Here is a 144179-nt window from a genome sequence, read left to right as displayed (position 1 = left end):
TCCATCCATCTATCACCCATCCATCCATGCAGCATCTATCCATCCATCCATCCATCCATCCATCCAGTATCTACCCATCCATCCATCCATCCATCCATCCATCCATCCATCCACACTGCTTTGGTACTACAGTGTGTCTGGGGGAAAAAGGGCTGCAGTAGTGCATAACTTCATAGTATTCTTAAACTTAAGTAGGAGGAAGAAGAACAAACGGCATCTTAAAAGCAATTTGGCTTGTGGTTGTTTTATGACAGCTTTAACCATCTTTCATTGAAATTTTTCAAAACCAATTGCAATAAACACAAAGCTGAAAAGGGCAGAAAGACACTCAAACAGAAATCCCTTTCTTTGGTGGTTTTTAAAGGTTTAAAGGCCCAGTAAAAGACTTTTTTGGACTTTTAATGTATTCGCAGAAAAAATGCCAAACATGACTTTTTTTGCACACAAACAGCATTTTAAAATGTAGCTGGCTTCATGTAAACAGTCTATTCCATCATTTGCAGACACAAACACACGAAAGGAAGGGATCAAATCAGTAAACTGGTTCTTTTAGTGTTTTTGTCTGATCCTGGTGACAAACAAACCTTTAAGAATTTCATCAGGTAACACCGGGTTTGAAAGGTAGACGTCCGTCTCCCTGGCAACGTTGGCTTCCTTCAGTCCCTCCACCAGCCGTCGGTATTCCTCCCTCAGCTTAGCGGCGTCTGTTTCCTTTATTCTGTCAGAGGCGAGAACAGTTTTATTCTTCCATTAGTCCTCGCTTATCAAGGTTAATGCTGGAATTAAGAAACAGTGGATCTGTTTTACTGTGCAGGTTTATATACAAAATAAAACTGAACAGTTTTCATCATTAAATATGTCTGTCTGATGTAGGATTAAAGTCAGGAAGTGGAGGAGAGACATTTGGTGTAACGTTCAGTCAAGTAAATGTTTACATGATCTCTGCTTCATCTAGAGAAACATTTTTGGGCTCCAAAGTTTTCCACTAATTATGAGATGCTGATATTCTAGCCTGGATAAATTAACTAAATCATTTAGAGAAAAGACGTCACTGCAGGTTTGGGTTCAATCGGAGTCTGAGCAGCAACGTCTCTTTCACAAACTAAATCCAAAACTAATGCAAACTAATCTGCTCACACAAAGATGAGGTACAGAATACAGTTTTTACCGCAGATGTTGAGTCTGGTCTTTGAGAGAAATATTGGAAACTGAAATGCACCTAGAGAGTAGAGTATTTCTCTTACTTCTGGATGGTGTTCTGCAGCGTGTCCACGTTGTTCTGGCAACGATCCAGTGTTCGTCTGGTAATGTTCACACTCATGGAGTCGATGCAAACATTATCTGAGGAGAAGACGAAAGAAAAGGAGGTGGAATTAGGCAACAAAATTTACAAGATTATTCTAAATTCAGTTTAGATGTCTGTTCCGTTCCTCACCGATATTATGAGCCTCATCAAACACCACCACAGATTTCTTGGCGAGCTCCTTGGACACCAGGTCGGCGATCTTAGGATCCAGCAGGTAGTGATAACTGTAGACCACGATGTTAGCATGAAGGATCTGAGAGGAGATGCAGACAGTGAGTGGAAGAAAAACAAGATATAGAACTAAAAAAACTATTATATTCTGTAAAACTTAGCCTCAAGTACTGTCAGATTATCTTCCAGTCAGTGAGAGAAACAAAGATTCTCACTAAAATACTTCTGATATTCTGGCAAATAAAAATTCAAGAAAAGATTGCATTTTTTTTAAATTTTTAACTCATTTTCTCAGGACAGTTGTCTGTGGAATTGTTGATTTTGTTATTTTTCTCCTTAAAACACAGGATCTGTTGGAAGTTTAATAAACTATGAAATCAACAGAAAGTCTGAATAAGTGCAAGAAAACATTCGGAAACCTATTATTTTTCCACATATTTAATGTTTGTAACGTACCGCATAGCGAGCCAGGTAATAAGGACACCATCCCTTCCTCCTGCCGAAGTCCTTCAGGTCGTCCAGGTTGTAGATTCCAGCTGGAAGAGGAACCTGACGACCGACGGCGTCGAACTCCTGAAGCAAAAAGAAGAAAGATGAGTGAAGTTTAAGGAAACGAGAGTGGAGGCACATTATAACACGTTAACTTCAGCTGCAAACATAAAGCATCCGACATGCACTTTACTCAGTCAGAGGCTTGTTAAAGGTCAGAATTTACACTTTATTTCCACCTTCAAACATGCATCAGTCTCATTTATGTTGCATAATTTCAGCAGTTTGTTTTCTGCAGCTGAACCTGAGATGGAGTTCATTCAGAGGAGAAAAGAAACTCAACACCAGCTCTAATCTGTAGTTACACACAGCAGATTATCTGAGTGCTGCTCATTGTTCATTTTAACCCAGTTAGAGATCCTGACAGGAGGGAAACTGTGTCAAACAGCGGATGGATTTCAGTTTTTACTGAGGTGTGGAACCAGCTCTTTGTCCAGTCACATGAAAATCTGATCACTAATAACACACTTTATGTAAATGAAATTCAGCAGGAATATTTCAATAATTCACAGGGAAGAGTTGAAGGAAATTCAGTTAAAGAGCTTAAAAAAAAATCTAACACAGAGCTGATGAGCAGAAAATCAATTCGTATTCTGACATCAGTTAATTGCTCTTCAAGTTAAAATGTCAGTTATTTGTATTATGGCGATATTTAACAAATAAATCAGCTGTAATTCTTAAACCCTTACGATGCTGTTTAGGATTTATCACCAGCAAAAGTCCAGTTTGACTTGCTGTGAACCAGAATAAACTGCAGAACAACATGAAGCTGGATTCACTTTTACACATTTGGCAATTTTAGTTTTGTATTTTAGTTTCACCTTTAGTTCGTCTTGTTTAAGTCGATTCTTTTGCTTTAAATTCTAAATGAAAACTATTCTTAACAGCTTTATTCGATTAATTTTGCTTCTTAAAATATTTTGTCATTCATATGCAAGTTTCTTCTTCATGTGTCTACATTTTTTTTGTTTAGTTTCTTACTCTGCCGTCTCATAATCGTGTAAAAGAAGTTGAACGAATTAATCTAGTGGTACTGGATTCTCAGCTGTATCTTTTTCTTCTTCCTATTTCTGTTTTATAGACTGAGAAATTAAATATCTTTGGGTTTTTGCCATTAGACTGACAACACAATTTCAAAAATTGGGCTTTTAAGCTTGAAGAAAGTGGAGGGAAATTCTCACATTTTATTGATGAAAGAAAGAAATGCTCTTCAACAGACATCATTGACATTATAATGTTCTGTTTTTTAATAATTTAACACAAAAAACTCTAGCATACTAATGACAGCACTTATTAGTATTATTTACATGTGTCTGATACTGTGTTGAGTGTGAAGGCAGAAAAATTCTCCAGGTGCCCAGAGATGCATTTCAAATTAAAAGTATCTTCATTTTTTGATTAGCACAAACTCTGACACTCTTCAAACAATGTTAATTATCAGCTTTTGTTTATTTTCTGATCACTCCAGTTGCTCTGAAACAGGTTCTTACCTCATAAAAGCGACAGACGGGCTGGTTGGGGTTAATGTGACGCTGTGCCCGGATGTACGACGCCGTCAGACTGTGACACTTTCCATCGACCTCCTTACCGAAGCGTAGAGAGCTCACCTATGTGGAATTTAATTGATCTTTTAGATGCGTTTCAGACAGAAAGCTCAGTCCTGTGTCTATTAAAGCTGCTTCAGATTAATCTGCTTTGCGTTTGTTTGTACCTCTGGGTGGATGCAGAGGTTCTTCCTGGAGGAAAGAGCCAAAGCCAAGAAGTTGTTCCTCTCTCCAGTTTCTTTGGCATAAAACTCCATCAGCTTCCTCAGCTCCTCCACAACCTCACAGAACAGACAGAGAAAGGCAAAAGTTAAGATGAGAGGACTTTAAAAGCATCTCATTTTTGTTTCTGCGCAGCAGTAACGCCATACATTTACACACCTTTTCGATCTCTGGAACTGTTCTGGAGCAATAAATTAACTTGGTCACATCCAAAGGAAAGACCTGAAAGAGAGAGCATCAAACATATTACGTTCTGTTAGCTGATTGGAAACCAGATTAAACAATAACTCCAAAAGCTCTTTAACCCTCCCGTTGTCCTCATTTACAAGCACCAAAAAATATTGTTTGCTTGTCTGAAAAAAATCCAGAAATTCAGCAAAAAAATCCCCAAATTTCAGAAAATTTGAAAAACCTTCAGGAAGAAAATTCCAATAATTCCTTAAAAGTTTCCTTTAAAAGTTTTATTCTAAAAAAAAAACCCTCCAAATTTGGCAAAAATATTCTTGTAAATATTTTCAAAAAATGAGTAAAAATCTTCCAAAAAATCCTAAAAAATATCTAAAGTGATTACATATATATATCAGTAAAACTTCTATTTTATTTAAGTACATTCACAAAAAATCTTCTTGAGTTTTTTGTGAATGTTCTTAAGAAACATTTTTGACATTTCTTTTTTCCACCAAAAAATGTTCAAAAATTTCCCAAAAAAAGTTGAAAATGTGGACATCAGAAGTTTCACTGTGAAAATATTTTTTCCCCACATTTTTGAACTTTGAACCGGGTCAATTTTGACCCGCAGGACGACACGAGGGTTAAAATCCCGGTTGTTGCTAGAGGTACGGACCCGTACCCGTAGCCTGTGGACTACAGATACGGCACTTGCCATTTGCCAATCAGATACACGAGATCTGGCCACGTGACTCCCGGTAGACGCTAGCGACCGTAGCATCGGTACTACAGGTACGGACCCTAAACCTGACCCTAACACTAACACTAACCCTAACCTTAGCTTACCTTTCAACAGTTTGCAGTGGTTAGCAGCTTCTTGGCTCGCGAGACTCGCGTACGGGTCCGTATCTGTCTGGCAAATGGAAAGTGCTGTACCCGTAGCCTGTGGGCTACGGATACGGGTCCGTATCTGTAGACACTACCTAAAACCCCAGAGAGAGAAGCTGAACTCACCCTCTGATAGGCAACGATAAGAGACAGCAGGGAGATGGTCTTCCCTGTTCCTGATGGCATCTCCAGGACTCCATGACCCTAAACACAAACACAGCTTTAATCAGTCACTTGTTCAGTCTACTGAAGACAAAACTCCCTTATTTAGTTACCTCAGCGTAGGGACATGATGCAACAACTCAACTAAAGTGGAAAGTTCGTACTAAAAACAGCAACTTTAGAGGAAAGCTGAGGCTTCTGGTTAAGCTCAATATAAACAGAAGGAACAAGACAATAATGTTAACTTATCTTTTAACCAGAATTAGGAACAAAGTAGCTACATGGAAAGAGGTGAAAGTACATTTACTCAAGTATTAGTTTTGAGGCACTTGCACTTTATATTTACACTCTACAAAATTTCAGAGGAAATATTTGGAGTAAATGTACCCAAAAGCTGCAGTATTACCATCACAGTGTCTTTTAAATACATCTTTAAACGTTTCTGGAGGGGATTTTCAAATCTAGCACACTTCTTCCACCACTAATATCGACATATGACCGTGTTATCATGCAAGTTTGACATTTTCTTAAAGGGGACGACTGTAAAATACAACCACACCCTGCAGAATAAACACCCACCTTGGCGTCCAGAGTCCTCTTCAGCTCCAGCATGTAGGAGTACTGTTCAGGATAGATGTAGTCATAAGGAAAATACACTAGTAGACCTTCAATGTTGAGCCTGGAATGACAGAGTAGCGATGCTAACAGCGAACAGCAACAAGAACATGTGAATGAAGCTAAGCTAATTAGCCTCGCAGAGATTATCAACAAGAACTCATTAACAAAGCTCTGGAGCAGAACTGGGATAAAGTGCACCAGCTGTAGTCAGATTTAGTGATAAGTTATCTCAGTAACATCAGCATGTTTCTGTTAAATTGAACGCAGTCAAGCTAACACTGATAGCTCATGTTGTCTGCAAATATTAGCTTTTCTCTTTTCTACCTTCGTAAACACTCACTTCATGTTTGCGAGACGGTTAACAGTCGCTCCTCTTTTTTGTCAGTCACTTCTGTTGCTTCGAAATAATCATTAACAACTTTAATACGACAAAAACACAAAACAAAACGCAGTTTGGCAGCGCCGGAAACTGCTACTGTTGCTTCTTCTTCTGCGGCTGCTACTGCATCCGTTTCTACTTCTACGACTCATATAATTGTCGCCATAGATATATCTATGAGTCTCGCTCCCTCCCTCGGCCTCCACAGGAAGCGGCAAGAATTACTCGAATCACCTGTTAAAAGTAAATAAAGTAACGTTGTAGTTGACAGCAATCGGTAGAATATTTACTAGCAATTACATAGCAAGTATGGTTATTTTTACATTTGCCAAATTTAAAAGTTTTAAAGCGACAACATCGGATAACGTCAAAAGCATCCTGTGATTTTTCACATCCACCAGGTGGCGTTATGACTGTATAATGGTCTAAGGAATTCATAAATGTCGGACTCTGTTCACACCATAGACTGTATATAAAGTGCAGTCTACAGTCTATGGATCACACATGTATGGATCACACATGTAAGGTTTGAGGCAGATTGCAGCATGTACAGTCCAGTTACACTGCATTTCCTGTGTCATGGTGAATTGTGGAAATTCCGGGGACCGCCATTACCATGTTCTCAGACTTTTGTGAAGCATTAGATAACTTTTCATCACCCATGGCTGGAGTACATCCTGGCCAAATTTGAGCTCTCTTCGGGTTACTCTGAATGTATAGCTCTAGAAAATGTCCAAAAATGACCCAAAAGTGTCGAAAATATGGCACATAATTCAAAATGGCCCACTTTCTGTTGTGTTTTGGGCATGGGTGTCATTTACAATTTTTTGCGTCTTGAGGAGTTACATATGCCTACCGAAGTTCATAACTGCACAAGACAAGTACTGGTCATAGTTCCTGTTTGAAAATTTCCAGGTGGAGCTATGGAACCATTTCTGCCAATATTTAGAATGAAGTCCCATCGCTGCTCTTCAACAGAAGCTTAGAAATACTGTAAACAAACACACCTGTTCTACGTGAGGTCAAAGGTTTGGAGGTTCATTTTTATGTCATTCCTTTTCAACAGGTGATTAAAAAAACAGCAGTTTGCATTATGAACTCCTGCTTTCCACATTGTGCCAGGTGTTCTGTACCTCCACAATTGCTACTCAGCTGTGGGCTTTTTCTCATGCTTGCTGTTATTATTTTACTCTCCAGTCCATTAGCAACACTGCTACCATGAGCCGGGGCCAATAAACCATCTGGCCGGGCTCCAGAAACAGAAAGCAGCCTCTTAATGGAGTGAAAAAGTAAAAGCAATTAAAGCTGCAAGCAGCGTTGGACGGGTTCTCGCATCCACGCTGATCGGCGAGTCCACGCATGTCCACCAGGTGGTGTTTCAACCGAGAGTGCATGTCGAACTATGAACGTGATGAAGTTTGCACTCTGATCACACGTAAAATTTCAGGCAGATTGGAGCATGTACAGGCTAGTCATAGAGCTTTTCTTATCCATCCACCAGGTGGTGCTGTGACCAAGAGTGTATTTTGGCCTTTGGATGTGATTAGGATTGGTCTCTGATCACACATGTAAAGTTTCAAGCAGATCAGAGCATGAACAGGCTAGTTTAAGAGCATTTCCTTCCATTCAGCAGGTGGCGCTATGACTATGGCTTTATATCAGCATGTGAATGTGATCAGGGCAAGACATTGACCATACATGTAAAGTTTGAGACAGATTGCGCAATTCCCATAAAATATCAAATTTTTCGCCAGTGCATGCAAAGTTTGACACATTTTGGGGTATGTTTAGGCTGCCAAACTGGAGTTTGAAAAGACGGGAAAAGAGTGAAGAAGAAGAAAAAGAACCCGCGTTTCAATAGGGTCCTTCGGCACCGTCAGTGCTCGGACCCTAATAAATGCAGCATGGCTCAGAAACAGTGAACAGAGGAGCAAGGTGTTGGACGATACATTAAGCATGGTGAAACATCTTTCTGCAGATAATGAGCAGAGACTTAAAACTGGACATTTTTTTAATGACTCAAAAATTGTCATTTTAAAACACAGTTTGAGTAATTTTAAACTAGTTTAATCTGTTTTTGGACAGTTTTTGGGTGATTTTCGTAATTTTTTAAATAATTTTGGATATTTGTGGTTACTCTGGTTTATTTTCAAGTCATTTTGGATACATTTTGAGTCATTTTTGAACATTCAATTTAAAATAAATGCAGCATGGCTCAGAAACAGTGAACAGAGGAGCAAGTTGTTGGAGATACATTCAGCATGGTGAAACATCTTTCTACAGATGATGAACAGAATTATTGGAGGTTGTGAAAATATCTATATTATGCATTTTCCCCCAGTACTTTTGACACCTGTGGACACTTGGAAGAATGTTGGACATTTTAATTTTTCTTCTTCAGTTTTTTTTGTGAAATAAATAATTAAAGAAATTCGACTTTATATCTTTTTTTCTTTTCAAAAGAATGATTTCTGCTACTTTGAGTCATTCATGTGTTTCCACTGAGCTGCAGGACTTTTACTTTGTAAATCCTCTCTTCCTCTGGTGACCAGCAGGAGGCGCTGCAGTCAAACAACCAGAAGCTGCAGCTATCTATGGCAGCAGCAGCACAAAGTGACCTTTTGGTTGCGGACGTGACGTGGGGCGTGGCCTGTTTGATGAACCCGCCTGGGTTCATCGCACAGTGTATAGGTCCATAGACATATATAAAGAGGTCTATGGGTTCGTCTCATAGTGTATAGGTCTATGCATATGGGTCTATGGGTTCATCTCAAGTAGACAAAGCGGAAGTTACACAGAAGCTACAAAATAAAAGCATTCTGCATCGCAATTCAATATGATTGCAATACTACTGACCTATTTTAATTTTATTTCCATGATTACGTTTTAATTTTTCTATTCTTGTCTTGTTCTAGCTCATTTATTTATTTTTTAGTAATATATCCTAACAATATCTTCAATTTAATGTGCAATATTCACATTTCAGGTGCAATATTACTGTCCTGTTCCAGCATTATTCCCAGGATTAATTTTATTTTTTCTATTCTAATCTTATTTTACCTTAGTCATTTTTATTTTTAGTAATATATCTTGTTTATATATTCAATTTAATACGCAATATATCAATTTAATGTCCGACATTTCATTACCCTTTACAATATCAATAAACTCCTTCAACATTATTGCCAAGATTACTTCTTATATTCTATTGTAGTCTTATGTTACACTATCAATTTTTAGTTTTAGTATCATTTGGTAGTTATATCTTCAATTGCAATGCACAATATTTTGGTTTCATGTCTATATTTCATAAATAATCTATTCCAGTCTTATTCTAGCTCATTTGTTTATGCATTTTAGTAATGTATCACACTTATATCTTCAGTTTCATGTGCAGTACTAGATTTTCAGAAGAAATAATTAAATTTCAGGTCCTGTTTCAGCTTGATTTCCAAGATTAGCTTTTACTTTTCCATTCTAATCTTATTTTAGCTTAGTTTTTTTTGTCATACATTGTGTACATATATTCAATATAAAATGCAATATTTCAGTTTATTGTGTAATGCTTAATTTTCCTATTATTTATATTATTACATTAATTGTGTTTTATCGATCTTCTATTCTGTTGGTCTTTTTTTGCCCTCCCACTTTTTATTTTCAGTAATGTATCCTGCTTATATCTTCAATTTAATGCGCAATATTTTAATTTCATGTGTCATATTTCATTTCCTTGTGAAATAATAATTTACCTCTTAAATATTTTTGCCAGTATCTGTTCTTACTTTTCTATTCTAGACTTATTTTAGTTATATTATAATATTTTTATTATATTATATTGGATTATTTTATATTATATATTATATTGTATTTTGTTACATTATTTTTTATTCTGTCATATCATATTGTTTATATCATATTATATTATGTGTTGCAATCGGATCTTTATTGTGAAGGACTGAGCGGAAGCAGCGTGTGTGTCAGGTGTCTAGCTTCAACGCTGCATTTCTCTTGTGCTCCAGTTTTTTCTCTCGGTCATTTTCGGTGTTTACAGTCAGTCTAAGCGGAACAAACAGCTTCTGGGGCAGAATTATTGTCGTTGTGAAGATGGAGAAGCGAGACGGGACCGGTAAACGGTAAGAATCTGGTATTTTAACGGATTTTAACGGGTTTCTGTCGCTGCAACTTTCAAGTCGCTGCAAAAAACAAAAACACTGAAACGAGCTGAAGGAAAACAACTGATCAGAGCTTCAGCCTCGTTTTCAGGGTTTTTCTCCAGATCAGTTCCTTTAATGCCATTATTCTGCACCAAATACACGCTTTTATTGTGAAATCTCATGTTGATCTGCAGCTTGTTTGGGTCTGATCAGAGAAGTAAACAGATTTCTGGTGTTTTTTTCATGTTTTTCTGGGATTCCTGAAGTGTTTCTGGTCGTCTTTGTTCAGGCCTCAGTCAAACCAGGAGGTTCTGCTTCATGAAATCAGGATTTTCTTGTTTCCTGCAGAGAAGCTGCAGAGAATTAATGTGTTTACTGGCTGTTTTCGCAATTTGAGGCTTTGTGTTGTGATGTGTCTGCACAAATAACATTTAATTATAAAATAAATCCACTTCAGTACATAAAAATGCTGAAATAATATGAATTTATACTCGATTTGATGAGATTTAATCAGGAAAGGGTGCAGCAGTGTTATTTTCTTGTTTTCCAGCAGAGAATGAATGTGTTTACTGTCTGTTCTCTCTATTTGAGGCTTTGTGTTGTGATGTTTCAACAAAAATCGCATTTAATTAAAAAATAAATCCACTTTAGTGCATTGAAAATACTGAAATAATATGAATTTGTACTAGAATTGATGAGATTTAATCAGAAAAAGGTGCAGCAGTGTGTTATTTTCTTGTTTTCCAGCAGAGAACTAATGTGTTTACTGGCTTTTTTTGTTCTTCCTAAAGTTTCATGTTGTGATATTTCTGCAAAAATGGCATTTAATTTAAAAAAGAATCCTCTTTACTGCACAAAAAATACAGAAATATGAGTTTTTCTTGGATTTGTTGATATTCATAGAAAAGTGCAGCAGTGTGTTATTTTCCTGTTTTGTTGCAGAGAATTAATGTGTTGACTGATTTTTGTGACTTTGTGCTGTGATATTTATGCAAAAATGATATTTAATTAAAAAAATAAATCCACTTTAGTGCATAAAAATACTGAAATAATGAGTTTGAATTAGATTTGATGATATTTAGTCAGGAAATGGTGCAGCAGTGTGCTATTTTCCTGTTTTCCTGCAGAATATCAATGTGTTGACGGCCTTTTTGAAACTTTGTGTTGTGATATTTCTGAAAAAAAATGTGTTTAATTGAAGCAGGAATCTACTTTAGTGTCTAAAAAATACAAAAATTATATGAATTCTTCTTAGATTTGATGGAAATTTATCAGAAAAATGTGCAGTTGTGTTTTATTTTCTTATTGTCTTGCAGAAAGTTCATGTCTTCCCTGGCTTTTTGTGACTTTGTGCAGTGATATTTCAACAAGAATGCATTTAATTAAAAATAAATACACTTTAGTGCTTAAATTACACTGAAATAATGTGATTTCTTCATAGATTTGGGGATATTTAATCAGAAAAAGGTGCAGTAGTGTTTTATTTTCCTGGTTTCTTGCGGAGAATTAAGATGTTCACTGCCTTTTTGTGATGTTTTGTTTTGATATTTCTTTAAAAAAATGGCTTTTAATCCGCTTTAGTGCATAAAAATACAGAAATAATATGATTTCTTCTTAGATTTGATGATATTTAATGAGGAAAAGGTGCAACAGTGTGTTTTTTTTACTTTGTGCTTGGCTTTCTGTCTATAATTTAGATTTAAATCTATTTCAATGTGATTATCAGAAACTACGGTGGCCCAGGAGGACATATTTTGATCAGAGGCACACTGAAGTGTCTGTTTTAGTGATGTTTTTGTCTTTAAAATGAGCTTTTGTGGGTCAGTCCAGTGTGAAATGTCAGTTTTTCTGGTTTAGATTGAAGCCGTGGGATCGTTTCTCCCTCCTCTTTGCTCTCGGTGTTGTTTGTTTTGGGGTTTTTTTGGACTCCAATCCAGCCTGAAACCAGAAACCTTTCAGAGTTTGGAGCATTTGTCCTCACAGCGAGTTCAGCACGTGGCTGATCATCCTCAGCTGATTCACACCCTGCACATTTTTAAAGACGTCGAGCACAAAAACGAGCTTTATTCGTACTGATCAACCCCGAGGAGACATCCGGCACCAAGACTCTACAGGTTGAGCCTCTAAAAAATCTGATTAACATCATTTAGACGTGAAAAAATCCTAAAGACTCCTGCTTAGGAAGCTGTGATCACAACAAATTATTGATTAAATTAGAAAATACAGTGAAAAGAAAAATCTTTTTTGTATTTTAAAAGAAGACAAACAAATACAAATGATTTTTTTAGTTTAAAACTAAATTCTTGACAGTTTCATTCTGTCAGTTCTCAAAATTATTGGTATCAAAGTCAACTAATAACAGAGAATGTGTTTAAAAGTGAACAAAATAAATAAAGCATCAAATGAATACTTAGTAGTCCTTCCATTAGCAGCAGTAGAGCTCTCATCCTGGCTGGATGTTCTCCATGAACCTTTCACTCTGTTGAGGGATCATCTGGTCCCATTTTTCTAGAATTACTGCTTTTAATTCTTCTAAATTCTTTGGTTTACTCTTTGAAACAAACTTTTTGATAATCCATCACAGATTTTCAATCATGTCTGGGATTGAGCTGGTCACTCTAAGACCTGGACACCGTGCTCCTGTAGCCAAGTTCTACTGGTCATTAAAGGGGGCATTAAGGGGCATTTTCTTGTTAAAACATCCAGTTTTGACCTTGACGGAACAGAGCACGTGCAGCAGGGAGCATGTGGGTTTGGAGAATGGCACAATACTTGGCAGAGTTCGGTGTGAGATGACCAACACCAGCGGCACTCATGCACCCCCAAACCATGATAATCCCTCCACCGTGCATGACAGTAGGTACTGTACATGCTGGAGATAATGCTTCACCTGTCCTTCTGCCTCACATTAGCAGGAGGGAGATAAAGCTGGAAACTGGTCTCATCTGACCACAGAATCTTCTTCCATTTCCTGGCTGTTCCAATAATGACAGCTGTACCCAAAACACAACAGGAAGTCGGCCATTTTAAATTATGTGTCATATTTGGACATCTTCAAAAGCTACAAAGAAACTCTGATAGGTACTGTATATGCTGGAGATAGTCAGAATCTTATTGTACTTCCTGTTTGTCCAGTTCTTTTGTTCTTGGACCAACGACGCCGGGCTAACCTCTGCCTCTCATTGATCAGGGGCTTCTTGACAGCCCTGTAGGACCTTAAGCCATGATCTAAAAGTCGGGTGGAACACTGAGAGGTGGTAGTGCACCTTTAGTAGCTGCTTCGCTGGAAAATAAAAGGAGAAGAAATGAACATTTTGGATGCAGTTGCACCTTAAATTTACACTTTTAGACCTTAGAACTAAATATCCGATGATGTTGTCTCATGCACAAAACTACTTCCCGCTTCCAGCCGTGAATTCATGTTTTTGTCCTCAGTATTCTCTGTTTCTGTACTCTGTATTATGTGTTTTTATACTCTATATTCTGTAACTCTGCAGCTGTTTCTGCCTTTGAGGTTTGGGAATGAATTTAACCTGGAAAACTTCCAGCAGCTGCTTCATATAGCGATACACCTCAGCAGGTTTTCAATGGAACAAACCGCACGTGACGGACTGAAATACTTCAATGCTGGGTTGTGTTTGCAGATGAATGTGAGGTCTTAGTAGTAGTACTGTAGTATTAAGGATAGTGATTGAATAGTAAAAAGATAAAACTAGCATTATTTATCCTTTAAAACCACTTTCTGGTTCATTTATAGAAGAAAATACTGTAGAACACCAGCTGTTGCTTGGGTCCTTTTTGCCAATTCAGTAGTTTGGGTTTGAGCACGTGTAGCCAGCAGTGTGTGTGTTAGTTTGCGTGTATTTGTGTGTGTATTTGTGCCATGGCAGTTTGCCAAAAACATGCTTCCTCGTTGCAGCGTTGAACTTTGTGTTCCAGCCAGAACAGGGAGTGTGATTCACGGTCAGCTGGGAACTGGCACGTTTGTGTGTGTGTGTTCTTGTACATACATACGTGTGTGTGTGTGTGTGTGTGTGTGTTCTTGTTGTACATACGTGTGTGTGTGTGTGTGTGTGTTCTTGTACATACATGTGTGTCTGTGTCTGTGTTTGTGTGTTTATTCTGGGTTCGGTTTCAGCCTCTTTGTTCTGGATTTCCTCACATTTACGTCAGTTTTTATCTCAGAGTCTGAAGCTTTTATTTTGAAGGCGCCGCCTCCAGTTCGAGGACATCGTGTTCTCGACTGTAAGCACACAGGCACACTGTGCAGATTAAACTTCAGTGGGCGTGACTGTTCAGTAACAGTTTGTTCTACTGCAGGACTGTCACGCTTCTCCACAAATACACACATTTAAACACACACACACACACACAGTAATTCAAGATGTTCGAGGACTTTGTGTTCTGTGAAAATCCAGCAGCAACTTTACCGGCAGTCAGGGTATTTAAAGTAGTAGAAGTAGTAGTACTAATAGTAGTAGTAGTCATAGTTGTAGTAGTAGTAGTTGTTGTTGTGGTAACTGTATTAGTTATAGTGGTAGTTGTAGATTTAATAGTAATGATAGTAGTTGTATTGGTAGTGTTGTATTTGTAGTAGTAGTTGTAGTGTTGTTGTATTGGTAGTTGTAGTGTAGTAGCAGTTGTAGAATTAGTAGTTGTAGTGTAGCTGTAGTACTTGTTGTATTTTTAGCTGTGAAGGTATTTGTTGTTTCATCAGAGAAACCCTCAACACAGAACCTGATCCTCCATCTTGTTTTTCCATCTTCCTGTCACTCATTTCCCGACCTCTAAGTTTATCTCACGACCCCCCTGAGGGTCACGACCTCCACGCCTTGAGAGAACAAAGAGATAAACCGCCGAGGCCCCCTGAAGTGTCCACAGCTCTAATCAGAGTTTCAGTGTGACGGATTCCTCATGCGACCCTCCCAGGGCGAATTCCTCAGCAGTTTGTTTCTCGGCCGGTTGTTGTCTCCTGTTGACAGACGTTCTGTATCTACTAACAGTCCGCCACAGTTTCCTGCCTCAGAACGAAGTGTTCCTCATGAATGAAGAAGCAGTTTCTCTACGTGACCCACAGTTCTCACTGAGGTTCAGATGTTTTTTTAGCTGAGAATAGTTTCAGAACTATGTCTTCTGAGTCTGAAACAGGAGACGTGCAGCTAAGATGTTGACAAAATGGAAGAAAGCATTAGAAAAGGTATTACTCTTATGTTTCTGGTAAGAATTAACCACCTAAATCCCTCTGAGCTGAAGAGAGTGTTCAGTATTTGTTGTTTTTAGCTCCATGAACACGACTTTCAAGAACAGAACAGGAAAACACATGGAGAGGCATAAAAGGTAGAAAAGCGTGTTTTGTAGAAATAATGGAGGAAAATACTTCATATTAGATGCAAAAAGTCGACTACAGCTGGTAATTTGCAGCTAAGATGTTGCTAAATTAGACTAAAACACCCCAAAACGTGTTACTTGAAACCAACCTTTACAACAATTAACTGCCAACAAAACAAAAAACCTCAAGAAGCGGCAACAAGGCATAAAAAAAATGTATTTTCTAGAGAAAAATGCAAGAAAATACATGAAACCAGATGCAAAAAGTCTGCAAGTCACCAGCTGTAGTTGACTTTTTACATCTAATATGTTGTATTTTGGTGCAATTTACTTTGTTTTTTAGATAAATTTTCACCAGAAACACTTTGAACTACAATTTTTGTGTCATTTTCTTCTACTTTATCAACATCTTAGCCGCAAATCACCAGCTGTAGTTGATTTTTTTTGGATCCAATATGTTGTATTTTCTTGCAATTTCTCTAGAACACACACTTAAGAACCTATTTGCCCTTGTGGTGCTTTTTCTGTTTTGTTGGCAGTTAATTGGTGTAAAAGTTGGTTTAAACAACAAATTTTGTGTTATTTTAGTCCATTTTACCAGCATCTTAGCTACACATCACCAGTTGTAGTTGTGTTTTTGCATCTAATATCTTGTATTTTCTTGCTTTTTTATTCCTTTTATGCCTTTTCTTGTTTTTTTCTGTTTAGTTAGCAGTTAGTTGCTGTAAAAATTGGTTTTAATAGCAGGTTTTGTGTTTTAGTCTGATTTATCAAAGTTTTAGCTTCAAATCACCAACTATAGTTGACTTTTTACATCTAATATGTTGTGTTCTCTTGGATTTTCTCTAGAAAATGCAATTTATAAAAACTTATTTGACTCTTTCGTGCTTTTCTTGCTTTGTTTGCAATTATTTCGAAGGACAGTTTTTTTTCGATTAATTCTTGGCAGAAACACTTTGAATGACAAGTTTTGTGTTGTTTTCTTCTATTTTACCGACATTTTAGCTGCACATCACCTGCTGTAGTTGTGTTTTCTAGCATTTTCTCTAGAAAACAAACTTTTTTTATGCCCTTTATGCCTCTTCTCGTGGTTTTTCTGTTTGGTTAGCAGTTAGTTGCTGTAAAAGTTAGTTTGAAAAACAAGTTTTGTGGTGTTTTCTACTGTTTTACCAACATTTTAGCTGCATGTCACCAGCTGTAGCTGTGTTTCTGTTGCATTTTCTTGTACATTCTTGTGTATTTCCTGTTTTGTTAGCAGTCAATTATGGAGACATTTAGGAACACTGCAGCTTGAAAGTCACGTTCGCTCTGCAAACGACAACAAATTTCTGGATGTTCTCTTTACCTAAGAGGGATTTAGTTGGGTTGAATAACAGGTTTTGTATTGTTTTAGTCTAGTTTAGCAACGTCTTAGCTGCACGCCACCAGCTGTAGTCGACTTTAAAAACTTATTTGACTGTTTTTGTGCTTTTCTTGCTTTGTTTACAATTACTTTGTCATTAAATCACAAAATTAGAGCAAATACGAGACGTGAGAAACAAAAACACGACTAAAACTGGTGACGTGCAGCTCAGATGTTGGGTAAATGGACTAAATCAACACAATAAACCATCTAAATCCGTCTGCGGGGACGAGAACATCCAGTATTTGTTGTGCTTTGGCGCCAGCGTGACTAGAGCTGTAATGTTCCTTGGCTAATGACAACAGGATAGATCTTTCAGGACAAAACTTGGCAGCAGCAGCAGGGTCACGTCTGATTGTTGAATAAAAGCCAATCATGTGGTCGAATGTGCTGCAAGAGACATGTGGTGGAAACCTAAAACTGGTGCTGAATGAAGAGATTAACTGCTTCAATAACCTTCTTTAAAACTGTCAGAGTTCCAGGTGGAGTCACTGTTGGTATTTCAGATTTACAGGGAGGGAAAACATGAATGTTGTGTAATCTTATATCAGATAAAACAGAATCCAGGTCAAGTACAGGAACGATTAAACATCCGTAATTCATCAGTCATAACACTGAGGCTGATCTTTATCTTCTATTACACTCTAATTTTACGTTATTTTTTATTCTTTATGTGATCTAAGTTTCGTGAGATTGTACAGATGTTTGCAGCCTATTTGTCTCTGCAACAAGGTCCTTTTCATTCTGCAGTTGTTTCTTCTCTTTGGTGTTTGTGTCCAAAGTCAGGACTTATTTGACTTTTTTCTACACTCGGCTGCCGTTTTCCGTAGCTTTTTAATCATTTACTTCTTGGGTGTTTGTTTGGAGACGCAGTAAATCTTCACTCAATTGCTGCAGATTATCGTTTAACTCTTACTTAACTTGCTTTATTGCTTTCTGAGGATCTTCTTCAGGCTGTTGGCTGCTAATCCATCTGAGTAGAGACCGGGCTTTTGTCCCATCAGCAGGTTTTTGTGATTCAGGTCAAAGCTTTGCAGCGACGGGGGACGATAGGGGAGGAAAACACAGCGGGGGAGAAAAACACCTCGGGGGAGGATCAGGACGTTTCCCAGCAGCTGCAATCAATTGCAATCCATTCCCTTCGAGCTTGGGATGTTTTAGTCAATTCTGGTCAAAGTTCGGGGAAACATAAACCTTCAGATCAACAAGTTTAAACACAAAGATTTTCACGTCTCACTGAGGTTAAAAACACCGCAAATAAACTTAGAAAAATCCAGATTTAACAGGAGATATTAAAAGAATCTGTGATGCCAGTTTTACACTTTTAAATGAAAGTTGTGTTTTGTTTCATTTCTTCAAGAGTTTATAAAAAAAAATCTAAAGCAGCAAACCTGATTTTAAACCCAACACAGCTGAGTTTTAATACAGCAAACAGACTGAGGAAACTGGGGGGAACGTTTTATATACTGCATTTTAGGAAATTCCTCCTCAGTTTAGAAGTTTGGAAAAGGTTCCAGCACTTTATTGAAGCAGCAGATCGTTGAGAATGAGACGATATTTTCACATTACTTTAAAAAAACTAAAATGACAAAATCTATAACTGGACAAAGAGTTTATTTTTTATTTGACCATCACAAAAAGATGCACGGGCATTTTGAAATGTTTTGTAACTTACATCCATGCATGACTGAAGCATGAGCTTTTAACTGCTGACCTTCTTTCCACAAATAAAAATAAATGTCTTTTTTAATGTGCAAACAATATGCGCAAAACTTTAACCAAAGAACTACTCTGTCAGTACAGAGTTCAAAAAAGTGCAAACTTTAGTCTTCAACTCTTTATAAAGGTTCAGGACCACTTTGCATGTAAAATGCGTACCTGACGGAATGGTGTACTTCGGTTCCAGAGTATGGAGTCACCGCCGAAATCCCGGGTTTTCTACCGCAGAAAACGGCCTCATATCAGCTGCAATTAAAACGCCGATTTCTCTCGTTATTGCCATGGCCCTGGCGCTTGAGTCTGGAAGTTTAGGTGCAAAGGCGTCAGTCAGTGTTGTCCGGCCTTTAGCTACTTTCATCACAGGTGCAGGTGATTTTAGCGAGCTGTGGTAGTTCTGTATGTGTCTTAGCATAGTGCTCGTGTTAGCTGCGGTGTACGGCATTATTTTCTTACACTGCTTACATATTGTCCGTGTCTTGTCCGTCACTCGGTTGCCGTTTATTATCACCACTGGGTACCCAAAATGCTGCCACACAAACGACTTAAATGTGGCGGGGGCATCTTCAATGCTAATTTCAGACTCTGACGTCATTCTGGCTACTGCTGCTGCTGCTTCTCCTTCTTTTTGCCAGTTTTTGGCAGACTAGAAGCAGCAAAGACGCATTACTGCCCCCATAGGTCACAAATAGATGTTTACATAGCTCACAGTCTGATAGACTTCTGCCGTGTCCCCGCGAGACAGCTTTTCACTTAAACGAGAAATATCGCCACGATTTAATCTCGTTGGACGAGATCTCGTCACACCCCTATTTAATATCAAAACAACTGAGTTTCTGAGGAACTTCTGACTTCATTTCCTTTAAGTCTTCTTTATTTTTGGGTTGCAAGTATGAGTTTCAGAGTAGATATGTTGATTTAAAATATTAAAACTTACTGCGAAATTTTGCTTTTTGTATTTATTTTTTGCTGAATTTATTTCCTTCAACCCTTTATTATTATTATTTTACTTTTTATGTGTTTATTTTTGTTTGTTTTATTCTCTTAAACAAATAATTTTATTTATTTACTTTTTATACTTTTTTATTTTGCATGCTCATTTTGTTATACTATCTTATCTTTATTTTTTGTATTTTTTGTTTGTTGTATTCTCTTTAACCCTTTATTTTTATTTAATTTTATGTTTTTGTTGTTTTGCCTCTAATCTTATCTTTTCGGGTTTTGTTCTTTGTTTTCTTTTCTCATTTAAAATGTGACATTTTTTGCTGTTTTATTTTATCTGGTGTATAGATTTATTTAGCAAATGTTTTACTCTGATTTACTAAGTTTTCCATTTTTTGTATTTACAGTTTATTATCCCTCCACGAAGTGGAAAAGGGGGATATAGGTTTGGCCTCCGTCCGTCCATGCATCCGTCCGTCCGTCCGTGCGTCCGAGATGAAGGGGACAGCTTTTCTCGGAAACTATTACAGCTAGGATTACGAAATTTAGTGTGTAGCTTCACACCATGGACACCTTGATCAAGTTCGAAAATGAGACCTGTGTGATAATATTTAACAGAGTTATGGCCCTTTATCACGATTTTGGATATAGACTCATAGACATCACATGTGGCGGGGGCTATTGATGGCCATGTCATGCACTGTTTTCCAAACGCTACTGCTTCGCCATACTTTCACCTACAGACTTCATTTTAATCTTAAAAAAATCCCCAACTCTCTTCTTTTCAGGCATGTACATATTGTGACGGTGGGATTTATGGTTTTCCATACAGGAGCCTCCAAAAACCCCTAGGTTGAGCAAAAAATCCCATGTTAGAGCATGTGCTCCTCTGGTGCTAGAGTGTGGAGAGGGACAAAATCTGTCCGTTTTTTTTTTTTTTGACTTAAATCGTCATCCTGGCCAAACGGTACATACTACAAGGACAATCCTTTCACAGACTATAGTAAAGACTCTGTACATTCATATGAGTCCGAGATTGTTCACCTGGCACATTGCTACGTCACGCGCCAGCCCTTAATTGACGTGGGAACCTGAATCGCCCTCCATAAGGCTCAATGCAAATTTATGCCTTGTGCTGCTTCACACACAGCGATTTTAAAACTGCTGTTTCTCGGTCATTTTTCACTCTACAGCAACATTAAACATACCGACCTCTTCCGTGACTCATCCTGCCACTCACTCATCCAGTTATTTTTGAGCTAGCATTCACGGTTAGCCCGTAATTAGCGACAGAACGCAACTGCAGCTGGCAAGCTGTAAACTGCTGCAGGGGCGGCACTAGGTTTTCAGGACAGGGGGGGCTTAGCCCCCAGGAGATGCACACAATGTGAGTGAACATTTAATTTTACAGCTAACAATTTAGTGTGTAGCTTCACACCATGGACACCTTGATCAAGTTCGAAAATGAGACCTGTGCGATAATATTTAACAGAGTTATGGCACTATTTGGATATAGACTCATAGACATCACATGTGGCGGGGGATATTGATGACCATGTCGTCTTGTTATTTTGGGGGTTTCTATTCATTCTTTTACTTTTCTGGACTTTATTTTAGTACATTTTTGGGTTTAACTCAAGCTAAACAATAACAACTCCTCAGCAGACGAACAGAAGCTCGCTGATGTTCGAACATGTTTGTAGGAAAGAAAACACCTGATAAGATCTTTATTTTGACTCTGTGCTCCTCTCTGGCGTCTTGCCCACATTCCTTTACTCTTCTGGACATGTTTACTTTGATTTTTTTGCTCCTCCTTCATTCTGTATTTTTAGTCTCTGTCATATAATTACTGCTACTTGTTGTTTTTTCAGTTTCCGTTGTGTATTAAATACAAGATTGGATGATTTTTAGTTTCTTCTTTCTGTTTTGTGTCGCCTGCATTTAAAACTGGACTCATTTTGGTCATAAATTAATATAAAATAAATTAATTCTGAGTGATTTTGGTCTTTAAACACTGAATTTAAATACACAGGAGAGTTTTTTCATGAAGCTTTAGCTGTAAAGTCACCAACTGAAATAAAAAATACCGAATAAATAAATAATAAAATAGGCAAAAAATATGACTTACTAAAAAATAAATATGTATTATTACAAGCAGCCAAACAAAACCAGGAAATATTCAAATATAAGAAGCTGGAATCAGAAAATTTAGAGTTTTTTTCTTTAATATTCACTCAAATCAATTAATCAGTCTGTAAACATTTATTTACCAGGTGTTTTTTTTTTTTCATTAATTAATGTTTACAGAAATAAAAACCAGTGGGATTTTTATTGATTTGATTTGAAACAAACAATAATGATAATATTTTATTGTCTCTTTTTTACTCTTTTTGATTTTTATGTTTATTATATTTGTTTATTTTGTTCTCTTTAACCCCTGATTTTTTAATTAATTAATTAATTTACTTTTTATGCTTTTTATTTTAGTTGCACGTTTTATTGTCTTAACTTTATTTTATTTTTTACTTTTTATATTTTTTTATTTTCTTAAACTCTTCAAATCTAAGTTTAAAACTAAATAAAATACCAAAACAGGTAAAAAAAATTATATAATTTACTTTAAAAAATGAATATAAATTATATATAAATAGTGTTTACATTATTAAGAACAGCCAAACAAAACCAGAAAATATTCAAAATATTTTCATGTCAGTTATTTTCCTCATTAATTGATCAGTTCGTTGTCAGAAAATGATCAAAAAATGTTGATTTCTCAAATCTCCATTCCTTAAATGTCAAAATTCAGTTTACTTTCACGTGGAAGGAAAGAAATCAGGACTAAATGGCTGCAAGTAAACTGAATAGTGGACAAATAATCAATAATATTTGCAGGGATGAGAGCTGAACGAGGCTCACAAGTTTGTTTTGTGTTTTATTTTATTGGCGATGAATGAAAAGCTGTTTTGTTGTCTGGGCCTAACTCTGCGTCCTCCTCCTCCAGGACCAACTCGGAGCAGAGGAAGCTTCGTTCCCGTGACGCCGCCAGGTGTAGGCGGAGCCAGGAGACGGAGATCTTCTACGAACTCGCCCGGACGCTGCCGCTGCCTCGCCGAGTCTCCGCCCACCTGGACAAAGCCGCCATCATGAGGGTGGCGCTGAGCTTCCTGAAGATGCAACAGCTGCTCGGTAAGAAGATGTCTGACTTCAGAGATTCCAGGTTTGAGCTCCAGGATTCTTTGTTTGGGGCCACTGCTGACCCAGTAGGATCCATCCATCTGTTATCTACGCATCAATTAGTCGTCATTAGAGGGGCTGGAGTCTATCCCAGCTGACTTGGGGTGAAGGTTCACCTGGACAGTTCTCCAGTCTATCACAGGGCTACATATACAGACAAACAAACACACCCAAATTCACACCTACAGGCAAATTTAGAGTCACCGATTAACCTCAGAATGTTTTTGAACTGTGGGAGGAAGCCAGAGAACCTGGAGAAAACCCACACTGCCCAGGGAGAACATGCAAACTCCATGGAGAAAGATCCCAGGAAGACGGGGATGCGAACCGGGGATCTTCTAGCTGCAAAAGTGCTAACCACCAAGCCACTGTGCAACCCTACTGGAATGAAAGGGAAAAAATCACTTTTTTTATGCCTAAACGTGCTCAAACACTCATGGAAATTTGCAAACACCTCAGAACTCGCGAGAAATTGTTAATGTGAGGCAACATGACTCCATAGCACCCCCTGCATCGTCACTTCAGGCAGGATGTTGACCTACATTTACGAAGTTTGGTATCCACATGTAGCACATCAAAAAAAGTCACACCCTCAACCCAACAGGAAGTCCTTTAACTGAGATTTTTGTTGTTATTTTTGCTCATTTTCAGTGGCTACCTCCTCCTAAGGGACTGCAACAGACCTCACATTTGGTCAGTACAGGGGGCTCTCGACTGATGTTGGAGTTCCGTTCCCAGGGATCAACATAAGTCGATTTTCGCTGTCAATAGGAAGTCTGGTTAAAGTGCAAACAAAGTCGTTGTGTGCTTCACGATATCACAGTCCGAGGTGGCGTACAACGGGGGAATGTAAACATGGTGCTGCCTGTATTCGTCCTTTCCGCTCGCCAGCTAGTTCCACATAACTAGTTCCAACGTAGCAGAACTCCGTATGTCATAAACCGAGAACCCACCCATAACTGAGATAACAACAAAACACTGTAGGTCAAGGACATCATAAACCGAGGACCCCTGGTACGTACAACTGGCCTTAGTGATGTCGGTTCACTTCAAGAACAAACTCTAAAAATACCTTAAAAGCTGCAGAATTCCAGAACATTCTGCCTCATTAAAGCCCAACAGCTGCTTTCAGACACATGTTGAAAGTTTTAGTTACATCAGATTGTTCTGCCTTTATTCGTATTTTGACAGAAATTGAAGATGAGGAGATGGAGATGGAGGAGGAAAGCAGAGAAGATCTGATGGACTCCTTCTATCCTCAGACATTGGCGGGTTTCGTCATGGTGATGACGGAGGAGGGAGACATGATCTACCTGACGGAGAACGTCAGCAAACACATCGGCATCGCTCAGGTACGACACAAACGCATAAAAAAAAACTCTCATTTTTACACATTCTGGGTAAATAGATCCTTCCATAAAGCATCAAAGATGTTCAGACGTCAGTATTTTTAGCTTTTTACCCTCATTTCAGTCCAGTTGATTCTGTTTATGGTCACTGTTTTTATCCTCCTCAGAGAAAAATGAGCTCCATCGACTTTTTTTCTAGTGGTTTGATGAAACTTCAGAAGGCCACAACATGCAAAACCAAAAAAAAAACAACTAACAAATCTCCCCATTTCTGCCTTTTTTCATCTGGTTTTCCCAAATTTGAGACTTTGAAGTGTTTACAGTAATAAAGAAATAAGAAAACAGTAATAATTAGAAAATAGAATAAACGAGTAAGGTCACAAACATGCCACAATAACAAAAAATTAGACAAAAATTACAAAAAAACAATGCTTTAATTACACAAAAACACAAAAAAAGACACAAAAATGACACAAAAAGATGCCAAAATAAGCCAAAGGGATGCTAAAATAACACAAACATTATATAAAAGGATGCTAAAATAACACAAAAGGATGCTAAAATAACTGACAAATTATACAAAAGAAAGCTAATATAAAACAAAAATGGCACAAAAAGATGCAAAAATGACACAAAGGGTGTTAAAGTAACACAAAAATGACATAAAAAAACACAAAATTTCACAAAAACACAAAAAATGACACAAAAGGATGCTAATATAATACAAAAATGACACAAAGGATGATAAAATAATACAAAAATTGCACAAAAACACCAAAACGAGACAAAAACACAAAACATGATGCAAAAACACACAAAATTGATAGAAAAAGACACCAAATGACACAAAAAGTGCTACTATAATACAAAATGAGAGAAAAGACATAAAAATGACACAAAACACACAGTGTCTCAAGTGAAAATTAGTTTCCTGATTATTTGCTGCATAATTTAATCAGAAAAGTGGGAATTATGGCATTTTTTCCACTTTATTTTTCATTTTTTTTCTTAGCTAGCCTTGAAGTCCAGCAACTAAAAACATGTTTGTAAATTTTGCAATTTTCTGACTAGTCTCAGTCTAAACTCAGAGGCTTTATTTCCATTTTTCTATTTTTTTTTGGTCATTTTAATTGAACTTCAGAGCCTCCATGTTTAAAATACCTCCTGATGTGATGATTCTCTGCTGTAGATTTGTTGTTTTTTTTGTTCTTAAACCTCCTGGCAGCTGCAGGTTTTCCTCCACTGGGTCGTTTCTTTAATTAGACTCTGAAACCTGAACAGGGAGGAAGAATCCAGACCTAGAATCTATTCTGAGACGGTTTGTTGTCGACTCACAACTGGTTTGTAGTAAAAGTAGTAAGCAGGAAACTGAAGGAAAAAGATTACAGATAAACCTTTAAACCTTTTCTCTAATGTTTTAAAATATTTACAAACATGAGAGAAAAACACACAAAAGTTCAGTAAATGTTGTTTCAGTTGAAGGAAAGGAAACTTGTTTTATTTCTGTTTGGTTTCAGTTTTGGTTGTTTTTGTCGTCCACAGCTGGAGCTCCTCGGTCAGAGCATCTATGAGTTTATTCATCCATGTGATCAGGAGGAGCTGAGAGACCTGCTGACTCCACGACCTGGTCTGTTTAATTTTATTATTATTATTGTTATTATTATTGTTAATAATTAAAATAAGAATATTATCATTCTTATTATATAAAATAATGGCAGACAATCATAAAAAATTGTCTTTTTTAATTAATTTTTTACTTTATTTTTCACGATGTTCTTTTTTTTTCAGAGGGATTATTAGCAAATAAAGCATCTTGAGAAATTGTAATATAACAAAAGAATGGTAAACTTTCATTTATTCTATGTTAATTTCACATAAATTAAATAATTCAGGCATTTTTTTGTTTCAGTTGTGATGATTTGAGGCTCAAAAATCCAGTATTTCCAGTATTTCAAATTATTATTTTATAAATTTTTATTAAATTATGAAAACAAATGCTTTTTTACGGTGTTCTGATGTTTTTGGATATATAAAATGAAATATTTCAAGATTTTTTTGTTTTTATTTTGTTGATTAGGGCTTCAAAAATTCAGAAATCCAGTGTAGATATCACGAAAAAAATAATAATTTAAAACAAAATGTTTAGTCATTACATGAAAAATGGAATATTTCAAGCTTTCCTTACTTTATGGCTTCAAAAACCTGAAATCTTGATCTAAAATTATTAGAATATTTCCTTTAGTTAGTCAAATAAATGCTAATCAGTTTACTGTCATAAAGAAAGAAAGAAACCTAAAAGATTTTACTATTTAAGAAACTGTAATCCCACTATTTAGACTTATTTTTCTTCAAAAAGCTCCAACCAATTATTCGATTTATTTACCAGTTGACAACTGGTCCATTAATTGTTGCAGCTTTGCTTCTTAGAAACGTTAAATGTCTTGAAAAGTTCTTAAATTAACCTCGTAATTGTTGTTTTTTTGTTTTGTTTCAAGGTCTGAGTAAGAAATCTCAGCCCAGCCAGAGGAACTTCTTCCTGCGGATGAAGAGCACTCTGACCAGCAGGGGGCGCACCGTCAACATCAAGTCTGCTTCCTGGAAGGTGACCAATCACAGACGAGCAAAAAGCAACGACTTTAAACACTTAAATCCGTCTAATCTGAGCCACAAAACCAGAAGCCACTTCAACTAAATTCACAAATGTAGATTTAACTGATAATCTGATTAACTTTACTATGAATTCTTTGTAAATTTTTGGTTGTTAATTTAATAGAAAACATCGTAGAAAAAACAACCAAATTAAATTTCTCGTCTTTTTACCGCCAACTTTTCCCTCTTTAAGAAAAAAACTAAGAATTTACCAGTAGTAAATAAATAAAATGTATAAAAAGTTTGCATTTATTGAACATTTGTTGCATCAAACTGTCTCCACTAGAAATTTTTTCCAGTTTTCTGAGCATTTTAATTAAACTTTAGAGTGTCTATCTTTAAAATATCTGCTGATGTGATGATTCTCCGCTGTAGATTTGTTGTTTTTTCGTTCTTAAACCTCCTGGTAGCTGCAGGTTTTCCTCCACTGGGTCGTTTCTTTAATTAGACTCTGAAACCTGAACGGGGGAAGAATCTAGACCTAGAATCTATTCTGAGACGGTTTGTAGTAAGTAGAAACAGAAACACAGAGAGAAGCTGAGAATGAATCAGGAAACTGAAGAAAAATACAGATAAACCTTTAAGAATGTCATTAAAATATATGAACATGTGAAAGAAAACACAGAGGTTCAGTAAACAGTGTTTAAAATAAAGAAAACCTCCTTTATGTACAGATTTTTAGCCTGAAACTGGCCCATAAGTTCTATTTTATTACTGAAACTTATAACGGAAACTGTTTTCACATCAATTTAACATTTTAACTACAAAAAACTGAATAGAAACACAGATAAACCTTTAAAAGTCATAAAAACTACAAGTTTATGTATCAGAAATGTTGCAAAAATACACAGAAGAGAGTGAAACGTTGTGGAACTGCAAATTCTAAACCATCTTTGACTCTCAAATTACACTTTAAAAGAATCCAGACTCATTCCTGAGGTCTAGAACTGGACATACAGACACCACAAACAGCTAAATAATTAAATTAGCAATAATTTAGTAGTTATTGGTTGCTCATAATGCAACAAGAATCAATATTTCACTATGAGATGTTTTCATGGTTCTAAGACGAAAGGAAGTTGTCACTTGTTTATACCAACTATCCATAAACAGGAAGTAGCTATAACCAAGCTTTTGCATTGAGACGACGACATAAAAACCCATTAACAACATGTTAAATAGGTTTTGGCTACATTTTATTTACACTTTAGACAGTTTCTGATTCTAAAAATCAGCCCTCTGCGTTCTGTTTGAGGTCCTCCACTGCACCGGCCACACCCGTCCTTTCAGTGTGAAACTGCAAATTTTAGGCCAGTTTCAGCCATCTTTAACCCTCAAATTGCACTTTTAAAGACTCCAAGCCCACTCCTAAGGTTTAGAACTGGCCATACAAACAGTTCAATTATTAAATTGTTGATAATTATTGGTTGCTCATAAAGCAAAAACAAGAGTCAGTATTCCACCATGAGATGTTTTCAGGTTCCTAAGACAAAAGGAACTTGCGTTTATACCAACTATCCATAAACAGAAAGTAGCTGTAACCAAGCTTTTGCATTGAGACAGCATAAAAACTCATTATCAACATGTTAAATCGTTTTTTCTCATTTTAGTTACATTTTACACAGTTTGATGCTAAAAACCAGCCGTCCGCATCCTTATTAACCTGGTTTCTGGTCCTCCACTGCACTGGCCACACCCGTCCTTTCAGTGTGAAACTGCAAATTTTAGATCAGTTTGAACCATCTTTGACCCTCAAATTGCACTTTTAAAGACTCCAAGCCCACTCCTGAGGTGATTTAAGAATTATTGGTTGTTCATAATGCAAAAACAAGAGTCAGTATTTCATGGTTCTAAGACTAAAGGAAGTCGTCATGCGTCTATACCAACTAGCCGTCCTAAACAGGAAGCAGCTGTAACCAACATAAAACCCATAAACAACATGTGAAATAGGTTTTATTTCATTTTACTTACACTTCAGACAGTTTCTCATACTAAAATCAGCCTCTGCCTCCTTTTTAACCTGGTTTCTGGTTTCAGGTCCTCCACTGCACTGGCCACATCCGTCCTTTTGGCGTCTCGTCGTCGCCTCCTGCAGGCCGAGTTATGACTCTGCTGTGTGAACCCATCCCTCACCCATCCAGCGTGGAGTTCCCCCTCGACTCCTTCACCTTCCTCACCCGCCACAGCATGGACATGCGCTTCACCCACTGCGAGGGCAGGTAGGAGCCGAACGTTTAACTCGTCCTAACCTCACAATGTAAACAGAAACATCTCATTTTTCTCCTCCGTCTTCACGTTTCCAGGGTTAAAGAGTTGGTTGGATACAAACCGGACAACCTAATTGGACGCTCGGTGTTTGAGTTTCATCACGCCCTCGACTCTGATCATGTTGGCAAGAGCATAATCACACGTGAGTCTCAAAGAAAATGCACACATGTAATTGCAAAGGTGATTGTAAACTGGGCTTTAATATACTTGTACATAAGAACTGCAGGAAAACTGGTGAAATATTGAATCTTGTGCCTCGTTTCAAAAGCTGCCTTTGGGAAAAATTAACAAGCAATGCATCTAGAAAAAATTAGAATATCACAAACAGATTTATATTTTTCCAGAATTAAGAAAAGGTTTATTAATTACATGTAAAGTGAATACTTCAAACCATTCCCAGTTTTAATTTCGATGACTATACTCTAGAAAAAATCTGAAATACAGACATGAAATTGGAATATTTCCTTTAGTCATATAAAGCATTTACAATAGACAAATATTTACACACTCAATACTTGTTCCTTTACCACAAATTACTGCATCAGTTGAGCCATGATCATCAAAATGTAAATATTTAATCCGTTTGTTTAAATTTTGATGATTGAGTCTCAGTTACCACAATGATGCCATAATTTGTGCCAAAGGAGTCAAGTATTGAGTGTATAAATTAAGATATTTTTCAGAAACTGGACATTTTTGTTTTGATTTTTTTTTTAATATTCTAATAATCTGAGACAATGGATTTCTTATTTGATGTATAAACCATACTTATCTAAATATTTCATTTTACCTGTGATGAGTCTATAATGTATTACATTTTCACTTTGGTGAATAAATGCTTTTACAGTGTTCTGATTTTTTTCAGTAGTATAGCTTGATTACAATATTTGGGCATTGATTAGTTCGTTTTCTGGACCAAAGGCCATACTATGACGTTTGTTGGGGCGACACGCTATATTATAGGCTTTTTTAATTGACATATTACTATGACTTTTTTAGTTTTAGGGGGTTTTTTTGTTTGCTTTTTTAGCAACATATAAGAATTTGAACAGTTTTTTTTAAAATTACTATGCTTTTACTTGTGCAATGAACTATTATTCTATGGCATTTTTTCTTCCAGTGCTGTCCAAAGGGCAGATGACCACCAGTTACTACCGCTTCCTGGCAAACAGCGGCGGCTTCGTCTGGGCCGAGACCCAGGCTACCGTCCTCTACAGCAACAAGACGTCGCAGCCGGAAGCCGTCGTCTGCCTCAACTTCATCCTCAGGTACTTCAGACTTGAAGAACACATCTAGCAGCTGCTAGTTTTTAGAGGAGTTTCTTTAAACCTCCGTCTTCCTCCTGCAGCTCCGTGGAGCAGCCAGACGTCATTTTCTCCATCGAACAAAACCGCTGTGGTGAATCTGAATCCCAGCCGGCGGCAGCACCGGAGACCAGCGGAGCTTCTGAGGAGTCTGATTCAGACCTCGGCAACTCTGCGAACCTCTTCATGAAGCTGCAGGAGAAACCGGAGGAGCTTCTTCAGTTGGCTCCGTCAGCCGGAGATGCCATCGTACTGCTGAACAAAGGTAAGACTGAAGAGACAATTTAAATCACCTATTCTAGTTCAGAGGCCGCTTTAAAGCTGATTTGATCTCAGCTGACCAGTAACTTAATAATTAATTGTTGCTCATGATGCAAAAACAAGGGTCAGTATTCCACCATGAGATGTTTTCATGGTTCTAAGACAAAAGGAAGTCATTATCAACTATCCGTCCTCTGTCTGTCATCCTGTGGTCATGGAAAGGATGTTAATCTGTCTCAGAAGGGTCAAATTATTGGCCTGCATCAAGCAAAGAAAACATCTAAGGAGATTTCTGAAACTACTAAAATCGGGTTCAGCACATTGTTAAAACCTGAAGGATAGTGGTGAACCATCATCTCTGAGGAACAAACTGTTAGATGATCGTAGGAAATCAACAGCAGAACTCACGGCTATGTTTAATAGTGAAAGTAAGAACATTTCCACACGCGCAATGTGAGGGGAACTCAAGGATTTGGAACTAAACAGCTGTAGCTCTAAGAAAACCACTGATCAATGAGGCTATGGAGCATAAAGATTGGACTCTGGAGCAATGGAAGAAGGTCATGTGGTCTGATGAGTCCAGATTTACCCTGTTCCAAAGTGATGGGAGCATCAGGGTAAGAAGAGAGGCAGATGAAGTGATGAACTCATCATGACTAGTGTCTACCAGCCTGTGGGGGTTAGGGTTATGATCTGGGGTTGGTCAGGTTCACCAACGTTATGTTCCCAAAGAATGAGGTCAGCTGACTACTTGAAGATACTCAAAGACCAGGTCTTTACATCAGTGGAGTTTTTCTTCCTGATGGCATGGACATGTTCCAAGATTACGATGCCAGGATTCGTGGGACTCACATTGAGAATGAGTGGATCAGGGAGCATGAGATGGATTGACCTCCACAGAGTCCAGACCTCAGTCAGAATCTTTGGAATTTTCTGGAGACGACTTTGTCCGACTCTCCCGTCATTAATATAAGATCTTGGTAGAAAATTAATCCAACTGTAGACAGAAATATGCTGAGAGGTTCCAAAAGCTTATTGAAACGATGCCCCTGTGAATGTGTGTCACTCTCAGAGCTAAAGGTGGTCCAATGAAATATTATTGTGCGACCATTTTTTTGGACCGGCAGCGTATCTTGTATCTAATGATGAAATTTCAGTAGTTTTGTGCTTAAAGCGTTTGGTCAAATGGAACAAATTCCAGCAGTGTGTCTTAATGACGTTTAGTTTCTAATGTGAATGTAGTAAAACTTTCGTTTTCTGACCTTCTGTCCGTCAGGTTCTCTGGAACTTTCCTTTGCGAGTCCATCCAGTCCGACCTCAGTTCAAGATCCTCAGGAGCTGTGCAGCCCTCAGCTCCGACAACTGCTGTCGCCCATCTTCAGCCCTCTGACTCCTCCATTGTCTTCATCGGCGTCTTCACCTGAGCTGCTGCCGGTAAATAGACACTAAATCTACTGCTACCTAGAATATTTGAAAATATCAGATTTTATGCTTAATGTCTTTATTCTACCTTCTCAGATCACCAGTGAGGAAGAGGATGAGGAGGAGGAAGAGGAGGAGGACAAGGAGGTGATGGACACCAGAGAGGTGGAGAAGTTCTTTGCCATTTGGCCAGAAGATGATAAGAAGAAACAAGACACTGTGGAGGTAAGAGCTCAGGAGAACAGGTCTCAACTACAGTTTGTCCAAAATGGAACTAAGATTTAGTTTCTGATGCCACGTTTTTACAGGTGTGGATGATTTTTCTTCAATTTGTATTGATACTAAACCAGGTTTTCTGTCTTCAGGGCATGGAGGTGATGGATCTGGACATGTTGGCTCCGTACATCTCCATGGACGATGACTTCCAGCTCACCCTCCTCAGCAATTTGCCAGAAGTAGTTGAAAAACCTTCGACTTCTTCCTGTGAACCTTCGCCTGCAACACCTGCAGTGACTCTGGGAAGGAAACGGTAAGAAAAACTACTATATCTACACAATTAATACATTTTAAAGTCTGGAAACTAGTACTGAGATGTGTAAAGATATCACTAATGTATGGTGGCCTTTATAGGACATATCTGGTTTGCTCACAGTGCAAATTTAAGAGAGAGTATTCCACCATGAGACATCTTCATGGTTTTAAGACTAAAGGAACTCGTCACAAGTCTATATTGAATTACAAAAATTAGTGACGTTTCAGTTCTAGAGGTAAATGGTTTGGTATGAATATAGAGGTCCTCTTTAACAGGAAATCGCTGGAACTCTGCCAGCAGTAAATGTACAATTTAATAGCAGAATCAGAAATACTGAGGAGAAATTGCTCATGTTGCTCCTATTAAAAAAATTTGAAATTTAAGCTGTAGAAAAAAATAGTTAATTAAATGGTCGAAACTTTGTGCTAAAAGTGGTTAAATGGCTAAAACTGGTAGCTAAGAGTGGATAAGCACTTCAAACTATTAGCTAAAATTGGATGCAGGTGTGAAACCGTTAGCCATAGAGGGAAAACACAACCAAATTTTAGCCAAAAGTGGGTAAATGGCTAAATCTGTTAGCTAAAAGTAGATAAACAGATGTAACAGTCAACTAACTATGGATAAACATATGGAACTATTAGTTTAAAGTAAATAAACATTACCTGAACTGACTAAAATGTTGGGTAAAAGTGGACAAACAGGGAAATTGCTCATGTTGCTCCCACTCAAAGACTTACGAATTTAAGCGGTAGAAAAAACTCAGATAAATAAATACATAAAACTGTGTGCTGAATTTGGAAAAAGAGATTAAGCGTTTGGCTAAATGGCTAAAACTGGTAGCTAAAAGTGGATGCATGTGTGAAACTGTTAGCAAAGAGTGGATAAACACATCAAACTATTAGCAAAAAGTGGATAAACAGCTAAAACAGGTAGCTAAAAGTGGTTACATATGTGAAACTGTTAGCCAAAAGCTGGTAAATGGCTAAAACTGTTAGCTAAAAGCAGATGTAACAATCAGCTAAATATGGATCCACATATGGAACTGTTAGTTTAAAGTAAATAAAGAGCTAAAACCTTCAGCTGAAATGGCTCAACCTATAGCTAAAAGTGGGTAAAAAGATGAAACTGCTAGCTAGGAATGGATAAAAATTTCATAGTTACAGCTTCTTACTTGTTGCTGCTCTGAAACATCAATATATCGTGTAAACATCATATGACTAAGTGTCTTTACATTTCTGTGCAGCTACAGCGTTGATTAAATGCACTATTTAAGTATAAATCAAGATGTAGAATCAGCTTGTCTGGTTTTTCCTCTTCATTGGAGGCTAATCAGTGTCACAGTTAAACTTTAACTCACCTACTTTCCTGACTGCAATTGTCCCACATGTTTTACGATCTCTCCGTCTGACTCATGTTCAGGACTCATACCCCAGATGATGAAGAGCTGCTGCTGCCTCAGATGATGATTCCGGACAAGAAACCCAAACAAGATCCTCCGTCGATAGAAGAAGAACTTCTTTTCACCCACAAATTACTGGTGAGTGGAGGAGGAATGAGCGAAAACAGCTCTGGAAGATCGAACCACCAGAACCTTCCACTGGAAAGGAGGCACAAAAACACAACGTTAGTGGAAAAAATGAGGGTGTTTCGCTTCAAAACCACATTTAAATAGTTAAAATGCGTCTTTGCAGTCATCCAGGTCAATGTAATCTTTTAACTCCAAGTTAAAAACTAATGTAACTGAGTCTCTTTGTGGTTCTAGAAGATGTTTCACTTCTCATCCATAAGGTGAAACATCGTCCACAAGAAAAAACAGAAGTCGAGTTTCTTTTTACTGAATCTAAGAAGATCAAGTTTAAGATTTACTGTTAAAGTTGCTTTTTGGCATCACTTCCTCTGATTTTCTGTTAAATCTCCGTTCAGGGCTCTCTGGAGGAAGCCGACCCGTCTGATCTGCTCATGGATTCAGGACCAAAGCATCGAAGTCGTCTGCTCACCGACAGAGACCCGGTTTTAGGAGGCGTTCAGGGACTCTGTGACACTGCAGGTAATTCTAACACACAAATACAGAGAAAGCTAATTGAACTAATGGTTTGTTTTAACTCTTAATTCTTTTACATAAGTCTGGTTTCAAATTGAAATTATTAGAAATAAAAAATAAACACACTGATGAGCTTAAAGTTCCAGCAAAACAATAAAAATCTGGTCAGGTTTAGGTTTCTAGAGATGATATGATGCCCCCTAGTGGCCATATTTGAGACCTACAACTTCTTTTTTCTTTCTTTTTTTTTACAGAAACATTTCTTTTTCCTTAGTAAGATTCAGTGCTATAGATGTGGAATATTCAAACAATCATAATTAAATCTGAAGCGATTTTTTAATGTACTTTGTGTGTTTATAGATTTTCACAGGCTGTTACTTGTAGTGGAATTTTTAGAGCAGTTTCTGCTTGACTATTTCTGATTTAGTTGAAGTTGTTATCGCATAAATATGGATATTTATAAAGATTACTTTGAAATTTTAGTTTTGTATACCAATTACTTTACAGGGTAACCGTTTTGAGGTTGAAGTTTAATGTTTTTCCTCTTTTTTATGACATTATCCTACGTGTTTTGTTAAATATTATCGTGACGTGCAACTACATAAGGTTCAGAAAAATAGCTGGAAATCTTTCAAAAAATGTTAGATCTCAAAGTATTCAATATATCTGCCTAACATTTCACAGATGCCATTTTAAATAACCGGAGTTTATGATATGGGAGATTCAGCAAATCAGAGATGGTCAAACAATAAAAAAATTGATGATCTGAGATGCGTCTGTTGGGAAATTTCTTTCTTCAGAACGAGGCAGTAGAGATTTATTTATCTGTGACTCACCTACAATCACTGGAGAACCCTTAAAAGTCACAGCAAACAGAGCAGCTGTCAGATATCGGACTTTTAAAGCAATTATGAGCTATAGAGGCATTTAGTAAAATATGAAACAATCTCTAGTTTCTGTAATATCTGCAGCATTTTTCCCCAAACTGGCAGTGTGCTCTAACTTGACCACAACTAATTAAAAATTATATTGCGAGGAAACACAAACCAAAAACTACTGGCCTGCCGTGACCTCTAGGGGGCTCCATAGTTCACAGTGTGATCTATTAAAGGTCTGTGATCAGATTCTGATTGCATCAGTTTGGTTTTAAAGTTGTTTTCTGCTCTAAATCTAAGGTTTTGTGTGTTTGTGTCTCCTCCAGCTCTGATGAAGAACATCTTCTTGCCTCGCCCTCCTGATCTCTCCCCTCCTCTCTCCCCCATGACCTGATGGGCTTCCTGCTCGTCCGGACAGTCGACTTTTTCACCTCAAAGCGAGAAAGTCGACGCCAGAACCAAGCGTGCACAAACTATAGAAACGCAACACACCGCTAACAGAAACGCACACAAGTCCAGACTCACCCAAAAACCGAGCTGTCGGGTCCGAGGCGACCCGAACCAAACCAGGACGGCGTCTCATGTTGGGTTTTCTCACTGTGAAGCCAGCTGCCTGTTGAAAATCAGAGAAAACCGGACTGGGGGTGCTTTAGTTGGCCACCTTTAACCTCACGCTGCTCGTTTCGCTTCATTGCTGATCTTGAGATGTAATAGATATAAACAATATCTGTTGTCAATAAAGAGCAGTTGGTGCTAATAATCTGCATGAAAACTGCGTGAAACATTGAGATGAAATATTCCTCCGTGCAGCTAATCAGTTTTCTGTCCTTTTGTTTCTCTTCAGCGAATATCAGTGGCATATTTTTATACACATGTGCAAGACTTTTTTAAAATAGTGCATTTAAACTCCTGTCATCCTCAAATCACCAGTCGTATTAGTCTAGCTTTAGTCTTCCTGAGATGTCGGGTTGATGGGCTTCAGTTTATCGTACACTCCCTATCAGCCAACGTGAGACGATCAATCACTGATAACGTTTTTAAATATATAAGACTTTCAGATCCATCACCTGGACTGTAAAAGATTTCTGACCATAAAACGATGCAGTTTGATTTGTCCTTTTATTAAATCTTTAAACGTAGAGTTGATGAATTTGCCATATTGAAGCCATTATTAGGTGCAGTCTATATACGAGGGTTAGAAATGGGATTTAACACTAGTATCTTAGGGTTGTTTTTGTCTTTAAGTTTGAATTATTGACTTGTAACCAGTTTTAGCTTGACATGTAGCCTCATACTCTTCTTGGAGTGTTTGATGAAATATTGATGTGGAGAATTGTTATTCAGTTATTTCCTACATAATTCTGTCTTTTTTGTTTATTTCTTCCAAAACTCTCTGTGCCTTTTATCATCCAATGCACCGGGAGAAGATTAAAATACTGTTCTTTGATTTTTACTGTTTATCCAGTGTGTATTCTGGAACTAAATAAAGCTGTTGAAGAAAAAGCAGAAGCTACCGCATGATGATTTCTTCTGGAAGTTACTACATTACAGTTAACCATAGAAACTCATGATGATCCTGTAGAATACAAATCATTGTAATCCAGTGATTTCCTCTATTTTGTTTGCAAAAGTTAGTTGAGGATGTGTGTGGTCACACTACCAAAAAGACTACTTACCCCTAAACCTCTGATGCTTTATTTACACAACTGTTCAAACACAGAGGGAAATTTACCCAATGATTCATAAATATCAGATATTAATTAAAACTGTTGGCTAATAGTGGATAAACATATGAAACTTTTAACTCAATGTGTATAAACATAACACATTTATCTAAAAGTGGACAAACATATCCAACATTTGAAACGGATAAACAGATAAAAAAGAATTTAGCTAACAGTTGATAAAGAGTTAGAAGTGGGTAAATTACTAAAAAATGTTAGCTAAAAATGGATAAATAGATTAAACTTTTGGCTAAAGGTGGATAAACACATGAAATTTTCAGCTAAAATTGGTAAAACAAATCAAACTTTTGGCTAAAACTTGTGGCTAAGAGTGGATAAACATATCAAACTAATAGCTAAAAGTAGTTAAACAGAACAGTCAGCTAAATGTGGAACTTTTCGGTTAAAGTAAATAAATGGCTAAAATTGTTAGCTAAAAATGGAAAAAACAAAAACTGTCAGCTACAAGTGGAAAAACAGATGAAACTGTCAGCTAAAAATGGACACCCAGAGGAAAGCAAAATCCAAGAAGAGATCTCATTGTTGTTTCTTTTATTTCTCCAAAGGATAAGGATCAACTTTATTGATCCCAAAATGGGGAAAGTTCACCATTACAGACACAAATGAGATATTTATACTTGAAATAGAGAGACCAAAGGCTTTTTCTCCTGCTTCTCAAATTCGCTTCAGGAGAAACAGTCACATAAAATCTCATGTTTGATCAAAACAAAAGATCTCTATATGATCTCAGATAAGTCTAATTTCTGCCTCTTGAATGCGAGACCATAAGATCAGAGGAAGAGCTCAAAGAAAACTCAGCTATGGCTCCCAAGATCTCCTCAACATTCTTCAAATGTAAGTCTCACTTTTCTCTGAGTGACCTCACGAGAAAGAGCTCATCTGTGTCTTACTCTGATCAATAGGAGAGATCTCAAAACAATATTAAATAAGTATAATTTAAGTATCCAGAGCGTGGATCAGAAGCTTCATGAAATCTCCATCCATCCATCCATCCATTCTCGATGCACAGCTTCATCCTCACTAGGGTCGTGGGGGGTGCTGGAGTCTATCCCAGCTTACTCGGGCGAAGGCAGGGGACACCCTGGACAGGTCACCAGTCTGTCGCAGGGCTACATACAGACAAACAATCACACTCACATTCACACTTACGGGCAATTTAGAGTAACCAATTAACCTCAGCATATTTTTGGACTGTGGGAGGAAGCCGGTGTGCCCGGAGAAAACTTTATGAAATCTCATTCATGAAATTTTGAGTTCCTTCTATGAGAGTATTTCTATTTTTGGGACTAGCTTTATACCACTACATTCTGTATTGTAGGACGAAATACCAAACTATGACATTCTTGTGAAATGTTGGACGAAATACTAAACTAAGACGTTTTTTACACATTTTGGACCAAAGTTGATTTTTGGGTCTTTTTGTTGGTTTTATTCAGTACGTAAGTAGAGAAGAAGACAGGGAAGCAGGGAACACATGCAGTAAAGGGCCATGAGCTATAATCAAACCTGTGTCTCTGACAAAGTCCTGTTTCAGAGTGGTCCTCTCAACCAGTTGAGCTACAAGTGCACCTACTTTTCACATTTGGGACGAAAAACTGAACTCTGATGTTACTTTCCACATTTTGGACGACATGCTAAACTATGACCTTTTTTTCAAATTTTGGACGACATACTAAACTATGACGTTTTTGGTGACATTCAGGACGACATACTAAACTATGACTTTTTGGTCACTTTTGGATGACATACTAAATTATGAAGTTTTTCCCCATATTTTGGACGACATACTAAATTATGACGTTTTTTCCCCATATTTTGGACGACATACTACAGCCATGGCCATAAGTTTGGACACAAGTACCATGACGCTTGTGAATCTTAGAAAATACCACAAAATTGTCACTTACAATACAGTACACAACTCCTGAGAACTATATTAAGTTTCATATTTAAAAAAACATCAAAAGAGTTTGGTGTCATTTTGTTATTCTTACCAAATTCGGTTGTGAAAGTACTGCATTTTTTTGTTATTTTCTTCTAATATTATGTTTTGGGAACAAAGTTGTTCCAATTGTTGGAATTTATTGATAATATTATATCCCTTGTTGATTTGTTGACTAATTAAACTGGTGCTGTCAAAAAATATTAGTTATGTTCTGTAATAGACATCAAAACAGACATAGTAAGTCATGCTGTGTCCAAACTTATGGCCATGGCTGTAAACTAAGACGTTTTTTTTAGACATTTTGGACGACATACGAAACTATGACGTTTTTTTTTACACATTTTGGACGACATAAACTATGATTTTTTTCCACATTTTGGATGACATATTAAACTATGATGTTTTTGTCATCTTTTGGACGACATACTATGCTTAAAGAACAATATCTCCAACCAAGAAACCCTAATCACATCCACTTCTTCTTCATTAATTGTTCAGTAAGATCCAGTTGGAACTGAAGTTGCGACTGAGGAGTTGTTGAAACATTTTTCTTTCAGCTGAGGCTATGTTCATATGGTCGGTTACTGATTAGAGTGGATGCAACATGTGTTTTCCTTCCTTTCTGCAGACAAATCAACACTTAAGTTTAAGGAGTCATTGGGCATTTTTACAGCGTGATGTTACTACTTTTAGTATTGGAAGAATTGGAATATTTCTACCTCAGTGCTATAATATGTAAAGAAAGTATTGCATAGATCCACTTCATCATGTTATATCTTAAATCTGGGTGGAGACGTTTGCATCATTTCTGACTGAGAAACTGTAAACTCACCCTTTTCGCACAACGTGACCTCGGAGTCACCAGAAGGGAAATCCTCAAGATATTTCATGACTTCTGATGAGTTTCACAGCAGTTTGACTGTGTTGAGTAACTCTGTCGAGTCATTTCAGAGGAAATTTCCAGCCTGTTATGTCCTCAGACTAAAGCAGTTCAGCAAGTACTCCCATCTAGTACTTATGTAACAGTACAGCGCTGTAGAAATACTCTGTTGCATTCAGATATTTACTCAAGTACAACAGAAATAGCATCTGAATATACCTAAAGTAGAAAAAGCAACAATATCCATCATGCATCTGAATAATAGACGTTATTGTTGGAGAACATATGTTGTTGTTCTCCAACAGCAGCAGTACAACAAGTACTCAGATCTGGTATTTAACAGTACCAGTGTAGAAATACTCTAGTACAAGTCTTACATTCAGATTTTTCACTTAAGTAAAAAAAAAAAAATTGGCATCAAAATGTACTCAAAGTGGCAAAAATAGAAGTATTCATTATGCAAAGTGGCCCATTTAAGATTATTATACATTATACACATAATTATTTACACATATCATAATTACATACATTATATAAATACATGAGTAATTGTTTATCTCAAGGTGAAGCTTACTTCAATTATTTTGTTTACAGCTGAGTGGTTTGTAAATGCATTGTGTTTTTTGTTAATTATATTTAGCACTATTAATCTCAATATGCAAAGTAATTAAAGGTGCTACTTAAATGCAATGGAGTGAAAAAAGGCAGTATTTTTCCCAGAAAGTGGCCGAAAATGACCCAAAACTGTACTTAATTGCAGAACTTCACGTGTAACCACCTGCTCTTTTATTATACGTAGTATAATCTTATTCTTACACAGTTTAGGTGTTTTTTAATTTTGTTTCTTTTAATTTTTGTAATGACTTTATGCTGGTTTGTTCTTTGCTGCTAACCTGAAGAACTGAAAACCGGCCATTTGTTGTTGTTTAACAATAACAATAAAGATCTATTCCACTATTAGTATTATAGTTCATGCATGTAGTTACTTTGCAGCACCATTTAATGCTAAATAGTGGATGTAATGTTGCAAATAAGGTGAAATCTTCAGAGAACTGAAAGCTGCAGAAGAAGAAAACACTTTTTATAGGAGGTTTGAGTCTCTTAAAACTAGAATTTAAACAAAGCTATAGTAAATTCATTGTGTATTTTACTCAGAGTAACTTCCAGTTTGTGGTTTTACTGGGAAACGCTGATTACGATCCTCATTCATCTGGTCTCAGCTGACTGACAGTAAACAGACTCTTTCACTTCCTGACAACAGACTCGTCCAACCAACTTCTGCTTTTTGTTAAACTGGACAGACTCCAGAAACACACCCAGAAGGTTCACACTGAAACAGGAAGTCTGACTATTGAACAAGTTGGTTTCTGCAGCTCCATCTTTGAAATTATTCTCCAGGCAGCAACTCGGAACGTTTTCCTCTAAATGCAGACTTGAATTAGCTCCTGAAAAGTTCTATACTTCACCAGGAAGTGACAAGGTTTTTGTGAATTTGTTTGGAGTAAAAACAAGGGGGCCTCTTATTTATAGGAACACAGAGCTGGAAATACAAGAACATTTACTCGGGAACTGTTCACGAGTTCATAGTTCATTTTGAGGATAAGACAATATTTCTTTGAAGATTTTCTTTAATCAAGTACTGTACTTTAGTGCAATTCTGGGTTATTTGTACCTCATTTAAGTATTATTATTCCCATTTCATGCTACTTTATACTTACACTGAAAGGTTATTCCCGGTCATCTCAGTGTTTGCCAGACTTTGTTGCATTCTCTCCCTTCAACAGAAACGTATGAACATCTCCTGAACATCTGAAGACTCTATGTGAAGACTCTAGAATGTGACCTTCAAGAGACGTGGACGTAGGAAAGCGGCATCTCGTTCGATTTCCAACTCATGAGAGGTTTGTTGAATATTTCTATTGGATGAAAAAAATGAAAATGGTGGAATTTCAGCTAAATAATGGTCGGATGTCAGTTTCAGATCATTCCTAGAAAGTTTCAAGAGATTCTCAGATGGTCAAAAAACAACCTTCACTGAGTTGACACAGAACTACCCTGCAGTGGCAAAAAAGTAGCTTAAAATGGAAATAGCACGAAAGAACAATACTTGAGTGAATGTACAGATTTACTTCCTGCCACTAAATTAAATTACTAATTGTTAAAGTCTCTTCATTGCTCAGTTGTTCCTTCACTGCTTTTATTGACTTACAAGAACATCTCTCAACTTTTTCTCCTGTTAATAAAACATTTGATTGATCCAAACACTGACTATCTCAGAGTTGTTGTTGTTGTCTAACTGACCTTGCAGCTGGTAGAAGAAATACGATGATCCGACCAGAACAAACCTCAACTCAGGAGGAGGAAAACCTTTACCAGCAGCATCTATGAATCAATAAAAGCAGGAGCAGGAGCTGTAGACTCTGATTTTAAACCCTGATAGTTGTCGTGTTCCAGGTAGGTTGCTGCTGTTATTTCACTTGGAAATGTTGATAATCAGTTTTCATGACAGTTGAATTTGCATTTCGTCATTTTAGAAGCTGAAATATCAACTTCATAAAATGACTTGTTTTCTACCTTTAAGAAGACATTTCCTTTCATGAGATGTGCAGAAAACTTCAAGAATGAGCAAACAGGTGAACACAGGTGAAGCAGATCACCTTCAATCAAGGCCTCGTCCACATTTCCACAGGTGTCTTATATTTTAAACACTGCCTTATCTTTTCATTCAGGCCTTTTGTCAGCATACAAAACTCAGATTTTCTAATGGAAAACTCTTTTGGGGGTAAAGATTTTCAGAAACTTCCTTTATCGTCACATTCTGAACTGTGGTTTGGAAACCGCACCGAAGTCGTGTGAATCTACAACATTTCCATTTCCTTTTTCTTCATTCATTCATTATTAAGAAGATGAACAGTAGAGAGGGAGGAGGAAGCTTTTTATGTGTTTTATATTACAGATCTTCTGCTTTATATTGAGTCAGACCAACACATCTATTGTCAGATAACATAGATTCTTTCAGGTTTCTGATAATGATTCTAAAATGCTTGTTTTCTTTTGTTTTTAACACCGTTTTAAGTCTTGTACACGCTAATATACATGTATCTTTCACCTCTGTTTTTAAAATTCTGTCCACACAACCGTCAATTTCTAAACTATCTCCATACAAACCAGATTTCATTCTAATCTCTCACATCCAGACGTGTCTCCACTGAGCTGTCAGAGATCATTTTTGTTTTAAAACGACCTTCTAAGTCTCGAACAGTGTCAAAAGCTTATTTTAATTGCAGTTGAAGGAAATTCATGTCTTTTTCTGCTTTGATGAGGACAGTTTTTAGCTGCCTTTGTGGATTCTTTGTCCTTTTAAACGGGTTTTCTAAGTCCAGTAAAGTGCAAAGATTAGTTTTTTATTTACTTCTCAAGTGCTGCGCATCACATTTCCTCAGTTTTTTTTTTACTCCAACCCAACTTCTGTTTTTTCTAGGAGGAAGGAAAGAACTGTAAGTCTAATGACCACATCCTAGAAGCTTCAATAAAAAGCAGCTGGACTACACTTTAAGGTTTTCAAAGACATCTGTAAGAACATAAACAAGAAATTTAGTAGGTTTCTGCTGAAGCTCACATCATCAATATGACCTGGACGACTGAGAATCTACACAGATCTAAGGAGAATATTGTTTTCCATGTGATATTTGGGAACCTCAAGCAAACTTTTCCTAAGATTGGCAAAGTTTCTGCAATGTGGACTGAGTTTAAGTAGATCTGACTTCAAAAACTGGCATTATTATGAGTTGATAAGTTAATTTAATTCTGTGCTACCAGTTGAAAGACGTCATTTAAGGCGGTCCAACAATTCTCTTCACACTAGTGTGGATATTTTCCATCTCCCTCCATTGTAAAATAAATATTCTGTCCCCACGACCATTGCCTTACCAGACAAAAAAGCAAAAATGACATTCATCAAGAATACGTCACATGCCAGAAAACAACACTGTCATGTAATTGTTTTTGTGGACATTAAAACTGTAAACTATGCAAATCTCACATTTTCACATTTTCAATGTCTACGCAGATACAAGTAAAGCTTAGTTTAAAATAAATCTACACTTTATATGCTTTTTTTTCTCTGTCTGCATTTATTCTCATTGTTTAACTCCACGGAAGGGGTGTCAACATTTTATGAGATTAATGCATATTTTAGTCTTGCAGCCAAATATTTTATTATTCAGTGCATGCATGTGACCATCACCAGCCCTCCCTGAAAGCTAAGCTGACATTCCTTATTAGAATTCCCTGTTAAGAGCCAGTGCTACACCTCAGTGGTGACGTGAAAGGAAACAAACGGTGGACGAGACAGGACGGACAGGGACAGAGACTAGCAAGCAGTGCTAATACATCTGAAGAATATCAGGTGCTGTTTTATTCCAGACTATTAATTACCCATCAATAAGACAAACAAACAAACAGAAAAAAAAAAACAGAAAAACCAAACAAACAAAAAAATAAGCAAACAGTACTGAACACCATAGTTGTGGTTGTCGTGTCAGTATAGAGTGGAATAGGCCAGAAGAAGATACTGGAGAAAAGGAGAGTGGGTTTAGTGTGAGTTTAGACTCTGGAGAGTCTCAGCACATTCTGGCGGGTCCCAACACTACTCAACAATGGAACTCGACAGGAGCTGGTGGGACCTGATCAAACATGCACATGCAAGTGTGAAGGACCCCGAAGCCCAGAACAGCTATCACGGCAACGCAAGGCCAAGCCGATAGAGGACCCACCCGCCACCCATGCCCCAACCCTCGAGTCCCTATAATAACCAGAGTAGCGACAACTGGGGATTTCACGCCATTTTGTTTCCATTCACTGTGCCATGCACTAATGCACCCGTGACTGTGTGTGTACTCGCTTAGCTATTTGTGGAGTGGTTACTGATTTCAAGACATGTTTTGGACAAAATATTTTACTGGCTTGTTTTGGATGTCCAAGGTTGGATTATGGCCGTTTTTTGTGGAATATTTTCATCTGTGACTAGTTTTGAGCCTTCAAAGGTGAGTTGTGCTGTTTACGTTATTTGCTGTTTGTTGGACAAATGTGTTTATATTACCCGCTGTGGTAATCACATCTGAAAGTGGTTTATACCGGCGGATTCATGAGAATGTAAGCTTTCCATGGGTGTATAATGTTTCTATCATCGAGTTTGCAGCTTCGGTCAATTTAGCAAAATACGTTTGCACATCTCAAGACGGCCCGTATTTCATGCATCTCCATGCATGAAATAGTCAAAGTCAAAATAACCACAACTGCCTAAAATCCCATCAAACTTTTCTATCTGTCATTCACCCATACATCATAACATGAAAGTACATACATGGGACTAACCTGGCACAAAAACGATGATGAAGTCGGTTTCCATCCCACTCTCCGGACTTTATTTTCCCACAGTTTCCTTCTTTCAGGATCACTGGGAAATCTAAACATGTAGAATCCCTTCTCTGACCGATTTGTGCACCCAAAGGCACAACAGACCGTCATTTTTCAGGTATTTAGGAAGTGAAAAAAGACCTGGAATTACTCTCTGCGGTGTAAACAACGTTAACAGGAAAACCCGGCGTTCATGAATAGGAAACAAAATGGCGGTCATAGATCACGTGACCAAAATTTTTTGCACCCGTCATGTCGCTACTCTGGTTAATATAGGGACTCTACCCAACCCCGCCCACCCCAGCCCCCACCACCCCACCCCACAGCCCCCACCACCCCACCCCACAGCCCCACGCAGCCAGGAAGCAGACACAGGGGCAGAGCGCCCCACCAAAGGGACGGCAACCAGCCCACCACTGGGCAGGCCGCCACCGGAGGCCGGCCAGAGGGATCCGGAGCCGGGTCCCAATGCGAGTCCAGAGGGCAAAAATGGACAGAGCGTTGGGGCCCAGCGACGCCAACGGGGAGGCACCCCGCATACCCCCCCGCACCAGCCCCCGGGCAAGCACAGCACACCCAAGGCCCCCATATCCTGCGAACTGAACCGACCCCCCCCACCAGGACAGAGCCACCACACACCACCAGCCCGTGCCACAGCGTCCCCCAGGACAGCCAATCCAGACCCCGCAGCCCACCAAGAGCCGGGACCCGTCGGGCACACAGGAGAACCCCCACAGGTCACAACCCCCCGGCCCCAGGGACCCCCAGCCACAGCCATACGGATGATGGTACACCCTGCCGCCCCATAGCCGTAAGGGGGCCGGGTCCCACCAGCGACGCCGTGCATGTGAAACCCCCCATTACTCTCCTATTAATACGTTTCCCGATCCCTGATGGGAGACATTATCCCTGCACCGTGATAGTGTTAAAAGTGGGGAGGCTGGGCGAGGCGTCAGCCAACCCAGACCTACCCCCAAGGAGAGTGTGTGTGGTGCATTAAAAAAAAGATTGGAGACCAGGGGAGGCACAGCCAGCAGAAACTGGACTCCAGTGGCGGCACGCAGGCCAGGATCAAGGCCTGTGCCCAGATGAGGCAGAGCCACCCCTCCAGAGAGAACACCCAGCCCCCACACCAGACCGCCCAGCCGCAGAGGGCCCCAGGCCCCCCCAGGGGAGGGAGGGAGGAGGAGAGAAGCAGAGCAGGAAGGGACAGGGTTTATAAAATAAAATCTCAGTTTAAGTGACCTAAAATGAATACTGAGGCCAAAATCTCGTGAAAACTTCTGTAAAAAATATCCATATTCGTGTAAAGTTAAAATGAAAACTCCTGAGTCCAGCAGGTCAAACAAAGAAACACCTCAACATTTATTTATCATATAATTCTGTGCAATAACACAACGTACAAATAATCATTCTGTAAATATTACAATCCATATAATATAGTTTAGGTCTGTTACCACAAAATAAAACATTAAATACATTCAAGGTCTGTGAAGGCGTCAGAGTGAAGCGAGGACACGAAAAAAATAAATCAGCTTTTCAAATCAATAATAAATGAGCTTATCTCAAGGATTTGGTCCAAAATCTCTACTTTCTCCTCTGATTCATAGAATTTATTCACGGGATTATTCTGGTCGGTAAACAAGAGGATTAGTCTGAATTGATCAAATATTAAAAGATTTTTGCTTGAATGAACACTGAATGAACACAGGAGAAGAAGAAGCACTTTTAAAGACCGTTTTGGTTTCCTCTAAATATCAGCTGTACAATAAATCTTCTTAAATTAACAAAAAGAAAAAACCTCCACCGAGTGTCTTGTGTGCAGCTCGTCACCGCCGTCTGATCAGGCTCAAAGAGAGAAAATGAAAAGAAGAAAACGAGAGAAAAAAAAATGCTGTGCAAAAAGTCTCAGACAACAGAAACGGTACGGAGGCAGTTGCCATGGAAACGCGCAGGTTTCTGTATAATAACAGCCTCGATCGGCCCCGTCACTGACGGGAAGGATGGACGACGTCTCCAGAGCAACACTGAAAACACACACACACACACACACACACACACACACACACACACACACACACACACACACACACACACACACACACACACACACACACCCTGTGAAAACCACACATCTCCTCTGTGGGAGATGCTTTCGTTTAATTCTCATCTAAAAAACAACCAAACAGTGGAAGGCAGTAAATCTATCTTTAGGTTTTCAGCAGACAGCAGAGACTGAACATCCTCCCTCCTCACTCAACAACACAATTCATCCATAAATGTACTTTAGTCCTCTTCAGCCCGGCCTCTGCGACCCGACCGACTGGCCAATCAGAGCTTATCATCTAAAATAGCACATGACGGGTGCTGATGCTGGTAAAAGTGCAGTTCAGGAGTCCGCTGCTGTCAGTTCCTGCGTCGTGTTTTAGCTGCAGCAACCAGCCGTCAAAATCTCAAACAACCACATGCCACCACATAGTCTCCTGTGGACACGTCTGACCATCAAGTGTCTTTGTCGTCTGAAAGTGCGACGTGAAGCTGCCGGATGTCGCCGCCACCGCCGCTGCCTCTGTCTCTGGGCTGGACCTCCTCGTAGGGTGGCGGACTGTCGGGGCTCTGGCCGGACAGGAGGGGCCGCTGGCTGCCGTCCGATGGAGGGGACTGGTGGCAGCTGGACGCCTCCTGGGCCAGGAGGAGCTGGGTGGGTCCGGGAGCCGAGCAGGACGGGAGGCGCTGCCCCCAGCTGCCGTAAACAGCCTCCTCATAGGAGGGGAGGGACACCGGGAGGCCGTCCACCATCAGGTCCAGCTGGTCCGAGGAGCGACGGCTGCAGGAAGAAAGTTATTTAACAATGAATGGAAAACCACCAATGTAGCTCTGACTTCCTGTAAAAGTGTATCTCAGTGGATTCACTTACATGCCCCTTAATCTGCACCACCTTCAAAATATACACTACCGTTCTTATCGAAAGGCTTTTATTTTGATATCAGGAGAAGTGACACCAACAGAGCAGCAGTTCATGCAAGCAAAGCCAGTGCACATAAATCTGATCTCACACCTGTTTGTAATCATATCTGTGAGGTTTATTTTGCCAAAAAATATAAATGTATTGACAGAAATATTAATTTCCGCTCTTGTATTGTGTCCCTAAAGTGCTTTTGTTTTAGCTTTTGAGCTCATAATGCTTCAAAGATGATTAATTTCCAAACCTTATACTCCAAAAACTAACTTAAAGATTTTAAAAAATGAAAAAAAATTAAGAAGTTTTGTCCAACAGGCCTCACAATCTGCATCATCTCCCAGATATACACAAGATGAACCTTGCACCAGTTTGGAATCATCTCTGTGGGGTTTACTTTGCCAAAAAAATAAATATGTGGACATAAATATTACTTAAAGTTTCCATATTGTGCCTTTCATATGATCACACAGTGTGTTTTTTGAGTTTTTCTAGCTTGAAATGCTGGAAAGATGATCTATTTCCAAACTTTTTACGACAAAAAATAACTTTTTAGGTAAAAATTAAATTTAAGTTTGGTACCTGTGTGATTGACAGGGGTAGAGGCGGGACTTGACCACCAGGCAGGCGGTGGTGGTCAGCAGGAAGATGGAGACGCCGACCGCCGTCGTGGCCATGCTGGGGATCGAATCGCTCGCTTTGTCATCTGACTTCATGTTCGGACCTTCTGAGGAAGAAAAACACAAACGTTTAAGGAATAAACTAAAACCTCTCAAACATTTCATGCTTCCACCTTCACAAATGTGACAATTTGCTGCTTTTTTCTCTGTTTTTATACAAGCTTAGACTGAATGAAAGTGAAAATTCCAAGATTGACTGTAGAAACTGTTTCACGTTTACAGAACCAGATACAAGTTTATACAACCTCCGTATTCAAACATTTTTTCCTGACTTCCTCTATTTTCTGCTGGATACACAAAAACTAAAGACATCAAAACAATAAAACAGCACATAAAGCAACACAGAGTGAGGCTTCGTCCAACAAAGAGGCTGACCAAGATCAGGCCGTTTTTTTCTTTTGCTGACTTAGAAAACATCTACGAAAAGACTCAGAGATTTCTGCAATGCACTTTAGGTAGCATTAGTATGCTGTTAGTTTGAGTGTTTGGGATAATTGTTGGTCAAATCTGGAACAATTTTGGACCAATTTTGCTTCATTTTGGGAAGTTCTTACTCATTTTGGACAGATTTCAAGTCAAACATATCAGACATTGGAACCTTGTCTTGCCTTATTCGATGTTAAAAATCGGTGAAAGGTCGACGAAAAACCATAATTTATAATGAAATATGGATGCATCCATAAATATACACTTTCAAGAACTTTATGGGGCCACAATACCACCAAAGTTTGAACATTTTCCTGGTTTCTGGTGCCTCAAGGCTTTGGTTTTCAACAAACACTGACATCTTTGGACAAAAAGTGAATGGAGTTTGGTTAGGGCGGGATATTCAGATAGAATTCAGCTACTATAATTATCAATATTAGGGTTCAGCTCAGTAAACATCAGTACAGAACATTTCAAGAATGTTTCTTCCAGAGCAAAAAGCAAAGTCCAGATTATAGATGTTTGATTTCTTTGTGTGGGGGGATTTAAGGAAACATCTAACCAACATGGCTTTCCACCACATCCTGCAGAAACCCACCGAATCCAAATGTCGTCTGTTTCTCAGCAGGTCAGTGAAGCCAAAACACGCCTTCAGACTCTGTGAGAACTGTTTGATCAGGATGCAGAGGGATGGAAAAATGCTTGCGTGTAGCTTGACGTCACTTTAAAAAAGCTGTGAGAAAGCCTGGTTATTCTGTGCAGACGGCTTTAACAGGAATGGATATTATCGAATACAACATCTGTGACGGGAGGTTTGTGGCCGTGGAGCTTTCCGTGAGGCTCTGACAGAGGAAATGTCTAATGGTTATAATGGTGGCTTCGCCCGCTTCCTCTTTCTGCGCTTCGACTTCCTGATGCAGCGCGTTTCGGTGAATGGTGACAGAGGAAGTCGGAGCCGGTCTGAGGAAAGTAAAGCTGCAGAGAGCGTCTAGTAAGTAGGTCAGGAGATAAACCAGATGAAGATCAGTGAAGACAAACAGAAGTCCATTGTTGCTTCACAAAGTGCAAAAACCTTCAAACGCTGGTCCAGATGTGAGATTTTTGCTTCCAAGTGTGGTGTCTTTGTGTTTGTTGGGGATCCAGAGCAACAATTGGATGAATTTGAGTGCAAAATGATGCAGAAGCAGCCAACAAGTGCTCAGCATGTGTTGGAAATGAAATTGGGCGACACAGCAAGAAAAAGAAGAACCAGAACAGTGGGAAAAGTTTCAGTTTTACAGCCGTGAACTAAAGTTTACATCCAAGTGTAAAGATCACGTGTATTATGGCAGTCTAGAGTTTCCAATGACTCCAATTGAAACACATGAATCTTTGTCAGGAAACAATCATGCATTTTGGTTCTTTTATGGATTCATTATAGCTTTTCCTGAAATGTGACCAAATCTGTTGGGTCAACAACATACAAACAGCAATGCTGATATTTGGTTAAATGTCCTTTTGCCTAATTTTCACCACAACAAGCTGCTTTTTGTAGCTGTCCATAAGCTTCTGGTTGTATCTTTGACCCTTCTCTTGAGAGAATTCAACTAAATTTGTTGTCTTTCTGACTCAGACTTGTTTCTTCTTCAGGTTCTTGATGGATTTCAGTCAGAACTTTGTCAGACCAGTCTAAAACCTTCATTCTCACCCAATTGAACCATTTCTTTACCACTCTTTATGTGTGTCTGTTCTCATTGTCTCATCGAAACATTCCAGCAGCTTCTTATTCATTCAGACCTGTCTTTTGACAATTCTTGGTTGACTCTGGACCATCCTGACCAATTATCTCTCAGCAGTGTTTTATTTTCGTCTCAAACGCAGCAGAAACACAACTTCACCATGAACTTTATACTTACAAACTGTTGATTTTAAGGTCTGAAGCAGCTTTGGGATGTTCCAAGTGACTTTTCCGACTTTTTTTTTTAAAGTCAATTAGTTGCCTTTTCAGATCTTTGCTGAGCTCCTTAGACCTTCCCATTATTGTTTCTGAGTCTAATCAAATGGGTTCTATTTAGGAGTCAGCAGCTGCAGCCAAATGTTATCACTCAAGACCAGTTAAGGTGCCATGTCACAAAGAAAATTTGATTAGTATGGCTTTCTACATCACCAAAACTGATTATCCAGGTGACTGTTTGTATATTTTTGACCCAGTAGATTTTGTCACATTTCCAGAAGATCTTTAATAAATCTATAAAAGAACCAAAACACAAGTTTCAATTATCCCATCATAGAAAATTCAAAGTAATAAGAGTCATTGGAAACTCAAGACTTTACTAGTGGATATAAACTTTTGTTCACGACTGTAAATGTTTGGATAGTTGTGGTGCCAATAAAGTCTCTGCTGAAGCTAATCTAATAGCATCATCGTGGGAAACACCGGCTATTCTTGTTATTCTATTTAAAACTGCAGCTGATAACAGGAAGATTTGGGCGTCAGATGTGAGATGTTGTCACAATTATTAGCATGTTATCAGGGTGAGAAGACAACACCCTGAAAGTCTCAGAGGTTCAGAAGTAGGTCAAGTTTTGTTCCTGTTTTTAACGGATTCAAGTTAATGTTTAGAATCAGATCTGACAGAAGGTGCAGCCAACCAGAAACACGATTAAAAATTCACCAAATATCCCAAACGACAGCCAAAACAGTCATCTGATGGAGACTGAATGGGCTTTAATGCGTATTTGAAGCAGAGGTAAAGAGGCTTATTCGCTATCTGCTTCCGTAAAACATAAAACAAGAACTAAGAAAGTGACTAATGAAGCTTTAAACTGCCTGGGTCAGCAGTTCATTATAAACTGAGGATCGCTGTGAATCCTGCTGCTTGGAAAATGTTTGGAGTTTCCCAAGAACTTCTGCTGATGGGTAAAGAAAGGAATTTTAAAGTCATGTGATGCTAAAAACTGAGGATCTCCAGACAGAATCGATCCACTGAGCTCAAAGATGACAGAAAAACAGCATCTTAGCTCAAATATTTGACTGAAAAGCAGCTTGGATGACTGCTTTTTAGAGATTTAATGTGTCTAGAAGGGTAATATTTATGTTTTGGTCATTTTTTAAAGAATAAATGAGCATATTATTTGAAGAAATGTGTTGAAAACTGCTGAAAATCCAATCAGCATTAGTGCTACGTTTAATTTTGCATGCCCTAGACCTCTTATCAGTGTGCTATTATGTTGTAAAATGATGAAATCGACCTCTGAGCTTCTAGTTCTTCTCATTAACTGTCTTTTTATTCTATAAAAAGACTAAACTACTGTGAATAACACCTCTAATGAAAACACTCCTTCACACAAACACCGAGCCGGTCGCATTTTCGCACCTTTATTTGTGACTGTCGGTTGGTTTTCAGCTTATTTTAGAGCCTTTATTAAACATTTTTGCTGCTTGTTTTTTAAATGAGTTTTTTTATCAACAAAATGCCAGAAAAGAGAGTAGCATCAGACAAACTGTCCAAAATCCAAAATCTAATCCATTCTCTAACATAAAAATCAGAGAAAAGCAAAACACTTTCAGATTTGAAAGGCTGAAAATAGAAATTATTTAACATTTTATGAAAAATTAATGTTCCTATTGTCCTCATTAACTGGCACCAAAAAATATTGTTTCTTTGTCTGAAAAAAATCTAAAAAATAAACAAAAAATTCCCCTAATTTATGAAAATTTGCAAAAGAAGAAGAAAATTCCAATAATTTCTTATTTTAAAAAATCCCCCAAATTTGGCAAGAAAATTCCTGTAAATATTTTGAAAAAAATGAGTAAAAATCTTCCAAAAAAATCCTAAAATATCTGAAGTGATTACATATATATATATATATATATATCAGTAAAACTTCTAATATTTTCTTTAAGAACATTCAACAAAATCCGCTGGATTTTGGTTGATTTTTCTCTGAATGTTCTTAAAGAAACATTTTTAACATTTCCTTTTCTCCAGCAAAAAAATGTTCAAAAATTTCCCAAAAATGTTGAAAATGTGGACGACAGAAGTTTCACTGTGAAATAATTTTTTTCCCCACATTTTCAAACTTTAAAACGGGTCAATTTGATCCGCAGGACGATACAAAGGTTAAGTAAATTCAGCTAGTTTTAGTACAAAAACCTTCACCGTTATCACACAGACGTCAAACATAAACAGGTGTTTGTGTTCAGGTGTGTTTGTACCTTTGATGGGGATGCAGGCAGGTATGGGAGGTTGCCACCGGCCATGGCGACACCTGGACACCTTGGTGCTGACGTGGTATCCGGGTTCACAGAAGAACCGGATGGAGCTCTTGTAAGGAAAACCTCGACACGGAGACGGATCGCAGCGGAAACCTCCATGTTCAGGCACCAGAGGGTGAGAACAGTTACTGAGTCGACCTGCAGGAACACAGAGACGAGGAAGGGTTTAATGAAAGGGGATTAAAATACAAGATTATCAAGAGTGATCAACGGTAAAAAAAAACAAGACCTTTGGCTGAAATGTTTAAAGAAATTGGTGTTTGCTTTTACAGATTTGCTACATTACAGATAATATCCAGTTAAAACAAAGTATTAATTTATATGTAAACTATAAGGTAAACAAGCAAAAACTGTAAATAATAATGTAGAAATATCATTATTTTACAGATATTTGCTCATATCTGAAGTAAAAAAATTATACATGTTAAGGAATGAAAAATGGTTAATGATTGTTTTTACTGGTAATTGAAAGATTTTCTCTGTAACATATAATAACCAGTGATGATTTGCAGCTATTAAAAAAATATAAAAATCTATTAAAAATATGTACTAAATGAAAAAAATACATATATATGAGGTCATTTTAGTAATGTGTGGTAATTTTAAAAATAGAAATAAAAACATACAATAAATATATTAAAATATTTTTTTTAAAACAATATATAATATATATAAATATACAATATATAAAAATATGATTTTTTTTACAGATATTTGTGGTTATTTAAGAAATATTAAAAATACAAATAAAAATATATAATAAATATTCAATATTAAACAGTTAAAAATATAATTATTTTACAGGCATTTGCAGTCATTGCAAAATATAAAATAATATGAAAAATATATACTATATATGTAAAAATATTTTTAGAAATTAAATATATAATACATAAAAATATCTAAATAAAAAATATGATGATTATACAGATATTTGTGGTTATTTAAAAAAATTAACATAATACAAATATATAATAAATACAAAAATACTGTTAAAAATTTAAAGTATTATATATATATATATATATATATATATATATATATATATATATATAAATGATTGTTTTTCAGATATTTGTGGTTAATTTACGATTTTAGCAGATTTTGAACATTACAATATTCAACTGTTTCTAATGTATTTTTCTTTTAAATTTGCTGCCACATTTTGACCTATTTTGTTTAAAGATAATTTTTTTTTTTTTTTTTACAGTGCACCATTACTGCTGCTTATTGTTTGCTCTATCTCTCTGAATCCAAACATTTCCCATCACTCCTTGCCGCTGCTTCGTGTTTAGTTTGAAGTTAAACAACAGGATCAACATTCTGCAGCTGATTTTCTCTCCTTCCTTCCAGGAGAGGTTTAGCTTCTTGTTTTGTGGATTTCTGCCTCTTCAGCTGTTTATCCTGTAACGGACCCGGTAATAATTCACAGATTCAAACCAATTCTGGCAGAATAAATGGGTCACACGGGTCCCTTTGGAGCAGACAGAGAGTAACGGGTTGTAAAAGGTGATGTTTTTACTACAAACGTGCAGAAATGTGGGTCAAAACCTCCACAGAGCGCGAGGACTTTTACATTTATCTGCTTTTGAATTCACGCTGGAACTTTCACACGTTTCTTCTGCCTCCTCTGTTTCGCCAGTGGGCAGCCGGTTGCCATCAACTTCTGCTATTTCTTCACCTCAAACGTCTGCGTCTGCACAATTCTCTGGTTTCTACGACGCCTCCTCAACCCCAAACATCCACAGAGTAGGTCAAGTGTGAAGCTGCGAGTGGAAAATCACTAGACTCTGTCGAGAGTTGAAGCTTTCAAGCGATTTTTTGTGTTTTTTTTTTTTTCAGCTGATCCTCTTAAATTCACAGGAAAGCAGGTTCAGTGTGGAGCAAAAAGTTGCACTAAAGTCGTTCAGAACAGCAGATTTGTGAAACTGAAGAAGAAAAAGAAAATTGTGATCAGAAAGAAGGAACCAGAAACATTTATTCAGTGTTTACTAATCACAAACTGCTGCTGAACTTTGATATCTACCATTAAAACAAATTCTGAGTCATGAAAAGCTGCACTTCCTCAATAGATTCCCTAAAAAAAAAAAGAAGGGCTTTGTGCTTCTCATCCTCGTTTTTACCGACGCAGGAAAAGAGGAATTAGACAGACTTGAATGAAATAAAGAGAAGCAGCTCTGGAGGGATAAATGAGTGCAACAAAAACAGTAAATCAACTCAGAAATTCTTGCCAAATAAACAAAGAATAAAGAATAAAAATAAAATAAATGTGCAATCTAAAATAAAAATAAATAAACTAGAAAATTCTTGTAAAATTAAATAAAATCAAATAACAATATATAATAGAATAATAGTAAATTAACTAATACATTCTTCTTAACAAAATAAAATAAAAATATAAAATAATATGGTAGTAAATTATTCGGGTGAAAAGTAAAATAATCAAAATGAGATTAAACTAAATTATAATAAATCATCCTGTAAATTCTTGCAAATTTAATAAAATATAATACAAAACAAACATTAAAAAAATAATGTAACGGTGAAATAACCAGTAAATTCTGGTGAAATTGAATATAATACAAAATGGTGAATAAATGGAGAAAAAAATGGTGAATAAATGGAGAATAAATTTAAAATAAATGGTGAATAGAAGAGTGAATAAATGGAGAATAAACGAGTGAATAAATAGTGAACAAAAGGTGAATAAATGAGTGAATAAGTGGAGAATAAATGTTGACTAAATGGAGTATAAATGTTGAATAAATGTTGAATAAGTGGAGAACAGGTGAGTGTTTACCTGCGATGAGCAGCGGTGAGGCGGCCAGCAGCAGGACTCTACAGAGCAGACCGAGTCCACCGGGACGCTGGACGGACGCAGACATCAAACCAGATTCCTGAAGACGAAAGGCAGAAGAAGAGTCAGAAAATAAGAGAAAATAAACACAACGGCTTTACTCTGGAAACACACAGTGTGGAAGAAATGCTGCAGGAATACACACTAAAAAACTGAGAACAGCTAATATCTGTAAAAAAAAATAAAAGATAATGATAATTTCTAGCATATTTAAATACAGTAAAGTTCATCAAAAATTATTTTAAAAAATGTATATTTATAAAAAACATTATTCGATCTTAAATGTATGTTTCTTTTCTTGAATATAGCTAAAATCTACAAGATAATATTATTATAATATTGTAACAATATTCTAAAACTATTAATGAATATTTTGATATTTACATCAATATTTGTTGCAATTTTACAGTCAAAATAATTAAAATTAGCTTAAACTATGATTTTTTTACAAGTAAATTTACTAATATTTTATTTTATTCTGCAATAATTTACATGTTAACTTTTCATTTATTCTTATTTTATTTTGATAATTATATCAATATTTGTTAAAGTTTTATTAACAATAAAATATCAAAAATATTTACTATAACAATATCGAATATTTTGTTTGAATAACATTATTTCAAAGATACTTGCTGCTAAAAAATAAAGCAAAATAAGAGTAAAGAATTTTTAAAATGGTAAATTATTGCAGAATAAAATAAAATAAAAAACAAAATAGATTTTTGATGTGACAATTTCCAGTTTGGCTTCTGATTTACATTTTTTGATGATTTAAATACAGTAAAAATAGTATAATTCCTTTTTGGCAAATATTGTAAAACACCAAAGTAGAGATGATTGATGTGAACATTATTTATGTTTTTTACCATGAAGAATTTAAAACGTCAAAATAAAATAAATGAATAAATTACGTGTTGTGTATTTTAAATCCTAAAAATACATTTTATTTAATTTAAATCATGACAAATATTCTGCAAAACATAGTATAAAATATTAAGTAAAATAAGATAACAAGATATAGAAATAAATCTAAAATATTTGATTTAACAGTTGAATGTGTAATTTAACAAAACTGGAAAACAAAATGAAATATATAAATAAAAATAAATATTAGGGGGACTGTGTGTTGCACCTCCGTCACAATAAAGAGCCGTTTAAATCTTTCATCTTCAGAAAACACAAACATCTGTGAAAGAAAAGGTTTTTTGTTTATCAGCTGAGAAGCAGCAGCTTGTTGTTGTTTTATTTCTTCAGCTGTCAGCAGCTGAACCTTTAACTTAAAACCACAAAAAAAAAAAAAACCTGAGGCCACAAAACTTCAGCTGCAGCAAAAATCTGATGCTTTCTGTCATTATTTTATATTTAAAAAGGTGCAGCAGTGATAAAGAGATAATTCTAGCGAGTTAAAGCATCTCCACCTGCAGCGGTTTGACTTTTATTGTTGTCAAATCAAACAAACAGGGACTCTCCAGTGTTTCTGTCAACCTCTGACCTTCTAAACATCACATATCTTCTCTCTGATCTTACAGGAAAACGTGTTCTTTGTGGGTGTTGTGAGATATTTGACCACAGAAATCTAATCGCTTCATTTTTAAGTGAACAATTGTGGAAGATTTGAAGAAAAGAAATGTACATTAAACTCAAAAACACAAGAGACAGAGGGATAAAAACGTAATAAAGTCTGAAGACAGTCAGAATTATCTACGCTGATATCTGATCTTCTCTTCCTCTGAAACTGAAGTCTGATTCACATCAGTAGGAGAGATGGAAATAGAAATCTTCTGAAGCCAAACCTTCACATGAAACAGCTCAGAGTTCACAAATAAACACAGGAAGCGAGAATTTAAGCAGTAAAATGTAGAAATTTCATCACAGATTTGTCTTATTTGATCAGTCCAGACCTCAAAAATATTAATTTCAGCATAAAATTCTTCTTCTTGCCAAATGAAATTGAATAAAAATATATTAAAATTAAAAATAAATAAAATAATCGTAAATTAACTAGTAAATAAAATAAAATAAAAAAATAGTAAATTAACTGGTAAATTCCTGCAAATTAAAATTAAATAATAATAAATTAACCAGTAAATTCTTGCCTAATAAAATAAAAATACAAATAAAATATAAGATAAAATAACGGTATATTAACTAATAAGTTCTGTGAAATTAAGTAAAATAATTTAAATTTAAGTAAATTAAATAATAGTAAACTATCCTTTAAATTCTTGTAAAATGATATAAAATAACATAATAGATCTTCTAGTAAATTCTTATTAAATTAAATTAAAGTAAATTAACTAGTAAATTCTTGCAAAAATAAATTAAATAAAACTGAAAAATGCAATAACATAAAATAACAGTAAATAAATTCTTGCCAAATTAAATAAAAAAATTAAAAGAGTAAATAAATACTTGCAAATTCTTGTAAAATCCAAGCAGGGGGAACAAGATGTAAAATGACACTTTGATGAATTTATCAGCCTAAATTCTGATCCGGATCACGGAAACTTTCCGTTAAATTAAGAACTCCGAGTGGATTTTTATCTTTATTTATTTATCTGCTCCTGTGTGAAACTTCCACCTCTGATCTTCCCATCAAACCCCAAACATCGTCCTGAACTCGACCTTTCAGCCCATCATAATGAAACCATCACCTCAGAGTGTTTCTGTTTCAACGTTCCCCGAGGATTAAACCGGTCCCAGAGGAATATACCGGTCCCCGAGGATTAAACCCGTCCCCGAGGATTAAACCGGTCCCAGAGGAATATACCGGTCCCAGAGGAATATACCGGTCCCAGAGGAATATACCGGTCCCCGAGGATTAAACCCGTCCCAGAGGATTAAACTGGTCCCAGACCTGCCAGCGTGACACCACAGTGTGTGAAAACGTGTGTGTGTGTGTTTGCTGCTTTCATGTCAACAGAGATGCCAGTCATCTCCGGAGCGGCGGGGGAAGGACCGCCAGTCACGCTCTCGTGCACGCTCACATGCACGCCCGCAGACATGCACACATTCAGACTGAAACACGCTCTGTCTTCTGCGACCACAACCTGCGTGGGTGCTCTGCTGCTTCTTAGTCATCGAGGCCCTCTGTGACTTCAGAACTTCTGCTCTGATGTTTGCTAGAAGTTAGAAAAAAACTGCAGAAAATTTAAAAGCCTGAGAAGTGCACATTTTTACAAATAAAAAGACCAGAGTCCCCACAAATATCCCGCTAAATGTCAGACGTCCTACTGGTTTCAGGATGACTCTTCGGCTGCACTTTAGCAGAAAAACTGTTTAATTTTACTCAGAAAATGATTCCTGCAGCACGTTTCTACTGTCCTGCTCCATTGTTTGAAGCTTAAAATATTAAGCAAAAATATGAAATAAAAAAAACTAATAAAATTACTACTAAATAGTTACAATATTAAAAAATATATATATAAAATAATAGGAAACTAACTAGTAAATTCTTGTAAAATTAAATAAAACAAAAAATAAGAATTAAGAATAAATTAACAGTAAATAAAGTAAAAATTTCTTGCCAAATGAAATAAAATAAAAATATAAAATAAAGTAATAGTAAATTAACTACTAGATTCTTTCTTAATAAAATAAAAATATAAAACAAAATAATAGCAAAAATAACTATTCAATTATTTCTAAATAAAATAAAAAAATTGTAAGTTAACTATTGAATTATTTCCAAATAAAATAAGACAAAAAATATAAGCTAAAGTAATAGTAAATCAATTATTAAATTCTTTCTAAATAAAATAAAACAAATGAATAAAACAACAATTAACTAGTAAATTCTTGTCAAATGAAATACAATAGAGAACATAAGTAAATAAAATGGAAGTGCTTTCCTACAAAATATCAGCACAAATTTAAACTACTTAAAGCAAAACTAGCATTATTCTGACTGGCAGCCACTTGTAGTTGCTCTTGAAATGGATGCAGAGAAAACTTTGAGGTTCCAAAAGAGAAACCAAAAGTCAAATTCCTTGTCCTTGAATCAGGATTAAGAGGGAGTTTATAGGAGCAATAAAATTAAAGATGAGGGACTTTTACTGGGAAAATCCCTGGAAAAACCTCTGAGGATGAAGAATACTCGAAAACAAGAAAACACCATTTTGGGTTTGAGAAGTTGGAGCAGTTTTTACCCACTGAACCACATCTGGTTGATGAGTAGCTGCTCAGAGCCGCTGCCAGTCTGAACTTTGCTCTTTGTGCTTGGCTGCTTCTGAAACCAGCAGCTGGAAACTCTGCAGAATTTACATTTAATGTCAGGGCTGCTGTTTTATGAACCACCGATCATCTTTTACCACGTGTGGGGAAAATCTGCACGCTCTGTTTTCATTAAGCCTCATTATTCAGCTCGATTCTTCACAACTTTACTGATTTTATGCAAAAAAAGGCCGAATGTGTTGCAGAAAACGGTGCATTCAGGGTCTCAGGGGGTAAAATTTGATGCGTTTTTTACAAAAAAAAATCCTCCCATGTCCCAAATAAGTCGATTTAAATGTCTGTTTTTGGGGTAAGATCTTCTTCAGGACAATCAGGTGGAACCAGTTTGAGTTCCAGGAAGCAGCCCGCCAAAATAAGATGCAGCTATTTCAGTTTCACGATGTAAAAAACAGTCGACTGAGGGTTTTAGCCAGGTCACAAAAAAAGGAAATAAGTATTTGTGGAAAAAGAAGTCATAGATGTTGCAAGTATTATTGCACATACGTCACCGAGGAAGCAACGGAATCTCAACAAAATACAAACCAGCAACACGAAGCAGCAAACGTGTGTGTTAAACCTCAAACCCAGTAGATTGTTCAAGGAAATCTTTCCTTTCATGAACACTGCAGTATTAAACATCATCCACTAGCCCAAAATGACAACAATGTCTCTAAAATTCCTAAATTTTGTCCAAAATGTCTCCAAAATAGGGTGAAGTCTTTCTCAAATGACTAAAACTTGCCTGAACCACATATACAATTATCTAGAATGACCCAAAATGAGTCCAAATAGAAGAAAGAAGGTGCAGAAATAACACTTCTTTGTGTGCACTGTTCTGCTTCTACCTGCACACATCATTGCAAATACACAAAACTAGACTCAAAATGAGTCTGAAATAATATAAATCTAGTTAACAATTACCCCAAAATAATCCTAAATGACCAAAACTTCTCAAAAATTCCTAAAATTTGTCTAAATTGTGTCCGAAATCAGGTTAAATCCGTCCAAAATTGATACAAAATGACAGAAAACAGTCTAAAATCAGTCAAATTTGTCCAAAACAAAGTCAAATTGTGTCCATAATGGCTATGACGTTCTCAACATGACTCAAAATGAGTCTAAAATTACAAAAATCTTGTCAAAAACATTTTTCTAAATATCCCAAATGACTAAAAGTTACTCACAAATTCCTAAAATTAGTCAAAAATTTGGTGAAATCTGTCCAAAATGACCTAAGTTTATCTAGAAATAGTCCAGAATGACTCAAAATTCACGTGGATCTCCAAGGTCTCCTTACCTAGGGAACACATGGAACCAGGATGCATTATGGGAAGAAGGCCAGCCCTTTGGACAATGTTCTGCTGTGAAACCTTGGGTCCTACATCCATGTGGACGTTATTTTGACACCTACCTAAGCTTTGCTGTAAACCATCTACACTCTTTCAAGGAGGCAGTTTTCTCTAATGGCCTCTTTCAGCCACAAAGCAACAATGGTTCAGAAACGGTTTGAGGAACTCAACAACCAGTTTGAGGTGCCGACTTGACCTCCAAAGTCGTCAGATCTCAATCCAATCCAGCATCTGTGGGATGTTTTGGAAAAACAAGTTCAACCTATGGAGGCCAAACCTCAAAACTTCCAGGACTTAAAGGATCTGCTGCTAACATCTTGGTATCTGATACTACAGCATACCTTCATGGTCTATTGGAGTCCAGATACCCCAACACACCTTTAGGGTCTAGAGGAATCCAGATACCTCAACACACCTTCAGGGGTCTACTGGAGTCCATTGGACGGGTCAGGAAAAGGGGGACCAACACAAAAGCTGGTCATAATGTTAGTCCTGATCGTTGGATGAGATTATCTGTACAGAAACAGTTTGTCTGAAGAGTTTCAGTCAGGGTTTAGAACTCATCATGGTACAGAGACGGTACTGGTGAAGGTCCTGAATGATCTAATAGCTTCACACAGTGGACTGGTTTCTATACTGGTTCCACTGGATCTCAGAGCTGCATTTTGACAGAGTTGATAACAGCATCTTCTTACAGAGACTGGAACATGTTACTAGGACTAAAGGAAGTGCACTGCACTATTACTGAGAATCACCACATAAACATCCGTTATTATGCAGACGACACCCAGCTATATATGTCTATGATGTTTATCCCCTATACCTGGTTCTGTCTACCTGTTCTCTGGTTATAACTCATAAGGTCTGTACCGTACTATGCTACACTCTGTGGGATGACATCTGCTGTGAATAAACACAAACCAGCAACACAACACAGACCAGCAACACAAAAGGAACACAGTGGAAGTGCTGATGCTGCGTTCACCAGCAGCTCTTTGGGGTTCACTTTCAGGCTGATGTCACCAACAGATGTGTTAAAATTAAGCTTTTTTTATTGTTGAATCCATAAAACGGCTCAAGGTCAACGTGATGAAACCGTTGGATAACAAAGTTAATCATAAACTGAGACGAAAACAGAACCAGCTGCTTTTATCAGCTGAACAGACCAGAATGTTTGTATTAATTCATCCTGTGTTGCTGCCTGTATCCTCAATATTCACCTTCTGGAGACAGTTTTTAAATATTTAAACACTAATTCCACTTTGAGCTGTTAGAGTCAGTAATAATACAGTTTGTCAGGTCAAGCGTTTTTCTTTCATCCAACAAGTTAATAAACTCCAGCTTTATCTGTGTAGATTTAAAGGAGTAGATTTAAAGGAGTAGATTTATTGTGACCTACTGAGTTTCTTATCATCCAGCGGTGCGCTGGATGATAAGAAACTCAGTAGGTCACAATAAATCTACTCCTTTATGCATCTAAACCTGAGATTATGTCCAACTATTGCCTCCTTTAACACAGTATTTAAAAAATCCCATTAAAAAGCTAAAAAAAAAAGATATATTAAAAATGATGGAAAGCTGTAAGGTTCAAAAAAATGTAAAATAATAAGAACAAAATGAAGAAAATATTTTTTTCTCTGATTTAAATAAAGTTAAATTCAATTTAAAAATGTTAAAACTTTTCTCCTTCAAATAAGATAAAATATTTACATTTTTGCTAAATAAATTACAACATATTTATGTTAAAATGTAAAAGAATCAATTAATATTTTTGGTAAAAAAAAATACAGAATTTTGTTCGGTCATTATTTAAAAATTTCGCCTATAATTTATTATTTTTTGTTTATAGTCAGCATGTAAATTTCTATTTTTCTGTCATTTTATTAGATATTATCTGTAATTTAACAAAACAGGAAAAATCTGTACAATAAGTTTCAGAATTTTCAAATTTTTCCCTTATTATAGATCTAAAATTTTAATTATATATATATATATATATATATATATATATATAATTATACATAAAATAATAAAAATGTTTGTCGCATTTCTCGACTTTAATACACCCCCCCCAAAAAAAAAAAAAAAACAACAACAAAATTTTGGGTTGAATTAAACATGAAGTTAACATAATTTAAAAAGCAAGGACAATCTGTCAAAAATAAGGAAAATGTTTGCTTTAAAAAAATTTTTTTTAGCATCTTTATACTCTAATATACATTTTCACTCAAAAATATTTGTAAAATAAAAATATTTTGGTTAATTTAAACATGCATTTAATATAATTTTACAAAACGGGAAAATCTGTCAAAATTAACAAAAATGTTTGTTTAATTGGAAACATTTTTTCAGCAGTTTTCTAACTTAATATACATTTCTGTACAAAATATGTGGAAAATAAGAATATTTTGATTGATTTAAAATAATTTAATAAAACTGGAAAATCTGTAAAAATTAATAAGTAAAAGAAAATTGGTCAAAAACATTTACAATTAAAAAACAGCTTTTTAAACGGTGTGCTACTGTTTAATTTATTCTAATAATTGTCCATGGGAGGAAAAAATTAACATATTTTAAAAAGAAAAAAGGCCACAACAGGTTAACACGCCCAAACTTTCAAACTGTTCTGATCTACAAAAATAAAATCATCAAAATCCAACAACCAGGAGGAGCTACTGCTGGAAAAATACCAGCTAAATATGAAAATAGTTGCAGATGAACCGCCTGATAATTTAATTACAGTGAAAATAATGAGTTAACAAGGAGCTGATGTTCATTCAGAGACTCTTCCAGCATCTATTATTAAAATAAAACCCTGGGCTCAAACCTCCACGTGATGAAACAGTTTATTTTGTAAAAAGCTGCTTTTGTTCATCAGTGAAGCTTCATGACAGCAGCTCCTCCAGTTAAAACCTCCAGTTTAGCTCCACAGGAACAGCTGAGGTTTGATTTATTATTATATCACAGAAATAAATCCACCCTGACTCCTCTGATAAAACCAAACCACCGCCCGGTTCTGTCACCGGGGGTCCGGTCAGCGGGGCTGGGAGCCCAGGCGGCCCGCTGCAGGTGAACTTAAACCCGTACACCTGCGCTCTGCGTCCGGCCGAGCTGCTGCGGAGGAACCGGAGGAACGTCTCACCTGAGAGCCGAGGAGGAGGAGGCGGCGGGTCCTGGAGCGGCGGCGGTCCGATGGGGTGGGGAGGCTCGGCGGGCTCTGGAGGGATCGGTGGCCGGGGGACGGGTCTCTCTCCGCGCTCAGCTGACGGCTCTGGGCTCCTGCTCGGCAACAAGTGGAGGCTCTCGGGCTGCGCTGCCTGAGTCACCGATCAGCTGTGAGAGACGCAGGAGGACGGACGCTGATTGGCTGCAGCGGCCGCCAAGCCCCGCCTACCTGCGCGGCTCCGTCATCTTCTGGAAATGCACCCTTTGTACCACAGACAACGCACACGCACACACAGCTACATAGGAAAAGGAAACTGTGGCCAGATCTAAAATGAAAATAAATTCCACTCAGAAGTCACTGCATTAAAATAAACACAAAAAAACTGAAAACCAACAAAATCTAGGAAGCTTTACAATGAAACGAAATCAGAAGGTTTATAAAGAGAAAACAGTAAACAAAATGAGTAAATAAATGGTGGAAATACCAGCAAATATCTGTGAAATTATATATATATTAAAAATAGTTTAATTAAATGGTAAAATTGACATATTATTATTTGTACAAATAATTTTAATGTAGGCGTTGTTTACAGTTTGGGCCTGTAATTATATTTTCATATTTTTACAGTGAGCATGCAAATAAATATTTTATCTGGAATTTTATCAGATAATATACAATAAATAGATTTTTGTTTCAAATACTAACAAAAATCTGTAAAATAATTATATTTTTTGCTATTTTTCAAATACACCTATTTATGTTTTAAAAAAATTTTAAATAATGAAATAACATTTTAGGTAAAAAAAAATACAGAAAATAAAAGATGAAAACACCAGCAAATATCTGTTAATTATTTTTTTCCTGGTTAAAATACAGCAAAATTATTATTTTATTTATTTACAGTCAACATGCAGATTAATATTTATTATCTCCAACTTAACAAAACAACAAAATATTTTGTAAAAATACAGCATATTTATATTAAAATGCTGTAAAATGATGAATTAGCATTTTTGGTAAAAATACAGAAAAAAACGTGAAAATATCAGTAAATAGCTGTATAATAATTCTATTTTTTCTGATTTAAATAGAGTAAAATAGTTTAATTTTAGGGTCAAATGTTGTAAAAGAACAAATTATTATTTGTAAAAATGTTGAATTTTGAAGTAGACATCGTTTATAGTTTGACCTATAATTTTATTTATTTATTCATTTATTTATTTACATTCAACATGTAAATTCATATATTTATTGTAATTTTATTGGATATTATCGGTAATTTAACAAAACAAGAGAAATTTGTAAAATAAGTTTTAAAATATTCATAATTTTGTCGCTCTAGGAAAAAGGAAACTGTTCGGAAATAAAAATAAATTCCACACTGCACAAAATAAACATAAAAAACTGAAAAACAAATAAAATCTTGGAAGCTTTAAAATGATAAAAATATTAATTCAGAAGGTTCCTCAAATGTTCCCTGAAGGTTTTTTAAGGGTTCCTATCTCATCAACCTTCAGAGAATACCCAAGTTCTTTTAACATTCCCTAAAGGTTACGGTTTGTTGAACCTTCAGAGAACATTCTGGAAACGTTCCCCAAACATTCTTTGAAGGTTTCTTTTCCCTGTACTTCATCGAACAAACACTTCCAGAGTATTCCTGTCTACTGAACCTCTGGACAACATCCAAGGAACCTTCTTGGAACATTCTCTTGAAGGTTAAAGATTTGTCGGTTATGTTGTTGCAGAGTCACGAACAGAAATATTTTAAAGCTTTCAAAGTAAACTTTAACTCATGTAAACAAACTGGATGTTCTTTATTGTTAATTCAGAACCTCACATTCGACGTTCTGCTGCAGACTGAAGCTGCTAAAGTCATTCTGATACTGAAACTCACTGTAACCTGGACCTCAGAGTCTCAGTTTCAGTCTGACGAATCAGATCAGAGGAAGCACTGGATCGTGAAGCTGCTGAAACCAGAACATAGCTCTGATGTCTGCTGATGTTTAGTGAGCAAATAAGCTTTTAACATCATGATAACATTAAGCTAACTAGAACTAAATGTAAAAAAAGAAAAGAAAAAAAACTTTCAAGACTGATGGGAGAGTGGTTAGAGTTACAGGAAAAATAAAGACGAAAAATAATTAATCCTAATAAATACAGTAAATAAGTAAATAATCCTGACAGGGGAAATATGTGATATGACAACATTTATTAATAATAATAATAATAATAATACAGAGCATTAAATGAATGCCAGTCTACACAGGTGGGTTTGTAAACAGACATTTTCAAGATCTGACGGTTAGTTGGAGTTCACCTTTTATGGTTAAAACAGTAAAACTTTTGTCTTTATACAATAGAATTTAACAGCAGATGGTTTTCTGACCTGAGGGACTGAAAAATACATGAATAATTGTAAAATGTCGACCAATAAGTGGAGATATTTGGCGTAAAGACGCACAGTTTGACTTTGTGTTGGATCAGAGTTCGATGAAAGTCTTTAAAGTATCAGTCTATTTCAGCAGACAGAAGGAACCTGAATAAACAGCTGTGGGCCTGTTCATTCACTGTTTTTTATTATGTTTATTCATGTTCCTTTGACATCCATGTATACCTCCTGGTGATGACCTGATGGTCTTGAATCTTTTCTTGGACACATTGAGCTCCTTAATACCAACAATCTCTGCAGTCTGAGTGTTGATCACAGTTTACCGTCCTCTAATTGCAGCTTTCACCCCAACAAACCACCACTTAGACTCATGTCTACCTGCTTCCATAAACACAACACTGAGTTCAGTCCACTTCCTGTGCCGTCAACTGATCTGGATGTTCTTGGGTTTTGGTTGCAGCTGAGGAAGTTTCCCAACATTCAGATGTGAAAGTCAAACCAAGCATTGTTGAATCAGACCATCTGGTCAATAGAAGACTTCCTGTTTACATCAGCAGCTGTTTACTTCCTTATCCATGTGTCTCCAGTCGCCTAGCAACCGCAACAGCTGAGGCTGACAGCCGGGACAAAAGGTTGTTAATGGAGTCGATCCACGGCTTTTATTTTGACATCTTCAGCCGTAGAAGTCCAACAGTCACAGAAATCATGGGAAAGATCTTCACACACTTGGCTTTTTAATGGTACCTTAGAAACATGCAGCTCTAAACCAAGATCCGAAGCTATCCGACAGTTAAAAGAGGTCTGAACAATTGTTATGGCGTTCCTCTGTCGGTTTATGCATTTAAACTCAATGCAACCCTTTAAAGATCCTCAAAGACTCATCATCAGTGAACCATGATCGTCTGCATTTCATGATGTTTGATTCAAAATTGACAGTTTTGGGCTGTTTTCGTGTAAATTAATCCTTTTTTCTGGGATTTTGCTGGTGGTTATCTGTACTTTCTGTATTCTGAGAAGTGACACCAACAAAGCACCAGTTCATGTCATCATCTGTTCTAAGGATTCTCTCTAGGAACTTTTACTAATATGGAGTAACTTTTACTAATTTTAGAGCAATTTTAATTAATACAGAGCAACTTGAACTCATTTTGAGCAACTTTAGCTAATATAAAGCAATTTTAACTCATTATAGAGCAACTTTAATGAATATACAACAACTTTATTAGAGAGCAACTTTAAATAGCATAGAACAACTCTAGCTAATATGCAGCAATTTTAACTTATATAGAGCGGCTTTAGCTTATAAACAGCAACTTCAGGTAAGATTAAGCAACTTTAACTCATTGTAGAGCAACTTCAACTAATATAGAGCAATTTTAACTCAGTTTAGTGCAACTTTAACTAATATGGTGCAATTGCAGCTAATATGCAGCAATTTTAACTGATAAAGAGCAACTTTAGCCAATACACAGCAACTTTAGCCAATATGCAGCAACTTTAGCTAATAAAGAGCAACTTTAATTAATATAGAGCAAATTTAATTTAATTCTAATTCATTTTAGAGCAACTTTAACATGTTAAATTAATCAGAAATACAGTATACTATTTATATGCTCACTTAGAAATCAGATCTCATGCATTTAATCTTCACAGTTTGTCCTCTGCTGTTTGTCGTCCAGAATTATTGACCTAATTTCAGGTGCATCTGCTGTGAATAATCACTTTTTCTGTGGTGTATTTTTAAACCGACCCCACCCTGACGTGCTCTGCTGCACACTAACAACACACTAAACACTTCTTCTTTACGTTAAATCTCTCTCAGACTCCCAAACACAGCTGCTCTAGTCGTGTTTTGGAGCGACGCCCCTCCTTCAACCTGCACTGTTTACTGTAAAAGCTGCTGCAGAGTCACTGCTGCCGGAAGCTGCTAAAAATACAACAGGCTGCTGCTGTTGGGGTTTTTTTCTTCTTCTGGCTTTCCACTGAAGCCTCAATCAGCTCATCAGGAATCATGTGAGCACGCCATCAGCTGTAATTAGTCAGGTAGGTAGCTGAAGAATCGCTTCAGGCCTCGTTTACATCTCAGTGTCGGGTCAATAAATCCGTCGGTAGTCCACTAAAGTCCTGAAACACCTTCCTGCTCATAAAGTGGGCTTACAAATCATCACAACAGCCAAATAATTACTTACAAAAAACTGCATTTCAAAACAAAAGCTGCAAGAATTTAACATCTATGTATAAAAAAAAAACAAGATTTCTCTCCAGGAACTTTGCATATTTTGAGAAAAAATTCAAAAATTATAATTAAAAGCATCCAAGAAGCAACACCTGAAGTTGCAGGTTTCACCAATCAACACCAAGATAATATACGAGTCAATAAAAAGACTGGTTTGGAAGCTAAAAAAAGTAGCTTCAGGTGGCAGGAAGGCTGGTTATGCACCAAATATGTCTATGAATTCACCTAATTATGCATTAAAATGATATTTATCTTGAAAATTGTCAAAGAAATTGCCTTTTTCTTCAGATTCCAGTGGCCCTAATACTCAAACACACAACAGATGCAATTTAGTAGCATTTAGCAGGAGGAAAGTTCATATCTTTATCTGGATTAGTGTGACTAATCAGTAGGTGCAGGCTGAAACTGATTTAAAGTGGGATTACAAATCACAGAATTACTGAAATCATGCATTTCAAAATAAAAGCTGAGCTCCATAGACGTAAAAATGCTGCAAGGACTTAATTTCTGCTCAATTAATCTCTTTCTAGTTCCGATTCTGTCTTAAAAAGATGTAAAACTCATCTAATGTAGTTTTAGATTAGAGACAAACATCACAGCAGAGTCAGATTCTGATTTTCATCTGGACTCTTCATGATAATAAAAGTTACACCAGAGTGTTGGAGGCGTTAGCATTCAATGCTAACATGCTAAATGTTACATAATGGATGTTTTTATGTCCAAACGCTGCTGTTAGCTTATTAGCATCATAATATTAAAAACGAGCATCAGTGTTAAATACCGAGCATAGCTGAGAAGAGCTGAGGATTATTATTTTCATTGTTGATTAATCTGTAACAATGGCATTTCTCTTTAAAAATTCTCAAAAAATGACCCATTTATTATGTAAAGTGCAGTATGATCCATTTATTTTCACCAGAAATCCCATTATTTTATAAATCTGAGATTAAGCAATTGTAGGTTTGTTTTATCACCAGACGTTTTGAATCTTAAAATGACAATGAAGGTTCTCAGAAAAATGAAATATTTTTTAAAATATTATCTCATGTATTTTTTTTATTTTTTTATATCCACGAGGGGAAAATTCTGATTTTCGCATATCCCCCCATCTGGGGGGGTCAGAGCGCAGGGTCAGCTGCGGTACAGTGCCCCTGGAGCACACCCATTCACACACTGATGGCGGGAGCTGTCATGCAAGGCGCTAACCACACCCCATCAGGAGCAATTAGGGGTTAGGTGTCTTGCTCAGGGACACCTCGACATGAGCTTGATGGGCCGGGGGACTGAACCCCGGCCCTCTGTTTGCTCGATGGCCACTCTATCCACTGAGCTATGCCGCCCCCTATTTAGTATTATCTAAAGTTCAGTATGATTCATTAATTTGCAACAGAAACCTATACTGTGTAAGAAATCACGCGTTTTTTTTTACATATCTGACAATGTTTTTAAGCAATATTAAGCTTTTTGTTATTATAACCAGACTTGTTTTGAATCTTAGAAAGTAGCTTCACAAATGCTATCATACATATCAAATTTAAGCTTAATGACATTTCTCTGTAATATTTTTTTTAAAAAAAACCTTCTTTGCCAAAATATTATCCCATTTATTATTTGGAGTCCAGTATGATCCACTAATTTGCACCAGAAACAAACATCATGGCAGAAATCCCATTTTTTAAACATATGACAATATTTGTAATCAATTTTAGTTTTTTAGATTACAGTATAAACAGTTTTGCTGTATATGTGTCACATATGACATCAAATTAATCTAATTCTAGCATAACAATGACATTTTTCTTTAAAAAATTCTCAGAAAAAATACCTTTTTATCAAAATATTATTCCATTTATTATGTAAAACCCAGTATAATCTGTTAATTTGCACCAGAAACCTTTACTGTCTAAGAAATCCCTTTCTTTTAACACATCTGAGATTCATTTTTAAGCCCTTTCATGTTTGTTTTTTCTCACTCTGACACATTTGGTCCCGTGTGTTTAACTCCTCGGTTTCTGGTGAAGAACACAAACCTCTTCACACCTCCTCTCATTCTGCCGAGCGAACGACACGCTCATCTCTGTGGAAAAAAAAAACACTTTCAGACACAGAAAAACAGACACCGAGGATCTTTTACAAAAATTGTATTTGCAAAAAAGTAACATTTGCAAAATGAAGTCTATGTTTGTTTGTTTTTACAATACCAGTGAAATTTACAAAAAAAAGAAAAAACACAAGATGATGCAGTTTCGTTCATGTCGACAACAGAATCAGCTTTAAAACAGGAGGTGAGTCAATGCGAATCATAACTGTCCCTCAGAGGAGGGTTTCCCAAGTAACAAGACACAAAAATATCTGTCTGGATTCCGCCAAGCAAGGCACTGAATTCTGAATCAATGCCAGCAGACGTGCTTCCTGGAAAACCCCAGAACAGGAAGTTTAAAAAAACCCTCCTGACCGTGAAAACTGAGGAACGTCAACAAGATGAAAAAGTCTCAAACAGTCGTAGCGTTTCGATCCGTCAAGTAGTGATTGTAAAAATGTTAAGGCATGAAACGTCTGCGAAACCCGCAGTCAGACTCTCAGAAACACACACAGCAGTAGAATCTGGTCCAGAAACACCACCTGGAAGCAGATTTTCACATTGATGAAGAAGAAGAAGCTGATCGCATGAAGGATGAGGCAAAAAAAAAAATGACCAAGAGTCTAGTTTTGAAGATAAAAAAGTAGCTTCAGGTGGCAGGAAGGACTGTGAGGCATCAAATATGTTAGCAAATCTGTCTAATTTAAGCATAACGATATTTTGGTGTTTTTTTGGGTTTTCCAGTGGCCCTAATACACAATAAAACAGAACAGATGCAATTTACCAGCAGTTAGCAGGAGGAAAGTTCATGTCTTCATCTGGATTAGTGTCATTAATCAGTAGGTGCAGTATTAAACTGATTTAAAGTGGGATTACAAATCATCACGACAGCAACATCCATGGAATAACTGAATTTCAAAATAAAAGCTGGGCTTCATAAACGTAGAAATGCGGCAAGAATTTAACTTCTGCTCGATTAATCTCTCTTTTCCAGTTCTGATTCTGTCTTAAAAAGATGTAAAACTCGGATTTAGTTTTAGATTAGAGACAAACATCACAGCAGATTCAGATTATGATTTTCATCTGGACTTTCTACGAAAACCAACATGTTGGACGAATTCACAGCTAGGTAGTGTCTCTGGGTAGTGTGCTACAAGTTAGCATTCAATGCTAACATGCTATGCTATGCATATTTATCAGTTTGAGAATAAAGTCGTCGAAAATTATGATCAAACGCGTCCAAAAAGCAACACCAAAAGTTGCAGGTTTCACCAATCAACACCAAGAGAACGTACAAGTTGATGAAAAGACTGATTTCAAAGCTAAATGGGATGCATCAAATATGTCAGCAAATTTGTCTAATTTAAGCAAAACAATGATATTTTGTTTTTTTTCTTGGGTTTCCAGTGGCCCCAACACAAGAGAAGCACAATAGATGTAATCTACCAGCAGTTAGCAGGAGGAAAGTTCATATCTTCAACTGGATTAGTGTCATTAATCAGTAGGTGCTTCAAAGATTCAAACGGGATCAACATTACATTAAGGTCTCATACATCTTAACTACAGCTGATTGTCTTTACATTCAGCTCTTCTATCGTTCTCTGTGACTCATTACTGGTTCTGACCACAAAACAGATCCAGAAACTGATGAAAAATCTGCTCCCTGGAAAGCCGCCAAGGAGACAAAGTACAGAACGCCTACTACAGAATTTCTGCTGTGCCCAAGCCTCTGAAGGGGGAAAAGTGTCAGGAAAGAAGGTGTATGATTAACGGAAGCTCAGGCTCGAAAACAAACCCGTAATGCACGTTTTTAAGAAGTTAATTTCCTGCTGTTGCTGGGGTGGAAACGGCAGCAGGGCATCAGCTCAGAGTTTAACTGTGTCAAAGTACGACGAGAAGGAAAGTGACGCCTGGAAGGAAGTTTGTTTTATTGAGGTTAAAGTGCAGCCTAATGGAGTCTCGGTAACCACAGAGACAAACAGCATTGAGGCTGCTTTTACTCAGAAATCCTCCAAACAGTGAGTGCCACATCATTAAACCACTCGATGAGTTGAAACAATTTCAGAGTAAAAGTCTACTCTGTGCTGCTACAAGGCCTCAAAGTTGCAGGTTTCTCCGTTTGCATGCGAAGAACCCACAAAGTGATTGTTGAGCTGCTGTGTAGTAGAAAAACTACACAACGAGGTACTGTTAATGTGCTACGTCATCAAATAAACCTCCAATTGAAGTTTTTAAAAAGTCAGACAGCACATGAAAATGTAAAATATTCAGTGGAAACAGCAGAAAGAACAATGTTTAGTCATTATGTGCATCTCAACTCAGTGATTTTTACCAATGAAACTGCCTTATTTTAAATTTTATCTCCTCTATTAGTGGCTCTTCATTGTTACGAGGCGAAAGTATGAAACTACAGACGTCCGAAGATCATCAGGGCCAAAGAAACTGGGTTTACAGAAATTCCACTTGCATGGTCTGCCATGTTCCACCAGTGAATCTTGGAATAAAACCAGTAGATCGGGTGGAAGTATTTAGGGTTTTTATTTGTAAAATTGAAGTTTGGTCTTGTGAGAAGAGGATTTTTACAGAAGCTAAACTGGAAGACAAGGATGGAATGGAGACAGAAGTTTTATCTTCAATTTCATCTTCTGTAGTGATGGTTTTTTTGTTTGTTTTACGAAGATCCACCAGCCTAAAAGTGTCACTTTAAGCTAGAGAAGTTCCACTTAAATGGTCCACCATGTTCTGATAATGAATCTTAGGATAAAACCAGCAGATCTGGTGAAAGTATTCTGGGTTTTTGGCATTAAAAAGCTACTGGATTGTGGTCTGGTGTGACAAAAAAAGAGGATCTTTGCAGCAGCTAAACTGGAAGACGAAGATGGAACGGAAAGAGAAGTTTTATATTCAGTTTTATCTTCGGTAGTGATGTTTTTTTAGTGTTACAAGGTATAAGTACGAAATTACAGATGTCTGAGGATCATCAGGGCCAAAGAAACTGGGTCTACAGAATGGATCCATCCATTTTTCTGCTTATCAAAGCTACAACGATCAGTCCAGACTCTCAGTCAGGACAAAAGCTAAGACGTTTAACAAGACGAAGACAAAAATTTTGATACTTTTTTGGTTGTTTTATGAAGATCAACTGGCTTAAAAGTATAATTTTAAGCTACATAAGTTCCACTGGCATCGTCCATCAGTGAATCTTGGGTTAAAAGCAGCAGATCTGGTGGAAGTATTCTGGGTTTTCGATGTTAAAAAGCTACTCAAATGAGGTCTGATGTGATAAAAAAAAAAAGGATCTTTGCAGCAGCTAAACTGGAAGACAGAACGGGACTCGAATAAGCAGTCCTGGCCGAGAGAGAAGAATGTTTTATCTTCTTTAGAGCTACAAGATACTGTATGAAACTACAGATGGTATCTTCCAGTCTGAGGATCATCAAGGCAAAACAAAGTGGGTGTATAATTTCTATTTTCTCGTGTTCATCCAGAGTTGGAGGCTACACAGATCATTGCAGATGTCTAACTTCACAGCAGCATTTTCAGGTTCATCTAGGAAGATCCTGAGATGTTCTCAGGCCAGATGAGATACATAATCCCTCTAGCGAGATCTCCCAGATTTTCCACAGGAAAATCTCTACAGGAAGTCACCCAGGAAGCATCCTAATCAGATGTTGAACCTCCTCAGTTGGGTCCTTTCAACATGAAGAAGCAGCAGCTCTACAGCGAGGACATTTTTGGTCACTACAAAGAAGTTTTTGACTATAGATGAAGGTTTGAAGCTCCATCTTCTGGTGCTGTAATGACCTGTCTATCAAATCCCTGAACTTCAAACTCTTGGCAGCAACATTTGGACCAAACTGAAGTGTAATCATTTTAAATTATTGTGGGATTAATTGAGGCACATGATGTTTTGTGTGGGAGAGGATGAGTCGTCTGTCATTTTGTACTTTGGTGGTGATAATTTGCTGTTAGTCATGAAGGGAAACTAGATTAATCTGAAGAGTCTGGAATGATGTGGAACAAATATTCTCCCAGCTATTAAACGTGTTTACATTGTTAGCAACTGCTGCTGCTGTTTAAATCCTCGCAGTTGTTTCTGTTATCTGCATAATGGTCCACTTCCACAGAAACCACATCTACGCCGAGTTAAATGCTGAAACAATCCCACATCTTCACACACACAGTGATACTACAAGCAGCACCGTACAGATGGGAGATAAAACCTCAACAAAGCCGCTGCTGGCGAGTGTTTTTTCCTTTCTTTAAACTACAACAGGGCTGCAAGATCCATTAACTCGCCAATCAAACATTAATTGGAGAACAACACGACGAGCTCTCCCGCACGTCAGCACCTAGCCGTTCACTCGACGAGCAGCACGTGTTCAGTTTTCTACCTCACAAGACGCGTTAGCACGAGCAGAAATGAGTTAAATCTCCTAAAAACACAGAAGTATAAACAGAAGGGGCTGTGTGTGCTGTGGTTTAAAACAAGAAAAATTAGAACATTTAGTGTGTTTGTATCGGCTGAAATTAACTGGGAGTGCAGCTTCTATCTCCCGTCAACAGTGCTTCAAAACAAAAAAAATTTTTATCACATCTTACTCTAGAATAAAACCAGAAAACACATCTTAATAATAATAATAAAACAATCACAAAATAGAGATAGTAGAACGTCAAAACTGATATATCTCTCTATGTTCATTGACTTACACAGGAAGAAAATTAGGAGGAAATAAGAGAAAAATCTGTTACCACGACTCCAGTGTTTACCTTTTCACTTAGTGTAGGTTTGCTTGTTTACAACAGGAACCTAAGATTTTTTTTCTTTTTTGTATGGCTACAAAATAAAAGTCTGCGTGACTCGTCTCCGAGCCTGAAGTCTCTCCTCTCTCAGTAGTAAGTTCTGGGTGTGGCGAGGAATCGAGTCTGAGTGTAGAGAAGTCTGTGGTGAGAAAAACATTTTCCAGATTGTCCGATAGTGAGATTAAAAACCGTCAGTCTCTAAAAAAAATCGGCTCCTTCAAAGCATCCGACTTGGTGTGCAAAACCCCACCTTCGTTCACGCTTAAAATCCAGGTACGGTCCAAACAGGAAATAAAAAGAGCCACAGGTATGAACGTTTCCAGGCGAGGCTCTTCAGTTAAATCAGCTAAAAAAAATAAAAAATAAATCACTCCACAGGCAAACTGAGGCTCCTCTGCTGTGTTTATTCACACGGCGAGCCTTGAAACATTCACACAAACACACACCTCCTTATTGCCTCTTATTGGGAGAACTCGCTCCCCGCGGTTCAGTGACTCGCCTAAGAAAAAGAGAATACTCCCGCACATTTTCCAAACACCTTTTCCGAGTGTTTTCGCCTCCGTGTGCAGGAGTATTCTGATCCAGCCGAACCTGCACGACGGTCCCGACGCATCGGATCCTCTCATCTCATCCTGTTCTGTCGCATCAAGGGGACGATGCAGGACGGCGGGCCGGCCTTCGTCAGGAATGAGTGTTTGAGGAGCTCGCTGGCTGTCGCTCTCTGAGCCGGGTCTCGAACCAGCATCTTGTCCAGGAAGCCTTTGAGCAGAGGGGAGACCTGAGAGAAGAGAAACATTCAGTTAGCAGAGGCAAATGATAAGAAAAAAAAAACAAGCTTTGTCAAGTCAATCAATCAAATGCCATGCTATTCAGCATAGGCCAGAGGTGTCAAACATGAGGCCCGCATTCCAAAACCGGCCCTCAAAGTGCAAAAATTACAGAGAAGACATTAAGTGCAGCTTGTACATTCAAAAAACTATAAATTTCAAATAATTTTTAACTTTTTGGCAAGTTGTTTTGATCATAAAGTAAAATACTAAATAGTTCTTTTGTCATTTTGTGTCTCCTTTTGTAATATTTTGTCTTGCTTTTGTTTTGTTGTCTTTGTCTAACTTTTGTTTTGTGTTTCCTTTTTGTCTTGCTTGTGTTTTTTTGTCCAATTTTTGTAGCTTTGTAACTTTTTTTTGTCCAATTTTTTATCTCTTTTTGGTTTGTGTTGTTTGTCTCATTCTTTGTCACTGTGTCTCACTTTTGTAATATTTTTCTTGTTTTTGCTGTTTCATGACTTGCTAGTCTCACGTTTTTGTCATTTTGTTATTACTTTTTGTCTCGCTTGTGTTTCTCTTGTTTTTGTCATTTTGTTTTTTACGTGTTGTTTTTGTTGTTTTGTGGGATTTTTTTGTCTCACTTGTGTTTTTTTTGTCGTTTCTCGCTTTTGTCATTTTTTTGTTTTGTTTGTCATTTATGTAATTTCTTTCTCATTTATGTCCATTTGTAACTTTTTAGTCTAATTTTTTCTCATTTTGTTTCTCATTTTTGCTGTTTTATGTCTCATTTATGCAATACTTTGTCTTGTTTTTGTTTTTTGTTGTCTGACTTTTCTCATTTTGATCATAAAGTAAAACAGTAGATTGTTCTTTTGTCATTTTGTGTCACATTTTGTGATATTCTGTCTTGTTTTTGCTGCTTTTTCTGTCTGACTTTTAGCGTTTGTGTCATATTCTCGTCATTTTGTGTTTCCTTTTGTCTCGCTTGTGTTTTTTGTCTCATTTTTGTCATTTTGCTTCATTCATTGTTTTGTTTATTGTTTGTCATTTCGTTTCTCGCTTTTGTTATTTTTTAGTCTGGTTTGTGTCCATTTTATTTGTCACTGTAACTTTTTGGTCTCCATTTTTATTGTTTCTCATTTTTTGTCATTTTGTTTCTTGCTTTTGCTGTTATGTCTCATTTTTGTAATATTTTGTCTAGTTTTTGTTGCTTGTCTTTTTTTAAAGTAAAATGCTATGTCATTCAGTTCCAGATACCTGTGACTGAATGTTTTGTGCTTTTTTGTAGACATTCTGTGATCTTTAAGTCGTAATGTGTAAATGATAAACTAAGGCACAATGTTATTGAAATTTAATTTGTTTTTCTTAACAAGTTTCAGGTTGTTCATAATGTTTTGCAAAAAGATGACTCCTCAAATGTGAACATGGTCAAAATGGACTTTTTTGCACTAAAACAAAGGAAACATTAGGAGTTGTGGTTATTTATAGGCTATAATGTTATGGTTTTACTGGTCACTTCAGATTAAATGAGGCTGAATGTGGCCTCTCTTTCCTTAAGTGTCTCAAAAATGCTGCTTGCTGTTTCTTAATTTTGTTCAGTGGGGTATAATTTGTGTTTAGTAATTTTAAAACATCTTCATTGGTTATTCTGGTTATTAGGCGTCTGTAAAACCACATTCAGTATTTCTTGGTTGAACTCCATGTGACAGGTTGGGATGATACATATTTTAATTACCAGTACTTCTGTTTTCTTTTCGGCTTTCTGTATTAATTATTTTATATTATGGTTTGCAAGTTTTCTTCACTGTTTGCTATCAGCACTGCATCATCTGCACAACATGTGATATTTATGTTATAAACGTCGATGAATACTCCCGGTAAGCCTTATATTTTCCTCATGATGTTTTCACTGTATAAGGAGAACAGGACTCAGACACATCCTTGTCCGAGTCCTCGTTTTTGATTGTTCTTCACCAGTCTTGTTGTTTAATCTCACTGCTGCACTTTGGTGCCAAGTGCTATGTTCGTTTGTCAAGTGGTGATAATGAAATGTTTTCTTGCTCAGTGGCACAAAAAGGGGAAATGCCAGAGTTGTGAATCAATCAAACCGCCCGTAGATAACCAGGCGACTCGGTTGAACTCTAAACTGGTGGGTTTTTAGATCAGATAACGGTTTAAATAAAAGTGAAACTACTTTCAGCATTAATCAGAAGTCTTTTATACAGCTTACATCTAAAGCTGGAGTGTTCAGGAATGTGTGATGTGCAGACTAGAGTTTTCTTTTTGAGACAGGATTTAGACCGACAGTGACAGACACACAGATTTCACATCCTGCATTTGTAGTTTCAAGTACAAAGAGTTCAATCAAAACAAACTTTTTCAACACAATATGTACTGAAATACACACCAGGAATCGACCGTTGCGGTTTTTGGGGGTCAATTATTGCTAATCAAGAAAGACAAATAATCGATATTTAAACATGACATAATAAATGTTATATTTACATCTCCAAAATAATTTCACTAGAAGTACTTTAAGGATCGACTGATATGGGTTTCTTGGATCGATACGGATATTCTGAGTTGATAAACATTAAATTTAATATTTCTACAGCATATGATAGAGAACCTGTTATTCGCAGCTAGACTTCTACACTAATAAAGGTGACTAATTGAATATTTAAATAGAAATATGAGTGACTAAACTATCTCCTAGAATTTATATGACTGAGATTGATCAGTTTGTCTCCTCTTCTTTATTTTCTTAATCTTTCTCTGTTTTATCACTTTTATTCCCCACTAAGGTCCAGATCTTAAACCTTGATTATTTAATTATTGTTTCCCAGACTCTGTTTCAGGTTAATCTCCTTTCTAACATAGCCGTTAGTGTAGCATTAGCCACTGTGAGAGAAGTCAATTTCCTGGTTTCTTGTTCGGTTTTCAGACAGTAGATGAAATTGTCTTGGTGACCCCAAACTTTTGAACAGTAGTGAAGGTCAACTTTAACTACTTTAGAGCAATTTTAAGTAATATGGAGCAACTTTAACTCACTTAGAGCAACTTTAACTAATATACACTAGCATGCAAAAGTTTTTTCTGTTTGTGTATGGAGAAGTGACACCGACAGAGAAGCAGTTCACACAAGCAATGGCAGCATCAGTTCTGAGGATTCTCTTTCATCTTTGGGTATGCACAACTTGAAAGTATTGCATGTGACGTAACTCTGCAGTGGATTGCGGGTCAGAAAAGCATTTTAATATAATATTTATTGTCCCTGAGGGGCAGTTCTCTTGCAGTCAGCAGTTTACAACACCCTAAAACCACAAAATAGACTAATAATATGACATTAAAACTGCTAAATCCAACCTGATCTAGTAGGACATCCTGGTATTATTGGTAAATGACATTTGACCTGCTATATATTCGGACATACTTAATAATTTTCTGGCTATATTATACAGCATAGGTCCATTTTTTTTTAGTTTTAGTTGAGATTTTATCATTTTGGACACAGGATTTCACAGCCAGTTATTAATGTCAGCACCACATTGTTGGGTCTCTGTCTAAAACACTCCCACACATCAGATGATCGTGGGTGACTTTCTTTTTTTTCCCCTCCAAAGAATCCATCCTTTGACTGGTCTCGGCCATCTTTGTGTAATAAAAAACGTCATTACGACGCTGAGTCACCACGGCCCCGGCTGCTGCTTCGTGTTTATCTCTTTCTCCGCTCGTCTAAACAACGTCAGACTCAATGTTGGCCTTTCTCAGGCCACCAGCGAAACACCTGCCAAGTTTGAAGTAAGTCAGGCAAGAAAAACAACTCAAATGTGGGTCAGATTGAGTCGATTCAGGCACAAACTAGGAAATATGCTGCTTTGCTATCTGAGATTCTGATTAAAATTCATTTAGTGTAGATTATTAAAATACTTAGTTTTGTGCCCCAAATAACCACTAAGTGAACTCTGAACTACAGCCGAGGCAGTGATTAAACACCAGAGATTCCTGGATATAGTAGTACTTTGCTTTATTGCCTCTGTGAATCACACTCCTTCATTATCTCAGGTAGTGGCAGTAATACTGGGACGTGTGCCAATGTGAAGATAACTTCTGCTATTGTTGTTCAATGAAGCACAAAGTTGATAAAAGGCCATAAACAACTCAACCTCCAGGCACTTGAATTGCTACAATAAAGTGTGCTAACCGGTTTTTCTTTCTTTTCTTTGAGTGCAACCCAACAAAATTACGACACTACAATCTTCTAAGCGTCCAGTTGTGTTGTTTTAGCTTCTGGAAACCACACCAACAGAGTTCCAGATGCGTTTTAAGGTGTGTCTGGCTTCATTTAGTGTTTCTAGTCATTGTTTTGGTCTCTCTACCTTGTGCAGGTTCTTCAGTTTGGGAGGCAGGTTGTCTCGGATCATTTTCATGGCTTTGAGCGGCGGCTCGTTGAAGTACGGCGGCTCTCCGTCCACCATCTCTATGACCATGATACCCAGGGACCAGATATCCACCTGGACACATCAAGACAAGACAGTTAATGAACAAAAATAGTCTAACAACAGTGGATTAATGGGAGGAAACTACCAGCGGGGGTTACCTCTGGTCCGTAAGGCAGCCTGGAGATGAGCTCAGGCGCCATCCAATATGGTGTCCCAACTAAAGACTTCCTCCTCTGGACTTCCTTTGACACCTGAGCGCAGAATCCGAAGTCTGACAGCTTCACCTGGAGACGGATCGAAGTCGAACACGGAAAAAGAAGAAAAACAGGAGCAGAAATGTTACTTTTCATCTGCTACATTCACAGATTACTGCAAACTCAAAGTGCAATTATAGCGATTATATTCAATATTTTAAGACTTTTAGTAAACTGAAGAACTTTCAATGTCTTCTAAAATGGTCTATTATGGGATGGTTACACCATTAGCCAGTACCAGGACTGCTGTCGCTAACATTAGCTCTGGTGCTAACAGCAACATGTTTTACATTGAGGTGATCAGAAAACTTTTTGTTGCTCAATTGACACAAAACCATGCTTTTATCCAAGCTGCCATGGGGAAGATCATGTTTTGTTTTTGTTTTGCAAACTTTCTCCCCAACAAGCTAAGGAATGCGGCCTCGTCTTCCTTCACCGTTCACCAAACTTTCCGTTGCGCTGACGTCACTCGTTATTTTTTCTGTAATTAACTTACCAAAGTTAATGTGCTGAAGTCCCAGCCCTACTTTAAACAGAAGGTACATTAAAACAGTTTCAACTGCATGTGAGGTTAAAGAAATAAAAACTCTCTGTATCCATTTTAAACACATACACTACCACTCAAAAGTTTATGTTCACTTAAAAATGTCCTTGTTTTTGAAAGAAAAGCAGTTTTTTCCAATGAAGAATAAATCCAGTCCAGACATTGTTAATGTGGTAAATGACTATTCTAGCTGGAAATGGCTGATATTTAATGAAATGTCCTTATTTTTGAAAGGAGAAGTGACACTGACAGAGCAGCAGTTCATCCAAGCAATACCAGCATCAGTTCTGAGGATTCTCTGTGATCTTTGGGTATACACAACTCAGATGTTTGGGGTCACTTAGAAATGTCTTTATGTTTGAAAGAAAAGCAGTTATTCCAAAGAAGTATAATTCCAGTCTAGACATTGTTAATGTGGTAAATGACTATTCTAGCTGGAAATGTCTGATTTTTAATGGAATATCTCCATAGGGGTACAGAGGAACATTTCCAGCAACCATCACTCCTGTGTTCTAATGCTACATTGTGTTAGCTAATGGTGGTGAAAGGCTCACTGATGATTAGAAAACCCTTGTGCAGTTATGTTAGCACATGAATTGAAGTGAGTTTTTGTGGAAAACATGAGATTGTCTGGGTGACCTCCACCTTTTGAAGGTTGTGTATATTCAAACTTTACAAACAACACTGCTCCCAGTAGACCGAAAGACTGTCATACAATACCGACACATTCTGTACCACATAGCATAAAGCATATGCTAAATCGATATTTTTCTACTTAGGTACAATCTGTGCATTAATACTTCTTGTAGACACGTATTCATGAAAGCATCTGTGCAACACCACTGATATATTTCTAGAAGTAGTACCTACATATATTTTGGTTTATTCTTAGTTTTGCACTACATTTCCTAAATGTTTGCTGCTGTAAAACTGCAAATGTCCCAACTGTAAAGGCTTATCTTACTTTAATGGTACCAGAATCTTTTTGTAGGCCAGATGCATGAAAATTAATGTTAATTTTGGGTATCTGAGGAACAACTTTCTTGCTAGTCGGGCCTCGCTGCTTTCACACCTCATTCTGAGAAAATGTGTGCATGTCTGGTATCTACTTAGAGAACCAGCCTTTAATGTTGACCACAAGGCCGACGAGATAGTCTCAGATGAGTTGGAAAGAGAAATGAAACAAACCTGCAAAGAGAAGTGGTGCCTACATGTATGAACACTCCCATACACTGACACTGCAACTTAACAGCAATTTATTCATAGACAACGTTCACATTTTGTACCTATACAGCATATTTTATATCAATGTCAACCAGAACAAAACTCTACTGCCTGCACATTTTTTTGTTTTTTTGAAACAAACCCTCATTTGAAGACACCACAGAGCACACAGGTGCATAGAGCCACACCAAACAAACCCACCCTACTGACGAGAAACGCTTCAGGCTCGGCTGAATCTGCTTCCCCTGCCAGGCCAGACCACAAACAACAAACCCAGCCCCAAAACACAGCAAAGGTCTTCGTGTCAAAGTATGACCGCTCAGACGTCTTCCTGAAATCACACATCTGTCTTTGCCGAGAACACTGACACATATTTCTTCACCTATTTTCAGTGTTTCTGTGCAGATCTATGCTCCTAAATTAACAGTATTTAATGGATGGATGGATGGATGGATGGATGGATGGAAGAAAGACAGGTAGATGGATGGATAGATAGATGATAGATAGGTAGATGATAGATGGATGGAGGATAGATAGAGGACAGATGGATGATGGACGGATGAAAGATAGGTAGATGGATGAAAGATAGGTAGATGGATGGATGATAGACAGGTAGATAGATGGATGGATGATAGACAGGTAGATGATAGATGGATGGAGGATAGATAGAGGACAGATGGATGATAGAAGGATGAAAGATAGGTAGACGGATGAAAGATAGGTAGATAGATGGATAGATGGGTGAAAGATAGGTAGATGGATAGATACTTAAAAACTAAGAACAAAAATCACTATAGACAGTTAAGAGCACTACTAAAAGACACATAAATAGCAATGATAATATTCAATGCAGCGCCTGCTATTGAAAAGACCTACTTTTATCTGGAAAGTCAACATGACACACAAAAAATAAACAGAACAAACTAAACAAACCTTCCCATGACTGCCAAAGTGCTAAAGGTCATTGCATTGACACCACAATGCACCACATGCTCCTCTGAGAAACAGTGTAGGTGCTTTTAGTGCATCGCAAGAACTCTGGTGTTGCTGTGGCCGAGCACGCTGCAGGCGTCGGGAGAAACCACGGCTCATAAAGACATCAAACCACAAACACTAATCAGGAACGCTGTGGTTCACACATTAACTCATCTCAGTGTCAAATGTGTGACATGCAAACAGAATGCAAGATGTCGTAGGTAGACTCAGCAGAAAGAATGCACCAGGCCTAAGGTGTCATAGCTACGCCTAAAGTCACTGGAAACTATTTCAAATGTCATGAAGTTATAAGTCAAACCCAGCTCTTTGTGAATAAACAGATGAAGAAGAATCGGGTGACACCAGCTGCTAACGAACAACAATAACAGATGTTGAGGCCACACTTAGAGTAACATCACATCTGCACATGCTGATTGACACTCTTCCTTTCAAGGAAACAAGTATGCTTAAATTTCTGTCTTTGTTAAAGCATTTCACCATTTGCCATCCATTTATTACACTAACAATGTCTAGACTGTATTTATCATTCATTTAATGTTAACTTCATTGAAAAAAACATTTCTAAATGACTGCGAACTTCTGAGTTGTGTATACCCGAAGATCAGAGAGAATCCGCAGAACTGATGCTGGCATTGCTTGTGTGAACTGCTGCTCTGTTGGTGTCACTTCTCCTGATATCAGTTAAAAGAAGGACATTTCTAAGTGACTCCAAACTTTTGAACGGTAGTGCATGTTTTGAAAATGACTCGGTAAGTTCAGCAAATCCTTTACTTTTTTTTTAACGATGTCACAAACGAAGGCACTGACAGCACTTAGCAGGAGGTTTGTTGCAACTTATCAGCTCTGTGGAAACGTCTTGTAATCTTTTAATCGTGTGGCTGAAACCTCACAGCTGTGAACTACATGCACAGCTGCAGAAGTTGTCGTGACACATGGTGCGGCTGAGACATCACCGTCCAGAGTTAAAGTCATCGACTGTGCATACGTTTGCTGACTGTGACACACCAGAAGTTCCTTTTATAGCGGCCTTGCTGTGGAACCGTGTTGGTTTCATTTTCTGTAGAAAGCAGAAACTTGCTTGTCACCGGGCAGGAAGTGATTTGGCGTCTGCACCAGCGGTTAATGCATTCAGTTCCTCTTTTCCAGCCACCATTTTCCTTTTATTCGTATATAAGTGGGTCGAGTTCGTCTGTGCACGGTCTCTTCATCCCGTGAGGCAAGTTTGGAGTAAAACTCAACCACGAGAACCTTTCTGTCCGGCAGGTGCACAAAATAAACCTTTCTGACGGCAGATATGTTGACATGTCAAGGAGCTCTTAAAGTGTGGCTGATAACACTGATGGTTGCAGTGTTCAGGCGTGCAGAAAGAGCTTTCAAATAGATTAGAGCTATGATTAGTGTTATTAGTGCCACCTGTGGTTGTCTCTGCTGTGACTATTTGAGATATGTGCTGTTTTAAAGGCCTATTATGCTATTAAAGTAATAAAGTGCAGCTGTGGCTTGACATATAAAAAGCTGCTGAGTGTTGCTTCCAATTTAAAGAGTGAACGACATTATTTACATCAGCGCTTGTTGCATGTGGGTCGTTCCAGAATTGGAGCTTAAAATTTTTTGAAAAACAGACCTTCTTTTTTACAATTTTCTGCTCCATATTCATCAATAATAGGTAATAAACTATTGAAGGCTTGATTGGCTCAGCTTACACCTCAATGGTATCATTTTTAATCCATGTTTTATGTGTTGTTTGCTAACCCTACTCTAATCCATGCTAATGTGATCTTTTTCTCAGCAGCAGAAGCTAGATATTTAGCTAGCTGTTACTGCTGACCAAGAGGACAAACTGACTGATGAAAAACAGTCAAAAGAATTAGTCTGATCCTGATAATATGAGGTAGAGTGAGACATTCAATCACGGCTGACAAGACAAAGCTACGGAAATATGTAAAAAAGGAGAGAGGACATAACTTTGCTCGATCCATTCTTTACAAAAACTGCTTGATGATGTTGACGACATAAACGAGACACAAAACGACAAAAAACAAGACAGAAAATGAGAAAAACAAGACGGGAAATGACAGAAATGAGACAGAAAACAACAAAAATGAGACAAAATGACAGCAACGAGACACAAAATCACAAAAGCAAGACACTAAATGACAGAAACAAAACACAAAACAACAAAAACAAGACAAAATGACAAAAACAAGACATGAAACGACATAAAGAGATACAAAACGACAGAAACGAGACAGAAAACAAAAACGAGACAGAAAATGAGAAAAAACAAGACAGAAAGTGACAAAAACACGACACAATGAGAAAAACAAGACACAAAACAATAAAAGCGAGACGCAAAACGACAAAAATGAGACAGAAAACAACAAAATGGGTTGTTGTGGGACACATGTTCCATGTATAATAACTATTATTTCAAATATTATGCTGATTAAAAAATGTTCATACAATTACAAGAGACATTAATGAAAATTATACCAAAAAAGGAAATTTAATTTTATTTAATTGTTATATTTGAGATTTGGTCATCAGGGGCAGAGAAAAATGGTGTTTTAAGGGGCGGTCCAGTGTTATTTGGTATTTAAAAATATTTCAAAACATTATTTTGTCCTAGTATTTTTAGATTCGGTCTCAGGACAAGAACATTTACACAACAACTGCATGTTTTAGTATTTTGTAAGTGAATTATTTAACAGCATTCTTTTTGATGTTTTTTGTGCTGTTACGTTTTAGAAGCTGCTGAGGATACTAACCCGGCCGTCGTGAGTGAGGAGGATGGAGTCGCTCTTTATGTCTCTGTGGATCACACCCTGAGTGTGGAGGACAGACAGCGCCTTCAGGACAGACAGACACACGGTGGCGATCTGCTCCTCGTTCATCCTGCAGAAACACAGTTCAGGTTTTAGTTCCACATCTGCTTGCACATCTGTTTCACTCTGCAGTCAGCTGTTCTCAAGCCGCTGTGATGAGCAAAAACGACGAGATACAAGATACAAGGTTTCGTGCCAGATATCGCTCAGAAAGAAATGCAGTGCCTAAACAGTAGTAAAGCAATGAGATAGAAATACGAAACATAACTGAAATGAGATAAATAAGCTACAAAAACCCACTAGAATATAAGAGTGAAAAAATAAAGCTGGTAATTGTACGGAGCCAATAAGTAAAATTAGACATGATAATGAAATATTGCATCTGAAAAATAAGATAAATACACATAATCAAATGTTACACATAAACTTTAAATACTGCATCTGAAAAATAGGATGATAATGAACTTTCACACATAGAATCGAAATATTGCACCTGAAAAAAAAGAGATAAAAGTGAAATATTGCACCTGAACAGCGAGATATAAGTCAAGTATTGCACCTGAAAAAGGATATAAAAGTGAAACATTGCACCTGAAAAACGAGAAAAAGTGAAATATTGCACATAATAATCAAGTAATACACACAAAATTTAAATATTCCATTTCAAAAATGAGATAAAAGTGAAACATTGCACCTGGAACCAAAATATTGCACCTTTTTTCCACTGGAAAAAAAGTAACATTTCAGATGAGATTGACTTTAATGTTCAGATCTAAGTACTTTTATTTGTCATGAAAACACATAACAGGGAAGAAACCTTTGACCTTTGGGTTTTTACAGATTTTAATCAGCTGAAAACTCCAAAAATGATAACATAAATGAATTAAACCTGGTGGTGTGACTGAATGTGATGGATATGTGCACCACATATTAGAGTGCCTGTACAACAGAGTAGCGACATGACGGGTCCAAAAAAATTTGGTCACGTGATCTATGGGCGCCATTTTGTTTCCTATTCATGAATGTCGGGTTTTCCTGTTAACGTTGTTTACACTGCAGAGAGTAATTCCAGGTCTTCCAATGCTTCCTAAATTCCCTGAAAAATGACGGTCTGTTGTGCCTTTGGGTGCATAAATCGGTCAGAGAAGGGATTCCACATGTTTAGATTTCCCAGTGATCCTGAAAGAAGGAAACTGTGGGAAAATAAAGTCCGGAGAGTGGGATGGAAACCGACTTCATCATCGTTTTTGTGTCAGGTTAGTCCCATGTATGTACTTTCATGTTATGATGTATGGGTGAATGACAGATAGAAAAGTTTGATGTGATTTTAGGCAGTTGTGGTTATTTTGACTTTGACCATTTTCATGCATGGAGATGTGTTACTGGTGACTGTTGGGTACCGTAGCGGCCCGTATTCAGGCCGTCTTCAGATGTGCAAACATATTTTGCTAAATTTACCGAAGCTGCAAACTCAATGTTAGAAACATTATACACCCATGGAAAGCTTACATTCTCATGAATCCGCCGGTATAAACCACTTTCAGATGTGATTACCACAGCGGGTAATATAAACACATCTGTCCAACAAACAACAAATAGCGTAAACGGCACAACTCACCTTTGAAGGCTCAAAACTAGTCACAGATGAAAATATTCCACAAAAAACGGCCATAATCCAATCTTGGACATCCAGACAAAACAAGCCAGTAAAATATTTTGTCCAAAACATGTCTTGAAATCACAAATAGCTAGTTTTCGTGAATGTGCACCTCGCGCTGCACGTCCCATATTTGGGATAGGCTCCAGTAGAGTTCCTGTGTCCTCTAAATTATATTAAAAAAAAAAATCATTATTATTGATAAGCAATTATCCTTTTTTTATTTTTGAACGATGACTAGAAAGCTTAGAATGTAAAAATCCAAATAAAACACATACATAGCGCGCTGAGTACACACGCAGTCACGGGTGCACTAGTGCGTGGCACAGTGAATGGAAACAAAATGGCGTCAAATCCCAGTTGTCACCACTCTGTTATACAGGCACTCTACCATATATTAGCCAACGCTGCCCTCTAATGGAGGTACGTGGTAGATGAGAGGTTTAATGAGGGAGTGATTTAAATACACAGGCTTTAATGGAGTATATTAAGCATCTAGAACAGTTTAAAGCTCTTTAAAGCTGCTGTACAGATGAATAAAACCTAAAGTTTCCCACCTCGTGTGCGTCACGATGTCAGTCAGTGCTCCTCCCTCCAGGAACTCCATGACGACCCAGAGCTCGTCTCCCACCAGGTAGCTGTTGTACATCTCCACCACGTTCTCATGGTGGTAGTCGCGCATGATCACCACCTGCGGTTGCCACAGAAACAGACGCAGGGTGTGTAATTACTACGGCGATTGCCACGTCTGAGTCAATTAGCAGCTGATGCTGAGTGAAACAGAGCTCCGCCACCTACAGATAAACCTCTAATTTCTGCTGATTGCTGCTCTGAGTCATGAAGCGTGTCTGAGGGAGTCGTTTTTTTTCAGCGTTTTTACCTCTAATGAGTGTGTGAGAAGAGATTTCAGATCTCATTTTGCTGCTCTACTGTCTTTACGATACAATAAGTGGAAGGACAGTACAAACATTTCAGAAATGTCAGAGGAGAAAAGAAATAATAAATACACACAAATACGAGCGCAGATTGACTTGCTGGTGTTAGTAAAGCATGGATTATGATTGCAAATGTGTGAACGTTGGAAAAATACACAGCGTAACCCGTACAATCAACCATGGAAAAACCTGACATATTTTACTCTGATACAACTACACCACCACTCTCAAAGCCTGGACGCATACCAGGGATCTTCTAGCTGCAAGGTGAGAAGTAATAACCACCACGCCACTGTGCAGCCCGTAAAATATACAGTAAGACAATAAAATAAACAGCAATAGAACGGCACGAAAATATACATCTAACTTCAGGTTTGTTGGTAAACATAAAGACGAGCTGCTCTTTAAATCCGTACGTTTAAAATCAGAAACTAAACGAGTTCTCACCTCGTTGAAGAGCAGCTCTCTGCGCTGCTGCTTCCTCAGGTCCATCTTCTTCACGGCCACCAGCTTCCCGGTGGTCTTCACCGTGGCGATGCACACAATCCCCGTGGAGCCCTCTCCTATCTTGATGTAGTGGTCCAGGTAGGTCCGCGGGTCGCCCGGATCCACCACCATCTGCAGCGCCGCCCTGAACTGCTCGTGGGAGACCCTCTGGGGCTCCCTTTGCGGTGAGCGGCCCTGAGGAGGAGCCCCCGACGCCGGGGGTCCGGAGGGGACGGGGGGCCGCGGGGCCGGGACGTTGGGGTGGGGGGTGTGCGGGTGCTGGGAGGACTCGGGCGTGAGGCTGGGGTGGGAGGTGTGGTGAGGGTGCTGGTGGTTCACCGGGGGCTTGGAGCCGGAGGAACCTCGACCGGAGCCGCTGGAGGGTCCGTTCTGGGGGGAGGATTCATGGTGGCGACCCGGCTGGAGGAAAAACAACAAACACAACATGAAATAAATATGGAGGGAAAACAAACAACATACAAAATCTAAAGGAAGCTGTTAAACATCTTATAAAATATAAATCTGTTTACAGAGCAGGACAGATGGATTCAGTCCTCCATTACAGAATTATTGTTTTCAAAAACAGATTTTTCTGTGACTTTGATAAAACAAAACTACTGAAGAAAGAAGGATGAATCTTCTTAATATAATCACAGATGCACATATGTTGCTGGTCATTTTCACATATTTTGGGAATGTTTTAGCATTTCTCCGTACTAGACAGACGAAATAACAGAGATTAGATCAATAAAACACCTGGAATTAGATTTTAACTTTGATAAGCTTAAGCTAAGTTTGTGTTTCGTTTGTTGTTTTGTGTCTTGTTTTTGTCATTTTGTATCTTGTTTTTGTCATTTTCTGTCTTGTTTTTGTCATGTTGTGTCTTGTTGTAGTCTTTTGTCCCGTGTTTGTCAATTTCTGTTTTGTTTCTGTCATTCCGTGTCTTGTTTTTGTTGTTTTCTGTCTTGCTTTTGTCATTTTGCGTCTTGTTTTTGTCATTTTCTGACTTGTTTTTGTCATTTTCTGTCTTGTTTTTGTCATTTTCTGTCTTGTTGTAGTCTTTTGTCCCGTTTTTGTCAATTTCTGTTTTGTTTCTGTCATTTCGTGTCTTGTTTTTGTTGTTTTCTGTCTTGCTTTTGTCATTTTGCGTCTTGTTTGTGTCATTTTCTGACTTGTTTTTGTCATTTTCTGTCTTGTTTTTGTCATTTTCTGTCTTGTTGTAGTCTTTTGTCCCGTTTTTGTCAATTTCTGTTTTGTTTCTGTCATTTCGTGTCTTGTTTTTGTCGTTTTCTGTCTTGCTTTTGTCATTTTGTGTCTTGTTTTTTGTCATTTTGTGTCTTGCCTTTGTCATTTTGCGTCTTGTAGTCTTTTGTCTTGTTTTTGTCAAATTCTGTTTTGTTTCTGTCATTTTGTGTCTTGTCTTTGTCGGTTTCTGTCTTGCTTCTTTCATTTTGTGTCATGTTTTTTTATGTATGGGTTTATATATATATGGGTTTGATTTTTTGCTCATTTTATTTTCTATATTTAGACATATATATATATATATATATATATATATATATATATATATAAAAACTGAATTTACCTTCGGGGATGAATAAAGTGATTCTATTCTATTTATTATTTCTTTTTTTAGTTTTATTTATTTATTGATTGATTTTTTTGCTAATTTTTTTCAATATTTGGGTCTTACAGGGTTAAAAGGAATAGTAAACAAAGTAAGAACAAAACGGGAAAATCTTTGCTTCTCTGTGCATAGAAATCCAAACAAAACACAAATTCTAGACTGCATTTAGCTCTAATAGTTGGAGTAGTTTAAATTAAATATGATATTTCTGTACAACCACGTTGCCCTGTTTGCCTGTATGAGCCTTTCAGAGAACCAGGACAGAAGCAGCTAAATCTGACGTGCAGAACAAAGAACAAGGTGATCACAGTGATCATCCATCAGCTCCTGTCCTCCATTTGCTCCGCCCTCTCTCGTCTTTTTGTCCCTTACCTGTCCGGTGGGGCTGCGTCCGCCCTCGCTGTCTGTCCTCGGGTAGGTGTTGAAGGGTCGTGTGCTCTGCTGGGTGGTCTTCATCACCCCCTCGGTCACCGGCAGGTTCGGGGTGCGGATGTTGGGTCCTGAGAGAGGCCTCTTGTCCCTGGGAGACTGAGGGCTGCCATCCCGGGTCACGTAGCTGGACTTGGGCCTGTGGTCGGCAGGTTGGTCCCTGCGAACCACCTGGTCCTGATGAAGGGATTATTATGAAGTATTACAGGATAAATTTATGTGAAAATGTGTAAGAAGATGCATACGTGTTTATTTTAACACTTCAAATCTACTAACTGAAGTATTATCGACTGTTGGGTTCACAGGAGTTTTGGAGTTTTAAAAAATTTGTCATTTTGCGTCTCGCTTTTGTCATTTCATGTCTCGTTTTTGTCGTTTTGTGTCTGGTTTTTGTCGTTTCATGTCTTGTTTTTCTCATTTTGTGTCCTGTTTTTATCATTTTGGTTGTTTTGTGTTTCATTTTTCTCATTTTGCATCCCGTTTTTGTTGTTCTCTGTCTCATTTCTGTTGTTTCGTTTCTTGTTTTTGTCATTTTGTGTCTGTTTTTGTTGTCAACATCATCAAATGGTTTTCCTAAAGAACAGGTAGAGCAAAGCTATGTCCTCTTTTCAATATATCAGTTTTTTCATAACATTGTCAGCCGTGATTGAATGTCTCACTCTACCTCATATTATCAGGATCAGACTAATTCTTTGGACTGTTTTCCATCAGTCAGTTTGTCCTCTTGGTCAGCAGTAACAGCTAGCTAAATATCTAGCTTCTACTGCTGAGAAAATGATCACATTACTGTTACTGTGATTAGAGTAGGGTTAGCAAACACTAAATAAAACATGGAATACAAATGGTACCATTGATGTGTAAGCTGAGCCAATCAAGACTTTGATAATTTATCACATATTATTGATGAATATGGAGCAGAAAATTGTAAAAGAGAATGTTTATTTAAATGTTCTCCAATTCTGGAATGAAGGCCTTCTTTCTGATTCTGATATCGCCATAACAAAAAACATCCATTTCTACTGGCAAGTCTTGATGCCTTGACATGTATTAGTAACAGTAATCTGATGTAATTATGTAAGACTTTAGCAGTACATTTATTCTCATAATCACTGTGGAAACTGTTCGATAGGATGAAAATAGATTCTCCTGTGTCGGCCTTCAACACCAAAGTCACAGCTGAAAGTTAAAGTGAGAACATGTATATTTATAGTAACTCCCTGAGAGTTTACCTTAAAGCATCTCTTTTAAGTACAGTAGGAAGGCACTGAGCTGAATATGTCATGTCCAAATTGACATTTATATTATAGAAAAAAATGATTTCATTAGTTTTATTCAGAGATCCACTTTGAAACTCCACTTCTACTTGAACTACAAATTTGGTTTGTGTGGTACAGCTGCTCAATCAGTTACAAAAACAGCTTTCTTTTCATTTTTTTGACCAAGTATTTCATATTATACACTGTTCTATATGTTTAGTTTTGCATTATTGTGACATGCAGCTACATAAGGTTCGGAAAATATCACCGGTAAACTTCTGCATCATCGATTGTTTTCATAATTTGCACTCAAAGATGAGACTTTTCATGTTCTTCTTCAAAGTTCAACTCACCCATAATCTGATATGATTTGTTCAGTATTACAGATCCCAAATCAATAACATGAGAAATATCAGTGAAAATTTCAGGCTTTTATCCTAAATAGTTCCTCAGATACTGATGTTTAAACAGTTTGAAATTTCAGTGCATGAGAAAAAATCTGCTGAAAGCAGCTGACAGGAAATTAAAAAGAAAGAAGTCTTGTAACGTAATTAATACATCCATGTAAAGTTTCTCAAATGCTATTTTAGATATTTGTAGCTTTTAATAAAGAAAGTTTCAACCAATTCAAGGGATGGTTAAGAAGAAGGCCTCTGATGATTTCAGATGGAAAAACTCAAATATGTAGGAAAAGCAACCCACAGGTTTGATATGTTGGAGTCTAACGGTCAGTAAAGTCAGAATAATGAAGTTCATTAATAATAAATAGAAAGTTAAGGGTTTGGGTCTTTCTCTACCTGGTCTCGATCCCGATGCTCTCTGTCTCTGTGAGGGGGAGCAGGAGGTCCAGAGTCCAGTCTGTCTCTGGGGGCCCGGCTGGGTTCTTGTCCTCGGGGCTGCTGCTGAGGTCGACCCTGGACTCCTTCGTCTCTCTGAGGAGGACGGACAGAACGTTGACGAGGGTCTCCTCCTGCATGGTGGTCCTGTCTGGGCCGGTCTCTGAGAACCACATTGATACGCGGATTTTAATCTCTGCAAACGTCTGCACTTCAGAAACAAACACAGAGCAAACAGTGCAGCGTAACTCCTCACCTGTCTGAGTGGTGTCTGTGGTGAGGATCTCCGTTCTCCTGCAGTCCTCCTCCTCCTCCCGAGGAGCCGGAGTCCCTGCGAGGCTGAATGGGAGGACTTCCTCGTCTCAGGGAGTTGGAGCGAGTCACCGACATCGTGTCAAACTCATCCAGCAGCCATGTCAGAGAGCCGTCCACACCCAGTTTGCTGCCGCGTACGATGGTCTGGAGGTTAAACAGAAAAAAGTGGATTAAGTTGATGACAGGATGAGATGTCCAAAAGCTTGTCGTTTCAATCAGCCGCAACGGCAAAATGTCACTATTTGAGGACTTTGCAAGGAATTTCAAAAGAATTTCACAGAATTTATACAATAACAGTTTCTACTCCACCATCTCTGATTTTCCTGAAATTTTTATAGCACAAAATATGGATATTTATAAAGATGTCTTTGAAATCTTAGTGTGACATATCAAATAATTTTTGAGATAACATTGTTTTAAATTGCCTGTTGACCCATTTTTAGCACATTTTTCGTACATTTAAACAACAATATCTCATGAAGTGCTAAAGAAAAAAGCCTTAAAACTTTCATTGTCATTTCTCATCAGGTCATTGATTTAGAATTTGCAAAATTGAACAAATAGGTGAGTTAAAATCTGCAAAAAAATATTGAAGCAGTCACATAAAGTCTCATTTTTGAACATGCATTAACAAAAAAATTCAGACGTCAACGAGCGATATTTCTGAACCACATGCGTGTCACAAAAACACAAAACAAACTATATGAAAAACTCATTTAAATTGAAAATCTTGGTTGTAAAAACTTTTATAGCTGACTGAGCAGGTATGACAGGTTGCACCACAAAACAAAAAGTATGTAAGATCGCCTAATTGAAATAATTCAGAATTATTTTTTAAAAATATTGACAAAAGCGTTTTATATATCATCGTAAAATTTCACAGATACAGTTTTAAACATCCATTATTTATGATAAAAATGTTTCAAGCAAATCAGAGAGGGTCAAGCAGGAGGTCGCTGCTGATTTAAGGTGGAATTAAACACTAAACTTTCCAGCCAAGACGTAAAATAATCGTCTACATGTGGCTTAACAACCAGGCTGCATTTTCCAGGAAGCTAATTTCTAAACAGTCATGTAAACCAGAAAGCTGGTTACTGTAATAAGAGGAGGAAAATGGAGAAACCTGATTGTTCTCATGTAGATTTGTCTGTGGTGAACCAAACAGAAGTTCGTAGGTAACGTGTATAAACCTGTACGAGTCACCAGCGGTAACAGAACAACATTAATAAACACAGAGCAGCAGGAGCGGCAAATTACAGGCAAAAACCCTGGATTATCAGGAAGAGACACTCAGTGTTATGAAAGTCAAGGAGGATTTCAACATCCATAAATAATAAACATGGAATTTAAAGTCCTGTAAAGATCATGCTGTGGTAAAAATGTCACAGTTTTAGCTGCAAAAACAAACCATAAACAAACAAAAAATAATCAAAACCTCGTATTTTGACCAAGCTACTTTAGGTTTTTGCTCTCCTCACCTTCCGTGGTTCTACAGTGGTGATGACGGTGGCGTCGATGAAGGGTTTGGGCCTCTTGGCCGTGTCTTCGATCAGCGACTGCCATTGCCGTGGCAACCCGACAAACTTCTGCTCCTGTTCGTCAAAGTCCGTGTGGACGCGGTGCTCGAAGTTAGACGGGGCCGAGATCTGGATGCGAGACTTCTTCTTTTTGGTGAACATGGTGGCGGCCGAGGCAGCCAAGCATCAGACCTGCAGGGAGGGAGGAGGAAACAGACGAGAGTTAGCTCGAGAGATAGCACAACAAACAGCTGAGAATGCAAATGCAAAGCGTACAGGTTTGTAGACAAGAACAGGAAGGAGCATCAGAAAACAAGCAATGATCTTCTTTAACCGTCCTGTTATGTTGCGGCTCAAATTGATCCATTTAGAATTTTATTTAAAGTCATTTCTGGCCATTTTTGATTTAATTTGATAGGATAGTGAAGAGGGAGACAGGAAAGTAGGGAGAAAAATGGGGGGGGAACACCTGCAATTGAACCCGGGTCCAACCCATTGAGCTATCTGGGCGCTCAAATTGATCCATTTTAAAGTAAAAAACGAAAGTTTTAAGTAAGTTTAAAGTATTTCTTCAGGGTGAAACTTCTTCTGCTTGGCATAATAAGTGCAATCAATATTTGCACCCTGAACAGAAGAGATGTCTCATGTTGGGTCATTATATAACTGAGAGACTTTTTAAGCCCATGGGATATATCTTGCATACATTTTATTTAAAGTAAAAAGATGAATGTGTTTTATGTTCACTATGATCATGTCTTTACAAATTCAAGAATTATTTTTTATGGAAACAATCACTTATTGATAAAAAAGACTGGATATCACTACAATGTCAACGAAATAGCCGTCTGAATTTAATAACCACCTTCTAATCACCTTCTAATTAGCTAAACAATAATAAAATGAGCTTATTCAAACAGCATTTTTATTAAGTTGAGATAATCATGACAGATATTTCTCTTTTGGCAATATATCAAATTTTATATGGAAAATAAACACCTCTCAAGGAAGTGTTAATTCCAAGGCTTTCTGAGTTATCTAATATAAAGTAGTGTGCGAGTCAAGTGTGGATTTATGGCATGTCAACAGGTTTACTACAATATCTATGACATTGAGAAGAATCTTTCTGTGGTGTTCGGTTGTCGTGATTTTAGGCCCCTAAAACAGCAAAAACTGTCAACTATGATACAAAAAGTCCCACAATTACATATTGAGCCAGTTCATTTACCAACTCCATAAAAAGGAAAAAAAAATGTAAACGTGAAATAAAAAAACAATGTCATGTAAAACTACTGTATTTTATATGTAGGTATTTCCACTGTACAATAAAAACAAGTTGCATTTTTTAAGAAAAACATGCGAATTATTCTAGGCAAGGAGCACCACTGCACTAAATATTGATTGAAATGGGTAATAATGGAGTTAATAATGAGATATAAAGAATGTTTAATGGTACTTTTAGATGATGAAACATGCTCCAGGTCAAACTGACTCAGGAAGATCATTGCTGTTGCTGAGAAACGAACCTAAGAGGAGGGTTAACTTTTAAAAATCCATCTGAAGAAGCTTCTAATGGTCGTATAGAAGCAACACACCTACTTTAAAGTATTAATCAGCATCTAAAATGAGCCTAGTATGAAGGCTGGGTGTGGTTTCCTGCAAAACACAATCAAATATTGACACAAAGTGAAACTATTTAAAGTCCATTTAGCTTCATTCTCAGGTGTAAAACCTCTGACAACCAGCCAAACTGCAGTCTACATGCAGACTCATACAACATGTGGAGCAAATTCTGCAGAATTCCACAAAGCTGCAGCCACAACAGCAGACAACGGAATAAATATGGATATTTCTGCAGAGAAGTGACAAATTCTAAAACATCGATGCTTCTCATGTATTTTTAAACTCTGCAGCACAAAAAAATCCATAAAATCCCCAGAATTTCAAGGTGGGAACTGAAGATTAGAGTCACCAGCTTAATGTTAAATATGGAAATATGGATTTCTCCTTCTGTTTCTGAGTTATGGCGCTGAATAACAACCAGAAAAGGGTTTTTACAGGACGTTATTATGTCAGAGTGAGGGTGACCTTTTGGATATTCAACACGGCTGCTTCATCGTTTTATCCGATTAAAAATGTCTATGAATTATGTCATAATTAGCGTTTGGATTCTTGGCCAAAAACATGATTTATGAGGTCACTTTGGCCTTTCAGCTTTAAACTCCAATCAGCTCATCTTTGAGTTCATATGAACATTAATTTGTAGAAAAGAAGAAATGTGCTTTTCCTTTCCTTTTACGGTGGCATTATAGCATTATAATGTTTCTTTAAAAGCAAGCAAAAAGCACATTTCTTCTTATTTTTTTAATTATCTTATTTATTTATAATAAATAAGATAGGGCCAAGCAGTCTTTATAATTCTACTTTTATTTGCCTTTTCTTTTGTGGATTCATTTTTTGATTAATACTGCTTTATATTGTCACTATCTATTTTTTATTTTATTTAGAAGCACATTTCTTCTTGATTTGTAAAATTATTTTATTTATTGGCCTTTTCCTATATGGACTTTTTTTTATTAATATTTAATTACATAGCAACATTAATTATTTTTAATTTTATTTATAAGCACATTTATTCTTGTTTTTTTATTCCTATTATTAGATTTATTTGTCTTTATATTTCTAATATTATTATCCTTTTCTTTCATGGATTTATTTTTTGATTAATATTTACTTATATTGCCACTTTATGTATTTTTAAAATTTTATTTAGAAGCACATTTCTTCTTGATATTTTTTTATTATTTATTGGCCTGTTCTTTTATGGAGTTTTTTTAATTAATATTGCTTTATACTGCCACATTATTTATTTTTCATTTTATTTATAAGTACATTTCTTCCTGTTTTTTAAAATTATTTTTCTTTACAGTTCTACTTTTAATAACCCTTTTTTATGGATTCAGTTTTTGATTAATATTTCTTTATATAGCCATATTATTTTCTATTTTATTTATTTGTCTTCATATTTCCATTTTTATTTGCTTGTTCTTTTATAGATTTTTTTTTGTAATTTCTCACTACTCCATAAACAACCCAAAAACAAAACACCTCCAACCACAAAAGTAAACTGCGACACTCACGTCACCATGAACACACGGTTTGCGTTGCATGTTTGTGTGTTTGAGCAAATAAACTTCCGCCCGACCGGCTTATTTCCCTCCGCCGAGCATTTGGAGGCCTGGGGGCAGTAAACCAGCTGTGACCTTTAGCTGAAGGTGAACAGCTGGATCAACCACAGGCTGGTTTCACATCACAAATGGCAGCTGATCCTGAATCAGCAACACAACCAGCCTGAAGGGGCACAACGGCTCACGGTAAAAGCATCTCCAGTGAGTCATTTCATCGCCATCGTTGCTGTTGACAGCTCACTTTCTGTCACACTAAACAGATGCATCTTCTATTCTGGACATATCTTCATCTAAATATAAGTAAATTTATCAGACTGTGAAAGTTAAAGGAGAACTTTTCCCAGGCCTCCAATCCGTTATCTACACAGACTGTCTGGTGACATTTTCATATGAGGACAATCTGACATAAGGGATAAAGGCCGCAGTAATGTGGGTCTATTATGAAACTGGTCTATGGGGTTCCAGTTAGTTTCATGGAATTTTTCTTGGTAGTTTTTGCATAAACTATATCCATAATTCACCTTGGCACAGGACTAATGCTGCTCCTCTATACACTAAATGACAATAAGGGAGATAAAACACAAAACAGACTAAATATTACAGTCAAGTGGTGCAGCACCATGGCCTAAAATGACCCTTAAACTGAGTCAACACTGTGCTGCCTCTTTCATAAAGGTCATTATGACATTTAACTGTAGGAAAACTACTGGTGAAAACTGGAAGAGCAATCAAAATGTTGTGGATTCTCCAGTGATGTTCTGCTTCTCCAGCAGGTTTCATGAAATTTGCCTCGGTAGTTTTTGCACAATCCAGCTGACAAACCAACAAACAGGAATGAAAACATTCCTCTGTCTCAGCTCTGACCTTGGCAGAGGAATAATTCTGCCCCTTTGTACACAAAATGACTAAAATGTTGTGGATTCTTTAGCCATGTTCTGCTTCTCCAGTAGGTTTCATGAAATTCTGCTCGGTAGTTTTTTTTGCATAATCCTGTTGACAAACAAAAACAGAACTGTAAACCCATCTCTGCCTTGGAAGAATAATTCTGCCCCCCCCAAAAAAAAACAAAAAAAAAAAACAACAACAACACAATTTAAAAGGACAGAATACTAGATAGAATATTACATCCAGTCATGAAGTAGAACCTAAAAATGAGCTTTAAACTGAGTCAACACTGTGCAACCGTTTGCATTTTGACATTTCAAAGTAGGGAAACTACTGATGTGATCTAGAAGAGAGTCCAGTCCTCACGATTTTAATAAAACTGATACGGATCCACAATAAAATTTAACACATTCTTTATCCTCTGCAGCAAGGCCTGGCAGTTTTTTCATAATCTTGCAGAAAACAAACAAACAAAATGACAACCAGAGGACAAAATACTAGATAGCTAAAATATTACAGTGCAGTGGAGTACTATCATAAAGAGTGCCTGAAAACGACCCTTAAACTGAGTAGACACCATGTAGCCTCTTACATAAATGCCGTTTTGAAATTTCACAGAAGGAAAACTACTGGTTTAAAGTAGAAGAGCTATCAGAGAGTTCAGTTCTTGACCATTTTAAATGAAGTGATATGGATCCACACCTAAACAACAGATTCTTTACAATAAAATGTAATCGATTCTTTAGCCTCTCCAGCAAGTTTAACAAAACTTGACTTGGTAGTTGTTGCATAATTTTGCTGACAAACAAACAAAATGATGACCAAGGGACGAAACACTAGATAGCTAAAATATCACATTCCAAGAACACTACTTGTCTTAACTTACAGAGCACTCAGAGAACGGAGTTCTCCGCCAAGGTGAATGTCCTATCATATTTACTTAACGATGCAGATCCACCCAAAAATTTAGCGGCCTCTTCTTTCAACCATGTTCAACCTTAGTTTTAGCATAATCTCATCAACAAACGGTACTGGAAACCTCCCTGGTCCCACCCTTGACTGAGGAATAATAAAATAAAGTGCAGTTGGATTCCTTGTTTGTAAATTTCATCATGTCAGTTTTCAGTCTTGCTCTCTCACATGCAGTTGTGTCACGTTTTACTGTTGCGAAACAATTACAGGAACGAGTGCATCATCATCGCAGACGCCCACAGCTAATCAGCGAAATCATTAAAATCCTCTGCTCCTGTGGTTTCCTGGGGTAAAAACCTGCAGCTGGAGGGTAAAAACTCAACCTTTCTGCTTGGTTGGTGGGAATCAAAAGAGACACTCCCAGTAGTGAAACAAGAGGCCTGCTAGTGATCAGAGTGTTGGAGGCAGATCAGGGCCGAGCAGCTGACCAGAGGGTCAACAGCAGAGGTGGGACTGTTTTAACCCTGTAAAACCCACATACAGAGAGAAAAAAAAAAGAGCAAAAATAATATACATATAATAAAACTAATAATGAAAAAATATTGTATCTATATGTATATATAATCTGTTAAACCCAAACATAGAAAAAACTGAGAAAAAATACATATAATGAAAAAAATAAAAATATTCTATGTATACATAATCTGTAAAACCCAAACACAGAAAAAATGAGCAAAAATTTCATATATATTATAAAAATATATATATGTAAAATAATGAAAAGAAAACAAAAAAGAAAGAAAAAAAGAGAAAAAGTTACACAAAGAAGTTACAAAGCGACAGAAAATGGACAAAAACGAGACAAAAAAACAACAAAAAAGAAAGAAAATGACCAAAAAATAGACAAACGACACAAGCGAGACAAAAAGGAAACACAAAATGACAAAAAATCATATAAAAATAAAAGAATATTCCACATGTAATCTGAAAAACGCAAATATAGAAAAAAATTACAAAATTCTATATTTTATAAAATAAAAATAGTAATAAAAATTCAAAAAAATTTTTTATTTATCCATTTACAATTTGTAAAACCCAAATATAGAAAAAAAAGGCAAAAATAATATATTTTTATTTAGATATAAATAATAAAAAATAATAATTAAAAAATCGAAAATGTTCTATATGTATATATAATCTGTAAATTCCAAATACAGAAAAAAGGCAAAAATAACACATATTTATTTAGATATTAAAAACAAAAAATAATTAAAACATTTAAAAATATTTTACATATGTATGTATATATAATCTGTAAAACTCAAATACAGAAAAAAATGAGCAAAAATTTTAGATTTATTTAGATATTAATAATCAAAAATAATAATTTAAAAAATTAAACACAAAAATGTTATATTTTTGGAACAGTGGGTTCTACAGGGTTAAGGTGCTGCTGAATACTGAGCCAAACTTGCTCTTGGAAAGAGGAGAACAAAAACAGGAGAAAGTGAAAAACAAGGCGGTGGAAGAGATGTGGGGATGTGTGGATGGAGGGCGGGTCGTCAGTTACAGGGCATGAGTCATGCTGCCGAGCTTACGGTCTGCAGCATTAATAAAGTCTTTCACAGCAGGAGCGTTTGAAGTGGAGCCGGACCCGCCCAGGAACACACTGAGAAATAGACCGACCACGCAGCTCCGACACAGGACTCGACAACACAACAACCCGCTGCAACAACCACAAAGAAATCTGGAGAAATCCCAGAGATGGAAAACACATTCTCACACGCCAGCCCGCTCATAAATGCAACTAGTGACGAAATCAGACTGGTTGAGAGGGGAGAAAACAACAGCGACTAATAGATTTACTGGAGTAATACCAGCATTTAATTATAAATTACTTCATAATGTCAGAGAGTTTTAATGAGAGCACAGAATGAAACCATAAATCAACCCATCATAATGTATTCCAGCCAACAAATTTAAAAGCTCTGTAAATTTGCCAGATGTTGCAATCGCTGTTATCCTCAAAGGTTTAGTGCAGGGGTGCCAAACATGAGGCCTGTGGGCCAAAACCAGCCCTCCAGAGGGTCCGATACGGCCCCTGGAACAACTTTGTGAAGTGGAAAAGCTACAGATTGCAAATTTGCACAACTATGAATTTAAAATAATTTCTACACCTTAACAAGTTTCTTTGATCATAAAGTAAAATACTAGATTGTCTTTTTGTGATTTTTTCCCTCATTTATGTTATTTGTGTAATGTGTTGTCTCGCTTTCGTCAGTGTTTTGTTGCTTTGCAACTTCTTTCTCTAATTTTTTTGTCGTTTTGTGTTTTCTTTCTGTCTTGCTTGTGTTCGTCCATTTTTTGTCATTTTGTTTCTTTTATTGTCATTTTTCTCTCATTTGTGTCATTTTTTGTCGCGTTTGTGCCCATTTTTTGTCGTGTTGCAACTTTATTGCCTAATTTTTTGTTTGTGTCTCATTTTTGTCTTTTTGTGTCTCATTTCTGTAATATTTTGTCCATTTTTTTTATTGTGTTTTTGTCTTTTTTGTTTGACTTTTGTCTCACGTTCTTGTTTTGCGTTTCCTTTTTGTCTTGCTTGTTTTTTTGCCATATTTTTGTCATTTGGGGTTTTTTTAAAATAATTTTTGTCTCGTTTTTGTCCATTTTTTTCTTCTTTGTCTCTTTTTTGTTTTGTTTCGTGTCCTTTGTCTCATTTTTGGACATTGTTGGACTGTCTTGGTTGACACGTCTATGCAATGTCGCGTGGGCATCGGGTACAGTACCTGGGGAGTGGCAGACCGGGGTGGTGGTCCCTATTTTTAAAAAGGGGGATCGGAGAGTGTGTGCCAACTACCGCGGTATCACACTTCTCAGCCTCCCCGGGAAAGTTTACTCTAGGGTGCTGGAAGGGAGGATCCGACCGATAGTCGAACCTCGGATTCAGGAGGAGCAATGCGGATTCCGTCCCGGTCGTGGAACAGCAGACCAGCTCTTTACCCTTGCGGAGCTGCTGAGGGGGTCATGGGAGTATGACCTGCCAGTCTACATGTGCTTTGTAGATCTGGAGAAGGCCTACGACCGTGTCCCCCGAGGGGCTTTGTGGGGGGCACTGCGGGAGTATGGGGTCCGAGGCTCGTTGTTACGGGCCGTTCGGTCCCTGTACAACCAAAGTGAGAGCTGTGTCCGCATACTCGGCATTAAGTCAGACACGTTTCCGGTGGGTGTTGGACTCCGCCAGGGCTGCCCCTTGTCTCCAATCCTGTTTGTGGTTTTCATGGACAGGATTTCAAGGCGCAGTCGTGGTGGGGAGGGTTTTCGGTTTGGGAGCCTCAGGATCGCTTCGCTGCTTTTTGCAGATGATGTGGTTTTGTTGGCATCCTCAGACCGTGACCTCCGGCACGCACTGGAGCGGTTTGCAGCCGAGTGTGAAGCGGCAGGGATGCGGATCAGCACCTCCAAGTCCGAGGCCATGGTTCTCTGCCGGAAACCGGTGGAGTGTTTCCTCCGGGTTGGGGGGGAGTTGCTGCCCCAAGGGAAGGAGTTTAAGTATCTCGGGATCTTGTTCACGAGTGATGGGAAAATGGAGCGGGAGATGGACAGGCGGATTGGTGCGGCGTCAGCAGTAATGCGGGCGTTGTACCGAACCGTCGTGGTGAAGAGGGAGCTGAGCCGTAAGGCGAAACTCTCGATTTACCAGTCCATCTACGTTCCAACCCTCACCTATGGTCATGAGCTTTGGGTAGTGACCGAAAGAACAAGATCGCGGATACAAGCGGCCGAAATGAGCTTCCTCCGTAGGGTGGCTGGGCTCAGCCTTAGAGATAGGGTGAGGAGCTCAGACATCCGGAGGGAGCTCAGAGTAGAGCCGCTGCTCCTTCGCATCGAAAGGAGCCAGTTGAGGTGGTTTGGCCACCTGATTCGGATGCCTCCGGGGAGACTTCCTCTGGAGGTTTTCCGAGCACGTCCGTCTGGGAGGAGACCCCGGGGCAGACCCAGAACTCGCTGGAGAGATTATATATCTCGTCTGGCCTGGGAACGCCTCGGGATCCCCCAGGAAGAGCTGGAAAGTGTCGCTGGGGGGAGGGACGTTTGGAACGACCTGCTTCGCCTGCTGCCCCCGCGACCCGGCCCGGATAAGCGGAGGAAAATGGATGGATGGATGGATGGATGTCTCATTTTTGTAATACGGCCTCTAGTTTGTTTGTTTTTTTTGTCTGATTTTGTCTCATGTGTTTGTCATTTTGTGTTTCCTTTTTGTCTCACTGCTTGTGTTTTTTGTCTATTTCGGTGTGGTTTTGTTTCTTTTGCCATTGTTTCTCTCATTTGCGTCGTTTGTGTAATTTTTTGTCTCGTTTTTGTCAGTTTTGTTGTCGTTTTGTAACTCCTTTGTCTAACTTTTTTGTCTTGTTTTGTCTTGCGTTTGTAACATTTTGTGCTGTTTTTTGTCTTTTTTTGTCTGACTTTTGTAATTTTGATCATAAAGTAAAATACAACATCGTTCAGTTCCAGATATCTGTGACTAAAAGTTTTGTATCTTTGTAGAAAAACTGTAATCTGTAAGTTTTAATGTGTAAATGATAAACTGAGGCATAATGTTGTTGAAATTGAATTTATTTTTTTAAACAAATTTCAGGTTGTTCATAATGTTTCGTAAAAAGATAATGCCTTAAATGTGAACATTTTCAGAATGCACATTTTTGCATGAAAACAAAGAAAAAATTTGGAGTTGTGGTTATTTAAAGGTTGTTATGCTGTGATTTTACTGCTCACTTGAGATCAAATTGGGATGAATGTGGCTCCTAAAATGAGCTTGACACCCCTGGTTTAGCGATTTAAGCAAACTTTCTGGCATTCCTACACCTTATTAATCAAATCAAATGATTATCTATAGCATCAGCGTCCTGAAAAATGTCCTACAGTGTGTGTAATTTCCTTATAAAACAGGCTTCATCTCCACCCAGCGACCAACTCTGAATTTTATCCCTCATTAGCAAAACTATCTCATAAGAGCTCCGTTACAACACTGATGATAAATGCCTCTCTCCGGTCATAATGAGTCTGGTGACAACAGAGACGAGGAGCATAAATCACCCTGGAGGCCAATCATTAGTGTTTGGCTGACGCAGCAATGCAGTCAATCAATGCTGCTCAACTGTGGGACACAAAAACTATCGCCTTTAGGAAGGTTGAAATTAATGACGAGGACTTCTCATAATATCTACAGAATACACAATATCTACCATTATCATATACATAGAGCTGATGATTAGCAGGAGCTGGAATATATCAAAGCACTAGCAGACATTAAATCAGCACAAAGAACTGTCATGTGAGGACAGGATGACACCGAGCATCTTATATTTACAGACAGCGGTCTGGCTGTGAATCAAGCAGCACTGTGGAGTTTTCTTCCTGCTGCGTTTGGAAATATCTGCAACTCTGAGCCAAAAGGCAGCGAGAGAAAAACAAGATTTTACTGCCGCTGTCAAGAGCCAAGAAATGATAAGATTTACACATAACGAAGGCCGAACGGCAAACAGCAAACAGACTGCAGAGTTATGACCTCAAAGGCTCTTTTGATTTGAAACAGCTTTGTTCGCTGACGAACATGACTGTGTGGGTGCAAATAAAAGGTTTAAGACATGATAGGCGCAAATCAGTGGAGGTTGCTCAGTGGAATGATAAATATACATGGAAAAATTCATTCTAGTGCTACATTAACCCTGTAAAACCCACAACAGTTTTATTTTTTTATTATTGTTTTCTAATGTTTGTATATATATTTATAGTATTTTTGCTATTTTTTTCTATATTTGGGTACATTAATTTTTCTTCATTTTTTTCTTGATATGTATATATATATATAATTATTTATTTTAATAAATGTTATTTATTTTTTTCTAATGTTTTCCCATATTTGGATAAACAAATATACATATATATTTATATCAGTTAGCAGTTAGCAGTTAGCAGTTAGCACAGCTAGCTGCTATGCTAGCTGTTGTGGCTAAAAGTAGTGCTTTTTCTTCTTCTGTGATTCTGTCAATCTCTTTTTGCCCGACTTATGAAACAACCTATTTCATTGTTAATGTGTTCCAATGAAGAAACATCTACAGTGGATCATTTTAAAAAGCAAAACAAGTAGAGAGGACTCATCTGATGATAATGGGAACGTGTGCAGGCAGGGGGATACAGATCAAACCAGCGAAGAAGAGAAAGTAGCTCCCTACGTTCCATCAAAATGCTGCAAAATTAAACAAATATTAACAGCAACTGCAAATTTTGGCTTTCCACAAATATACTTGATCGACTGCCATTTAAAACACACTCAGCTCACAGAAAATCAGTTCAACTTGTCCAAATCTGGCATTAAAACATTGACAAAATCAAGGGCTGGTGCAACCAACTGGTATAAATAGTTGCACCGGTGCTAAAAAGTAGAAAAAATATTTTGGAGTCCTGAAAAAATGCAACATGAAAGCCTTATCTCTTAGCCCTGAGATCTAATATGGCATGCAGACACCCTGTCCCACATCATGCAGCTGTGCAACAATGACTGCAAAGTAGTCAATCAATCAGATTTTACTCATACAGCACTTTTCATACAAGTCAAAATGCAACACAAAGTGCTTTACAGACAACAAAAAATGCAACAAAACCACACAAACAACCCCCATTCCCACAGCGCTGTCTTTTTTAACCCCAGATGAGATAAAATTTGGTGAAATAGGCGGGATAAATAACTAAACTAAATTAAACAAAATATACACTATTAAAATGAAGATGGACAGAAAATAAATTATATATGAAATAAGGAAATGACAAAAATGAAGTAAAATAAGCAAATAAAGAAAGCGTTCTAAATTAAAACTATCAAATCAATTGAAAGCTTGACTAAAAAGGCAGGTCTTGAATTTAATAATCCTAATAATAATTAACAGCAATACAAAAAGGACTTTAAACGAAGCCTAAATGGTTTAAAAATCAAAAGTAAAGTTGTGACTATTGAATACTATCGTTTTATCTGTGACAGAGCCCACACAGACAGCTCAGATCTAAATGACCAACCTCTGACTAAGGTATAAATTATGTTCTGTAAATTAGCCGTGGCTTCAGATGGATCAGTCTAACAGTGGGCTGTGAACCGAGCCACCCCCTCAAACACTGTCAGCGCTCACAACACACAAAACAAACCAGATTCTACAACAAGAACACTGCAAAAGGAGCACATCTCTCCCTAAACGTAGCTAAGCTTCCCTGTGTTTTCCCCTCTCATCCCCCACTCTGCTCCCTTTTAACAGTTTCCCACCCTCCTCCCACATCTTTCCCTTCTCCCTCCTAAATTCAACCTTGCTCAATTTGCCGCCCATGTATGCCTGGCTGAGCAGTGAGAAAGCCTGTCTGGTCAGCGGCCCAGAGCCGGGATGATGAGCTCTGGATGAGGCTGCTGTCCTCTGGCCTGATTCAAGCGCCAAACATGGGTGGTCTGCACTCCGAAACACTCCATCAGTCGGTGTAATGATAGTAGGACCACGGAGGACTGGTTCTGAATTACAACCAGATCCAAATTTGCACAGGATGTGGATTGGCTGGGAAAATTCAGTTTGATCATGCTGCAGATGTACAGTACTTAAAGTTAGTTTACCACCACCCAACGTAAGGCATTCATCAGCGCTGCCCTAAATTAACAGTAGGATTTAATTAATCCACCAACGCACGCAAGCTCTTTAATCAAAATGATGTATTTAATACAAAAATATGATTGTTGTTATCCATGAGCTTTCATTTACTGCTTGACAAAAAAGCAGAAAAAAAATAGTAATGCTCATTATTATTTTTTGATTGAGATTCCAAATTAAAGTTATTTGCTTGCATTCCTGAAGAGAAAAAAACATCTTAGTGGAAGTTGAAGAAGTTGATGTTAAAGATACTGAAGATGTTGAAGACGAAGACATTGAAGATATTAAAGATATTGAAGATGTTAAAGATACTGAAGAAGTTGATGCTAAAGATATTGAAGATGTTGAAGATGCTAAAGATATTGAAGATGCTGAAGAAGAAGTTGAAAATGTTGAAGATGCTAAAGATATTGAAGAAGTTGAAGATGTTAAAAGATATTGAAGATGCTGAAGATGTTCAAGATGCTAAAGATGTTAAAGATGCTGATGACGTAGTTGAGGAAGTTGAAGATGTTGTTGAAGGCGTCGTCCTTGACTCCAAGACAGCACTGTCTCCAATTTACCAAGATGACAATGACCCCCAGAAAATACTCTAGTAATCTCTAAGCAGAGACTACTAGACCAAGAAAAAAGAATCTGGAGTTCTGGAACTGATGGACTGGTCAAGTCAAAGTCCAGACTTGAATCCTGTTGAACAGACCTGAGATTTACTGAACTCAAAAACAGACGGCACAAAAAGTTTGATCCAAAGCAAGTCTCTGGTAACAGCTAGAACAGGGGTCGGCAATCTTTAACACTCAAAGAGCCATTTTGACCCGTTTCCCACAGAAAAGAAAACACCGGGAGCCGCAAAATCCTTTTGGCATTTAAAATGAAGACAACGCTGCATATATCGTTTTTTTTTTTTTTTTTTTTTTTTTACCTCTATGCCCTTGTTAATCAGTCGTGATTACTTAATTACAAAGCCTCTAATTAGATAGATTCATTTTTTTAAATTGTGTCCTTCCACTAATATGTATCTTACTTGGTTAATGTCATTTTTGCTCCTTACATAATGCTAGCTGGAAATCAATATTTTGCGAATGTCTTGTAAAATCTATTTATCTATTTATCTTAAGCTAATAACTTTTCTCCGGTAAGTCGCTGCCCTATTTTTCCAAGACGACACTCCTCTGACTCTCTGACCTGCTGCCTGGATGTGACATCGAGCCGTGTTCTTACGAGTAACGTGTATTACCCTATCATGAGTACTTTTGACTCAAAGACGTGTCTGTCTTGGAGTGGAGCTTTAATATACAGCCTTGCCATTCTTGAGTACAAAACGATGTGAAACTACAGGCGTTGCTTCTCCAGGAGTAAAATTTTAAAAAAGGCATGAAACGTGTGGGAATCGGAAGCTCCGTGTTGTCTCTCTTAATCAGCTTTGCGCTCTCATGTCACAGGCACAGCACATCCGGTGGAGTGATACGTCAAAGTAAGAGCGGTAATTTCACAATAAAATTCTCTATATTAAAATGCATTGAAACGCGCCTGAAAGGCAGAACAATTTATTTTCCAAACTTACAGGGAGCCACAACAGAGGGCTGAAAGAGCCGCATGCGGCTCCGGAGCCGCGGGTTGCCGACCCCTGAGCTAGAAACTATTTGGTGCTCAACAACGATAGAAACTGTCGAAAAGTCCAGAAAAACGCCAGCAAGAAGGAGGTCAAACAAAATATGAAGATTTTTGGTTAATATATGCAAATAAGGACTATTTAGTTGTTCAAGTTAGGTATTTGCTTAATAAATAACACTACAATTTTTAGTTTGAAACTAATTTCTAAACAATTTGTTCTCATTTTTTTGACCGGTGGTCTACTGAATTTGTTAAGCACTATGCTTACTCCTGAGCTTGCACATTTCCCTCTTTCTACCATTCTGTCTCTTTTTCTTCTCACCAATAAATGACATTTAACACCGGTACCACAAAGAACACCACCATCCATGTGACCTCCGTTCAACCCGCATCATTGTGTTTGTCTGAAAAGGATGCTACTGAGTGGACAAAAGACAGTAGCAGTAAACAAACACAAACTTGTACATGTTATATCTAAAACTGGACTTAGTAAAATCAGTGCTACATTAAGAATAACTATGTGCAGCTAATGTACATCGGTTCTGACATCTGCAGCAAAAAATGATGGCATGCGTGAAATATTTTCTGGTATGGAATCTACCAAAAAAAATGCTTTGATGTCTGTTTAAAACAGTGCAGCATAAAAAAAAAAGTCTTAAGATGAATCAAATATTATCTCACTAACTATAATCCATTTAATTCAAAGTACTGTTGAGCTGTAAACCATTGCAGCATAAACAAATGGAATTGGAACTCGAAAAGAGCGTTATTTTTAAATTCCTGATTCAACCAGGAGGCAAAAACTGAACATTTTCTGACCTTGTGACTGTTTGGAAAAAACATCAACACAGAAGGGACCTCAAATCAGGGAGGTTACCTCTGATACGTCTATTTTCCTGACTAATAACTGCCTCATCACTTCAGCTCCACCTCGTCACAGGTTTTAGGAATTGTGAAAGTCATCATTAGATTAAAAAAAAAAACCCTCCTCAGAAGTTGTGACGCATTTCTTCCCGCCGCTGTAATGATTTTCTGACTGCAACTCCATTGAGGCATACCTTACATAACTATCACTAACAACACTCAGGGGTTGAGAAGGCCAGCGTAAACAAACTTCAAACAGCCTAAATAAATCTTTACGGCACCAGAGGATCCATTTCCACCTTATTAATCCACCTTGTGTGTAGCTGATTAAACTACAAAGCAAACATGAGAAGTGAAACTTGACAAGAAGACCGTATAGATTAGCTTGTGTTGAACAAATAACCCCTTGAATATGAAAACTAATATTCAGAAATACCTGCATGACAAGTTCTAGTGGTTCGAACCCCAATATGAACTGAAAAACACAGCATTCTGAGCATTTTTATTCAGTTCCCACAAGTTTGAAGTCTGGTTTAAGCACCGCTGAGGTCTCTTTTCTCATGCAAACAGCAGCGTTTTTGAAGCAAAGTTTAATTAAAGTGTAGAAACTCTCCTGTTTACATGCAGCCACAATGACTGATAAACCCTGAAAGTTTATAAGCCAGCCACGTTTCCAGAGGCTGAGGTATTAAACAGGCTGTAAATGTTGGTCGGGTAACCTCCCAAAGCAACTGGTCGAGTCAACAGGGTTACCAGACAGAATATAGATTTAAAAAGCAGACAGCGGTGTTCAGGTTACCTTCGTTGTTGTGTTGCTCTTACATTAGCTCGCTGCTGTTGCTGCTGCTGAATCAGGGTGATAATTAATAGCCTGTTCTCTCACTACTGCAAACACACACAGGACAGCAGCTCTCTCCCAGCGTTTCCCAGATTTATAAAGTGCTGTGCAAACACACTGTGACCTTGGAGCTACCGGCTGCTCTAATGAACATCAGAGTGCGTTTCAGTTTCAGTGTTACACTTGTTTACATCTGTCTGTAAGTAATGTAGACCGTTAGACTTACTTACGTTCTCATGATATAAAACTGCATTGATTAACAATATAATATCCCACATTAACAACCTAAAAAGGAAATTCAATCATTACATTACAGTGCATAAAATCCGTCTGGTCAAAACAGAATATCATTCACTCATTGGCATGTTTTATGGTGTTAAAATCTCATAAAAATCCTAATTTAGATACATATTAAGCTAAGAATGAACACTAAACTCCTCTCATAACTATATATATATTTGATGTTTACAAATTTAAACGGTGAAAAATTACCGAAGCTCTGCAAACATGATGTGTAAATATAGTATTTAAACCACTGAAACACAGCTACCGTATTATACAGTAGCCATGACTGCAACTTAGTGCAGTTTATTTGATTAGTTAAGATTAGATAAGATGTTCTCCATTGTCCCAAAGGGAAATTTGTCTTGGGTAATAGTGTTCGAGTGCAGCTTCAAGTCCATAAAATATAGCACCACTTACAATAAGAATAAAGACGCAAAAAAAACTCGTCAAAACAGCCCTTTTACACAGACAATGCAATAAGAACATAATACCTATGTTAAAATGGTTAATCCATTCAATGAATTTAGGTTTTAACAATTTATAACAGTGCTATACAAAATAAAACAAAATTTCCCATAAGTAGTCCAAAATCAGCCATGAGAAACCAATAATTCATTCAATAACAATAAATAGATTTGCTTATTCTTCCAAGATTCAGACATCTCTAAGACTGAGAAAACCCAAACTTCAAACTACGATTTTTTTTGTGAAATAACATTACATTTCTGCACATCAGAACACAAAAACCCAACTTCCAAGTAACTTCCAACACAAAAATGCAACAAATCACTACTCTCCTCTTAGGTTTGAACAATTTTAACTAACTCTGTGGTACTAACAATGTTGACATATAAAATAAAACTAAAATTTAAGTCAAAGACGTAAAGAGATTGTAAATTTTTGCTGAATCTGTGTATTTCAACCACTTGTTATTTGTCCAAAACAAGCCATAAGAACACAACTTCACGTGTAATCTAAAAGAAATAAGATTTTCTGGGGGTAAATAACATCAAATTTCAACACAAAAAAACCCAACTTCCAAGCAAATTTTAACACAATGACACAACAAATCTCTACTTTCCCCTTAGGTTCTAACAATTTTAAGTAATTTCATGATACTCATAAAGTTGACATATAAAATAAAGCTAAAATTAAAATCAAAGACTTAAAGAATTTGTAAGATTTTGCTGAATTAGTGTATTTCCACCACTTCGTACTGGTTGAAAACAAGCCATAAGAACCCAATTGTTAGTCCAATAATAGCATATAAGATTCACTTACGTCTTTCAAGATTCAACTGACAACACTCAAAAACTGGTTAAACCCAAACAAAAGACCCCAGACTACTCCTTTTTTGCTAAATAACATAAAATTTTTTGCACATTAGTGCACAGAAGTCCAACTTTAAACAAAAAGACACAACAAATCACGAGTCTCTCTCGATTTTTAAATAATTTTAAGTAACTTGTACTTAACTAACAGACGTTCATATACAAAAAAATGAATAAAAGACTTAAGATTTTGCTGAATTTGTGTATTTCCACATTTAGTGTTGGTTGAAAACAAGCCATAAGAACAAAATTCTATGTCTAATAACAATAAATAGGATTTTTAGAGGTAAATAACATCACATTTCAGCACAAAAAAACAACTTTTTATGCAAATTTGAACACAAAGACACACAGAGTGCCTATCCTCCCCTTGGTCTCCATGTGTCGCTAACACTTGTGCAGGGAAACAGATGAGGAGTCCAGCAGCTGTCTGACAGTAACAGGTTTGAATGGCGGTGGACCGACAGAGGAGGGAGGAGGAGGGCTGGAGAAGACAGCCAGCTCCCAGCAGAAATCATCGCTGCTCGCTTCCCCTCCTCCCTCCGCTGCACACAAGCCAAACAATAAAGTTATTATGCTTTTTTCTCTCACTCACAGTTAATCCACGCTGCGAGATTTCAACAACGGACTTCTGTTGTGGCCCCGATTAACTCCAGCCTCCATGAGAAGTTTCAACCCGACAGAACTCTGAGTTAAAGCGGTAGAAAAGTGTGTAAAAACGACTCACTTTTAAGCAGGTAAACCTTCAGCCAGCAGCAACACACGATCCACCTGATCTCATGTCGGAAACGGAGCGGAGGAGGAAGAAAAAAACAGAAGAACAGGATCCTGCAGCGGTAAAGTTGTTTCAGCGGAAGAATTAAAAAGTCGGTTCAACCCGAGGAGAGTCGCTACGGTTAGAACAAACCGGGACACGGCGGAGATAACGGACGGTCTGGTGATAAAAAGCCAGAAAAGTGTTATGGCTCTGGGCTGTAAATACAAAGTGTGTCGCATTCCGATGGGTTCAGCAGAGCGCGGCCCAGTTTCATGACGTCACCGTTACAGGGGGAGGGAGAGAGCGGTTAGCACGGGTTAGCACGTCTCCATTCACATCCAAAGTCCTCTCAAATAAAGCTAATAAATAAAAGACAGCGAAGCCTTTATCTCCCCGGTCTTAGTTTCTGTCACACGAGCTGAATCTGAGGTTACAGGTGTTTGTTTACCTGCGCGGTCACGTGATTACTTCACTTCCGCTAGCCACACTGACAAAATAACTACTACAAAATACTTTTTAAAATTTATTTATGTTTAACATTATTTTCTCTACGACTAAATGTGTATTTCCACATTAGTCATTGGTCAAAAACAAGCCTTAAGAACAAAATTTTATCTGTGTTTTTATTCTTTATTCCCATTATTCTCTCTTCTTTTTATTACTACTTTCTCATTGAAAAGATATATACTAATAATACCAATAAATCTACTACTATTACTACTACTACTACTACTAATAATAATAGTATAATAAAAAATATAAATATAATTAAATTTTTTGATTTTTTTTGCACTATTTGACACTTAACTCATTATACTTTTTAAAATTTATTTATTTATTACGTTTATTTCTTTGTTTTTGTCGCTTGTTTGGCTGACTGATTTGGAGAGAATATCTAATTGGGTTTTGTCTGGCAGACACTGTGATTTCATTAGGAATATAATTTTTTGAAGCCAAGCTTCAGCTCAATATTGGCTGTGTAACAGACTTAAAAACGTGATGCAGCCTTACCAGGAGACACCAACAAATGGCTGACTTTCACAGACGGGAGGATGGCATGAATTTGTAAAAATATTGACACAACAATTTAAACTGTGGCTCAGACGTGCTACAAAATGTACAAGTATAAACTGATAAAAGAGCAGCATAAACAACTTCTGAAAGTTTCAATCTGTTCTAATGAAATGAAACCGAATTACAGCATGAGTTTCATTATTTGTTGGCGACGCCTCCTCTGTTTTAAACTGCATTCTTTGCGTTTTGCTAATTGCGTTGTTTCAGACTGAAATCGAAATCAATTAATTGTTCGGCCGCGGTCACTTGACAATACGAGTTGCTCTGGCACAACAGACTCTGACAGTGCAGCTCCAATTAGTGCTATTCATAGCGTCTGATCAGGGCAGGCTGCTGTGAAATACCACGTCTAGCTACTAATATAAACAGATCCATCACCACAGTCGAGGCTAAACGACAAAACGCAGACCTGCGGGGGCACCGCGTCAGCATTGTTTTAAACGCACACTTAAACGCTGCTTGCAAAAACAAAAAATATATATACTGACTGAGTCTGGTTTGTTTCTGAGAGTGATAGATACACTACTGATCAAAAGTTTAGGGTCATCCAGACAAGTTCATATTTTCCATAAAAACTCACACTTTTGCTCATGTGCTAATAGTGCATATGAATAAAAGTTGGTCTATATTAGTTAAAGTTGCTCTACATTAGTTAAAGCTGTTCAACAGTAGTTCAAGTTGCTCAAAAATGAGTTAAAGTTGCTCTAAAGGGGTTACAGTTGCTCTATATTATTTAAAGTTGCTCTATATCATTTGAAGTTGCTCTATATTAAAGCTGCTCAAAAAAGAGCTAAAGTTGCTCTATACTAAAGTTGCTCTAAAGGAGTTAAAGTTGCTCTATATTAATTAAAGCTGTTCTAACGTAGGGCTGGACCCGAATATCCCCAATATCCTAATATTCATTTAACGGCCTCTCAGATAAAACTAGATTTGTATTTGATGCTATATTAGCTCATGAGTAAAATTCTAAATGTCACAGATGAGACTACACCTGCCTTGCTCTTCCTATTTCCATCACAAAACTGAAACCAAACATCAAAACATACATTTAAAGGCCTTTTATGAGCTTCAAATATGAGTTCCTTATCAAAGTCAGCTGGAGTTCATGACTAACATGTACTAACTGACTATAAAGTGTCAGCCCCAATAAGGAAAAAAGACCTGTTGACATTCCTCCGAGTGTAAAAATACAGCAGGAACTAGTCCGCTCCACGTATCAAGAGTGAGCAAGCCTGCCAATCCCGTGGCTGAGTTCAAACAAAGCATGCAGTGTAGCAGCCAATGAGGAAGGACTTCCAGAGGCAGGTTGTGGAATGTGGAAAGGTCAATGATAAAGACAGACGAGAGAAGTAGAGCAACACAACCAGGTTTACACACATTTCAACAACATTCGGGAAAGCTTTGCCGGCTTCGCCCTCACCGACGGACACAAAGACATGTTTCTGTCATGTTTCCTGGGTGGGGTTCATGAGTCAGCGACAGGTTCAAGGATGTAAAGGATGTTACGGGTCATTATGTAAAAAAAAAAAAACATTCAACAAAAGAGAGACAAGTTTGACCACAGTAACAGTTTCAAAGTGGAAAATAGAGACGCTAACAAAGCACCTGAACACAGTCTAATATGCCACGTCACTGCACTGAATATTCACAAATAAATCGGATAAAATTAAACAAAATGAATACAACATGGACTGATTCTAGATTTCAAAGCAGGAGTGTCAAACATGTGGTCTGCAGGACAAAGGCAGCCCTCCAGAGGGTCCAATCTGGCCCTGTAAAAATTCACAGAAGACATTAACCTCAAATTGTAAAATTATAAATTTTAAATAACTTCTAGACAATGACAAGTTGCTTTGATCATAAAGTAAAATACTAGATTGCTCATTGTTCTTTTGTCATTTTGTGCTTTTGCAATATTTAGTCTTATTTTTGTAATATTTTGTTTTATTGTAATATTTTGTCTTGTTTGCCCTTGTTTTTTGTCTTTCTGTCGTTTGTTTCTTGTTTTTGTAGTTTTGTTTCCTTTTTGTCTTGCTTTTGTTGTTTGCCTATTTTTGTCATTTTGTTTCTTTTATAATTTTTTGCCTCGTTTCTATTAATCTTTTGTAACTTCTTTGTCAAATTTTTTGTCTCTTGTTTTGTTTCGTGTCATTTGTCTCACGTTTGTCCTTTTGTTTCTCATTTTTATTCATTGTGTGTTTACTTTTTGTCGTTTTTTATGTCATATTTTTGTAAGTTTTTGCTTTGCTGTATTCATTGTTGTTTGTCTTGTTTTTGTTATTTTGTGTCATTTTTTGTCTCGCTTGTGTCGATCGTCCACTTTTCTTTGCTTAGTGTCTCATTTTTGTAATGTTTTGTCTTGTTTTTTTGTCTGTCTTTTGTCATTTTGGCCATAAAGTAAAACACTATCATTCATTCATGTTTGTGGGTACATATGTATTAACTGGACACATTCTATGTTGCTGTGAGTTCTGCCACGAATGTTTTCAAAATTTCATTAGTCGAAAATAATACGACTGAGCATCCTGGGAGGAGCACTGCACTCTCTGACTACTTTTCTTATTTGTATTGTGCCAGTGGTCACTTTACTGTTTCTGTGACTCCAAAATTTCTTTCTATTCTCTTATAAGATTCCCCTCTTCACATTACAGACTTCCTCTGGACCTTTAGGTTTACCTTAATACGCTTCTGGAAGGGTTAGATTAAGATCAACAGATAAAAAAGTTAACCTGACATATTATAACCTGGAGGTGAGCCATAAACACGCGGTGCTATTACACAAAGCTAATGTCATGCTAAACATCAAAGCGGGCTGTTAAACGAGTGATTCAGAGCAGCACCAGCCATCATGACATAATGATGTTGTTGAGACGGTGAGGTGATGATGTTGTTGCTGAGCCGGACATCGCATCAATCTGCCCTCTCATTACTGAGGCCGGTCATCATCTGATCTGAGAATTACAGTCTACAAGACGGTCACATTATCCATGAGTAAGTGAAGACTAGCGAAGACAAATATGCACAGCTTCACGCCAAAAACATTCCAATTACACGCAGGTCTTTCCTCGGAAATCCCAGGTTTAATAACAGTTAAAGTGTTAAACAATAGCAGATTTAAATCAATAGCAGCACCCTGAGAAAGACCCCTGTGCTTATTTACAGACTCCCTGTGTCGTCCAGATGATTCCAGCTATAGGCGAGCAAAAAGAAAGAAAACATCAACAAAAACAGCTCCCGCTATAACATACTACGGTACCATTCAGCAGCAGTACAACTGAGGTGAATGTCGGCCACCATCCAGAAGTCTCTCTGTGTTTGTTAAACCTCCACAGGAACGTGCAGGCCCAAGCTTGAAATCAAACAACAAGAACAAAACTCCTCACTCTGATCCCATGAGGAAAAGAACTGCACCTTAGGAGAGATTTTGTTTGATCGTTTGTTAGTAAAACGGCAGAAAACTGTGCAAGGCGCCTGTTAAATTTCATGAAGCACAAAGCGAGGTCTCTGTAGTGCTTGTTTTTGGTCCGAAAGTTAAAGAAATTAATAATTTACAGAAAAATAAACAAGGCACAACACACTCAAGAGTACAGGAATCTTAGCAGTGAAGTGTGATTGAAATTTACAGCCTTTGCTTTCCAAACATACTAACCGATGGGTTGACATAACCACCAAAGTGTTGACACTGTCCCAGAAAATAAAACAGGAGGGAAGCAGGAAGACCATGACTATTATGGGGTTTAGCATATTGATTAACCTATTTTAAGTTAATGGATAAACAGGGCTGTAAATAGCTAAAAGCACGACAACATAAACAAAAATAAGCTGTGTTTTAAGGCTGCATCTCAAGCTATACATCACATTCTAACGATCTTTTTACTGTGTTTTTATCTGTACACACTGCTGGCCTGAATTACAGCCTTTGTAGTCGTAGTCAGCCTGTTATTGTTATGATAATGCGTTTTTTTTTTATTCGTACATGTTCTTGCCTCTGTTCCTGAGCACCTACAGGGCCGTGTTGATGTTGGCTTCTGCTGTCATTCCAGAGAGGATTTTTTTTCTTCCTCCAAGACAATAAGCCGGCCCTTTCTCCTTGTTATGGGGGAATCATAACACAGACTCTGATATGACCCTCAGTGTGTTTTTCTTTTTTATCCCCCCCGTCCCTTCTCTACTCCACCCAGGGCTTATTTAATCCGGCTTAGCCAGATCCTCCAGACACTTAAGTTTTCTTTTTTTTGAGTGGCTGAACATTACAGGAGACATTTAAGAACTTTTCTGCCTTTTTTTTCCTCCTTCATTTCGCTGATAAATGGTGGAATCTGTGGTTCATACTTGCTGTTTTTCCTTCCAACAGTGGGTCTAGCTGTTTGGCTGTTAGCCTGAACCTGAATCCAGCTCTCTGTTAGCTCTACACCTCTTTACTCTCTCTGAATCCTCCCCACCCGCCTGCATATACACACTTTCATCTCCACTCTCTCCCATAACACTCGCCTCCATTTATCTCTCTCACACATATAATCCATCCCCCTTCTTTTTCACGCCAATGCCGTCTTTTTCTGTGAAACCTGGTCGCAGGGCAAAGACGAGACACTTCTAATGTTTCCAGGAATTAATATATATAAAAACAACCTCAGAATTGACTAAATATCAAAAAGATATGCTAGAATGCTACAAATATGAGCAATTTTGCACCTTGTTGTACATAATATTTGCACTATATTTTGTAATGACAGAATTGTTGGCACCCATTTTCTATTTATTTGAGCACTCAGATTTGCTTGTACACTGTTTACCTATCTTTCTTGATCTTATCTCTCTCTCCATTGGCTTTCTGAAGCTATTCTTACCAACTATTAACTTTATGATAATTTAAGTACTTCTGATTCTACACGGCACCGAATTAAAATTCCCTCTTCTACAATAACATTTGATAAATGTGATCAGAAGCAAATTAAATACTAAAAAAACTGGATCTGAAAAGAGTAATTACCCAAAACTGAAGTTGTACACTGGCAGCAGAAAACCATCTGGCAGCTGCAACTTTCTGATCTTACATATTCCCAAACAAATCTCTACTTGGCTTTCACTGGCGGCCAAAAACCAGAAAATCACCTTTTTCTGTTCCAACATCATCAGTTTCACTCTTGCCAATCAATCAACCGAAACGTTCAAAGCGTTTTGCCTCCAGTTGTCACCTTGTACAGTATGTCGATGCGAGGGCTGTCTGGATTTCTCAGAAGACGCCTCAACAGCAGCTGCCTTCAGCTGCTTCGCTCTGTGAAGGACCCTAGGGTCAACTGCATCAAAGCAACGACAACATCCCTCCTGCCGTCAGCGCTGCCCCCTATTGGACACGTCTGTCAACAGTCCTCCACGGTTCCCGATTGCCTCCACCTTTCTGGCTCGACACCCCTGCTGGGATCCACCGTAAACACCCCTCCTCCGAGCCTCGGTAGTCCAAAACAGGCTGATGACCAAGAGGAAAAACCCTCAAATCTGCTCCAATATTACTGGGTGATGTTGCTGTTCCTGGATGTGAACACAGCAAATGGAAAACCTGCAGCTAAATGCAGCGACTAATCAAACACATTTTATCCCAACACTCCTCTGTCATCGCTATGGAAAAAGAAACATCTACACGTAAACAGTTCTCTGTTTAACAGCACTGTAAATGTCACACTGTTTCACACTGTTGGATTTAGCAGGGGTGTCAAACATGCGGCCCGCGGGCCAAAGCAGGCCCGTAGAACGACTTCAAAGTGTAAAAATTACAGAAATTAACTGCGAGCTGTAAATTTGCAGAACTATTAATTTAAAATGATTTCTAGACCTTGACAAGTTGTTTTGATCACAAAGTAAAATACTGAATTGCTCATTGTTCCTTTATCACTTTGTGTCTCATTGTAGTAATATTTTGTGTTGCTTTTTTCTTCTTTTTGTCTGACGTTTGCCATTTTTTCATGTTTTTTGTTTTATTTCTGGTTTTGTTTTTTGTCATTTTGTGTTTTGCTTTATTTGCTGATTTTTGCCTCGTTTTGTGTCTTTTTTTTTGTCTCGTTGTAATACTTTGTGTTGTTTTTGTTTTTCAGTCTTTTTTGTCTAACTTTGGTCATTTTGATCATAAAGTGAAATCCTATATCATTCAGTTCCAGATACCTGTGACTAAATGTTTGTTCCTTTGTAGACACTCTGTAATCTGTAAGTCGTAATGTGTAAATGATAAACTGAGGCTGAATGTTGTTGAAATTGAACTTAAGAAATTTCAGGTTGTTCATGATGTTTTGCAAAAAGATAGTTCCTTAAATGCGAACATTTTCAGAATTGTACTTTTTTGCACTGAAACAAAGGAAACATGTGGAGTTGTGGTTATTTATAGGTTACTATGCTGTGATTTTACTGGTGTGGCCCACTTCAGATCAAATTGGGCTGAACGTTGCCCCTGAACTAAGACGAGTTTGACACCCCTGTCCTAGAGGTTCATTTTGTAGTAAATTTAAACGCTACAGCTGATTGAAACCTGTCAGCAACAAATGACATTGAACCCAGTGAAATTGAGTTTTGCGGTCTGAAGTCTCCATAATGCTCTACAGGAAGAAAACCATTTAAGTCTTGAGCAATCACTGTGTTGTTATTACATAGCGGCAGCAGAAAAATGACAGGAAATGAAGGAGAAAAGGATGCAGCAAAGGTTTTTCTACCAGAGACATTGTGGCTTATTGTTGTCTGGGTCTCAGTCAATAAGCCAAGGGAAATGATTCTTCAAGTGGCAAAACTGAATGTCGGTCTTTATCCTGAGTGTAAACGTTTAGTTGAACCGAACCTTTTAGGCCTGCATCGGTCTATTGTGAGATCAAATTCTGCTTTCCAAGCACCAGCTTAACTGTTGATACTGAGACCAATAAGCCTTTTCTGTTTGACAGCCTCCAGGGAACCACAGAGCTCCAACTAACTAACTATCCATCTATCTATCCATCCATCATCAAACCATCTATCTAACATCCATCATTCATCCATCCATTCATCTCTCTATTCATCCATCCATTTCAGTCAATAAGCCGAGGGAAATTATTTTGAAATGGTGAAATTGAATGTCAGTCCTTATCCTCGATGAACCTAAACTTTTAGGCCCACATCGATCTATTTTGTGCTCAAATTCAGTTTCCCTAGGACCACCTTAACTGTTGATTCTGAGACCAATAAGCCTTTTCTGTTCTGCAGCCTCCAGGGAACCACAGAGCTCCAGTCTTACTACTGCAGAGAGGAGAAGAGCTGACTAAAGCCTCTTCTCAAGTGGAGAAAGAAAGAAGAATATTGCTATTGATGTCTTAGTTTCTGCAAAAAAAAAAAAAAAAACATCACAAGCTCCCTGAGCAATGTGTAACCACACCAAAACAAGCCGTAGCTCTGCTGTAAACAATGCAGAGTTTTTAGTTTTTTTTCCTTCTATGTGGTTACTGAACATGTGACACATTTGGTTTATCAAACACCTGATCTGGACGTATCAGTGAGGAGAAGCGTTCAACCTGCCAGCCTGTTTTTCCTGTTTGGATGCCTCGGTTAGCTCCTCATTTTACACGGCAAGAAGGAGAGGATGCTCCTGATTACAGCTGTGGGAGACCGGATTAAGAGATTCTCATCTAAACAACCCAAAATTAGCCCTACGAACTCCATCATTGCTCACTTCAGGTGATAATTTAACAAGACTACATCCAAAAAAAGCCAGATAATCATCAGCTGTGCCTTCCAAAACCATAACTCATAGAACCTGATTCAACTTCTGTCACCTGTCCAGTAATTCCTGGGGGATTTCCCAGCTCGACATCCTTTCTTTTTTCGTTCCTGAACAAACTACGAAACATGATTTCAGTTTTGGGTATGTGAGAGAGAACAGTGACCCCTCCGATACCGCTCTGGCATCCCAGGAATGTGCGGTGTGCCCAGCACCAGCAGCACAAACCTCGCTGACAAAAAATCTATTTCCACTCGCTGCAGACACATGAAAGCCCCGGGCGCTGCACACATGCAATCCAATACGCCATAAATTCCACTTTTATGAAGCTTCGACACGCTCTCACTTTGTTGATGCTGCCATAAAGGTGACAGGTCTACTTTAAATGTATTATTCTGAGGTGGGTTTGCATTACATTTAAACATCTTGTCCACCCCATTCACATACATGTGCAGGGCAACATATTAGGAATAAAATAAAGTACAATTATGACCTTTTCGACCATTTTTAGTGAAAAGTGAAGACGTAGAAGCTTCTGAACAGTTGAATTTAAGGCATAAAGTGCAACAAGATATGTAGAAATGATCAGTATGAGAAAGTGGAGATCAAACCTCTTTGCTGCTTCACAAGTGAAACACGATTAACAGGAACCGGTTAACCCTCGTGTCGTCCTGCGGGTCAAATTGACCCGTTTTTAAGTTTGAAAATGTGGAGAGAAAAAATTCACAGTGAAGCTTCTGATGTCAACATTTTTGGGAATTTTTTGGAACATTTTTTGGTTGGGGAAAAAAAGAAATAAAAAAAATGTTTCTTGAAGAACATTCACACAAAAAACAACCAGAATTCAGCGAAATTCTCTGGATTATAGTTGATTTTTGTGTGAATATTCTTAAATAAATACTCCAAGTTTTACTAATATATATTCAATGACTTTAGATATTTTTAGCATTTTTTTTTGGGGGGGGGGGGTATTCATTTTTAGAAAATAATTACAAGAATTGTCTTGCCAAATTTGTTCGATTTTTTAAACTAACTTTTAAGAAATAATTGCAGTTTTCTTCCTGGAGGTTTTGCGAATTTTCAGAAATTTGTGTTTGTTTTTTTTTTCTGAATTCTTGGATTTTTTTTCAGACAAGGAAACAATATTTTTTGGTGCCTGCAAATGAGGACAACAGGAGGGTTAAACTTAACACCAACAGAGACACAGCAATGAAATATAATAAGATAATTTAGGTAAACCTAATGTTTCCAGAAGCAGCTTTTTTTTTTACTCCTGGATTTGCTATTAAGCCAAGCAGCGAGCCTACAGGGTCTTAGCAAAGAAACACGAAAAATTAGCTCATCTGGACGCACAAAGAGGCGGATTTTAACTGTTTAACTACTTTAACAAGTGATTCACCGCCTTCCACGTCTTCAGCAACTACTAATTTTACCTCTTACTGTGAGGGATTCTTCATACAACACGCCCAGAAGCAGACAGAAGGAGGTAGTTCTGGTCTCCTCGGACCCTCACCGGACTGGAGAGCGGCTAACGTTAGCTGCCGTTAGCGACTCAACGGGGCGCCACCAGCTAACGCTCAGCGCGATTTAAGTTCATTTATTGGCTCACTCACCCGGAAAAGTCCCTAGAAAACTTTTCTCTGCCGCCTCCGAGGTGTGGAGATAAACTTCCGTGCGGTCAGAAGAGCATAAGCGGGGCTAACTTTGGGCAAACTGACTGACATTAGCCGAAGTCTCACTTTCTCGACGCCATGTTGAACAGGGGGAAGATAGTACATCCGGGAAACTGTGGCCAGAGATCTCCATGGCAACCGAGTCAGGGACGCTGGGAAACTAAACTAATTAATTAAGATTTAGCTTTTGGGTTTTTTTTATTTTTATTTTTTACTTTGTCATCATTTTCACTACTTTTATCTCTGTTTTACGGCACTATTATTCGCCCACTTTGTGTGTCTAATATATCAAAATCTATATTCATTGCTAATAACTGTATTTGCTAGTACTATTTGTTTTTTCTTCACTATAGGCTAATTTTGCCATAGAACTTCGCTTTAAATGTGCTTTTTACACACAGCCATAGTGGTACAAAAGCAGGTAAGCTCTTATTTACCTTCTTATACTACTGTTGCTCTTGTCTAAATGTATATGTACTTATTTTCTGTAAGTACTTTGACAGCAAAAAAACCCAAAACAAAACAACAAAAAACAAAAAACACCAAAGTCAAATTCTAAGTTGGATCCTTTTTGGGGCCATTTCTTCATTGGAATGTCTTTCTTAGTGTCTTGACACATCACAATCCTAAGAATAATTATTGTCACCCCTCGGTAATTGCACATTTCCAGCTTACGTCAGAGTTAAATGAATTTAAAATGTGAGATGTTGCAAGTTGCCCTTTATCTGAAGTTAATATGCAATCATACAACTCTGTGCCACCTAATATACCTACATGTATATGGAACAATAGGAATATTTGCTGTAACCCATCTGTTTTATTTTCAATTTTTGATAAATTTAGCTTTAAATGTTCAGATAATACAACAAAATGACAAAAAAGCCTTTACAGTTAACCTTAAAACAATGATCCAACAATTCATGGTGCAGTCCCATGTTGAAGGAATCTATTAATAAATGTGTGAGAAGTGTCTTACTGTAAAAAAAAAAAAAAAGAGAAACGAAATAAGAAAATATGACCAAGAATGCACAGAAATTAAACACATCTAGTCTCACCTAAAGATGAAGAAGTGACTTTTAAAATCATTTCACTCACTTCTTGCATAAAAGGTTAATTTTAGATGATTAAATCTGACAATATTTAGCTGCACCTACTAAATATGAGGTTATAGTTGAGTTTTTGTAAGTGAAATAAAGACTTTTTATCTGTTAAACTTGGATTAATCCATTTATTTATTCTTTTACTTAAGCATTGACTCCCAGATGTTCCATAAAATATGTTTATTCAATAATGTTCTGCTGTCAAAATGTTAAAATCACAGTTTTTTAAAGAAAATGCATTTATAACATTAAAAAAACAGCAGAAACATATTGAGTTTGACCTCAAGGTGGCGTTGTTGTCCACCTGTTGCTAGAGTGCCTGTAATATAGGGACTCTAGCTATGACTACAAAGGTTGTAATTCAGTCCAGCAGTGTGTACAGATAAAAACACAGGAAAAAGACAATTAGAATGTGATTGTGCCTCTCTGATATACAGGCACTCTACCTGTTGCAGTCACTGGCCAACTAGAAGATCTTAGTCCTCCTTTAAGGCCAGAAGTGTTTCACACTTTTCTATATAATTAACCAAACTTTAAAGTCTTCTTCCTTCTCTACCTCTAATCCAAGTTCCATCAATTTCAGTCTCATAGTGTTTTCGTAATCTGACAAACAGTGTTAAAAAAAACCCAGTAAAAATGCATCTCGTTATCATTTTGAGAGGAAGTCAGGACTGATGGAGTCTCGTATGTTTACGTCAGGTTTTAAACGCAGATGTTAATCATCAAGTTAAATGGGTCAGAGGTCAATTTATTTATCTTTTCCATCTAATCTTTTTTTTTTGTTTATTAAACCTCATGATGGATCGAAACAAACCCACAACATAAACCTTCACAGAGCTAATCTGCACCAGAGTAGCAGCACAAAGAGACATTTTAACAGTCTGAAATGTGTCGTAATGCATCAAATAAGAGAATAAAATAGCATTATGATTGAGGAAAAACAGAGAAAAGTGACTATTTTGTGGTAAATCACTGTGTCGATAAGTTAACCCTTGTGTCGTCCTGCGGATCAAACTGACCCTTTTTAAAGTTTGAAAATGTGGAGAGAGAAAAAAACATTTTCACAGTGAAAGTTTCCACATTTTCGATATTTTTGGGAAATTTTTGAACATTTTTTTCATCGCTTTAGATATTTTGAGGATTTTTTTTGGGAAGATTTTTACAAATATTTACCAGAATTTTCTTGTCAAATTTGGGGGACTTTTTAAATAAAACTTTCAAGAGAAACTTTTAAGTAATTATTGGAATTTTCTTCCTGAAGGTTTTGCAAATTTTCTGAAATTTGGGGATTTTATTGCAGAATTTTTGGATTTTTTTCAGACAAGGAAACAATAATTCCTTAAAAGTTCGTTAAAAGTTTCACTTAAAACTTTTATTTAAAAAAAATCCCCAAGAAAATTCTTGGAAATTCAAAAAATTAGTGAAAATCTTCCAAAAAATCCTAAAAAATATCTAAAATTATTAGATATTTCAGTAAAACTTCTAGTATTTTCTTTAAGAACATTCACAAAAAATCAACCAAAATCCAGTGAAATTCACTTTAAACTTTAGAACAGATCAATTTTGACCTGCAGGACGACACGAGGGTTCATTCAAATACACCAAGGACTCATTTTTATGCGTGGACGATTAATTATTTCTCCTCTTAAAACAGCTGGATCGAGCTCGACGGAGACAAAAACTCAGCCAAGAATCCAGCTGGCAGGTTTTTATCTGAGTTTCATGAAGTAAAACTGTGAGAAAAAACACAATCGCAGCTAAAAGAAAGATAGGACGAGTTATTAATTAACCAGGAGGGACAGCAGATGGAGCCACGGCTCCTGCAGGACGATTCCAGGTCTGTAGTTTGAGCTGGTAGATCATCGTGGCTTCATTCCTCTGGTCCATGCTGTGCTGTCGGTTTAGAGCAGCTAATGTTTGTAAAATGACCAGAAAACCAGAAATCAATGCTGCCATCAGCTCTGCACTGCAGTCACATTAGAGAAAGTGTCTCTCTCTTTGGCTCAGGAGGAAATAGACTCCTAAAACTTAAGAAAAAAAAGGAAAAAAAAAAACAGTCTCTGAAGCAGAACATCCTCACTGCATCCTGGCTAGAGACCACATTAGTCAGCCTGCAGTTCAACCTCAGATGGAAAGATTGTTGTGTCGCCTTTTAAAGACAGACAAGCTGAGACTGTTTTAGCTCACTGCCTCTGATACACGTCTGTAAACAACAGCATGTAAGCTTCACGCCTCTCCTGAGCTGAAATCAGACTCGGATGTGGAGCAGCTGCTGGTTGAGATGAAGAAGGTTTACAGTGCTGCGAAAAAGTACAAAAATCTGCTATTTTTTTCATATTTGACCCATTTTAAAGTTTGAAAATGTGGGAAAACAAAATATTTTCACAGTGAAACTTCTGATGTCCACATTTTCAACATTTTTTGGGAAATTTTTGAACATTTTTTGGTGGAAAAAAAAAGTAAGAACATTCACAAAAAAATCAACCAAAATCCAGCGAATTTCACTGGATTTTGGTTGATTTTTTTGCGAATGTTCTTAAGGAAAATATTAGAAGCTTTACTGATACATGTGTAATCATTTTAGAAAATTTTAGGATTGTTTTTGGAAGATTTTTGAAAATATTTACAAGAACTTTCTTGTCAATTTTGGTGGATTTTTTTTTTAGAAATAAAACTTTTAAGGGAATCTTTTAAGGAATTATTCGAGGTTTTGCAAATTTTCAGAAATTTGAGGAATTTTTTGCTTAATTTTTGGATTTTTTTCCAGACAAAGAAGCAATATTTTTTAGTGCCCATAAATGAGGACAACAGGAGCGTTAAATGTTTCAGATCATCTAATTAATTTCAATGCAAGACGAAGATAAATCAAGAAAACACTAAATGCAGGTGAAAGAAAAACACTGCCCAGCCCATCCTGCCCCTATATTAAAAATATTTGCCCCTTGGCTACAAATCTACCAAATTACTCTGGCAGATTACTACTGTTACTAATTAATTTGTCTGTAGGGTCCGTTTTAAACTCCTCCTCAGGGATAAACATTTTCTACGCTATTAGAGTATCTAGTATAGAGACTAGAGTACATAAAAATTTAAAGAATCCACATTACCTGGGGTTAATGTCACTTGCAGTGCAACAAAACTTATAAAAAAGTGATATAAATCACATATACAGCAAATAAATGCAGTCGAAATAGGTTTTGAATTGTATTTTTTTGGGATTAAAAATCTTTCCAATGTCATAATTATAATAATTTACACAAAAAACCTTAACCCTCATGTTGTCCTTACCAAAAAATGTTGTTGCCTTGTCTGAAAAAAGTCCAAAAATTCAGAAAAAAAATTTCCCCAAATTTATAAAAATGTGCAAAATCTTCAGGAAGAAAACTCCTGAAAAGTTTCCCTCAAAGTTCTATTTTTTGAAATAAAAAATCCCCAAATTTGACAGTGAAATTCACTGGATTTTGGTAGATTTTTTTCGGAATGTTCTTAAACATTTTTTTAATTTGTTTTTCCACCAAAAAATGTTCAAAAAATTTCCTAAAAAAAAATGAAAATGTGAAAGTTTTCACTGTGAAAATATATATATATATTTTCCACATTTTTTAAACTTTAAAATGGGTCAATTTGACCTGAAGGACGACAAGAGGGTTAAAATCTAGGAGTAAATTATGTCAGCAGGCAAAACAGCCTATTTCCTGATCCCATCTCTGCTGTTTTTTGTCTTTGTAGGTCAACAGGACTTTATTGATCATTTCCTGGCATCGATGCAGCGACAGACAGACTGAAATCCAGCTGTTTGAGGCTAAAGTGCAGGTTTGGAGTTCTCTCTGGACAGATGTTTTATTAAACTCTGCAGTGCTCCACACTAATTTCTCTTTGTTGCTCTGCATTTATTGGACAGCAGCAGTTATTTTGCTTTTCAGACAAATGATAACTTCCTAAATTTGACATAATGATGGAGATTAAATGACCAAACAGCGTGTAATGTCTTTAGAATTAACTTTAACTGGAACATCTGAAGCAGGCAAATATTAATCCGTAATAATAATCACAAATATATAATAATATAACAGCATAAATCCTAATAGGTGCCTTTTTTAATTAACTTTTGACAGTACATTTAGCTGATAATTGCTTTCATGTAAGTGAATTTATACTTGTAAAGGGGTATTTAATGCCACTTTTACTTATTTTCTGCATCACTAAAAGAAAAAACACATCAGTCATATAAATAATGCTTCGATTTGTTCATTATTAAAACACATTTGATGTTTGATGTCACTAAAAGGTCTACAAACGTGTTATTGTCAGTTAATTTGTCTGTCTGTCCATAATGATAACAATTATTAACTATCACTTTTATGGGTTACATGACCTGATATCACAGTTGTTTTATTTATGATGTTAAAAAGTTACTTTAAAAATCAGTAAATTTAACTTACTGCAGTTTAATTTGTGCAACACTGGCCTCTAGTGGTCAAACACACTCACTGCTCTGTGGTACTTTGTTGTGATTTTTTTTTAACAGAAATTAAAAACAATGTTCAGGTTCAATTCTGTCAGAAAAAAAAACTAAATTATATCAGTTTAATGTGTTTTAATATCCAGGAGCTGTTTCGCAAATAAATGTGTATGAATTAATTAATGAAAAACATCTTTTCTAATTGTATTCTTCACTTTTCCTGAATAAACTCATTAATAAACTGAACATTTTTAAATTCAGCTTTTTTGCAGATTTCTTCTGAGAACATTTTTATGTTTATAAGTCACAACTCTGTGTGAACTCCTCCAATAAAACTTTAGTTTGCCGGTTTCTCTCCTCAATTAAAGTAGTTTTGATAAAGCACCTGAAAATTTTCAACTCAATGTAGATTTACAGACTTTAGTGTGAAAAGTTCAGAAGACGCTGCGACTAAAACAAGCTGCTGACCTGTCAAACATCAGATGACAAGTAAATAAATAAATCAATAAATATGCTGATGAATAACTAAATGAATGAATGAATGAAGAGATTATTTTAAAAAGAGAAATAAAGAGATACATGAAAAAATAAATGAAGACATTAAAAAGTATATAAATAAATATAGAGAAAAATAAATAAACAAATGTATAGGTAAATGAATAAATGGATGCATGAATGAGGAGAAATAAATAAATGAATAAATAGAGAGATAATTAAATAAATAGAGATAAATGAATGAAGAGATAAATAAATAAACAAATAAACATATAGAGATACATGAAGAAATGAATGAATGAATAAATCAAAAGAAAAATAAAGAAATAAGTAAAAAGAAAAATAAATGAATGAATGAATGAATAGAGAGACAGAGAAATACATGAATGAATGAATAAACTAGATGAGCCCTCACTAGAGGACAGAACCACGCCCATTAATGATACTCTGTATCAATTTTGATCTTCCTACGTATATCCCTTCCTACTTGATCTGCTGACCTCTAACTCCACAACTGAGCAGGGGACTTTAGACTGATCTTCAGTGCCAAGTTTGATTATCCTGACTTCAGCGGTTGCAGAGATATCTGACCGGACATAGCCACATACATACATACTTACCCAGCCAGATACCGAAGTGAATGCAGTAACCCTGTTGACGTACGTCAGGCGTGGTTAACGAGCGATTGAATGAAAGAATGGAGAGATAATTAATAAATAAACAAACAAACAAACAAATAAATTGATGAATAGATAGCTAGATAGATAGATGAATAGATAGATAGATAGATAGACAATAAGAGGCTTAAGTAAAAGTAATGATTGAGTACAATTTTAAAATCTACAAAAATTGTCCTTAAGAATAAACTTCAAGAATACTTTCTCCTAAAAATCCACGTAAAGAAACTATAAAATGAACCTTTTCCTTGATGAAACGGCTTCACAGTCAAAAAACAGAAAGCAGCCTCAGATTCCTGCAGTGGAAACAAATTTAGCTAAACCTGAAGAAACAGCAGCTTTTCTTGTCACCTTGTAAATTCAGATCAATACTCTTCAAAGTGCTGAACCTGCAGATTCTTTCTTTTCTCTGAGTTTATTTCCAAACTTTCTGCTGAGCTCGCTGCCTCTTTTCCTGCTTTTATTCCCTGTCAGGCTCTTTTTGTCGCCTCTAAAACGTTTCTTTTACACACACACATATATATATATTTATTCCTGAATCAACCTTCCTACTTCACATCTTACTGCCCGTTTATTTTGTTTTTTTCTGTATTATTTGTGGCTAAACTCACTTTAATTAATCCCACAGCTGTTATAATGAATGTAAACGTGTCTGGATGTGAGCTGCCTGTTTCCATAAAGCTCCTATTAAAGGTCAAAGTCACATTTATGTATTTATTTACGACCAAATCTTTACTACACTGTAAAAAAAATGCTAGCAAATTTTACAGTGAAAACTATAATTTTGTGGTAGCATTCTGGCAAACACAGCTGGTTGGAATTTTACCGTAAAAACACATATATAGTTTATTTATTAACAGTGGATAGCTCTTTAAAAACTCCCTGTTTTCTCTTAACATGAGCTGATGAAAAGTGGTTTTCATGTGTTGCTGTGCAGAGAAGGATTTAATAAGGCGGTGGAGGTTACAGGAAACAGAAAACTCTTTACTAAATGACTCCACAGCTCAGCAGTAATGAAAAGAGTCCGGTTTCACCATCAATCCTGCCTCCGATCAGCGGCCAGCTAATTAATCTAACAGGGTGGAGCGTATCGGACGAAGGCGGCGAGGAAGAGGAGGAGGTCCTCAGTGAAATACGACCCGTTCTGTTTGGTCACACCTCACAGGCTTCCAGTTTTTACAGCCTGAAGATTGGCGCCATAAAACCAGATGTTTACCGCCTGCATTCCTACAGTAAACCAAACAAATGGAGGGATTTTATGCACAGATGTTGGTTCAGAATCCAATACAACAATCAGGAGGGAAGAAAAAAAATGCAAAAATCTCCGATTAAGTGCATTAAATGATCAGGTTCTACTTTGAAGATGCAGGAACTCGTCGCTGCTGCAACCTTTAGCTGGTAAAACGTTTGTTTAACTGAATATGACAGAGCTGCTGGCTGAGAACCAAGCAGCAGGAGGAGAACCAGCCTTCAGAACGCTGTTTACACTGTAAAAAAAATGATATAACGACTCTCAGGCTGCAGTTTAAACACCAGAATAAATGATGAACATCGGAACACGTTCTCCGACTGGCAGAACACCAGCCTGAACGGGTCAGCACCACTTTAAAGATTCGGTTTAATGGTTTACTGGTTTCATTTGTGCATCTTGGCTCCTCGAGAATTACTTCTTTTTAAATCTTCGCGGAACCCAGCTGGAATTTTTCTGTTGCAAAAATGTTCTGAGAAAGTTATGCAAATGTTTTCAGCAGGAAGTTTTCTCTTAGTTCCCAGAATGTTCCTCATTTGCTAACATATTACACAAGAGGAACGTCTTATAAAAAACGTTCTCTCATCTTGATACTGTTTTCCGAATGTTGCACTAAGATTCTTCCCTTGTTGTCATGGAACACTGTGGAACATTGTGGGAACGTTTTATAGATTCTGCAGTGACTTCCTTCAAGACCATTCTCAGAAAGTTCATATGACACTACAAGAATGTCTTATAAAAAAGGTTCTGCAATCTTCAAAATGTTTCCTGAATGTTGCACTGAGAACAGTCTTTGTTGTCTTGTAGTCGAACATCCTATAAAATGTTCCCTCCACAAAATGTTCCACCTTTAATATAACGCAGTGCAGGAACGCTATAAAAAAAGTTCTGTATCTGTCATTTGAGGCCTTGAAAACATCTGGAAGTGTGAATGCTGGTGGGAGAACATTATTCCTTTGTTATCAGAGAACATTGTGAGAGTGTTTTAAAGAATTCTGTTCCACAACGTGTTCCATTAACAACGTCCTCAACATCCTCAGAACATTGCAGTCACCTTTGTTGATACATAGATTGAGAACAACTTTTCTTTGTTTTTATTGCGGAAACAATTTATAGAAGAACGTTCTATAATGTGTTTCCTCATAAGATTAAAAAAAATGTTCCTCCTTTAATACATCACAGTACTAGCCTAGCCACGCTAGACCCATGTTTCTGACTGCACAAGGGTCTAGGGAAGCTCGACAGGGAGGGAGGCGGGCTAAAAGGTTGTCTATCAAATCCCTCTGCAGCAATTGGGTAGGTATACCATTAGCTTCCCAACCAGCGGAGCCAACTGGTATATTAAGGATTTGCCATATCCCGTCGGCATAAGTCCAAATACGTCTTTCTTCTCAATGAAACACTTCAGTGCCGTCCTTTGTTTATCTTTCAAGTTGAATTTTAGCTTCAAATCTTTAAGGGCTATGGCCAAAGCCAAGTTGAAAGATAACTGTTTATTGTGCGCCGGTTGTTTCTGTCAGAATCGTCACGCCTCTGTCGTCACTTCGTTACGCCCGCCTTCTGACTCTACACTTCATGGTGATTCGTCTGGCCAGTTTTAGGAGAATCCAGCCTCGAGCCTTATGGAGGGTAACTAGACCCACCCTGGCAGAGAATTAAATTCGTTGCCGTGGGTTGTCTAGCGCGGCTAGGCTATCACGGTACAGGAACATTTTAGAAAGTTTTCTGAGTGTAACATTGAGAACGTTGTCCTATAATTCGTTCCCTCAAAGACGCAAAAAGTTCCACCTTGAATATATATATTCTTCAACATCCTCAGAACATTACAGGCAGAATGTTCCACCTTTGTTTCTATATAACATTACAGGAACATTTTTTAAAAATCATCTGAGACCTTTAGAACATCTGGAAAACATCTGGTTTGAGAACGTTCTAGTTGTATTATCATGGAACATAACTCGTGTTTAAATGTTCTTGAAAAGTCCTTTAATGTTTGATTAAAAGGTTTTCTCTCTTTTTTTAATCCCTAGAACTTGTGGTGATGTTATCTAACGTTGTGGGAACGTTCTCTGACCGCTGGGTGAGAGAACAAAATGTTTGGTGACATTTTCTTCACAGTTACTGAATCTGACATTTAGTGCAACCGGAGAACCGACAGAACCGTCACCGGCCAGCGAGGGATTATTTATCAGAAACCAAGGATAAACAGAGCTTAACGTTTCATGTTAGAACAGGAACTAAAAGTCTGAGCAGGTCTGAGTTTACCTGGAATCCACAGAACGCCCACCTGAGGTTAAGATGACGCTAACGGACTGGAGATAAATATATAACTGTAATATCATGCAAAACAAACACAGCAAATAAATAAATAAGAGCAGCAGTGATGAGTCAGAGGAACCGAGAGACTAAACAGAGACGGTAGATGACATTTATATCTGATAGAACTTCTGGTTTTCTACATTTATCTACTCTTTAATTCTGCTTAATAAAGATGCAGCTGAAATGTTTGATGGAAAAAATCACTAAAATCTGTCAGAGCTCAGTGAAACCAGTTTAGATTAAATCTGAAAACACGTTTATCAGGACTAAAACACGATAAAAAATCTTCTTTATGTTCCTGATTTAACCTGAAACTGATGCAGCAGTTTCTCTTCCTTTAATTAGCCCCCAGAGGTGACTTTCAAAATAAAAGTCTTTTATTAAAAAATGATGTCATTCAGTCAGCTCAATATTAACTAATCAGTTTTCTTTGTTTTTTATTTAAAATCTGAAAAAATATCAAAATTGCAACATGACACCTTAAAACGGGCATATCAAACTCAGCAAAAACGATAAAAACGTCAAAAAATATTACAAAAATGAGACACAAAATGAGAAACATGAGAGAAACGACACAAAGCAAAACAAAAAAAGAGAAAAAAACAGACAAAAAGTTACAAAATGTCAAAAAAATAAAAAAAACAAGACTAAAATTATACAAATGAGACAAAAAATTACAAAACTAAGAAAATGACAAACATAAGACAAATAACACAAGCGAGACAAAAAGGAAACAAAACGACAAAAACATGAGCGTTTTGCTCATGTTTTTGTCGTTTTGTGTTTCCTTTTCGTCGACAAAAATCAGACAAAAAAAGACAAAATATTACAAAAATGACACACAAAGCGACAGAAGAACAACAAACAATCTAGTATTTTGCTGTATGATCAAAACAACTTGTCATGGTTACAAATTATTTTAAATTTATAGTTTTACTAATTCACAAAGGCAGCCGGATTGGACCCTCTGGAGGGCGCTGATTTTAAACCAGTTTACAGCCTCTAAAGTGAAAACTAACTTTACATTGAGGCTGTTTTTGAGAATCGGCCTCAAACTTCAACTAAAAACTATTTTAGACATTCTGAGCATCAAACGGTCATAAATGATGGAAGAGGATGTTAAATTTTCTTCTCTGATAAACACCGAGTGGGAAGAAGAGGAGGAGGAGGAGGAAGAGGAAGAGGTGGTGATGAAGGTGTGAACTGCTGCACTGATGCTGCTGCAGGACGACGAGCTGCTGAGTCATGAGAAGAAGAAGAAGAAGAAGAAGGACGACCGGCGACTTTAGCTGCTGATTTAATTATTGATCAGAGGAGGCGGTTTTGCACTGAGCGACCACAAATAATACATAAAGAAACGTCCTGCAGCTCAGAGACACGTGGAGGTGATGAAACACGGCTCTGCTTTTATCATCATCCGCTGTCCTGCATTTAAAACACTGAAAATGTGACTAAACAGAGTTGATTAAGATCAGTTTAACAGCAGAAAGGCAGTTTAAAGAGTCGTTCTGGTGCATTGATCATATTTAAACCTTTAAAAGCTCAGATTTAACTTCTAATAAAACCTGTCAGCTGATGATCATCCAGTGTTTTCAGCTTTTGTTTACATTTATTAGTTAAAAAAAAGAAGCTCTATGTTATCACTGCTCTTTCCATTTATGTTTACAAACCAATGAAGTGATAAAATGTGCATTACTACTTTGTTACATTACATAATATGTGCATTTATTCGTTTTTGCTGCTGCTTTTGCTTTTGTTTATTAAAATGTAAGTATCAATAAGGCGGCTCTACATTCATTATTACTATGACAGATTATGAATCTGACATGGGGGAAAAAACAGTGTTGCTTGTTGCTATTTCTTTAAACCAATCACATTAGTAGGGGGCGGGGCTAAGCCCAGGATGCAGTGATGGTGTCTCTGCAAAGTAGAGATGACAGGAATTGTCTCAATTTTGTACAAAATAAGAGATTGTTGTCATAAAAATGGATAATTTAGCTAAAGAAACATGCAGAGGTGCCTTATTCTATGATCTGAATGTCCGAAAACTTTGAATTTTAGGCATTTAGGTTCGGTTTTTAAACCATTAACATGTAAGAAAAGGAGAAAACTGTGCCAAATGTCAGATTTACACCTGAATTCTATATGTGGTGAGTCAAACTAAGCATTAATACAATTTATGACTTTATCACACCAACCTTAGCATTAAAAAAGCTTCTTTAATGGCTTTTGTCTTATTGCACTAAAAGCATAAAAAACTCTGCAAAAGCAATAAAATAATCATCTCAAACAGCAGGATTGTGCATCAAAAGAGGCTAAATGTTTCTTACATAAGTGGTGCAAGAATCGAACGGGGCTGGTTGGTATTTCTTTTAACCAATCACAATCGTTGTGGGCGGAGCTAAGCCCAGGATACAGCAATGGTGCTCCTGCAAAATAGTGACGACGAGGTTGTTTTAATTTTATACACAGGAAGGCATTCACTGTCATAAAAATAGATAATTTACCTACAGAAACATGCAGATCCGCCTTATTAGATCATGTAAATGTCTAAAAATTTTAGATTTTTAGCATTTAGACTGGGTTTTTAAAGTGGCAACATGTAAGAAAAGGGGAAAACTGTGTGAAATGTGTTGCGAAAACAACAGATTTATCCCTGACTTCTACATGTGGTGAGTCAGACTAAGTATTAATACAATTTACAACCAAATTTAGCATTAAAAAAGCTTCTTTTAATGGCTTTTAAATTCACTGTACAGGCATTTGAGTGTCTTATTGCACTAAAAGCATAAAAAAAACTATGCAAAAGCACTAAAATCATCATCTCAAACAGCAGGATTGTGCGTCACAATAACTCTCTGCTATTGTTGTGTTAATACGGAGACAAAAAACAACAAATTTAACCTTGTCTCACTCTGTGCAGATCAAACAGGAGCCTCAGAGACTTTCAGTCAATGTGAAGTTACCAAAGCATGATAATTAGATAAACAGGAGAAAGGTCAGAGAGCTGCTTCCCTCTGAAGAGGCTAAACGCTCTTACATAAGCGCTGCAAGAATCTAACGGTGCAGAAAGAGGAGTTCTTCTTTTATAAACACGTTTATAAAAAAGGGATTTCGGATTCAAAGCGGCGCTCGGCTGACGTCAGCTTGGCCTTTCCGCTGAAATGTCGCCGTGTTGTTTCGGGACGACGACCTGCCTCCCCTCATCTGTTGACAGAATGACGACACCCACACTGCAGGAATAAATGCATAGTTTATCATATCATACCAGGAACTTCTCAAGGCTACATCGTAGAAAGAAAAACAGTCGTTCTTTTTGTTTCTTATCGGGGGCCTGTAGCCTAAATTATGAACAAGGAAGGTGAACAAACCGTGAGAAGAGGTATAAGAGTATTTACGCTCATCGTGTGAGGCGATGCAAGACAGAAAAGAGTTGCTCTAGAAAGGTACAATTGCTTCAACTACTGAGAGTAATACGGAGTGATCGCCTTGCATTTCCATACAGCTACGAGCTAGATCACAATTTAGGCTACGTCTGCTACAGTACGGTTAAAAGTTCCTCTAGATACCTGAATAAAAACAGCATCGTCCTGCTGTGGAAACAAACAGCAAGAGTCAGTTTTCCTCTATAGGCATGAAAAAGAAGAAGTAGAAGAAGAAGAAGTAGAAGTCTCTGTTAGTGCAGAGCTGAAGAAGTGTCCTGGAAGGGGTTCCTTTGAGGGTTTTTTGCAGGCCGGTGAAGAATCTTTGGGGCTTTTTCAGGGGTTTTCAAGCATTCATAAGGATATTTTTCAGTTTTTAAAGTGGCATCTAAAGAGGGTTTTCTTCTTCTTAAGAATCGTTGAAGAGAGGAGGGTGGTTTCATGGGATCTGTGGTGTATTAAGTGCTTTGTTGAGGCAAAAATTCAGTATTTTAAAGCTAAATTAAACAGATTACTGAGCGGATCGACTGGGCACACACTCTACTAGAGGGGGTTAGAAGCGGAATGGTCTAATCCACAAAAAAAAAAAAAATCAGAGTTTTATATAATTTCCATCTTATTTTATGGTCTAACCCACAACCCAGATACAGTGTTACAGTGGAATGTTAGACCACTCTGCAAAACACAAATGTTTAAACATATTTTTCTCCAAAAATGACAGAAAGTTGCTCAGACCACTCTGCTTCCAAAGCCTTCAATTCAGATTTTAGCTTCTGGAAAATCCTTCTGTATTCGTAGAAAGTTGTGCAAAGGAAGAAGTGGTCTAACCTACCAAAAACATCAGTTTTAGATCATTTCTGTCATATTTTATGGTCTAACCCAGGGTTCTCGCCAGCACATTAACGGCCCGTTACGCAGTCTAACGGCCCGTTACGCTGTCAGTTTATAAGATTACGCTGTGATTAGGGCCGCTATGCTGTTATTTTGACAGATCAGAGTTCTCGCCAGTGCATTTCAAAGATTACGCTGTTGTTATGAGAGTGTGTGGCTCCGTCATGAGAGAGGGAGAGAGAGCAGTGTGTGTGTGTGTGGGAGAGAGCGAGATGTCCAAACGACCCTGAATGCAGCGCGAGCGAGAGAGAATGCAGTCGGTTTGGTAGAGGACGAGAGAAGGTGTGTAGTTGCTGGTTGGAGGTACTGTGCGGTTCAGCCACTGTTGATAGACAATAAAGGCTGCAGTTTTCTTCGATACGGCTGAGCTCCTGTGTCTTTGCCTCTACGGCTGCTGATGAAGTGAAGGGGGTTAACCCCGGGCTTCCTGACCACGGTTGGGGGCCAAACAGGAAGGGTTAACACTGTGATTAGGGCCGCTGCGCTGTTATTTTGACAGATAACGCCATGTGCGTTTGTTTTTATCAACTGGGTGCCTATCTAGGTTAATTTATGTCTCCCCACCTCAGCTGTACTTTCCTGTCGTCGATTGACCCGTTCCCGTCTATTGCGCGTGCGCGCGTGCATGTGCGGGACCTGCCGTTACGCTGAAAAAAAATCCTGGTGAGAACCCTGTAACCCCCAACTCAAAAATAACGTTATAGTTGAATGTCAGACCATTCTGCAAAACACAAAACTTTGAACCCATTTTTCTAAAAAAAACTACAGAAAGTTGCTCAGACCACTCTGCTTCCAAACCTTTCGATTCAGATTTTAGATTTCAGAAAACCCTTCGAAAATTGTGGAAAGTTGCGTCAAGGTAGAATAACCCACGTGAAGTTCTCAAGGGTTTAGAAATCAGGGCAGATTCATGAAATCTGTGATACATTAAGTGCTTTGTTGGGGCAGAAATTCAGTATTTTGAAGCTAAATTAAACAGATTACTGAGTGGACTGACTAGGAACAGATTCTACCGGAGGAGGTTAGAAAGCAGAATGGTCTAACCCATGAAAATATTAGAATTTTATATCGTTTCTGTCAGATTTAATGGTCTACATTTTAGCTCCAAAGTGGTCTAACCCCAACCTAGATACAGCGTTACAGTGGAATGTCAGACCATTCTTGAAACGCAAAACTTTGAAACCATTTTTCTCCAAAAACGACACAAAGTTGGGTCAAACCACTCTGTATTCATGGAAAGTTGGTAGAACAACCCAGCTGAATTTCTGAACAAAGTGCCTGCAGTCGAGTTGCATTGTGGGTAATGGAGGAAGCAGAGGTGTGAGACTGGAGAAGAAGGTGTGAAATAAAACAGATGATTCCTCTGCTGCTGCTGCATTCGATCCAATCTGATTTGAAACCTGCTAAATATACGATGTTCTTACATAAATGAAGACGTCTTGACCACATTTCTGCAGCTGCTGTTTGGTTTTTAGATTAATTACATATTCCTGTCCGAAAATAATCAATTCAGAGTCACATAAGTCAGAAAAACCACCAAATCCTGAAATGTGAGACGCTTCCACGCACGCTTTTTAAATGTTTTGTGCAATAAAGAAGTTAAAACGACCAAGTAATGTGTGCACTTTTGCAGAAACATCAGAAATCTGTGCACATCTGAGCAGTTTTTAGAGCATTTTGTGGTTCACCTGAAGGATCAGGATGAGGCCTGTGTGCAGCCCGGTGAGTTATGGGATGGATTTATGACTCCAAAGACCTAAGTGTGTGTTTCTAAAGCTTCTTCTCGTTGGATAACCGGTGGAGCCCCTCAGGACGGTGTTCAGTGAGCAGAGCCTCCCTCCTCCCACCTGCCTCCCGCTGCGGAACAACATGCTGCCCCTCTGGATGCAAACTCCGGCTGCAGTCCGGTCCTTCCCGCCTCCTCTCATCCGTCCGTCCTGCAGCTCCCGTCAGGTGTGCGTAGTCACCTGTGTAATGTGCGCCCGTGTAGTCATCCGAGCCGGGTGCAGTCGGTGCGGTTCGGTGCGTCGGTGCTGGTGATGTTGTGAGGATCGTCCGGTGTCCAGAAGAACACATAATAGATGACCAGGATGAAGGCGGCCACGGACACGCAGAGGAAATAGGCGATCGCCATGGCCACTTTCACCCAAATCTTAGTGGACATGTTGGCGTGTTTGGCCCGCAGTTCCCCGGGGTAGCTCGGCCTCCGGTTCATGTCCCCGTTCAGCTTCTCCGCCGTCATGCTCACCTGCCGGCCGGTCGCCTTCATCTCCGCGGTGTTGGGGATCTTATCTCCCCGGCTGTGTGTTCATCTGAGTCCGGACAGCCCCCCCTCCCCGTTACTCCGGTACCCGCTGGAGGATCCGGTCTGAACCGCAGGGCAGCTGCTCGGCTCCCGTCGCCTCCTCCGGTGAAATGTCCGCGGGATGCTGGAGCTCCGTGACCCTCCGAGTCCTCGGTGCGCACCGGGCAAACTGAACTCAACGAGGCTTCATCAGCTGGACGGGACCGCTGTCATACTACCGCGGCTTAACGGAAGCACTTCCGGTACGGACTCTCGAAATAAAAGCACATGGCTACATTGCGAATGTAAAGACGGATGCTGCAATATAAATTTACAGATTTTTCAGGGTAATTATAGAAAATTTACACGTTAACTGTGTTTATGCACTTCAAAATTAGAGTTTATGTTGGTTTGTCAGAACAGGGGTGTCAAACATGCGGCCTACGAGCCCTCCAGAAGGTGACTGTAAAATGTAAAAATTACAGAGAACACATTAACTGAAAACTTTACATTTGGAAAATTATAAATTTAAAATAATTTCTAAACCACGACAAGTTGTTTTGATCATAAATTAAAATACTAGACTGCTCATTGTTCTTTTTTCTCATTTTGTGTCTCGTTTTTGCAATATTTTGTCGTTTTGGTTGTCTGTCTCATGTTTGTGGCATTTTGTGTTTCCTTTTTGTCTCGCCTGGTTTTCTCTTATTTTTGTAACTTTGGGTTTTGCTTTATTTGTGGTTTTGTGTATTTTTTGTCATTTTGTTTCTTGCTTTTGTCATGTCTCATTTTGGCAATATTTCGTCTTGTTTTCGTCTGCCTCATGTTTTGCTGTTTTTTGTTTCCTTGTCTGTTTTTTTTGTCATTTTGTTTCTTTTGTCATTTTTTGTCGCATTTGCGTAATTTTTGTCTCATTACTCATTACCCTTTGTAATTTTTCTAAATCGAATTTTGTGTCATTTTTGTTTTCTTTTGTCTTGTTTTTGTTTTTTTGTCTTTTGTCAGATTTTTGTTTTGATCATAAACTAAAATACTATATCCTTCAGTTCCAGACATGTCGCTAAAAGTTTTGTGTCTTTGTAGACACTCTGATTTGTACATTGGAATGTGTAAATGATAAACTGAGGCATAATGTTGAAATTTATTTTTCTTTAGAAAGTTTTTCATGATGGTTTGTACAAAGACAATTCCATAAATGTCAACATTTTCAGAATGTATTTTTTGTACTAAAAGTTATTTACAGGTTATTATGCTGTGATTGTACTGGTCACTGGAGATCAAATTGGGCGGATCTAAAATTAGTTTCTCACCACATCTGAAGAGGAAGTGAACAGACTTGCTTCATGCTTTTGACCATTTTGTGATGAGTGAAAAAAATTCTACTCTTATTTTGAAGGAGCCCTATCCGCGTTTTCCGCTCTGCCTCTCGTGCTTCGGTCCAGCTTCGCGCAGCT

The 144179-nt window shown here is 37.4% G+C and overlaps 4 protein-coding genes across 9 annotated transcripts in view; 1 reads left to right on the top strand and 3 right to left on the bottom strand.

The window, feature by feature from the left end:
- Positions 1-6140, bottom strand: part of ercc2 (excision repair cross-complementation group 2) — a 13793-nt gene extending 7653 nt beyond the window's left edge. The window contains exons 1-10 of the mRNA XM_022198080.2: positions 5969-6140; positions 5590-5689; positions 4975-5052; positions 3952-4014; positions 3738-3851; positions 3517-3633; positions 1934-2050; positions 1436-1559; positions 1245-1341; positions 585-718 (exon numbers count right to left, since the gene is read on the bottom strand). Coding sequence (XP_022053772.1) covers positions 585-718; positions 1245-1341; positions 1436-1559; positions 1934-2050; positions 3517-3633; positions 3738-3851; positions 3952-4014; positions 4975-5052; positions 5590-5689; positions 5969-5973 — 949 coding nt within the window. The 5' untranslated portion in view covers positions 5974-6140. The remainder of the gene's footprint in view (positions 1-584; positions 719-1244; positions 1342-1435; positions 1560-1933; positions 2051-3516; positions 3634-3737; positions 3852-3951; positions 4015-4974; positions 5053-5589; positions 5690-5968) is intronic.
- A 3832-nt stretch (positions 6141-9972) lies between these two features.
- Positions 9973-36993, top strand: hif1al (hypoxia inducible factor 1 subunit alpha, like). Of its 2 annotated transcripts, none has more exons than XM_022198078.2 (15): positions 9973-10140; positions 22551-22735; positions 23975-24135; positions 25675-25759; positions 26628-26734; positions 28819-29000; positions 29085-29191; positions 30170-30317; positions 30398-30618; positions 31891-32048; positions 32133-32261; positions 32402-32565; positions 33988-34105; positions 34492-34615; positions 35811-36993. In XM_022198078.2, exons 1-15 carry the CDS (start codon positions 10112-10114, stop codon positions 35876-35878), a joined length of 1986 nt encoding a protein of 661 aa, XP_022053770.2. In that variant the 5' UTR covers positions 9973-10111; the 3' UTR covers positions 35879-36993. The 2 variants fall into 2 exon arrangements, with proteins under 2 accessions (XP_022053770.2, XP_051813785.1); XM_051957825.1 differs by lacking the exon at positions 9973-10140 and adding an exon at positions 14585-14602.
- A 9820-nt stretch (positions 36994-46813) lies between these two features.
- On the bottom strand, positions 46814-65546 carry zgc:152863 (uncharacterized protein LOC562658 homolog). Of its 2 annotated transcripts, none has more exons than XM_022198077.2 (5): positions 65359-65546; positions 56596-56692; positions 53736-53933; positions 49014-49155; positions 46814-48299 (listed from the first exon to the last, which is right to left on the bottom strand). In XM_022198077.2, the coding sequence occupies exons 2-5, from the start codon at positions 56678-56680 to the stop codon at positions 47975-47977; spliced, it is 750 nt and encodes a 249-aa protein (XP_022053769.1). In that variant the 5' UTR covers positions 56681-56692; positions 65359-65546; the 3' UTR covers positions 46814-47974. The 2 variants fall into 2 exon arrangements, with proteins under 2 accessions (XP_022053769.1, XP_022053767.1); XM_022198075.2 differs by having other exon boundaries at positions 49014-49158; positions 65359-65543.
- Positions 65547-72133: 6587 nt separating this feature from the next.
- Positions 72134-125950, bottom strand: pak4 (p21 protein (Cdc42/Rac)-activated kinase 4). Of its 4 annotated transcripts, XM_051957828.1 has the most exons (12): positions 125770-125950; positions 121623-121956; positions 96962-97192; positions 95425-95627; positions 95130-95331; positions 93020-93253; positions 90982-91440; positions 90157-90290; positions 87886-88012; positions 82258-82383; positions 82037-82171; positions 72134-77668 (listed from the first exon to the last, which is right to left on the bottom strand). In XM_051957828.1, exons 3-12 carry the CDS (start codon positions 97160-97162, stop codon positions 77513-77515), a joined length of 1977 nt encoding a protein of 658 aa, XP_051813788.1. In that variant the 5' UTR covers positions 97163-97192; positions 121623-121956; positions 125770-125950; the 3' UTR covers positions 72134-77512. The 4 variants fall into 4 exon arrangements, with proteins under 4 accessions (XP_051813788.1, XP_051813786.1, XP_051813787.1 ...); XM_051957826.1 differs by lacking the exon at positions 121623-121956 and having other exon boundaries at positions 125770-125949; XM_051957827.1 differs by lacking the exons at positions 121623-121956; positions 125770-125950 and adding an exon at positions 125590-125762.
- Between the last annotated feature and the right edge of the window lie 18229 nt (positions 125951-144179).

This window comes from Acanthochromis polyacanthus, chromosome 13 (genome assembly GCF_021347895.1).
Source record: "Acanthochromis polyacanthus isolate Apoly-LR-REF ecotype Palm Island chromosome 13, KAUST_Apoly_ChrSc, whole genome shotgun sequence".
In the NCBI taxonomy this organism is placed as follows: domain Eukaryota; kingdom Metazoa; phylum Chordata; class Actinopteri; family Pomacentridae; genus Acanthochromis; species Acanthochromis polyacanthus.
This window is presented reverse-complemented; position numbering and strand designations above follow the sequence as displayed.

Excerpts from the sequence above, each read along its gene's own strand:
- hif1al (XM_022198078.2), top strand. The coding sequence starts at position 10,112 with ATGGAGAAGCGAGACGGGACCGGTAAACG. Across the intron at positions 32,049-32,132 it reads CTTCACCTGAGCTGCTGCCG|ATCACCAGTGAGGAAGAGGA; the intron begins GTAAATAGACAC and ends CTACCTTCTCAG. Across the intron at positions 32,262-32,401 it reads AGAAACAAGACACTGTGGAG|GGCATGGAGGTGATGGATCT; the intron begins GTAAGAGCTCAG and ends TTCTGTCTTCAG.
- zgc:152863 (XM_022198075.2), bottom strand. The coding sequence starts at position 56,680 with ATGTCTGCGTCCGTCCAGCGTCCCGGTGGACTCGGTCTGCTCTGTAGA. Across the intron at positions 53,934-56,595 it reads CTCACCGCTGCTCATCGCAG|GTCGACTCAGTAACTGTTCT; the intron begins GTAAACACTCAC and ends GTGTTCCTGCAG. Across the intron at positions 48,300-49,013 it reads TACCCCTGTCAATCACACAG|CCGTCGCTCCTCGGACCAGC; the intron begins GTACCAAACTTA and ends TTCTTCCTGCAG.
- pak4 (XM_051957828.1), bottom strand. The coding sequence starts at position 97,162 with ATGTTCACCAAAAAGAAGAAGTCTCGCATCCAGATCTCGGCCCCGTCT. Across the intron at positions 90,291-90,981 it reads GAGAGCTGCTCTTCAACGAG|GTGGTGATCATGCGCGACTA; the intron begins GTGAGAACTCGT and ends TGGCAACCGCAG. Across the intron at positions 88,013-90,156 it reads GACATCGTGACGCACACGAG|GATGAACGAGGAGCAGATCG; the intron begins GTGGGAAACTTT and ends GTGTTTCTGCAG.